A 141,737-nucleotide genomic window follows, 5' to 3' on the forward strand; every position below is an offset into this window, starting at 1 on the left:
GAGGGAGTCAGTGGTCAGAATGAGGGGGCTCCTAGGTCCACCCTCCCAAGATGACCATATGTGCCAGTGCATGAGACACAGGGGCTGGGGGGCAACTGTGAGGAGAGCGAGGGCCCTTTCCCTGCTCAGGCCAGGAGAGAGCCCTGGCCAAGGCCCAGTCAGTGTTCCCAAATTCAGAAACCACTAAGGCACTGCCAACAAGCAAGGAAATGCCAAGGCCTGGGGAAGCCCCCCCCTACCCCCGGGATGGGAGTTACTGCCTCCTGTAGTCATCACCTTGTTCTGGATGACTGAGGGGACTTGGCCCTTTTCTCTGGATACTGGAGGGCAGCCCAGTCAGGACGAGGCCGTGGAAAGTGTATGTTAAGAGGCAGCGTTTTAGTGCCCCAAACATGCAGTGTGTGTGTGTGCGTACATAATGATAGGGGGACTGGTCCCTCCAGGAAGGCTAGTTAGGGTCCCAGGGTGGTTCCTAGGGCAAGAATAGCGTTTTTTTTTTTTCTTCTTCTGTCATTTTCTCACATCACTCCCTGCCCCAGGTCATTGCATAAATAAGTGCTTGGGAAGATACACATCTAAAAAGAAACATAAATACTGTACATGGGAAAGGATTCCATCCCCTAGCCCTCCCACTGCCCCCAGAAAACCCTCCAAATATTGCACATGGCCCTCCCCAGCCCTGTGGGGTCCAGGCCCGGCCGTGTCTTTGGTAGAAGCTCCAGGGACAGAGGTCCTGGGCAGCCCACGTGCCCCCCTCCCCACCCCCATCATGACTGGGAGCCCCGGAGCAGCCAGAGAGAGGGCCGGGAAAGGCCCTGGCCCGGCTGGCCCACAGGTGCTCCGTCAGGAATGCTTCCACGAGGATGGGAGGCGGCCCGTGCAGGCAGGGGCGCGGCCCTGGTCAGACACTCCTGGTCAGGGTCTGCCTGTGGGCTTAGAAGAGGCAAACAGGCTGAGGGCAGGTGGGCGGGCGAGTCCTGGGCCACCATGGACAAGGTCACACCCTCCATAGGAGGAGGTGGTTTGTGCTGTCGTCTCGGCCCACAGTCTCACTGCTGCTGCCGCCCCCACTGCTGAGTCGGAAGTCCTCGTAGCCGTCGCCTCCACTGATAACCAGCATTTTAGGCCTGGCCGAGGCAGGGCCTCGGTGCCGAGGGGAGTCCCGATGCTCCAGTGAGGGCAGCTTCTCGGGGCCTGGGGGGCAGAGGGGAGGATCCATTAGCCTGGAGGCGACTGGGGGTGGCACCACCTCAACCTGGCTCTCTTCATACTCATTTCCCACTTCCAACAGCCCTTTCCCAGTTAGGCAACTTAAGTCTTCTCTGGACCCAGACAACTCCTGACCTAGGCTTCCCTGATTCCTGATGCCACAGCTACTACCTCTTGCGAATACGATTTCCTGTCCTGCCAAACAAGACTTTGCTAACTGTGACCTCCTTCATGTATATTTCCTAATATGTTTCACTTTCTATCCTCAGGGTCCCTTTCCTCTCCTATCTGCCACTCTATTTCTATTTCCTGCTCTGCACATCGCTTCCTGACTCTACTTCCTGCCCCACACATCATTTCCAGCCCTGTTTTATTTCCTGTTGTATATATCCCTTCCTGTGCCATATTCTAATTCTTAGCTTGTAGTTCACTCCCTCGTTCTCATGACATTCTCTGGACAGAATTTTACACACACACACACACAGTATCCTAATAGATTTTATTTTGGGGTTTCTATAGCCTATTTCCTGTAATATATGCCACTTCCAGCTCTGTATTACATTTTTCCTCCCTCTTAACCTTCTTCTGGCAGAACAGTGCGGAGCCCTAAACCCAAAGCCGAGGTCCCTGGGTTAGGGTAGGATGTGTAGACCCACCTGTGTCTGGGGGAGGTGGTGGGGTTGAGCAGAGCAGGTTGAAGCCATCTGGAAGCTGGACTGCGGCCAAGAAGCGGACGTGGCCAGTGTGTCCCTGGCCTAGGCCAGCAGGGCTGAGAGGCGCCCGAGGGCAGCTGACGGCACTGGGCGAGGTGGGCATGGTGAGCACGACGCCGGCACTGGTGCCCACCCACAGCAGCTCTTCACACACCAGCAGGGCTGTGATCCTTAGGCAGGCAGCCTTGTGCTGCCGGATGATGGCGTCGGAGCCTGGGGTGGGAGACAGACCAGCGCTGGGGCCGAGTCCTGGCCCTGGCTCAGCCTCCTCAATACCAGGGACAGAAAGGCTCCAAGGGAAGGGGCGGTGGTAGACTGAGGTCAGTACCTGCCAGCATCCTGTGCACGGGAGGTGTGACATCTACCTCTGCCAGCTGCTCAAAGGTGTCTGGATGGTAGAGACACACATGGGCACTACCTTTCAGTGTCACCCACACGCCCAGGCTGGAGTCCACCATGCAAGCCACGCTGCGGCTGGAATCCTGCCCCACGGAGAATGTATGCTGGGGGGCGGGGGTAGAGAGCAGATGGGTGACTGACAGGCCTGCCTTCGCTGGCCCCTCCCTGCCTTGTGCTTCACCAGTGCCCATCCCTCCCTCCTGACAACTCACACCAAACCTCTCCAGAAAGCCCACCGGATTGACAGCAAAGGCAGCCTCGCTCCTTGGTCTGGATGATTAACCTTTCAAACCTTGGTTTCACTGGAGCCTCCCCACTGAAACCTCAGGAATTAAAATGGAAGTGCCTTTTCCCCATGAAATTTGAGTGAGTTAATGATCAGAGAAGTTCAAATCTTGAAGAGTTTTAAGAGCAATCAGTGGCTTCACCCTGTACAGCTAGGGAACTGAAGTCTAGAAGGGAAAGGAACCTGCCCAAGAACATCAGCAAGTCAGTCACAAACCTGGGCCTGAACCCGGCTCTACACCTCTACACTCCCAGCCCAGCCAATGACGGGGTAAGTGAAAGGGAAATCAAGGGAACTATAGTTACCCCTGGATACTACCAGGCTGACAATCTCTAATGTATATATAAATCAAATCAGGACTAAAGGCCAGAGTAATGCTAAGGGATACTGACATCAGGAAGGACCTTTGTCCACCCCCCAAAGACGCCAATGCCTGGCTTGAGAAATGGGGTTGGGTGCAGGGAGGAGGAATAAAGAATTCCAACGTACATGGGGCGCTTACTGCAGCCCTCATCAGCTAGAAAGGAAATAAGGATTTGAGAAGGACAGGGGCTGGCCCAGATTCATACAGGGGTCAGGGGAAAGCCCTGACCTCTCAGCCGGATGCTTTTTTATGGCCTCGTGGTCCCATCTCCTCTCTCGTGGGCCTGGCTCACCCCAAGCACCAATTCCCCAACCCCACAGCCATCCCCAATACCTCCAGCTGCAGTGTGTCAGGACTCAGGACAAGGACTCGGTTCTGGCAGCCACACCACAGCCGCCCACCCACAGACACCATCTTGGTGATGGGGCTCCCCTGAGCACCCAGGGTCACCGATTTGAAGTTCTGGGGGTCCCAGAAATGGCCTGGGGTGGAAGTGGGGTAAAAAGAACAGCAAATTCAATCTAGTATTGCATTGAGCCTCACCCTTCCCTGAAATAAGGTGCTGATAACCTCATTTATCAATGAGGATACCAAAGCCCAAAGAAGACCTGGAGTTACCCAAAGTCACACCTGTAGACTTGTGGCCCCAAGGCCCCAGCTTGCTCAAGAGGGAAATCCAATACCAGCAAAGGGGCTCCAGGGGGGTGGGGGAGGGGTGGGCACTCACCTACTTCTCTTTGGTAGACCACGAGCTCTCCATTGGCCAAAGACACAAACACCTGGTTATTCAGATACCTAGGCAAGGAAAAGGAGTCATCAAGGGTTTCAAGAAGCCGAAGGAGATCACCTGGGCCCAGGGAATTGCAGATGGAATGGCTATGGTTCCTGAGAGACCACCTCCTCCCACCCCCTGTTCTCTAGGTGATGGGCACCTGAGTCTAAGAAGAGGTAGTGACTTGCACAAGGACATGGTGTGTGAGAGGCACGGTTAGCCTAGGGCAGGTCTCTGGCCACTGAAAGGAGGGGCCAGTAGGGAAGGGGACCCGGGGGTGCAGAAGGAGGTCTGCATGTGTAGCTGAGAAGGGTCTGAACCAGAAGAGCCATCCAGGGGCCTTACAGGATGCAGGTCACAGAGGCCGAGTGCTGGAGCTTCAAGCTGTTCCTGCGATCACGGATGCTGTCAGAGGACTGGTACACGTGGACACTGTGGATCAGTGGTGTGTACCTGTGACAAGTGCTCGGGCGTACCAATCCCTGGAGTCACCCCTATTTGCCTACTTGCCTCCAGCAGGATCTCCTCCTGGCAGGTGCCCACCCAAGGTACCCAAATCCCACGGCCTCCCTGTAGGTTTCAGACCCTCCGGCAGCCCCGGCTGACAGTGCCTTTGAGGTCTGAACCAAAACCCTCCTACTTCTGCTTCAGGACACCATACAAGTTCTAAAACAGGGACCTCAGGTTCTGGCACCGCGACCCCGGCACCTCCCCTGTCCCTACCAGCCATCCTCAGTGCCCAGCCACACAGAGCTCTGGTAGGCCTCAGGCTCAACACTCAGCAGGTCCTCCAGGCTGCCACGGGTGAAGGAGCCACGGCTGGACCGGCGAAGGGCTCTCCCATCCATTGGGCTGGTGCCGCAGGGACTGGCAGGCCCGAAGGAGCCGGACAGTGGTGGGAAGCCAGGCTCCTGCTCCTCCTCCGAACTGGTAGCCTCTGCTGTGGCCTCCTTGGAGCTCGGGGCCTCCTCGTCTGAGGAAGACAAAGGTCTCCTTCTCCATTCCCCTCTGCCAGGCCCAAGACCTGGTATCTTTCTAGGCCTTAATCTTCCCTCGATGCACCCTTCTGGGCCATGCCCCGCCTCAGGGCCTCCCACCATTGTTCTCCCCACACCCCCAGACCTCTGCATCAGCTCAGCCCTTGTTACCTTGCGGACTGACAGCTCCGTGCTACAGGCTCCTAATCCTAGCCTGGCCCCCTCCAAGCCACCATCACGGACAGAGGGACCAAGCACTCCACCCCTTCTACTCCATCCTCCTCAACTGGTCCTCAGGATCCAGCCGGGCTATCCCATGCTCTCTGGATCCTTGGTGTCATAGCCGCTGCCCCCAGTGCTCTCTGTGCTAACATCCTGAGGCTTGATTCCATGCCTTTGCCTATGCCCATCCCTACTCACCCATCACTAAAAGCTGGGCTGCCCCCTGCTCTGGGCAGTCCACCCTGCCTGACAGCCCCAGCTGGATACTCACTGCCAAAGCTAGAGGAGATGGTGGACCGGCTGGCCTGGCTCTGCAGGGTCCCTGAGGGGCTGGGCGAAGACTCATCGTCAGAGTCACTGTCAAAGGGCACCAACTCCGGGCGGGGGTCACCCTCTGGGGGGCCTGGTGCCATCACCAGGCCCGAGCCCGCAATGGAAATGTGCAGGCAGGGCTGGGGCCCCGGCTCAGCCAGCGTCGCCGCTTCCTCGTCTGCCGCCTCGACGTCCAGTTCCGGCCCGGTGGGCTCGGGTGCCGTCTCTGGGGGGTTCCTCAGAGACGCAGTCCGCTCCCTGCTGAGACGAAGCGGTGGGGACGAGGCAGCTAGTAGCCAGGCTCTGCCGCAGTCGCCGGCACGCCCTCCAGGCCCCGCCCACATTCCCAGGACACGCCCACACCACATCGGAGCAGCCGCTGTGTGTGTTGGGGGCGGGGACCCAGTCCCCAGGCCCCGGCCGGGCGGCACCTCACCTGTGGCACCGGCGCTGCAGGCCTGGCACGGCCCCGATGCAGAGGATGCGGGCGGAGCAGACGGCGATGCAGGCCTCCACGTCAGGCTCGGCGCGCAGGCTCAGCAGGCACACCTGGCCCACGTAGCCGTCGCTGTTGCACACCCACACCTCGGGCGTGGGCTCTGGGCAGCTGCTCAGGGTCGGGGCTGCGCATGAGAACTGCGGAAAGCGCCAAAGGATAGGGGAAGATGAATGGAGGAACTGCTGCCAACTCCACACTGCTCTCCAGGCCCTCGTGGGTGTGTTTGGATTCTCAACACACCCTATGCACACACGTGCACACATACAGCACACGTGACACTCTTTACACATCAAATGCACACATCCCTCTGTGATATAGGCATCATATATTCATACATGTGTGTACACATGTATCTACTCCAAATATGATCACACATACATGTATGTAACAAATGCGAAAAATGGTAATTTTTGTCCATATGTATGCAGACTTATACAAGCACATAAATGACACTTTCACATCAACGATATAGTTCTGTTCACACGCACAGATACATACATGCACAAATGTACCCATATACATGGGACACACATGCACTGTCCATGTGCTTGTGCAGAGAGCTGTACAAAGACATAGGGAGCCATTGCAATGTTCAAGACATGTACATGATGCTGTACACAGAACAAAAACACACGAACACAGGCTGGCTTAGACTACATGCCCCCACCTACCCAGGTGCATACACACACCTGCATGCCGCTGCGGGTTTTCATGATGGGAATGGCCTTCAGGAACTCAGGGTCTAGACAGCTTTTGCTGGAGGCTGTAGTGGAGATGGACAGACAGACACTACTTAGCACCCACCTCACCCTGGTTCTGACCTCGCCTGTCTCCCTTCCTCTCCTGCCTCTCAGGGTCTCTCCAGGGAGAATGAGGTGACTGTGGGTTATGTCCTACTTGTCCTTGCTCTCAATTTTCCCATCTGTACAATGAAAGAGGTAGACCCAGAGGTCTCTAAGGATTTTCTATGGACCTCAATCAACAGCTTTCCCTGATCCAGGCCTGCTCAGTGTGTGTGTGGAGGGGGCGGGGGTGCTGGGGGGGAGGTCCCGGCCATCCACTCCCGCAATAGGGCCCCTGCCCTAAGCTGACCTTATCCACAGAATCCCTGCCAAGGAGGAAGTCCTGGGGAAGTCCTATATTTCTAGGCAGAAGTCTAAGTCCACCCTCCCACCAGCAGGGACTGGAACACAGGACATAGCAGTCTCGGGATTTCTGGCTCCTGATGTCACAGACAACTACAAGGTGCTGCCCACTTCCTGGAGGTTCTGGGAGGAGGGCACTGGCCCGGGCCCTGGCTTACCCAGTTTCCTCTTGGCCTCATCAAAGGCCTGCTCGAAGCCAAGGCGGGCATCAGGGTGAGGGAACTCAAAGATGAAGGAGTCGGTGCCCTCGGGCCTTGCGGTGCACAGCTCCAGCTTGGTAGGAGGGAAGGAAAGCGCATAGCACAGTGCCTGCTTCTCCGACAAGTCCCGGTGCATGGCAGCCGAGAGGTCCCGTAGTGCATCATCTAGGCTCTGCAGGGATGAGGGCCCAGGCTTCAGGGCCTCACTTCTCCCCACAGCCTGATCCTGCCCTGGGGATGGGACTGGGGGTCTGCCTTTTCCCTCAGACAGAAAATGGGACTCTGTTTCCCCCCTGAGACCACGAGGTAGCCTGGATCCCTCCCATAGACATGATGGGCCCGCTCTCCTCCCTCAGCTGCGGATGGAGCTGTGTCTCCATCCTCAGGCCTGGAACACATGACTTCCTTCAGATGGGGTGAGGCTGTATTTTGCCCCTCAGGTAACTGACAGCGATGTCCTCTCCCTCAGGCAAATGACAAGGCTGTTATTTCTCCTTCAGACTGGGTTAGGGAATCTCAGGCAGAAGGCGCAGACCTGGTGGGGGAAACCGAGGCTCTCAGAGAGCTTGCTCATCTGGCCCAGGGTGGTCAGGTCCTCGTCCAGGCGGCTGATAGCTTTCTGGATGTTCTCTCGATTGGCGGCTTGGGATGCCCCTAGTGGGGACAGAGGAAGGCCATGGGCAGATCCAGACACAGACAAGGTCAGGCTTGGACAGACACTCCTCCCCTCCCCTCCCCACCCCTCCCCTCACAACTTGCAGTTGGGTGCAGGGAACAGCCTGACTGACAGCTTGTAAACCACAAGACCTCAGGTTAACATTAACCCCAAAGTTAATGGGCAGCTTGGACAGAACCTCCAGGCCCAAGAGCAGGGGACTGGGCCTGATTCACAGCCACCTGGCACAGGGTGTCGGTCCCTTGGAGGACTCCCTGGAAGAGCACAAAGAATAAACAGCAGACGGCTCTGCAGGTTATGCAGTCTCCAGCTGACACTGGAGTGTTGGGTGGTACAGCCTCCCACAGGGGAGTCAGCTGGGCAGGCAGAGCCTCCGGCAGTCAAATTTGCTGACCAGGGACTCAATTCCCCCACACAGGAGGGAGCAATGAGCTGACGACCTAGATCCTCTGGTCCTGTCCCGTACCTGACCACTGCCAAGTAGCTGGCCCTACAGGCCTGGCTGGGGGCAAACGCCCTGGACCAGTGGCCCACCAATGGGCTGAGTAGACAGCAGCGGAGTGTATTAGACAAGCCAGGGCTGAGGATATCTCCTGCTCCTTCTGAGGGGAAACTGTTCCCCCAGAACCCTCCCCCACCTGGGCAGCCACGCTTTCTTCCCTATGACCCTGGCCCTCTCTGGCCACAGCTGACTGGACCAGGTGTGGACACCTAACCTAAAGTTAGTCATTTTCTCCACCGGCCTGTTCTCTGGTGAGAAGAGATGAGCTGGACCCATAATCAGTTTGTCTTCCTACATAGAGGCCTGTGTGGGGCAGGCCTGGGTTCACCTAGGGGCTGAGTGAGCCTCTCCCTCACCCCGAGGGCCACCTCAAGTGAGCTCAGGGACAGAGTCTGGGCCTGACCTGCCTGCCGGTCCAGAGGTCCTTCACCACCATCCCAGAACCACCACCCCACTCAGGAAGATGAACTGCGCATCCTGGAGCAGCTGGGGCTAACAGCTGAGTGAGAAAGGCCACAGTGCAGAAAAAGCCATGATGGATCACAGGAGTTCGGAGGAGGCAGAGAAAGCTGACAGCAGTGAGAACCGGCCCAGAGGGGAGTGGGGGAGGAGGGGGGAGGGACGGACACACACAGCCGGAGGAGCCGTTCTTTGAAGCCACTGCCTCAGCTCCCAACAGTCTCAGCCCCAAACAAAAGGCTCATTCCAACCAGCCTTTTGACTGGACTGACTTGAGTGAGTCTGTTCCCCAGGCAAAAAACTGGTGGCCCAGAACAGTGCGCCACCATCTACCATGAGGCGCCTAAGTGCGCTTGTGCACTGAATCAAGGCTACAGGTATGTCTGCGCTCCCTGCACCACCGCAGCCTAGTCCACCTGCTAGCCCATGGCAGGCCCCTGCCCAATCAGAAGGTGGTCTGCACGGACAGGCGCTGGTCCAGCTCTGCAGGGCACAAACTGGATCCCGCACGTCAGCCCCCTTGGACAGGATGGGAAAGTGAGGCCAGAAAGCAGAAAAGCAGATAGATAGCCAGCCAACCTGACCACAGCGCAAACCCTCCAGGCAGGTTTCTCAGAGGAAGACCCCCAAAGCCCAGAACCCCGGGCAGGCCTGAGCCAGCCCCACCTTTGATGATGTCTGCGTCTTCCAGTGGCAGCTTCCATAGCAGCTTGTACTTGCTGGCCGTGTCAATGACGCTGGCTGCCGTGTACCTGTGGGGAGCCGAGGGGGTGCTCTGGCCAGGGCTGGGGAGTGGGCCCACGGAGGGACAACCGCTCCCGCTGCCCGAGCTCCCCAACCATATCCTGGCCACTCACAGGCTCATGGAGCTGCGCCGCAGGGAGCCTGACTTCCGCTTCAGGGTGGTGCAGACGATGAGGTCCGTGAACAGGAAGAGGGATCGGTCCTTCTTGCCACCGACTGCCTTCTGTGGGGACCGACGCAGGATTCAGGCCCAGAGGCCCACCCTCCTGCCCACCGTGCCCAAGGGGACAGCCAGGCCCAGGGAGGGGGGAGGGCTCCCCTGCATGCCCAGAGGCAGAGGCAGAGTTGGGACGTGACCCAGGGCTCCTGCTGGGGTGGAAGAGCAGGAGGCCAGTGGGCAGAAGCTGTGAGCAGAAGTGTGGAGAAAGCAGGGAGGTAGCGACAGGTGGGCAGATAATGGGACACTTCTTACCACTTCAATGACCATCTCCTGCCTCAGGAACCGCCGCAGAGGGGCCTGGAGCTGTGGGGCAGGAGGGACAAGGGATCTTGAAGGCTCATTATGACTCCCTCCCCTCCCCAGACCCCGGTGACCCCGTGGCCCCGCTCCACGGGCCAGGTCAGTGGAAGCAACATCTTGTCCACCCTCTTGATGCTGTGTTGTCAGGCCATGGGATATGTGGCCAGAAACAGACACGGGAGAGGACACAGATGTAGACAGAGATGGACACAAACACACTGCAGACGCTGCTATGGATGTGGACATGGCCACAGTTCCAGGCTGGAACCAGGCATGGGTGGAGTGGGGAGGGCGGCACTCACATCCTCCATGCCCTCGATGTGGGCCTCGATCTCCTGCAGCACACGGGCGTGACGCTCTGCCTCCTCGGCACTCCGCACGCCCTTGTTGATGCGTTCAGCCACCTGCTTGATGCTGCGCTGCGCATCCAGCAGGAGCGGGTGGTCCGGGTGGTCCTCAGGCGTGTGCTTCAGGAGGTCCTGGGGTGGGAGTGGGCACCAGACCTCTGCTTAGCTGCCCCTGTCAGGCCCTGGGGCCCCACAGTGACTGCTGGAAGAGGAGGGACTGGGGGTAGACTCCAGAGAGGACTTCCTTTCCTACCTGACCCCTGTGTCTCCACCAAGTGGGGGCCACAGAGCCCCCTGCATCCCCACATGCCTCCAGGCTTTGCCCACCTGCCCACCCAGCCCCATGCCCACCTTCACCAGAAGCTCATAGCGTGGGATCCGCTGCACGGGCTTGATCATGAGGTCGGACAGTGCCTGCTTCTCCTTGTTCTCACGCATGCTTTGCTGAAACCCAAAACAGGGTGGATGGGCACCCAAGTGAGGAATGACATGCAAAGATGGAAATGTCCTGGGACAGGTCCCCAGCAAGCCCCTCCAGCTCAGCCCGAGGGCAGACGATGACCTACAGGGTAGGGCTCTGGTGCCCAGGCTGGGGGCTCCTGGGGCCCCCAAAGCTGGCCCACAGAGGGTGGCCTCCACCCCCCTGCCCAGCCCCAGTACCTCCAGGAACTTGAGAAAGGCAGGCCTCGCCTCCTTAGCCACACGCACGGCGTCCTTTGCATTGAGAAAGTTATCGACATAGGCAGAGTAGATGTTGACCAGGACATCCTTGGAGAACTGTGGGTGAAGAGGCAGGTTGGGGACCCTCAAGGTGTCCCCTACCCCACCTCACCCTGTCCTGGTTTCCACTGATTCGCGAGCCAACATCTTTTCTCTCCATCTGGAAATGATATGGTCTCTAAGGGATTGGGCATGTGCTCCTGTGTCATGTGTACATGTCATATGTGTGGCTGTGTGATTAAGCGTGGGCATGCACACACGTTCCTTATCTGTGTGTGTTCATACGCACGTGTACATATGTGTGCCTGGATATGTTCTGTGAGCACAGACCAGGTTCTCTCTCTTCTGACTGGGCTTTGCCATCCTCTGGTCTCCAACACCACCAAGTCCAACCAGCCAGGTCTCCCTCCTCTGAGTGACACAGGCTCTTTCCCGCTGCGTGGCTTTTGCTCATGTAATTCCCTCCACCAGGAAGGTCCTTCCCCGCATCCAAATCTCACCCACCCTAAGGCTGAGCTCCAGTTCTGCCACCTCCAGGAAGTACTCCCTGCCCTGACAAGGGCTCTGCCTGGAACTATACCTGGCCTCTGGCCTCCCTGATCCCCCAAGACAAGTCTTCCCTCTCCAAGGAGACAGGTGCTCCCATCCCTCCTAGTAAAGCCCTGCTCAGGGCTGGCACACACTGCCGGGTGGCTAATACCTGCTGGCTGGCTGATGGCTGGGCTAAATGTGGATATTCTCGGTCAGAAGCCCTGGCTGCAAGTTCCGGCACCCCAGTTCCCGTCTCAGCTGCACCATGGATGCACCAGGTGACCTGTGGTGCTGTTTCTGGCCCCCTCTGGGCCTCCAAATCCATGGTTCTAGGTTATAGAGGCCACGTGTTCCCCTACCCCAGATGTGCCGCAGAGCAGAGGCTGAAGCAGCTCAGGGAGGAAGACAGCCCCTCAAACCACCCCGCCCCCGATCCTGGGACAGGGTACCCTATGCTGAGCCCTCCGTCAGCACGGACTTCCACTGCTGTCCTTGGTCAGCATCAAGGTCCAGGCAGGGGGATGAACCCAGTGACAGTGAGGGTTGTGATGGGCTGGAGATGTCAGCACTCAAGCTGGGGTCCTACCACCACTGGGCCAAGGTTCTCGTCACATCGATTTGCAGGTCAGCAGGGACCTTCTTAGGCCCAAGGTCCACCCCACCACATCACAAACACATGCAAACACACCCATATCACATAAAAATAGATAAGGTGTTTTTTTGCTCGTAGAATTTTTTGGAAGGAGTTTTACAATTTTACTTTTGAATTATTTGGCTCTGAGTAAACATTCAGTTTGTGTTTCGCAAGGATTTCTCATCCATCATCATGCTTTTTTGGGAATTCTGGCAAAATAACAAAATGTAACTGAAGTTTTTTCAAATGGAATTAAATTCATGTAAATGAATACTAAATTTAACAATTAAAGAAAATGGCTTGTTATGTTTTACAAACATTTAGTTGAATGAATGTTCATTAGTTTTGCTTTTGCAGTCCTTTTTGAACTCTGAAGCCAACACCTTTCCTAAGGTCCCAATCACTATTGTAGGATCTTGAAAAACTCACAGGCAGAAGGAAGTCCTGTCCGTGGTGAAAGGGCAGACGGGGTAGGGTAGAGTGTGGGTGCTGGAACCAGGTTTCTTGGGGGTGAATCCTCCACCACTTACTAACTGACTTTGATCAGGTTACTTTTTCTCTCTCTACATGGCAGAGTCATAAACTTTATTTTTTGTTTGTTTGTCTTTTGTGGGTTTTCTTTGGCCATGCCCCGCAGAGCTTGCAGGATCTTACTTCCCCGACTAGGGATCAAACCTGGGCCCTAGGCAGTGAAAGTGTAGAGTCCTAACCACTGGACTGCCAGGGAATTCCCAGAGTCATCAACTTTAAACTTGGGAATAATCATACCTTTCTCCTTAGTGCTGTTGATATGTACAATGTATTTAGAATGCCTAGCACATAATAAGTGCCAAATAGCCATAATTATTAAAATGCCTGATAGAGAAAAGAGCTAGAAGACTAGGCCAGTGTCAACATCAAGCCCGAGTCCAGGGTCAGGATCAGGGCAACTGTTTACATTCAAGTTAAGGTAGGGGTTGAGGTCAGTAAGAACATCCATTTGAGGTCTGGGTCACGGTCAGTGGCAGCTCAGGGTCAGGAGTAGGGTCAGGTCAGTGCCAGCAACTGGGATTGGGTCCAAGGTCAGGGTCAGTGCCTGGTTGGGGTTGGGATCCATGCCAGAGTCCAGCCAAGCTCTAGGGTTGGGCAGTGTCCAGGTTCAGGTCAATCCAGGATCTGGGGTCACTACCAGTGTCTGGTCAAGTTCTGGGGTTGGATCAGGGATCAGAGTCAGTCTCCAGGAGGGGTGGAGGGGTCCATGGCAGCACCCAGCCCCTCCTAGGAGAGGCCAGAGCTTGTGGGGGCTATAGCAGTAGACAGCAGGGCCACTCACCGACTGGACAAGGAGGTCTCCCACCTTCTGCTGGGCATGCCAGGTCTGCACGCAGTGCCGCACTTGCTCCAGGAACTGTTCATGGTGCGCCAGGAGCTCCGGGATCTGGTCAAAAATCTCATCCACCAGCGACGGGTCACATAGCAAGGAGTTCTCTGGCTGCTTCAGTGGCTGCATATAGCCCTGGGGGACCCACAGGGTCAGTACAGGTTCCCTCAGAGAGATGGCACCCCAACCCACCAGCAATAGGCACACACAAAATCAACTGGGCCTGCAGCTCACTGGCCCTGCCTCCCGGATCTCCCTCATTAGACTCGGAGCTCTGGGAGGGAGATGGGAAGATCTATTCCTATGCCCCTCACTCTGCCGCCCAGGGCCTGGCACAGGATGGGGGTGAGGGGTCTTGGGAAAGATCTGTTGGATGCATGAGCTTGGAGTGAGGGAAGCATGAAGACTGGGCTCCTGGGAGACCCCACACATTAATTCAGCAATTATTTTTTTGAGCACTCACTATGTGCCAGGCACTGTTCTAAGAACTGGGAGACAGCAGTGAACAAGAAAGATCAAAATCCCTGCCCTGATAGAGCATACAATCTAGTCAGATTAAACACACGAATAAAATAAATAAATAAAACCACATTTCATCAAATTTAAGATGTATCATTGATCTTTTTTTTTGAAAAACAATTTTATTGAACTATAATTCACACTCCACACAAGTCACTCTTTTAGAATATACAATGCAATGGTTTTTAGTATGTTCGCAGTTATGCAACTATCACCACAATCAATTTTAGAACATTTTCATTATCTTCCCAAAAGAAATCCCATCCCCATTAACAGTCACTCACTCCCCACTCCCTACAACCCTTCCAGCCCTTGGCAACCACTAATCTACTTTCTCTATGGATTTGCCTTTTCTGGGTGGTTCATATAAATGAAATCAGACAATACATGGTCCTATGTAACTGACTTTTTTTAAAATTAAAATTTTTTACACAGCAGATTCTTATTAGTTATCCATTTTAGATGCATCATTAATCTTATTTATCTCAGAAAAATTTGCTGCCAATTAAGTTATTATAGGCCATCAATTATAGAATGAACCTGAATTTCAGAGATGGTAAAATGTGAAGAATGTGTCTTAGAATTGACTACATGTGGAAGTTCTGTGGTAAATTAAAAGGCGTTAATTGCTGTGGGGAAAATAAAGCGGGGGGTGTGTGTGTGTGGGGGGGCATATGGAAAGTTACTGAAGGCTTAGTTGACACTATCTGAACACTGTTTTCACAGTCTTCAGATCTTCTGGTCAATCAGTGACTAAATCTCCCATTTTTCACCTCAAATCTGCATTCAATGGCGTTTCCTGAGCATGAATAGCCCTGCTCAGTGGCTGCTGTCTCATTTAGATGTCGCCCTCTACTGGCCTAAACTGTAACTACAAGCCAAAGAAACAAGGCGGTTTGAAAAAGTATACGGGATGCTGCAAAAAAATTTATATCAAACATTTAAAAAACCTAGCTTGTTGTAAAACAAGCTTGAGAAAGTAAAGCTCAACCGTATCCTCTCGCCTGATTTGGGATTCTGAAAAGGTTGGTGAGGAGACAGGCGGCCTCCCTCTCACAGCTCCTAGGCTAGTCTGAACCCGGGCCGGATCTGTGCCAAGGTCTGTTGCCCAAGCAGCAGGAGCTAAACCGCTCACTTCCAGGTCCCAGCGCCTCACACAGAAGCCTGCACACAGTGGCAGGAAAGAATAAACAGTGACTGGGAACCCGATGCAGAACCTGCTAGGAGCCAGCACCTGCATTCACTCACCACATACGCGTTGAGCAACTACTCTGTGTCCAGCCTTCTAAGCGCAGGCTGCATCTGTGGGCAAACAAAAGTCCCTGTGCTTGTGCAGTTGACAATTTAGTGGAAGGAGGTGGAAAATAAGCACCATAAATAACAAAATTATCACACAGTATATCAGAAGGTAGTAAGTGCAGTGGGAAATAAGACAAGGGGTTGGTCAGGGAAAGAGGGGTTGTTAGCTAGGAAGTGCGAGTTGAAGAAAGACTCCAAGGTTGAGGGTGACACTGAGGAATGGGTGCAGCCTTGGGACCTAGGTTCAAATCCCACCTCTTTCTGGCTGTTAACCTTGGCATTTAACTTCTTTCGTCATTTTAAACTCCTGGTCTGCAGGAACAATACCAATCAATTTGGGTGGCAGCGGTCACTGCGAAGGGAACACCGGGGCTGTAGAGTCCAATCTCAGTTTGAATATCACCTATGCTTAGGGAGCACCGCAGAGTGAGACTGACAGGGATTCAACCCAGGCTATGGCACTTCCTAGCTCTGTGAACCTGAGCAAGTTGCCTTACTTCTCTGTGCTTAGTTTTATCATCTGTAAAATGGGGGTTTATAGTGAGGTTCATATGAATTAACTTATGTAACACACACATATTAAGCACTCAATAAATGTCAGCTCTTAGTACTACTTGCTACGGTCTGAATGTGTCCCCCCAAAATTCGTATGTTGAAACCTAATCCCTGATGCGGTGGTTATTTGGAGGTGGGGCCTTTGGGAGGTAAGAAGGTCATGACAGTCAAGCTCTTGTGAATGGGATTTGCGCCCTTTAAAAGAGGCTCCAGAGTGCTCCTTCAGCCCTTTCACCATGGAAGAAGACACAGTGAAAAGACAGCCGTCCATAGACCAGGAAGCTAGTCCTCACCAGCAATGAATCTGCCAGCACTTTGACCTTGGACTTCCCAGCCTCCAAAACTATGAGAAATAAATTTCAATTTGTTTAAGCCACCCAGTCTAGGGAATTTTTATTACAGCAGCCCAAAGAGACTTAACAGTCTGTTACCACTTAATAGATGGATGACCCTGGGCAGGTTTCTTAACCTCTTTGAGCCTTCATTTCCTCAGATGAAGAAGAGCATTATAATATCTGCCTCACAAGGTTAATACAAGGATTAAAGGCGATTTTACATACACACACTCACACACACATGCATGTATGCAGGCAGTATGCTAAGTTATTCACGCATCTCATAATCTGCACCTGAGACATGTACTATTATTATTCCCACTCAACAGACAAGGAAACAGAGGCAAGAGACTGGATATGTAACTTGTTCCAGGTCACATGGCTGGTCAAGAGGTAGTGCCAAGTTTGAACACTGGGGGCCTGGCTCCAGAGCTGTGCTCTGCACCCCTGGGCTGGACCTCAGTCCCTCCAACACACCAGGGCTGCCTCGAGTGACAGCTGGCTTCAGCTGACACTGTCTTGGCTCACCTCCACCCTTCCCCACCCAACTCTCAGTCTGGTGTCCTCAGCACCATCCTCCCTTAGATCTTCCACCCGCAGGCCCTGCAAGCCTCCACGTGTGCAGCCCTGCAGCCTGGAGACTCGGAGGTAGAGAGGCACGCCCAGCCCCATCACCTTTTAATCTTCGCGCTGAGAGAAGGGGATGATTAGTTACATCTTGCAGACAAAAACACGGAGGCTCAGAGGGGTGAGGTGATCAGGCTAGCATCACCCAGAAGGGAGGCAAGTGACTCAATCCCTGGACTGTCTGACTCCCATGCCTTTGACTCCCACCTAGGGGACGACAAAGGACCCCTCAGACCCCTGCATGTCTACTCCTGCCTGGCAGGCAGGGGCACCTCTTAAAGATGGAATTCCAGTTATGGCCCTCCTGTGACTTCCTTGTACTCACAGTAAAGGCCAGCTCCTTGCCCAGCAGCCACACTGGCCACCTCCCCATCCCTAGCTACTCTAGGTTTCCTCCGGCCTCCCAGCCATTGTTCCCGCGGTGCTCTCCGCCTGGAACAACTCCCTCCGGGCTCTCCCTTTACTTAGCTCCTACCCACCCTTCAGGTCTCAGCTAAACACCCAACACTCTCTGGCCCCCGACACCAGGGCAGACCCCCAGTCTGTGTTCTCATCTCTCTATGCATTTAAAAAATATATACGCATAAAAGCAACGTATTTTTGTGGTAAAATATACATAGCATAAAATTTGCCATTTTAAACATTTTTAAGTGAACAGTTCAGTATGCCCACATTAAAGTACATTCATGTCGGGATTTCCCTGGTGGCACAGTGGTTAAGAATCCGCCTGCCAATGCAAGGGACACGGGTTTGAGACCTGGCCCAGGAAGATTCCACATGCCACAGAGCAACTAAGCCCATGTGCCACAACTACTGAGCCTGTGTGCCACAGCTACTGAACCCCGTGGGCCTAGAGCCCGTGCTCCGCAACAAGAGAAGCCACCACAATGAGAAGCCCGTGCACCGCAACGAAGAGTAGCCCCCGCTCGCCGCAACTAGAGAAAGCCTACACAGCAACAAAGACCCAACACAGGAAAGAGAGAGAGAGAAAAAAAAAGAAGAAAGAAAGGAAAGAAAGAAAATTCATGTTATGGAACCATCACCACCATTCATCTCCAGAACTTTTTTTCATCTTCCCCAACTGAAACTCTGTACCCATTAAACACCAACTCCCCATTTCCCCTTCCCCCCGCCACTGGCAACCCCATTCTACTTTCTGTCTTTATGAATTTGGCCATTCTAGGTACCCCATGTAAGTGGAATCATTCAGTATTTGTCCTTTTGTGACTGGCTTAGTTCACTTAGCATAATGTCAAAGAACTTGTTGTAGCATGTGTCAGAATTTCCTTCCTTTTTAAGGTTGAAAAATACACTAAGTATACTCTCCGTGCACTTTTGCATCACCATTTGTCCTCATGCATGGTCTGCCTGGTTACTGTCAGTCTCTGCCACAGACTGTGAGCTCCAGGAGACAGGACCTTACCCCTCACGCTCACTGCTGAACCCCCCAGAGAACGCTGCCTGCTACGCAGAAGGCGCTCGTTGCGGATTTGTGCAGTGAATGAATGAACACTCTGAATGTTTCCAGGGTTCTCCCTTCCACCCTTTGCTCTCGCTCTGCCCAGGCGGCTTGACAAACCTGTCCTCAACTATGACTGCCAGGCCCCACTTCAGCACAGACCCATGCTTTCTATCCTGGGCCCCAGACCCACAAGTCCATCCCAGATCCTGCGCTTTCCCAGACCCACGCATCTGAACCTGAACTCACCCTCTTGCCCCACCTGTTCTAGGTAGCGCTCCTCTAGTGCCTTCATCGCCCAGGCCAGAGCCCAGGCATCACCCCGGGCTTCCCCACCTTGCCCCACACAGCCAACCAGTTACCATGCCTGGCCTGACCAGTCCACTTCCTAAATGTCTGTCCCCAACTCTCCCTCCCTGCAGCCTCTGGCCCGGTCGTGGCTTCTCCTCCCTTGCCTGACCTCAGTGGCCTTGGCCTCCTCTTCTGCTACCCCTCTTCCCAGCAGTCAGACAGATTTTGTAAAGCATGAGGGAGGCTACACATCACCCCTGCTCAAAGCCTCTTGGTAGTCTCCAGGGCGCTTGGTAGAGTCCAAACCCTCCTCCTGGGATCGAGGGTCCCCACCACGTGAGCTCTGCTGGCTCCCTCAGTGTCACCACAGGACTGACCCTTTGTGCTCTGTGCCGGCCACATGGACCCCTGAAAGTGCCAGGCCTCTCCTTACTCGACTTTGCACATGCTGTTCCTGCTGTTGAGAGGCAGGGTAGGAGGAAGCCAGCACCTCCTCCAGGGAAAATTCCCTGACCCCACACCTCCCCGGCGCCCCCCTGATGCCTTGAGAGCCCATATACTCAACTATGTCCCCAGCAGGACTGTCAGCTCCTGTGGCAGAGGCTTATCTCTTATTCATCCCTGTGTGTCCTGCACCTGGAACAGGGCCTGGCACAAAGCAGGTGCTAACATTTAATTCCATTCAACCAATATTTTTCCAGTCAATGAATAAAGTGAAGGCAGGGGGTGGGGAACCAGAGGGGATTCACAGATCCAAGCTCAGACCCAGGGCTGCCAAGGTGGGTGGAAGGACGGTAGGAGGAGGGAGCATCTGCCCTGGGGTGCCCCGGTCACACCAGCATTAAGGCCCCTCCCGCATTCTCTCCTGCCCTGGAGGGGGCTTCCTCCCATGGAGGAATGGGATGCCCCAGGGTCATTCCTCTCTAACTTCAGTCCCCTGTCCACAAAATGGGTTTGTTCCCACATGTCTGACAGCCACCTAGACTCAGAATGGTTGCTCTCAGGGACCCAGGCCAGGGCAGCCTCAAGCCTCACCTGCATCAGGGTGCGCAGTGACTCCACATACGACTGCTCTGTGTCCAGCAGGGTCATGGTCACATGCTTCCGCATGTCCTGGGGGGACAGAAGGCAGAGGATGAGCAGTGCCTTGTTCCTCTCACGCCCACCACCTTCAGTCACACGGGCCCAGAGAGCCCATCCATGCCCTCTCCCCGGTCTTCAAGGCCTGTCCTCCCCGCAAAGCACCCTGGACCCCCACTCTGCAGGTCTGTGCTCATGTGCTCCCCCTGCAGGCAGTGCCTCCTCCTGCAACTCAAATGCCTGCCTCCCCGGACTGTGCCCCTCAACGCTTGCCCCTCTGCTCCCATCCCCACAGCTACTGGCCGATCTGGAGATCTCCTGTTTACTTCTTGGCTCCCCTGTTGGGCTCCTGAAAATAACTCAAAAAAACCCAATAACTTCTCACATCTGTGAAAGTCAATGCCTCCAGGCCACCCCCCACTCCAGCTGCCAACTCTGAAAACCCCACCTTCAGGCTCAGCACTGTGGGGTCAGTCCCTACCTTGGGCTTCACACCATTCCAGAAAGTCAAAAATGTCACCTCCTGCTACATATGAAGAAAAGGTGGCCCAGAGAGGTAAAGTCAGTGCTGAATGTCATGAAGCAAGGTGCGGGCAGGGCTCAGCCACTCTCAGACAAGCCTGGATCCCAGTTCACTCAGTAAAAGAGGCTACCTGAGACTTACTCCACACCAGCCACTCTTCTCAGCAGTGTGCATTATTTCACCCTTTCGACCACTCTGGGAGGTATATGTGATTATTCTTCCCATTTTAAGGATGAGGAAAAGGAGATCCAGGCATCAACACCTCCATGCTGAGGCTCTGAGGATCTGCATTATGGAGTCCCTAAGGGGTCAGACTCTGCACCCACACACCCAGGGACAAGGTGCATATCCCTGACAGGGCAGCCCATATTCTGTGGGAAGGTTTTGCTGGAAGTCAGTCTAAGGATGCCCTCTCTGTGTTCCACCCCCTGGGACTCAGCTTACCTACTGCCCCCTGCCACCAGTTTCTATGCCTCTGGCCCGCTCCTCCTCCAGGAAGCCTTCCCAGGGGGCGCACCTCCAACAGATGCCCTTCCCAGGAAAGGACTCCACTCTAGGTCTCCTCCAAGCCCTGGAGTGGTCCTGAGCAAGGTCCCAAACTCCCCAGGGCCCAGACCTCTGGGGCTTATACTTCCCTCTCCACTCTCCCTCCCAGTCCCCTCAGCTTGGCCTCAGCTGGAGTCTGGGCTCCAGCCATCAAGGCCTGCTAGTCTGCGTGGATGCTCTTTGCATGTGGCAGTGCCATGGTGGGTTGTCCATGTCTGACTAGAAGGGCTCAGCCCTTCTAGTCCCCACCCTTGGGAGCCCCTCAGGGTAGGGACTCAACCAGTGGAGCTGCCTTGGTCACTACTGCACCCAGGGTATGTCTGCCGAGTGTGCCCAAGTGCCGGGCCGGTCCAGCCTGCCTGATCCAGCCACTGCTCATCCCTCTGCTTGCGGACACCTTAGGTCCCCCCACCCCCCGACCCAGGGACTCAGGGATCATGCCTGTCCCCAAGCCTGTACTATGACAAGGCATACTTAGAAAAGTGGTCTCCTCTGCTAGGAACTCAGGGGTGGGGGTGTGAATGACACCCCCTTGGGGGAGGGGAAGAGGCTGCCTTGCCCCACCCCTCAGCCCTGTGCTCTGATGGGTGAGAAGGCACTGAACCCTGCCTCAGAGCCCCAGCTACAGCCAGACCATCTATCCTCAGTGCTTCTGAGGCCTTTAAAAAAACCGGGGCAGCTTCCAGTAGGAGGCAGCACCAGTTAGGCCCACCCTAGGATGGAGAGCTTGGGAGAGCATCAAGGGCCAGAAGGGCCTCCCAAGGAAAGGCCCAGATGCCCCATCTCCTGCAGGGACACCTCAGCACTTCACAGATATGGATGGCCTCATTTCAGCCTCACCCTCATAGCTCTGTGACAGGACTTGTCATCTCCACTTCACAGGTGAGGAAGTCAAGTCAGAGAAGTGACCTGACCTGTCTGGGGTCACACAGCCAGTGACTGGCAGAGCAGGGACCTGAGTCTCTTCAGCCCCCTCAAGCTGAGCCTTCGGGCCCAAGAATCCGGAGTTCACACTCTGACCAGCCAGCCGTGGGCCACAGGGTCCTCAGCCTGGCCCTTACCAGCTGTGTCACCTTGGGTGGTCACTTAACCATCTGGGCTTCCACATTCTCCTCTATGAAATGGAACAAATAATACCTTCCTCCTAGGGCTGGGAAAGCAAGGAGCTGGGGAGCGGGGCAGCTCTCTCCACACACCAGGTCTTTCAGGTCCATTCTTTCTCTGCCTCAGCGAGGCTGTTTATCGACATCCGTCTCCCTGCTGAACAGGGAGCCCCCTGACGGTAGGACCAGGCCAGGCTCAGTACTGGGTGGTACAGCCACCACCCTCCACCTCACTTTCCCAGCCCAGCCCTGCCAGGCCCAGCAGTGAGGGTCATGGGCAGGGAGGCCTCCTAAGGGAGGCAGGGCTGCTGCTGGGCCTCATGGCCCGGGGCTGGGGTAACTCTCGCAGGGAGGCTGACGCCGCAACAGCCGCCTTTCCCAGCCTCCTCCCTGCTTGAAAGCTCAGTGGGTTGTCACTCAGCTGTTAGGTAGAGGTACGGAAAACAAGGCCATCTCCCTGTCACTGCATCCAGCACCCCTTCCACACGTGCCCAGACACGGGTGTGAGTGTGAGTGGGGGTGGGGCTGGGGGCCAGGGCAAGCGGGAGGCAGGCAATGCAGCTGTCAGCCAGGTCAGCAGGCCCACCTGTTCTGGGCGGGACAGCCCGGGTGGCCCAGCCTCCCCCAGAGCCTCTCACCCCTCAACAGCCCCATCCGCAGACCTTCGCTGCATGGGGCACTGAAGGGGGAGAGGGATACGGGGCCAAAGGCATGTCACGCAGGAAGACAGAGGAGGGCCTCTCCTACAAGTATAATTGGGACATCATGACCCAAAGCCCGAGACTCCTCTATACACGGCGTGAAGGCAGAGATACGTGTACACGCAGAGAAGCCGTAAAGACCAGACTCCCCGCAAAGAGAAAAAAAATGCAGCCAAGTCACCCGGCTGAGAACCAGGTCCTTCAGTCCAGAGACTTGAGGCAGTGGAGAGAGATACATACAATACAGCACGGGGAGGAGGACAAAACCACAGTCCTCACTGGAGCCCAGGAGAGTGGAACAATCAGAGTCCAGCTCCAGAGAGACACACAAAGGCATAGAGACAGCCTGTGAAGCCTCCCCCTCCCCCGCAGGGGAACACACCACCGAGCCAGGAATGGGGACACCACCACTGCCACCCCAGCATGACACCACCCAGGCCCAGCGAGCCCAGTGGCAGGGTTAGGATGGCAAGGGGGAGGGGCGCAAAACTGACTACCTCCTACCCCCCAGCACATACATTCATCTGGGGATTGCCTCAGGCCTGAGATGGAGGCTGGAAAAAACCTCTCCCTGAGCCTATGGGTCCAGGATACATACCCCTGGTGACAGCCCCTGCCTCCACGCAGACCTATATCGCATGCTTAGTGCCACTAGGCCTTGCCAAGGCTGGGTCTCAGGGTGCAGGCCTCCCACCCCCGCTGAGCTGGCTAGCCCTTCTGCCATCCCAAGTTTGCATTCTGCTGGCACCAAACCTCAGCGTCCTGCCAGCTACACCACCCCTGCCAGGGCTCCTCACAAACCTTCAATCTCCCTGCCCCCATCACTGGTCATTGAGCCCCCAGCCCCACGGCCAGGCGGCTGGGGTGCCGGATCAAAGTTTCCGGCCCTGAGCCCCAGCATCTGCCGGTGCCTCCCCCAGTCAGGGTCATCTGAGCTCTAGACCTTGGCCCTGGTCCCTCGCTGCCCCTCCCCCTCCCCGTACCTGGGCCTCCCCGGGCTCAGCAGCGTCAGCGCTGCTGCTCCCTCCGGCGGGCTCCCCGGAGGCGGAGGCGGAGGCGGAGGCGGAGGCGGAGGCGGAGGCGGCGGCTGGGCCCAGATCACGCATGTCTTCCAGCGCGATGGTGAACTGGGCCAGGGTCTTCACCATCTGTAGCATGCGGCCGGCCTGCCGCCGGGGCAGGGGCGCCGGGGCGGCGGGGGTCTACGGGCCCCCTCCCTCCCACCGACGCTCCCTCCGGGGGCTCAGCCGGGCCGCAGCGGCGGTCGCGCGGTGTCAGTTCCAGCGTCGATCTGATGGCGGCGGCCGGGCCCGCGGCGGCGCTGTTGCCTCCTCCGCTCGAGTGCGCCCGGCGAGCCCCGCGCGCGGCGGCGCTGGCGGCGCGGAGGTGGGGGGGGAGTCGCCCGCTCCCGGGCCACCCCCCTGCTTCACGCGGCCGCATCTCCCCCAACACGCAAAGGACGCCCGACCTCGACCCCGCCGCTCCGCCATACAGAGGTGTCAGCTCTTGGGCCCACCTCCCTCTGAGGACACAAGTCCGCGCACATCCGTGGACAAAGGCGAGTACACTCGAAAACACGCACTTTTTGTCCACACCTGTATGCACGGAGGCACAGGCAGTGGCATGCAAATACCTACACAGAACAGGCCCACATACATGGATACCTGCCCTCGATCCTCGATTAGGAAACACGCCTGGGTCAGAGCCAAGGGCACACACAACAATATAGTTCCATACAAACCTGAGCCCTGACACACAAGAAACCCACCCAGGGCTGCACACAGTGACATGTGCTTCTGTGTTCACACAACTATAACCAGGCAAAAATAGGCACACAAATTTAGGGATGTGCACACATACACATCCCTGGGAATTGCTGCTGTCCTCCCGTCCAAGGGCAGAGCACTTCCACCATGGAGGGGGGGCTACCAGGGAATGGGGTCCACCATGAGTCATCCCTACTCCCACCCCACCCAGCTGACCTGTGTCCTGTGCTTGAGACACTCCCAGAGGGTTCCAGTCCTGTCCCTCTCCACCCCATCCCACTACCCCCCCCCCGCCACGTGGAGTGGCTCAGGCATTTACACCCTCTGCCCCACACCACCACCAGACTGTGCTCCAGGATGTCTCCTGGCAGGGTCCTCAGGACCTGTTCCTCAAATCCCAGGTGATGCCTGAACCTATTCCAGACTCACTTAATCATGACGGGGGCAGGGTGAGCTTAGTTTTGCACCAGCTTCTACCCTCACCAAGGGACTCTGATGTACCCTGAAGCTGACCCGGGGACTCATACTCCCCTAGTGTACTGAGGGCTCCCACACTCACCAAACCCCCAACTGACACCCTCCCCCAAAGCTGCTTCCCCCAGGGTTTTCTGTGCAGTGGAGACCTTCTGAACCCATCAACAAGCCAGTCCCAGCTCCACCTTGCTTGATATCCCTCCCCTGCCACTTCTGTTATAACTCCTAGAAACAGACCGGGCTCTCTCCTGCCCCAGGGCCTTGGCCCATGTCTCTTCCCTCTCCTACAAGTGCTTTTTCTTTTCCTTTAAGACTAGTCTTAGCACAAATGTCACCTCAGGGAAGCCCTCCCTGATCCTCAGATTAGGTCAGGTGCACTGCTCATGCTTTCGGAGAGCCTCAGTTTTTCTTAACCAGGTATCATAGTTTGTAATTACACATCTGAGCAATTGCTAGATTGATGCTCATCTCTTCCCAGGGGACAGCAGGTTCCCCAAGGGCAGGGTCCACGTCCCTTTTGCAAGCCATAGGACTCTGCACATAGATGCCAGCTCATGACAATTAACTCCAATAACACCACCTCCTCCCTTCTCCCCACACACCAAGCAGTCACCACCGAAAGGCAAACCAGCCCATGCAGGTCCCTGCTTATAAAACTTCCCTGGCATCCCACGACACAGGATCAGCCCTTCCTGCTGGCCCTCACAGCCTCTTATCCTGTTCTGCCCCACTGCCCACCCCATCCCCCTGTTCGGCCCTCAACCAAGGTGAGTCCACACCCCACACCCCTGGCTAGCAGTGGCATCTTCAGAGAGTCCCAAATAACCAACACTAAAATCTTAACTCCCCAACAGACAATCCGCAAGTAGCCGACAATGAAGACAGGCAAGGGAATTCCAAGAGAGTAGCAAGAGAAAACCGGTGTGACCTGCACCTGGCAGGGGCTCCCAGAGCAGTGAGCACTACACAGACCGGGGGTGGGGGGTGGGGGGTGGGGGGGATGCTCCCAGAGCCCGACACCAGATGGGTGCTCCCTAAGTTCGTGCTGCATAATGAGAGGACAATCGGTGAACCCATTTGTCTCTCCTGGGTCACATGAGGGCCCCGCCCAGAGTAACTCTAGAGCCAATCGGCTGAGAAAGAATGATGCAGGCAAGAGTGTGTCCTCTGCGCAAACTCCCTTCCTGGTCCCTCTATGGCAGTGGTTCTCAAAGTGCGTCCCTGTGGAACTCATGGGAACCGTGTTAGAAACGCACATTCTCAGCTTCCCTGACACCACCCTACTGGGATGGAGCCCAGCAATCTGTGTACGGGCAGCACAGAGCCTTCAAGGCCAAGAGCCTGCCTGGCCACCACATCCCCAGAGCGGGTACTTGCCCAGCCGCTTCTGCCCCACAGATGCGGAAGTGAGGGTCTTCCAGGAGGGCCCCAAGCCCTCTTCTGCCTCTTGTCTGTACCGAGGAATCCCGTGAGACCCCCCATCTCTCACCCTCCGAATGGGGTGGATTGTGGACTTCCCTGGGGGTGGGACCTGCTCCCCTTCCTCCTCCTCTTGGGCTCATCACATTGCAGAGGACTTGGAACAGCCAGACCAGTTGACTGAGTGATGATACGAGCAAGGAGGATGGACACCAGTCCAAATAGCCAGGTCCCAAAGATAATCCCACACTAGCACAAGGGCCTGTGGTCTGAAGGCCTCACCCCAGGCCCACTGCTTGATACTGCAGCTACTTAACCCACATTTGGCTTTCTCTCAGAACACCTCCTCCCCTATCTGACCCTCTCTCCAGCTATATGACCTGGGCCTTATTTCCTCTAAATTGTTGGGAGGTAGTGCACAGCTTGGGCTTGTTAGTGAGGTACACTCATTCCCTCACTCACTCCAGCGGGACCAGGCCCTGCAGAGATGAATCCATTCTGACCGGCACCCAGGAGCTCCCAGACAACACACAGGGTTCAGCAGAGGGAGTGGCCTCTGCCTGGGGGACTGGAGAGGAGGGGTATCCAGGGAGGGCTTCCTGGAGGAGGCAGGGTTTGAACAAGGTCCTAGGGTCAGGAGATTCAGAGGCATGTGGGTGCCCAGAAGGCAGAGTTCACCAGAGGCCCCAGCCCTGGAGAAGGGGGCGGGGCCTGGTGCTGAAGGCTTTGCTTGCTGCCGGCTGCTTCATTAATGATAGCTAATTAGATCCAAGCCCATTGCCATGGCAACACAGGGGCTGGTCGGAGTAGGGAAATGAAAGGAAGCTGAGAGAAGGAACAGGAATGCACAGCTGCTGAATCAGGGTGTCCAGGGATCACCCCCACAACACCACAGGTATCAGAGCCCCTCAGGGTGAGGTCAGCTGGGGTGGAGGCTGGAGACACCCCTGGGCAGGTCTGGTTCTGCTGTTGTTCCTCTGAGCTCCCATTTCAGACACTGATTTCCTTTTGGGTATTGGCAGTTGTTTCGAGTGAATCTGGCTCAGAATAGTTTTTGTTAAGTGTGTAAGGTAGTTGGTAAAGGCCCATCTAGCCCTCCTCTTCATACCCCAAACCCCACCACACCCCATGTACCTCCCTCCTCACCAAACAGCTTCCCTCCCCCTCCTCAGTCAGGGGAAGGCAAGAGGCAGGGATAGGAAAGGGCTCTGCTCCGCAAGGCCACCACCCCACTCCAGGAGCCAGCTGGGCACCCCCTGCCAGCCCTGGGGAACACGAATCCTCCCGACCCCCATCTAGTCTGCTGACAACTTCCCCATCTCTGAGGGAAGCCTAACAACCTGCTTGCCTACCTCTAGACACACTCCCACCCTGAGCCCCACCAAGACCACCTGCAAGACCTCTTACCCACTTGGGGCCACTTGTGCTGGACCAGCTGGGGGACCAGTGATGAAAAAGGACATATGGATGGACAAATGGATGGATAATGAGTAATGGCTGGATAAATGAAAGGGTGGCTTGATGATGGATGAATAAATAAACAGATGGAAGAACAGAATGATGAATCAACGACAAATCAACATAAATGGATACACAGACACATGGTCCAATGGACGAGAAGTTAATTGAGTTCTTATTTTATTCATCTGCTGATTAGCTTAACAAATATTTATTGAGTACCTTCCAGGTACCAAGCACTGTGCTGGGGACTTAAAGGTAAGAAAACAAGTCTGCGCCCTGCTGGGCACCACAGTCTACGTGGGAAGACAAGAGTTGAAAAAGAAATGACAAGTACAATGCAGGTTCAGGGGCAGCAGGTCTCATCAGGCTCCTGCAGGATGGGGAGGGGTCTCCAGCCTTTCACAAGTGCACAGCTCTAACATATTTGCCAGAAGAGTGTCTGGGCCCCAGAGCTGCCCAAATCAGAACACTGGGAATGCCATAATCTTAGAATCCTCACCATCACTAATGCAAATTGAACACTTTTCAGGTGTGAAAGCACCCCACCATTGCTTTCCAAGCCCTGGCTCCTTTAATCCCCACAGGAGCCCTATGTCAAGGGCTTTGATATTGTTACTCCCCCATTTTACAAACAAGGAAACTGAGGCTCAGGGAGTCACCAAATTGGTAAGGGGTGGAGCCCAGGTGGCTGCCTCCAGGTCCCATGCTCTTAAAACCACCACCTACCCTGGATAGAGCCCCTCTCCACCTCCCCTCAGGCTCCCCTGCCTCCCTGGTGCCGTGGTTGCCTGAATTCCCTTTCTCCAGCCTCATCTGTACTGAGACAGTGAGGCAAACATATTCTCCTGACCCAGGACGGATTTGGTAGAAAACAAAATGCTGTCCACAGGCAATGCTGGGATCACGGAGGATCCTCTTCCCTGGGAACTGCGCCCTGGCTAACGGCCCAGATGGACTGTCTGAGCTCCTGACCTCACTGATGTCCACGGGCATTAAGTTAGTACTGAATGTTCCCAACCTAACGTGCTATCCATTTTGCCGGTGGCTGCTGCCCTCCTCAGGTCCTCAGGTTCATCAATGAAATGAAAGTTCCAAAAGAGGGACTTCTGGGTATAGCCATTAAAAGGGCAGACTGTGGATGGAGCCAGACAGCTTGGGCTCAAATCCTGGCTCTACCACTTACTGGTGATGTGACCTTGAGCAAGACACTTCCCCTCTTGGGGCCTCAGTCTGTCCATCTGTTCCTGTCTGAGACCCCTTCCCTCTTCTTCCCATCATCCATCCCTTCCCACGTCATGGCCTGTCCCTTACAGACCCTCCCTTCTAGGAGGTGGAGCCTTCTCAAGGCTCCACAGAGTTCCCAGGCCTCAGGCAGCTGCAAGGACAGTGTCCAAGCCACAGGACTCCCTTGGGACTGGCTGTTCCGGGTGGGCCCCAGAATTCTGGGGAATGTACTTTGAGAACAGGAAGGAGAGATCAAGGGCCTAAGGAGTCCTTCCTGCCACAGGGCCACTGCCCTACTTAGGTTGGACCGTGTGCACCTGGAGGTGGGACTATGAGAGACACGATGCGTGTCCCAACTGTTCGGATTCATCCACGTGTCTGTGTATGCCCCTGCCAGTGGTCTTCTGTGGCCATATGACTACACAGCCCCTCTGTGGGTGATGGTCTGTGTGGTTCTGTGGCAGAGGTGGAAAGGGGCCACTTCAGTAAAAACCAAAACCAGCTATAGCTGAGCATTCACCATGTGCCAGGCATAGGTGAAGTACTTTACATCACTGTCTCAGTTATCCTCACGAGCACCCCAGGAAGGTGTGGTACACTGCATTTTTAGGTAGCTACCACAATACTTTCCATGCCACATGGTCTTCTTACAATGTGGCGTTGACACTCTTCCTACAGAGTGATGAGGTTTATGTTCCCTCTCCTTGAAACTGGGTGGACCTTTGTGACTACCTTGACCAACAGAGTACAGCAGAAGGGATACTGTGCGACATCCAAAGCTAGGCCATACACATGCCACGTACCTTCACGTTGCTCTCTTGGGTCACTCATTCTTAAAGGCCAGCGCCATGTTGTGAGGAAGCTCAGGCCGCATGCAGAGGCCATGCGTAGGGTACTCCAGCCAACAGCCCAGATGAGGTTCTACTCAAATGCCAGCAGAAGCTGCCAGACTTGTGAGTGAGCACGCCTTCAAGATGAGTCCAGCCCAGCTACTGTCTGATCGCAGTCGCACGAAAGACTCTGAGTAAGAACCACCTAGCTGAGGAAGCAGGCCCAGAGAGGCGAAGAAGCCACAGTTATGTAGCCAGCAAGTGGCAGAGCTGCGCTAAGAACCCAGGGTCTTTAATGTCCTGATGGGATGAATGAGGCAAGAGGATGCTTTCTGCACAGACCCAGATTCATCTGTTGGCCCAGTGCGGTCCATCTGGGACCCCAACCTCTGTAGCACTAGAAAATCTCACCATCCTTCCAGAAACTATCTCTGATGGCTGAACGGAGGACGGAGGGGGCAGCTCTCACTCCCTATGCTGGGGCTCAGGCCCAGCTTCTGGCAGCTCAACCATGCTGGCCTCCTTTCAGCCCAGAAGAGACACCCTACCCACTGTACTCCTGACCCCCTCACCTCAGGGAATGACATACATTCCCTATACCCTTGGTGGGGCCTTATTTTTTACTGCCAGCTCATGTTTAGCGAGGTGCTGTTTCTTATGTATTATCTCACTTAATCCTCACACCAATCCTCTGAGTTATATATCACTATTATCACCACTTTACAGATAAGGAATCAAAGGCTCTGAGAAGTGAAGTAACTTGCCTGAGGTAATGAAGTCGGATGTGGCAAAGCTGGGATTTGACCCCAAGTAATCAGCATATCAGAGAAGTTGAGTGACTTCACCAGGGTCACAAAACACATAAATGAGGAGTTAAGCCAAGCCAGAGCACCTAGAATTAGATGGCAATGGGCTATATATCCTCTTCTCCGGATGACTGGAAATAGAGATGAAAGTAGGCAAATAGGAGGAAGGTCTCTGTGTCTGTCTCGCCCACCCCCCGCCTCGCCACTATAATGTTCATAAAAGCAGAGACCAGGTCTCTCCATGTTCACAGCTGTGTGCCTGAAATACAGTAGGTGCACCATACATATCTGATTGACTGACTTGCTCTGTGACTTTAGCCAAGTTGCTCCCCCCTCTGGGATTCAGTTTCCCCTCTGTAAACAAATGAGGGAGGAAGGAAGGTGCAGGTGGACTCTAAATTCCCCACCAGGCTCCCTGAGGGAGGTGGGTAGGTGAGGTCATGCTCAGAGATGGGGCATGGACAGCTTGACCTTCCTCCCTGATTGCAGGCGCCAGGATCCAGCCTTCTGGCCTAAGTGAGGAAGCTGGAGCTCCAGAAACTGCACTTCCTCTAGACACCCAGAGGTGGCAACAGAGGCCCGCATGGCAGGGGCTGCGGCGCATGTGGTTTGAATTTAACTCCAGTCTTGTTTCATGTGGGTTTTTTCCCCTTCTTCTCTGCCCTCCAACAACCACGCCTCCCCTTCCTTAATTTCAAGAAGATACAGCTGGATCTTCCAGCCTGGGAAGGAAGAGTTTCTTAACATTACGCATAATGGCCAGAAGCAGGAGGCGGGGGTTAGGGGGTAGGTGGACAGACAGACGCCAACAGATGTGAAAAACATCTCCTGAAGAGCTAGTAAGCTCTGAATTTACTCACCTCCAGGGCCCAAGAGGTTGGGACTGTCATCTCCATTTTACAGGCAGAGAAACCAAGACCCAGATCTTCTGGGTCCCACACCTGAGTGGTGATGTGGGGTGGGGTGGCGGACGGGCAGGAATACCATTGGGAATCTGATGAAGCCTTCAAGTAGGATCTGCTAAATCTGGCGACCCTGGCTCCCAGGAAAAGCACCCACGCACCGCTGTGCACACTGCTGCTCGTAATAGTGGTCTGGCCCCTGGTCCCAGCCCTGGCTCAGAACTTGTGGATGAGGTCTGCTTCCAGAGCCCTCCCATACGAGCTCTAAAAATTACTTCCTCCAAAATGTCTAAACCTTGCTCAGCACAGAACACTGTACAGGGAATCGAGACCATATGGTCTGGGCCCAGCACCATCATCTTCCAGCTGTTTCAAACATCCCTTTCCCTCAGCCTTCAAAAATGAGGATGAACACCTACTGCACAGCAGGTGCTCTGCAAAGGAAGGCTCCCTTCCTTCACCTCCACCCACTCTCCAGCATACAGGGAGGCTGGGGTGAGGGATCGTGGGAACGGAAGTTATACACTGCCTGTTTCCAGCCCCTCCTGTTCCCGCCCTCCTTCCCTCGAACCCAGGCACAGTGGGAGGTGGGGGGTTCCATTTGTGTGTGTTGTTCGGGTGGGATGGGGTGTCCTGCCTCTAGAGCGGAAAATGATTCACTGGGCTGTGGGCCAGGCACCCTGGGAAAGGCCAGGCCAGCCTCAGGCCAGAGCCCTAGGGAGCCAGGAGGCAGGGAGGAGGGGGCAGGGCTTGCCTGATCTGGAGATATAATCCTGGGGGCTCTCAAAGCTCCGCAGCCAGAAGAGGCCATCTTCCCCACGTACCACAGTGCCAGAAATTCTACTCAGACCAACAAAGGCCCAGGGAAGCTTGAGGTGTTATCAGCTCCTACAAACCTACTCATCTGACCTCTGTTCTAAGCACGGACGCTGCTGGAACAAGGCAGAGGTGCTCCCTTCCCTTTGGAGCTCACAGACTTCAGTATGCATGCCTAGAACAGAGCCCACCAATAGTAAGTAAAATACATCTTTGTGAATCAGTGGATGAAAGAAGCAAGCATCAGTGTAATGAATGTGCACAGCAAGTTTAGAATGTCCATGGTCAACCCTCCCTTGAAGGAGGGAGCCAGAGAAGGGACTGTTCTTTCCCATTCTACATATGGGCACTGAGGCCTGGAGAGGAAAGTGTCTCCTGACTCCGAGGGTAGCAGGCAGTCAGCTGAGGCTAGAACCAGGCCCTTGGGGCTCTGCTACCACATCTTGTGCAAAAGGACCCAACCAGCTGGAAGGCATTACGGTCTCCACCTCCCTTGCCCCTACCCTATTCTAGGACCCAGGGGACACTCCCAGGAAGGGAGCAAGCTCTATCGTCAGTCACTCTGGCCCTAGAGTGAGCTCTGGTGACCCTTGCCCAACTCAGAGGCCAGGGAAGCCCCTCCCATCACACCAGACAACTGTAGGGTGGTTGAGATGCGCAAGGAGAGTGACCATGCCCTGCTCAACGATCCCTCCATCCCAGCCTCGAGGGGGCTGTCACTGGGCTGGGGCCATGCTGGCAGAAGTGGTCTCTGCCTTGGCTGACAAGAGGCAGCCTCGGCTTCTAAGCCTTGCTGCACTATATCAGCAACTAGTGACCAGCCGTAATGCCTGTGTGCACGTGTGTGTGTGTGCGTGTGTGTGTGTGTGTGCGTGTGCGTGTGTGTGTGTGTTGGGGGGGGTGGTACACAACAAGATTCATAGCTAAAGGTCAGCCTGAGCCAGATCTAGGTTCCACTCTCACAAGGCATCGGGGCTAGGACCACCACTGCCAGGAAGCTGCCCTGACAGTCCAGACCTGCCAACTCCCCTCCTTTTCTGAGCATCTTGGGTTTCTGGAAGGGCAGCCTTGAAACCTCAGACTTTCTCTAGGCTTACTATCGTAATATTGACAATAAGGGGCACCACTCAGAACTTCACAGTTTACAAAATGCCTGCAGGGCCTAATTTCATCCGATCCTCACAGCAACTCAGTGGGGAACCAAGGCTCAGTGAGGAGCCATAAGTTGCTCAGGTTCTCAAGACTAGGAGGTGGTGGGGCTGGGGCTCAAACCACGCCCCCTCTTCCACTGACCTGCCGTGGGACTCTGGGTAAATCACTTAACCTAGCTGTGCCTGCAAACAGGAAGACAGCAATGGCATACAAATAGGAGTTGATCTCTCTTGAGGGGTGCCTATGTGCTGCTTACAGGTATTTCTTTTAACCTCGAGATAAGCCAAGGGGTCAGGATATCCACATCTATTCCACAGAGCAGGAGAGGGGACCCCTTCCAGCCCAAGGGAGTAACCCAGATAGCAGCCCAGGCCCCCAGCACAAGGAGGACACTCATACTGCCTTCTTCACAACAGTGGGAACTGACCACAGGGTGAAGTGAATTGTGCACTTATGCAGCTGTTTCAAATGCCATGGAGAAACGTTCAGTGTAATATTAAATGAAAGAAGCAAGGAGTATATATACCACACCATCTAAGCGTCATGAAATACATATATGTATATGCCAAGAGAAAAGCCTGCACTGATGGCTGCCCTGACCTCTGGAAAGCCCACATCTGTGCCTCAGTTTCTTCATCTGAATAATAGAGAATATAAAGGGCTTACTTAGCACAGTGTCTGGAACAAAGATCTCTCAATAAATACTGGCTGTTATGAATAACCAGAGAACCTTAGAAGGCAGGTCATCTCAGAGGTAATCTGGACCAGCCCTCTCCCAGGGCAGGCATCCCTTGGCAGCTCTTTCTTGCATACCCCCAGGACCAAGGAGCTCACCCCTTACAATGGTACCCTGGTAGCTCCTTCTATTATGGGCAGGTCTGCTTGGGAGAAAGCCCAAGCTGGGCTGGGCCCCTCAGTCCCTGGGTGGCCTTAGCATTGGATGGTGGTGACCTTGGGAAGGATCATCCATCTCCCATTCTAAATCCTCTGTCTTAGACCTTCCTATGGGGCAGTACTCCAGGTGCAAGGTTGGGAGGGGCTTTCTGGGTGGCTCTCTTGTCCCCAGCCCAGGAGACCACTTCTGTCCTTCCCACTGTCTCTGGGATAACTGAGAAGCATTTGCTGCAACACTTCGTGCCTCTTCCATTTTCTCCTTTGGAAAACAAAGAGAAGCCAGCTGGGTCTGACCTCCTCCCTGCCCCACCCCCAACCCCTCCATCCCCCAGGGGCGGGAGGCCCTCTCTGCCTCCTCCCTGAACTAGTGGAGAACCCCAAGAGGAGGGGCCCTGTGAGCTGGCTGTTGCCATGGCAACGGCAGCCCTGGAATTTGACCACTGGGGCCCAGGAGTGGGGGGTGGGGAGTTGGTACAGGCCATGCTGGGGGCAGGGAGGAGGGTCCAGAGGCCCAGGAAAGCCAAAAAGAGCAAAGGCAGAGCAGGGGTCCGGCTCCTTCCATGGCCTCAGTTTCCTCATCTGTAAATGGGAAGAGGCTTGGACCTCAAGATCTCTCTTTCCAGCTCTAATCTAAACTGGAATCTGGGTGAGGGCTAGGGGTGGGGGAAGTAACCAGAGCAAGGTCAGTTGCCCCTTTGATGGACAGAGACCCCAGGGGACAGAGACTCGTCCCAGGTCACATAGCAAGTCCAGAGCAGTACCAAGACTAGACCCTGGGGGGGTGGTCTGTCCACTGTGGCTTCCCTATTTCTCCACTGGAGAGGACGAAGGATGCCTGCTTCATGTCTCGGGGAAGAGGCCCTCCAGGAATGGCTATGGCTGGGCTGGGCCCACAGTCCTGAGACAACAATGTGCCTACCCCAACAATCCCCTGCATTCCTGGACCCCGCAGGCTGGCAGAGGGCCTGCCCCCCACAGCCCCTGCTTGCAGTGCCAGGCTGCAGTGGGTATTTTTATTTTTTTAAATTTTTTTGTGGTACGCAGGCCTCTCACTATTGTGGCCTCTCCCGTTGCGGAGCACAGGCTCCGGACGCGCAGGCTCAGCGGCCATGGCTCACGGGCTCAGCCGCTCCGCAGCATGTGGGATCTTTCCGGTCCGGGGCACGAACCCATGTCCCCTGCATTGGCAGGCGGACTCTCAACCACTGCGCCACCAGGGAAGCCCTGCAGTGGGTATTTTTAAATGGGTGCCCGCCCCTCTCTGCCTTCCCGCCTGACCACTCCAGGAACACAGTGAATTCTGCTGCCAGCCCCACTCCCTTTCAGCCAAGCCTGAGTGGGGGCTAGATCCACGGCCATCCTCTGTGTCCCTGCCTTCAGACAGCCCTCTCTTGCTGCCTCCTTCCTCACAGTCAATCCTGGGATCAGGGTGATCTCCAGGGCCCCTTCAGCCATGATAGTTTAGGCCCAGAGAGGGATGGGACTTGTCCAAAGTCACACAGCACAGATGAGGATTTGGGAATGCTATGCCACCAGCCTGTGCCCCACCTCTAACTGTCCATCAAGTTATACTGGTGCTGCCCCAAGGCTTCCTCACCCTCACCTCTCTGACATTGATCCTCAACAGCCACAGCCTTGCTCCCCCAGGGGGTCCTCACCTACCTCAGAAAGATGCTCCCATTCTGACCAAGTCACTCCTGAGCTTAAAATGCCAGCCGTCTGGGAGAAAAATAGAGTTGGAACCGTAACTCACACTGCACACCAGGGTAAATTCCAACTGGATCGAAGATTTAAATGTAAAACAAAACAAGAAAACATAAAATACCAGAAGAAAGCATGGGAAAATTGCTTTATAAGCTTGGAGAGGGATAGGCCTTCCTAACCATGACTCCCAATCCAGAAGCCATAAAATAGAAACTTGATAAATTAGACCACATAAAAATAAAAACTTCTGCATGGCAAAAATACACTATAAACAAAGTCAAAAGTCAAGTGACAAGTCAGGAAAAAATATTTGCAATTCATAACCCAGACAAAGAACTAACCTCCTTACTATTTTAAATGTTCTTATAAATTGGTAAAACAAAAGGCCAACAGCCCAACAGGAAAATGGGCAAAGGATGCAAACAGTTCACAGAAAAGAGAATCCAAATGTCTCTTGGATATGCGAAAAGATGCTCAGCCTTACTCATTATAAAATAAATGCAAATTAAATACACGGAGATACCATTTCACCCATCAGACTGGGAAAACACCCAAAGGTCTGACTTGGTGAGGCTATGAGGAAGAGGTCTCTTTCTCAGGTGGTGGACCCCCGTGGAGAGCATCAAAATTAGAATCACACATACCCTCTGTCCCAGCAATTCCATTACCAAGAAACTGCCCTAAACGTACACCAGCCCCCATACAAAATAACCTATGAAAAAGCTCATTCACTGCAGCACTATTTGTAACAGCAAAAGACTGAAAATGACCGAAATATCTTTTAAAATGTGGTTAAATACAGTTCGGTAATCTGTGCCATGAGACACCACGCAGTACAAGAAGGAATATGGAAGCTCTCAGGACACTGAAAAGGCAGATCTGCAAGCGATACTCAGTGGAGAGCAGTGTGGACCGTGTGCCATCATCTGTGTGGCAAGTGGGGAAAGATGGTGCATTTGCTGGTGTTTGCACATAAAAGGATTCACAAGAACTAATAACCGAGTGTCCCGAGGTACGGCAGGGTGGCTACTGGCGGGAAGGAGACTTTTTACCCGTTCTAATTTTTCCTAACCATGTGAATAAATTATCTATTCAAAATTTTATATATATAGACTGAATTTTTTAAAAACTTCACCTCACAGTCTGGCCTTTAAGCTTGCTCCAGGCTCACATCTCAGCTTTGAACAGCCTTTGCAGCCCTCATCCTCCTTCTCTCCCATCAAAGGCTTTGCTGCAGCCTCTTCCTCATGAACCATCCCTTCTTTATGCCCCCTCCTGGGTAGGAACCCTCTGGGCTCCCCCGGCCACCGCGCATCTCTGTCCCAGCCCTGATCACCCCTGGGATCCCTATCTGTTTATGTGTCTGCACACTGCCCTGTGTTCCTGCCTATATACAGGACTGAGTCCTGAGGGGCTCTGGGTGAATGAAGACCGAATGGAAGAATGGGGGCTGCTCTGGAACACTGAGTTTAAAGCCTTTGTTTCTGCTTTCTCTCTCCATTCTAACTGGTCTCCTCTTGGACAATTCCAGTCCCATCTGTGAGCTCCTCCAAGACGCTCTCCCTGCCCACCCTGCAGTCATAGAAGGGCTCGGCACTCCAGTCCTTTCTGCAGAGAATTGCTAAAGTCCTCCTTCACAGGCCACCTCCCCACCCACCCACTCCTTAGGTTGAGCGACCTCAGGGCTGGGCTTTGACTCAACCAGAGTGTGGACATGAGTCCCCAGCCTGGATGAAGGCCCAGAGGCTAGAACTTGCTGGGCAACCCTGGCAATCCTGCTCCTCTCTGGGCCACAGATACCATCTGTAAAGTGAGGTGGGCAACAGGCAGCTTTACAGCAGGGTGAGGATTTCTGCCAGTGAGAATCCAGCAGAGCCCCAAGCCCACAGGATCCCACCCCATATCTGTGTATCCCCTTAGCTCTGTTCCTAGGGCAGTTGCCTGGTGGGGCGGGGAGAATTTTGAGCCTCCCCTGGGAAACTCAGCTTATCCCTCCTCCCACAAAGATGACTATCTAGGCTATTCTTGGTAATTCCATCCACTCTCTCCACCCCTGGGACCCCACCTCAGCCAGGCCAGGCCACCACCCTCCCTTCTACTTCCAACATGCTGTATGATTTCCCACTGATCCCCACTGGTCAGTGGTCCAGCCCAGCTACCAGAGGCATTATCATGTTTGATTCTCACCAAAACCCTATAATAGGTGCCATCACAATTATCCCCATTTTACAGGTGCATAAACTGAGCCACAGAAGGACTAAGTACTTGCTCATGGTCACACAGCTAAGAGGAAGAGCAGGATTTGAACCTCAGCCACCTGGGTCCAATCTGTTCTAATCATTACACCGACACAGCTGGATACAGGATCAAGTGCAAGCACTCAGGCTGACCCCGACACCCCGGGTGACCTGGCCCTTGCCGACCCACCAGTATCAAATTTCCCCACCTGTATCATACTCTGGCTGCATCGTGCTCTGGCCACAGTAGTTCCTCCAACCCATCATACTCTTTTTTTTTTTTTTTTTTTTTTTTTTGCGGTATGCGGGCCTCTCACTGTTGTGGCCTCAGGGAAGCCCCCATCACACTCTCTTACACCCTAGGCTTTGGCACGTTGCTGGTCTCTGCCAGGTGCACCCTCCATTATCTTTATGCTCGGCAACTTCCTACTCATCCCACTTTTTTAAACATCTTTATTGGAGCATAATCGCTTTACAAATGGTGTGTTAGTTTCTGCTTTATAACAAAGTGAATCAGCTATACATATACATATATCCCCATCATCCCATGTTTTTGGTGGCCAAAGAAGAGGGAGCGTAGGCTGCGTGGTGGGTCAGGTTAGGCTAGTGCCCAAGGTGGGCAAAGCCTGGTTCCTGAGGCCTTGGACTTACCAGGCTCAGAGCTCAGGCTTTCTCCTGCCAACGCCTGTTCACACTTCCTTTTACTCACTCTCAATTCTGGGCAAATCTTCCTGATTCTAACCTAAATTGCCTCACCCCAGAGGAGCCAGTGGGTCTTCTGGACCTCTAGAGAATTTGCCTCCACCTGTCTCCAGGTGACTGAGTGAGCTGCGCCGGACAGCATGCCCTCTGGGAGCATGCCTGGCTACTAGCTCCTACCTTCCACAACGGGCCTGCACTTGCCCAGGCAGCAGCACTTGGCAATCAGGGTCTTCCCACCATTCTGACAGGTCATCCTCCTAGTCACGTGGGGCCCAGCCCAGCGCTGGAGGCCCCTGGTGGGGACACTGCTTGCTCATAGGAGCCCCAAGGTAGGGTGCTCCATCAGCCTGGCTCCCTCTGGAGACCTGGTCCCCAACAGAGTCTGTCCCTGCCCAGGGAGGCTGGCTGGGCTGAACTTCTTTTTTTTTCTTTTTTGGCTGAACTTCTGAGCCTGCAGAGAAACTGAAGGGAGAGGCTTATCCAGCTCTAAACCCTCCACCAGAGCCCCTCTGCCCCAAACAGAAATTCTCTGCCTGAGTCTCAGGTGGCTTCATGGAAGTACATGGTGGGGAGATGTGGTCAAGGGGGCAGACACGCTCCCCCACCTTCACTTAAATCAACGAGGTTCCAAGTTGACCTAGTTTATAGCTCAATGTCAAGATTCCTCTACAAGAAAGGGTTCTACTATTTTTAAAAGCTTGGAAATTACTGCCCTGGGATCAAATCCAGACTTTCAGTGCTGGCCTTCCAGACTCCCCAGGAACCACCCAACTTCTTCAGAACCAGGGAGCTTTCATGGTAACCTAGACGCACCAGAGCTTTTCCATCATAGGCCTCTGCCTTCCTGGTTCTTTCTGCCTGAAGGCCCTTGGCCCCATTTCTGTCTGCCAGGGCCTTGCTCGTTCTCCAAGGCTCTAGCCACTGCCCCACATTAGCCTCCCTCACCCTCCTTCTGATTCTCAGTTCTCAGATGGGGCTTCCTAGGGCAGGAACCCCTTCCTGTTTCTCCTATAGCCCATGTGCTCACCCTGCACGTACAGGCACTAGCGGATGGCAGTGGAATTGAATTTTACAGGTTACCCTGAGCTCTCCAAATGCATTACCAGGCTGATCCCAGAGTTAATTACCCAGGGCTAACTATAAAAGCTAGAGGCAGCTGTGCAGTCAGCTCAGTTATTCCACCAGCGACAATGAGCACCCCGGTCCTCAGACAAATTGCCAGGCTTCCCCCTGGCAGTGAGGTCCTGCTCCAGGCAGAAAGCAGGCTGAGGCCCTCTCCCCCGTCACCTGGTTCTGGTGTCCGCTGCCCAGCCCAGCCCCATGTTGGACACGCGGGGGTTTCAGCAGCGGGGAACTGCTCTGTTCACATCTCCCCAGATGGATAACGCCACTTATATCACCTGTTGACATCTGGCCGCCCATATCTACTGCCACTTCACTGTCATTAAACCTCGCTCCAGGCCAGGTATGAGGGGGTTCTCAGGCTAGGTCCTCACTTTTGATTATCTGCCCAGATGTCTTTGTCAGTACAGAAGTCTGCTGGGGAGCGTGTGTGTGTGTGTGTGTGTGTGTGTGTGTGTGTGTGTGCGCACGCCTACCTGTCGTGGACCTCAGGCATTGCTCTTGTTCGGGTGTATGGGAGTCTACAGTCAACCTGCCCCACAGCATGGGAATTGTTGGTTTTGCTGTGTCCCTCCTCCAGTCTGCAGGCTCTGCCAGGGCTCCTGTACATCTCCAGCTGGAGCTCAGAGACCAACACTGGCTGTTTCTTCCTCGGCGCCCACGGCCCAGGTCTGGCCACACAGAAGGTGACCTGATGACTGAGGGGAGGGGGCCACAGTGCTGCCTGACGACCAAGAATTAAGCTCGTGCAACAGGGCTCAGGGCTAGGGGCCCAGAAGGAGACAGGGCAGGAGGCCGGGGATGGGGGAGGCAGTCTGGGCTGGCTGTGGGTCCGGGCCTCTCTGGGCTCTTTGTCCAAATATGGAAGGATTTTTTGTCTCCATTTGAGTCACGCCGGCCATGGCCCAAGAGATCTGCTTTCCAGATACTGCAGGCGGGACTGCGCCAGCACTGCCTGGCCTGCACCCCCGCCTCCAGCCCTCCTTTTCCTGCCCGTGGCTCAGCTCAGCACCCTTCCAACCTCCTGGGCCAGAGCTTTCTCCACCGGCCGAGAGCCCAGCACCTACCTCAGCAGCTCTCCAGCACCAAGAGAAAGGTCCCTGGGTCCACAACGGGAGGAAACATTCCCTCTGTCTGCTCATCACCTACTCTCACTCCCCAAGGGCACATCCTATTCACCTGAGCCACTCAACTAATATTTACTAAGCAACTACTATGTGCTAGTTCCAGGGACTAGGACTGTGGACTGTGAATCCTGCGGGCTCCCCATGTCCACTCTCTCCTCCTACGTGCCCACCTTGGTGATGGCACCACCCCTCACCCCAGCAGTCCTGAAATCCAGGAGCCTGAGTAACATTCATGGATTCTGGAACCAGACTGTCTGGACTTGGATTCCAACTCTTGGTTACCTTTCCTAACCTGTGCAAACTACTTCACCATGCTGTGCCTCAGGTTCCTCATCTGTGAAACAGGGAAACAGTCCCTCCCCAAGGCTGGTTGCAAGGATTAAATGAGTGAACATGTGCATAGGGCTCAGACTAATGCCAGGCACACAGGAAGGGCTTTACAAGCTTTGCTACCGTGACTGGTGACTCTCCACCCGCTGCGCTATATTCACGCAGGTGCTGTGGACTTTCCATCAGCTCCCTCCCTGTTCTCTCTGCATTGGACAAGGTTCTCTCCTGCAACCCTGGAGGGAGGCCGGCCTCGGTTCCAATACCACCTCACTCCTGAGCTCAGTTGTCTGAGCTTGGCACCTCACCCTCTCTGGGCCTCAGTGTCTAGGTCCCACCCCCGCCCTCAATTGCTACTGGCTTGGAAAGTACCCTTTGCTCATCTGCCTGGTTGCTCGGGCCTGTGATTGCCCAGGGCAGAGCCCGCAAAGGGCTGGGCCCGGGTGGTGGGAAGAGCTCAGAGTAGCCTGGGAACTCCCCAGGGCCACTGCCCGTGTGCCAGGAACAAGAGGGCTTGGCACAGGTGACGTCACCTGACCAGAACCAAGCACTGGGTCACAGGGTTAGCTGCAGGCCACACCCACATCCCCACACCCCAGACTTCTTGAGATCTGTCCACCTCCACAAGCAGAGAGGAGCTGAAATAGATGTTGAGTCCTGCGTAGCGGAGGGGTCCTGACACTCAGGCGAGGATGCCGAGGAGACACCGCCCTATACAGGGCCCTCTTCCTGAGGCCTGGTTCTGGCCAGGGGCCTCCGTCTGCCTCTGTAGGAGGCCGAAAGATACAGGGGGTCAGAGGAGACAAGAGACAGAAGGAGCAAGACAGGGAGGAGGACAGGGTGAACAACAGAGGAAGGAGGAGAAAAGAAAGCAAGGCGCCCCCAGTGATGGAAAGGTCTGCTATGAGTAGAGGAAAGAGGTGGAGGAGAGAGGAGGCCCTCCCAGCCCAGGCCCAGGGTCCAGGTGACGAGGTGGGGCAGGCAGAGGAACAGATCACCCTGCCCTCCTGCCCTCCTCCTCTTCCAACCGCTGGGCCAGGCCAGGCCCAGGACTATTTTTAGCCGGGGCTGAATTTAGCTGTTCCCTCGGAAATTCCTCACCCGCCCCAGGCAACGCCCCCGCTGGCCTTGGGGAGAAGCCTGGAAGCTCTGGTCCAGGCAGGAGGGGAGAGGAGGGCCCAGAAGCAGCAAGAAGCTAGAAGGATACTTAGGCCTCTGACGAGAAAACCAAAGCTCAGGAGCAGGCCCCAAATCTGAATCACTCCTCTCCCTACAGCCTCTGCCCTACTCTCCTCCAGGAAGGCCTCCAAGATTGCAGGGCCACACAACAGCACTTGTCTTGGGGTCTATGGTACAAATATTATGAGGATACTTTGTGTTCAATTACAAACTACTCTGAGCACTGCTAGCAAGGCTGCCTGCCTGTCCACCTACCGCTCTTCCCCCAATTCCTGAGAACCTGCAGAATCCAGAGCTCTCCTGGGCTCTGCCACATCTGGGACTCCCACTGTACAGATGTGGAAACTGAGGCCAAGTGCCATGCCTTGGGTCATAGCCAGCCAGGCAGCATGGGCCTGCTCCTTCTCTCTCCCACATGCTCCCTACCCAGGCTGGTCCCAGAAGGGCTGGATTGGGGGTGCAGCCTGGAGCTCTGCTGTTCTCTGGTGACCCCTGACCCCACTGAGAAGCAGGGCACTTCCGCTGGAGCAGAAGGAAATGGAAGTTAGACAAAAAGCATATGGGGCACAGAGGCAGGGTTCTGAGCTGGCTCAGAGGTCCCTCATCCTTCCAGAAATGCAGAGGAAAGTTCTGCTCGGAGGCAGGGGGATGACCCTGCATCTTGTCCACTGCCTCATTCTCTAACTCCAATAAGAGAGGTCAGCCCTACTCCCCCTAGCCCCGTTTTGAATAGGGCCTCTGAGCCTAAATTTTACCTACAAATTATCTCCCTAGGAAGTTCTTTTCCCTCCATCCCTCCATCACGTGGCTCCCCTGAGCTCAGGCTTCTTCTCTCCCTGCTCCCTCCAGTCCAATCATCCCCCCTGACCAGAGAATGCTTTTTCATGTGCCCACCGCGCACTGTTCCTCCTCAGCTCTTTATCTTCCACGGCTCCCCACCGCCCACAGCACAAAGCCTCGGCAGTTTAACTAGGACTTGAGCCAGTTTAACCTGGCTGCTGTACACACAGCCCCTCCCCGTGTTGTCTGGTCCAACAAGAGACCTCCTGTCCTCTTGGCCCCAGACATACAACGAGGCTTCTCTTTCCTGGCTGGCTCAGCTCAATTCTCTAAAATGCCGAGTGACCCATGTCCCCTCCCCTCTCAAGAACTCCCAGTGGCCCCTTAAACCCGGCTCTGAGGTGCACGGGCAGATTGCTGGGCCTGGTCCACTACTGCGTGGCCTCAGGCTAGACCTCTTCCCTCCCTGGGCCTTCATTTCCCCTCTGAATAATGAAGGGGTGAGGGGTGGTTAGAAGACACACTGGTTTCTAAGGGTCTTTTCGGGTGGACCATCCCGGCATTCAAGGCCCTGCCCCTCTTCTTTCTTCTCCTGCCTCCTGGCCTGCCAAGAAGTTGGACGTCTCACCACCAGGACCCACCCCAGGGAGACAAGGAGAGACAGAGGTGGGCAGTGAGGAACCAGGAGCAAGACTTCAATGACACAGGCAGCCAAGAAAGATGGAGCCAGTAGGATTTTTTGGGGGGGAGGGGGGTCCCTTCCCATCCTTCTGCCCCTTCCCTTCACACATCTGCTCCTTGACCTCCAATGCCCTGTCCTGGGAAAGGACTGGATGTTTGTCCAAGGGGGCTTGGGGGAGGGGTCTCAGCAGTCCCAGGAGGCCAGGCTATGGGGCTGGCTGGCAGCCAGGACCCCAGTCCTCCCTCCCTCTGCTCCATGCTGCTCGGGAGCAGGGCCTGCTCACCCCCTGGGAACCAATAAACAGGAAACAGACACCAACCTGGTGCTTGCTCCCTCCGCCTGGCCCCCACCATCACAGTCCCCCAACTGCCCTCCCATTGGCCCAGGACCTGCCCCGCCTCTCCCCAGCCCCAGAATCTCAGAACCAAGAAGTAATAATCTCAAGTGAATGAACAAAATCAAGTTAAGAGGAAGCCTTCTGGAAAAAAACTCAGACTCCTTCATCTTGAAGCCACGAGATTCTACATCTGAACTGGTAATCTCAAAAGCGCACACTTTAAAGTGGCCACAATTCTGAGAGCTTCCAGACCTGGGGTCATGGGCTGAGGGTTCCGTAAGTATTCTCTTCGGCCCTCACGGTAACTCCGTATCATCCTCACTTTGCAGAGCAGGAAACTGAAGCTCAGAGCTGAGATGCAATGACTTGTCAGATACCACCCAGCTGTGAGTCAGTCAGGTCAGAGAGGTCAACCCTTATCAGTCTGACCCCAAAGCCCAGGGCACACAGACCGCAGACTCCCTGCCTTAGAGGGGCTCTCAGCCCAGAATGGTAAGCAGAGGGGACTGAGACCCACTTCACAGGCTGGTTCCAGTGGGTCTGGGGCTTTGACTCTGCTCTGCTCGCAGGATGGGGCTGGTGGTAACAAAATGGGAGGGGGAGCTGGAGAGAGGAACAAGGTCAGTGGGCATTTGGCTCCACTTCACTGCCCAGTCCCTCTCCCTCCGCCCACCTCCAAAGGCCCAGGCTGCTGGGTCACTAACCCTACAGACGTAGCCAGGACCCCACCAGCCCTCCTGTCCAGAGCTTTGTCCTGCTTCATGGCTGGAAAGAGATAATGAGAATCTGAGCAACTTGGAATCAATTTCTCTTAGAATCCTAACATCTTAGCATCCTTTTTTTTTTTTTTTTTTTTTTTTGGCGGTACGCGGGCCTCTCACTGTTGTGGCCTCTCCCGTTGCGGAGCACAGGCTCCGGACACGCAGGCTCAGCGGCCATGGTTCACGGGGCCCAGCCGCTCCCAGGCACGTGGGATCCTCCCGGACCGGGGCACGAACCCGCGTCCCCTGCATCAGCAGGCGCACCCCCAACCACTGCGCCACCAGGGGAGCCCACATCTTAGCATCTTAGTCATGGGGGAGGAACTAACATTTCTTGAGGAAACCCTCTTGGCATTATTTCATTTAATCTTGATAGTAATCCTTGGCGGAGTAAAGGGGTAATGCACCCATTTTATGGATTCAGAGGGGTCCGTAAATGGTTGCCCTGGGTCTCAAAGCCAGCCTGAGAAGAGAAGGGACGCGGACCATGCTCCTTACCCTCCACGCGCCATCCTTCAGGTGCCACTTCCTGGGCAGCACCTCGGCCCCTCAGGGCGTGAAGGGACCTGACAGGCCCTCTGGTCCAACCCAGCACCAGGGTCGCCGATCCCCAACATGGAGCTCCCAGCACATGGGAATAGGGAGTTCCTCGCCATCTGCCCCGAGTCAGCCCGGGCCAGCCCAGCAGAGATGTGATTCCCACCCCCATCCTAGATCCCCCTCTTTTCTCTTTGCCCTGGCTCTAAACTCTCCTGCCAACTGCTCTTCTTGGGAGCTGCTTTATCCCAATTTTTAGCCAGCCACCCTAGAAGCCAAGCCCATCCACAGGGGACCCATTGGCTCTTCTGTTCCTCTCCCACCAGAGCAGGGCTCGGCCACCCTCTGGACCCCACCCACATCAGAGGGCTAAGACCCTTGCTGAGAACTCCTGACAAGCAGGGATGATGTCCAAGCTTTCCCTGTGTGTCCTTACTGCCCATCAAGGGGCTCAACAATTGCTGAATGAATGAAAAAATGACAAATGATCAGGGAAAGAAATGAATGCAGGATAAAAGCAGTGGGCCTGCGTCCACCAGCTCTACCCTGTGCCAGCATCTACCCTGGGCTCTGGCTTCCAGGAGCCGACAGCCCGACGCCTCTGCTCACCTGTCACAGGCAGAATAATGGCCCCCAAAGACGTCCACATCCTAATACACCTGTGAATATGTTATCCTACGTGGCAAAAAGGACTTTGCAGATGTGAGTAAAGATTTTGAGATGGGAAGATTATCCTGGATGATTCAAGTGGGCCTAGAGTAATCACAAGGGTCCTTATAAAAGGGAGGCAGGAGGTTTGGTTTAGAGTGAGAGAGAGATCTGAAGATGCTATACTGCCGGCTTTGAGAATGGAGGAAGGGGCCAGGGGCCAAGAAGTGCTGGCAGCCACCGGACCTGGAAAAGGCAAGGAAACGGGTTTTCCCCTAAAACCTCCAGAAGGAACGCAGCCCTGCTAACACCTTAATTTTATCCCAGTGAAACCCATTTTTTCTGACCTCCAGCACTGTAAGGTGACATTTGTATTAAGTCACTAAGCATTACAATTTGCTACAGCAGCAATAGGAAACTAATACACCACCTATCTGCCAGCCTAGACCCTGGTATTAGCTTGTGTGCCTCCCACCTCAGGTACCTCTGGAGACTCCCCTCTCCCTGTCTCCCTGCCCAGGGAGTGTCTCAGAGCCCTGACTTCCCCAAGCCCTGGAGGAAGTGTTAACATCCCAGCAGCGGCAGCATCAACACTTCTGTGCACAGGCTCCAGAGTGAGCCCCACAGCTCACAAGTGCGGCGAGAGGCCCCCCTCTATGTGTGTGGAGGGGTGCAGAGCAGCAGCTGGTCGTAGGGAAAAGGGCCCTGGGGGCCAGGCCTGGGTGAGTCCCAGCCCCACTCTGAGCCTCAGTCTCCTCAGTGGCCTAAGGGGGCTGTGAGCCCCACACCGGCACTTCAGTCTACAAGTTGGGATCCTACTAAGGACAGCTGTTGCCTCTCCTAGCAGGAGAGGAGGTTTTTCCTGGTGCCCAAGAACATGGAGGAATCCATGGCTCTGAGAGGGGAAGGGTCTTACTTAAGGCCACACAGCAGGAAAATGGTGAGGCTAAGGCTGGAACCGACATCTCCTGACCCCTAGTGCAGACCTCCATGTGTCATACCAAGTCATCCCTTGTGAGCCCCATAGCTACTGCAGCGGGGCTCAGATATCCTGGCTGGGGCCCTAGGCCCCTGCATGTCATGGGCTGGGTCCCACTCACAGCTCAGAGCGTGGCAGCCTGGCAGTCTTCCTCTGCCTCTGTCCACCCCTGGAATGCCTCAGAGGCCTGGGGGTGGGTAATGGCGGGGGAGTTGCATGAAGTATCAACTCCCATGGGGGGGGGGCATGTCTCTAATAAGCTCCTGCTTCCCAAGGGACCCAGGGCCCCCATTTCAGGGCCTGCCAGCAAGGCGCCAGGCTGCCTGGGCACATTTCCCAATAAGTACGCCAGAGCTGTGAGCCTTTCTGGGAAACATAGGCTCCCCCTTCCCCCGCCCTATTACCAGCATCCCTGCCAACTCTGCTCAGTGGGAACTCTGCAGGGACAATGTATGGCCTAGGAGTCAGGACACCTTGGGCCAAATTCCATACTTGAGACATAGGGCCTTGGGTAAGCCTCTGTCCTCTGGGCCTGCTTCATCCGTATACCGGGATGCCCACCTAGCTAGAGGACCAGATGGGAGGGACAGGGCTGCCTTTGGGTGGTGTGAGCTCCCTGTCTCAGGTAACGTGCAAGCTGCAGCTGACAGGTGTCATAGTGGCTGTGGAGGAGACACCAGTGGGATAAGGCACTGTCACTTGCCTCACTGGGGCCCTGGGAACCTCCATCCTCCTAGCCTTTGAGTAACACCAACAGAGGTCTACAGGGAGCAGCTAGTGCAGCGTAAAGCTCCAGTCTACCCTGGGGGTTTTGTCAATCTCCCCTCCTCACTCTCAGTGACCCATCACACACAGCCCAGGCATAGGAGCTGGAGTAGCTCTTTGTTCACCTTGAATGCTGGAGTCCAGGCCCTCACAAAGCCCTCTGGGCTGCAGCAGAAACCCACCACTCTACTGCCTCTGCCCTAGCCCAAGCCACCATCATCTCTTGTCCAGATTATTCCAGTGGCCTCCTGATCAGCCTCCCTGATCCACCCGCCCCCTGATCCACCCACCCCCCGCTCCACGGCCTCTGCAATCTACCCCCACAGAGTAGCCCAAGCAGACTTGTGAAAGCCTAAGTCAGATTAGGTCACTGCTCTACTCAGAACCTTGCAACAGTGCCTGCCCCAACTCACCTCAAGTAAACACGGAAGACCTCCTATTGGTCTACGAAATCTACCTCATCTGGCCCCAACCCACTTCCACCCTCCCTTAATTCTGACCTCATTGCCTACTTAACTCCATCCACAGAGTCCTCTTGACTTCTACCTCAAGGCCTTTGCACTTGCTGTTCCTCTCTTCACCTCACAGATAGCCACCTGTCTTGCTCCCTCCAGGCCTCTGGTCCAAACTCACGTCCTCAGAGAGACTTTCTCAGATCTCTTAATCTAACAGAGTACCCCTCCCTGTCATTCTCTAGTCCCTTATCCTGGTTTCTTTTATTCCCCAGCCCCCATCTCTCCCTGTAGCACAATGTATCCATTTACAGATAGGTCTCCTCACTAGTCTGGAAGCTCCATGAGGTCAGGCCTTTGTTTCGCTTGCTGCTGTATCCCAGGGTCTCGGAGAGTGCCTGAGTGTCTAGGGGTTCAGTAAGTATTTGCTAAATGGACGAATGCATTGCCTTATCAAGGCTCACCCAAGTCTCTGAAACAAACTCTTCGGGCACACAACTTAACATATTCTTTCCCACCTACCAGCCTCTGCCCATGCTATGCCCTCCTCCTAGAACCCCTCCCTCTCTTCTCTGGATGCTCAAATTCTCCCAGTTTTCAAAGCCAAGCTCCAGACAGAGGCTCCTTCAGGAAGCCTCTCCTGCCAGACCCCAGGCCACTCCCTCAACATCCTACAGCCCCTTCCAGGCTGCTACTAGATCCTGAATTCTCTTGAGTGTTTCGGCTCCCCAGGCAGCCTGGGGATGCCTCCACCCCACTGCGGGGCAGCATGTGTAGCCTGAAAGATCACAGATGGGCGGGAAGGAAGCAGGAGGGGCAAGTTCCTACACTGGGAGCCCCCTGGGGACAGGATTAGCAACAGCCTCCCAGCCTCCCAAACCCAGCTGGTCCTGGAAATGTGGGGCTGGAAAATGTCAGACTCAACTCTGGTCCATCCCCCAACTCTTCCCTGTGGTGAGGGGAGGACAACCCATTCCTGGGCCACACTCCCCCAGTAGCCCAGGGCGCTTAGGAAGGAGTGGGTGGGGACAGGGAATAAACAGAGGAAAGGGACAGCCCTGTGCCTGTCCTCCCCCTCCCACCCTCCTCCTGCTGGGTGACAAGACATTTAATTATAGATATTTGGTACCACTCATAATTCTAAATGTCCTAATCGCCTCCTCTCCCAGAACCAGTTTCCATGGAAAAATCATAGCAAAGAGCCAAGGAGGGAAAGGAGAGAATCCCCACCCCTGTGGGTTCCCTGCCAAGGAGACAGAGTGAAGAAAGGTGACAAAGAGCTGCAGCCTGGCGTTCCTCTGCAAGGCAGGGAGCTGGCTGGGCAAGCTGGGGATGGGAGCCATGTCTGCTGGGGGCAGGGGGCGGGGGCAATGTCAGGGTGGTGCATGGACCTCGCTGTGCCCTGCCATACTATGGGACCTTAAAGTCAGCATTCTCCTTTCTGAGTCTTGAAGTTCTTCCCATCGCAAACATGGGCTCCAGTGAATTAAATAACTACCATGAAAGTGTTCAGACAGGGGTGTGCAGGTGATGCCCCCAATGCCCCCTGCCCCTGCCCCATTACTCAGATGGTAGGCCAATTCCACCAAGAAACAGGGACCCTTCGGGCCTCTTCGCCTCTAAGACAATGACATTCTAGGATTCAGTGGGAATCTGAGTCTGCAGTTCTAAGAATTCAGCCTTGTGAGATTCTCACAGCTTTCTTTTTTTTTTGCGGTACACAGGCCTCTCACTGTTGTGGCCTCTCCCATTGCAGAGCACAGGCTCTGGACGCGCAGGCTCAGCGGCCATGGCTCACAGGCCTAGCCGCTCCGCGGCATGTGGGATCTTCCTGGACCGGGGCACGAACCCGTGTCCCCTGCATCGGCAGGTGGACTCTCAACCACTGTGCCACCAGGGAAGCCCACAGCTTTCATTTTTGAAGAATGAAACATTCAGAGTGTCTGGCATATAGTAAGCACTTCATAAATGTTAGCCACTCTTACTGCTATTTCAATATGCTAAAGTTCTCTGCGTCCATCCATCTGATTCTGAGACTTAAGTCACTTCCTATTTCTGGACTAGAGTTGTCACTTCTGTCAAACGGGTATCAGGTACCTGAGGGCAGAAGGTTAGATCATGAGACTGTACTTTAGGGCAGGATGGGAAGCCTTGGGATGAAGAGTCGCTGATCATCCAGGCCACCGTGGGTCTAAGTGGAAATGACAACGGCTGTGGGAGGGAGCAGGGCAGGGAGGCTCCACAACTGGGCCTCCTCCCTCTAGCACATCCGTTCATGGAAAGTGACCATGAGTTATCCCTCATTCCCTGGGCTCCTGGGTTCTTACAGCTGATGCATAGAGCTGCCTTTCTCTCCCTTCCGGCCATACCCCGACTCCTCCTGTTTCCCTTGACCACCCTGCAGGCTGAGTCTCTGCTACAGAGCTTCAATGACCAGGCAAAGACCACCCACTGTACAGATGGGAAAACCGAGGCCCAAGATGACTCTGTCCAGATCTCAGGGCAAGTCAGAGGCTAAGCCAGGTCTGGAACCAGGCTTCCTGCTCCCAACAGAGAGGCAGCACCACACAGAGTGCAAATACAGATTTTGGGGTGGGAGAGACCTGACTTTGAGGGACTTCCTGCAGCCCAGGGGTGGGTCAGGGACCCCCTCTGTCCCCGGGGCCTTTCCTGCCGGCCCCCTGGCTGGGCTCACACTGGCTTCTGCGTCATCAGCAAAGCGTGACAGACGCTTCCCTTCTTATCCTGGAGCCCACACCACACCATCTCCACCCACAGGCCAGGGAGTGCGACTGGAGCCCTGGGCCCAAAACAAGGGAACACTGTCTCCTCCGTGAAGGCCAGAAGGAGGGCTGGACAGCTGCTCCCCATCCTCCTGGAGCCAGAAAGAAAGGGACAGACAGCAGGAGGGATTCAGGCTAGCAGAAGGAAGAACTTCCAGGCTTTATGAGTGGGTGGGGAATTAGGGGATGGTGAATCTCTTCTGAGCTGACTGAAGTCTACCAGGTTATACTGAGGCCCAGAATGCCCAGCCCTGTGCTCAGAAATCAGTAGGTGGCAGGGAGGAGGGGCCAAGGCTGCTCCCTGAGAAGCAGCTGAGGCAGTGGACCCTGTTTTTTTCCCTCTCCTGCCCCCAGGGAGGGCATGATCACACCACCCACTCACAGTACACAAGCCTGCCAGGCAGAGACCATTAACCCCATTTTACAGAAGGGGAAGGTGAGGCATAAAGCAGGGATGTGACTGATCCTAGGCCACACAAGGATCTGGAGCCAGGGCTCAAACCCTGTTCTTCCAATGACAGACTCACCAGTTCTCTCCCCTAAGGGGTAAGAGGGGATAGTGAGCTGGGCCTGGACAGATAGGAGGACTGGAGTGAGCAAAGGCTTGGAGGCTGGAGAGAGCCTCCACTGAGGGCAGGGAGAAACCTGTGTTATGGGCAGGTATGTCCCACCTCACAACCCCTAGGGGCCGCTGGGGTGGCAGGGCTGAGATCCCTGTCCCACATGATCCCTGAGGATCACGTGGGACACGGAGACAATGTGATGAGAGTAGACCAGGAGCCAATTCTGCAAAAACTCCCACCTCCTCTCTGGGTCTCAACGCCTCTTCTTAGGAACAGTCCCCCTCCCCCCCGTCTCCCTGAGTCCCTTGGTTCACCCCTGCTCACTCTCAGAGGAGATAATTATAAGGGAAAAGAACCTGGGGATGGGGTCCCTGGCAGGAGCTGCCCTTGTTGTCACCCTCCCCCACCCCCACATTCCAAAGACAACTGGCACTGGAGTTAGGGGCACCTGAGTCGCCCTACCAGGCTCTCAGAAAGAAGGACAGGTCCAAAATGTCCCCTCTCCCCACTCCCTGCCTACTGACTCTGCAGCCTCTGTGAGAGACACCAGAGCCAGGACCGGGGAACTAGAGACAGCAGAAAGAAACAAAGAGAGAGAGAGTTTAGAGGGGCCGTGAGGGCACTGAGAACCGGCAGTAACCAAAGTAGTCCAGGGTTTAGGGTTTCCAGGCACCTCACTCTGGCAGGGAACACAGTGGGAGCACAGGCCACGGCTGAAATAACCCCAGGCCATCTCCACTCTAAGCCCCAAATCCAGAGCCTCGAATCTAGCTTCCAGCTGGGATGCCACGGCACCACACTGCCGAGAACCCATCTGAACCCACAGCCCAAACTCCAGGGACAGCTGAAGCCAGAAGGAAGAAGTGGAGGCCGAGAGCCTCTCCCCAAGAGCGAGTCCCCTGGGGCCTGGGGTCTGACAGGGGAAGGAGGAAGCATCTCAGAGTCACCAGGAAGGGGGTGGGGTGGGGAGAAGATGCAAGCCGGCAGGATGGGGGACCAGCGCCCCCATCCTGACCCAGAGAGGCAGCCCTGCCTGTGGGGGCCAGAACCACTCCCAACCTCTCTCAAGGCCCCTCTCTGCTGAACTTCAGCAGCTCCTCCCTGACCCTGCCCTCCCTCAGAGGTACCCATTCTAACTGGAGGAGGCTTTAGCAGATTTCAGGCCCAAAGAGTGTACCAATTCCAACCCATGGACTCCCCACAAATCTGTACAGCACAGCTGGAAGGAGATATAGGCACCACCTTGTCCACAACCCCTCTGATTTTACAGATGGGGAGATTGAGTCACATAGAATAGCCAGGGCTTCCAATGTACGTTATGGAGCCCTCTCCACTACTGCATAAAGCAATGCCTTGTACCTCTCCAATTCTCCCAGGCCCAGGTTCAGACCCAGATTTTGATCTGACATGGGAAAGCCACATGAGTAATGGCAAACCCGTGTCAACTGTGGGCCCCTGAGCCAAACATCCTACAAGGGGTTTGGCCAATAAGGCAGCAAGGTTTTTGAGAAAGTTCCATCACCCTCACATCTCCTTATGTATTGATAACAAAGAACCAGATAGGAATCTTTAAAACCAGTCCCTGAAAAACATCTAAAGGACCTGATTAGAACCCTTTGTAATTATCACCCAGAATACCTTAGAGCAGATAAGAACCTCTGACATTAGTACCAGCAGAAGCCTGAAGCCTCTGGGGCCTGAGAAGACAGGAGCCTTGTGTCAGTAACACTCTTAAAACTGCCTGGGCACTTCCAGAACCAGAGAATCTCCCTCAGACCTGGGCACCTGCCCAGTGAGCACACTCAAGAGACTCCTGCATAAGTCACTGTCCCTGGCCCTCCTTCGTCCCCACCCCAAAGGCCCCCCACAAAGACTCACCACTTGTGGCTTGCTGCAGCACTTGCTGGCTGGAGCAGGCTCATCTGGAGCCCGGACTGTCTCAGGGGGCTTGGCCTCGGCAGAGGGCGGTGCAGTCGGAGTCAAGCAGGGCATATCCACTGGCACTGGGGCAGGGACCTCACTGGAGTGGAGGGTCAGCACGTACTGCTTAGTGACGTCCTCAAGAGATGGTGCCTGCAACGTGGGGTGGGCTTGGGCAGGGAAGCCCATGGGCTCTGGTACAGCCACAGGGGGGCCAACGGAAGTCGGTGGCTCAGGCACCATGATAGGCGTGAAGGTGGAGGGCACACTGGCATGACGAACGTGTTTGGAGGAGGGTTGGGCCCGGGACGGGCTGCCAGCCTGGTCCTGAATGCCCTCCTCTCTCGGTAGCTCCTGATGACTGCTCCGAGCTGGGCGCTTCTTGGAACCACGGCGGATGAGCCGTGGGGACAGAACATCAGCCAGTTTTGGGTCAAGGTGGAAGTCACGGTGGACAGTGGAGGAAGCAGGCAGGGCCTCAGGTAGGGCCCTCTCAGACTGTGCCCGGCCCCTGGCAGGACTGGGCTCTTCCAGTTCTGCCCGCCGCTCTGTGAGGATGGGCTCACTGCTGGACGGAGGCAGCATGGGCTCGACCTCTCTGATGGGCTCCCCTCCAGGGCCCTCGAATCCAGGCCCAGCCAGCTCCCCACGGCGGCTGGGGTCACTCAGAGATTTCTTCTTGGGGGCTTTGCCAGCAACCCTGTCATCAACCACACACCCTAAGGCACCAGGGCCCTGAACAATGCTCTGAATAACCTCTTGGTATCCCTTGCTCTCTTCACTGCCCACAGACCAGTCACTGTGGCCGCTGGTCAAGCCCTCGTCCACAGCTGGGGCTGCCGGAAGCCCTGTCTTGGGGCTCAGCGAGCCCAGGAGGTTGCTATCCACGGAGAACCCAGAGGGCTCCTCAGAGGTGGCAGCCCGGTGGCGCTGTGGAATTGGGTCACTCAGAGATCGGTAGGCCTCACCCGCCTCCCCATTGCTCAGTTCAGTCCCACCAGGGCCTGAAGGCGGGGCTTTGCGTCTCCTGCGGAGGGCACCTGGTGTGGGAGGGGTATCAGAGGACACCAGGGCCCACCCTCCCAGACTGTCTTCAGCCCCAGGACCATGGTGGTTGGTCTGGGCTGAGGATGAGGAAAGGGGTCGCCACACCCCTGCGGTATCCAGGCTGCAAAATGCTGAAACAGGAGGCTCAGGGTCTGCCCCAATGCCCTCATCTGTCAGGCTAGACTCAGGGCCGGAGAGCTCTTCCTGGGACCGCTGCCCTCGGATCACGTCTCCTGCCCAGTCAGGACTTCCAGGGAGGACATCACTTCCATCATCCTCCTGGGCACCCATGCGCTGGATCTTCTCAAAAACCTGACGGGCCTCTTGAACATACTGATCCTGGACGACGAGGGGCAGTGGATCCTCCTCGGCACCTGGGCCTGCCAGCAGGAGTTCAGATGAGCTGGGCTTCAGGGCACTGGTGCGGAGTAGGCGGCGGGCCATGGGCTTCTCAGAGCAGGTAAATGACTTTGCCCTTCGAAGGGTGGCCGTCAAGTCCTTCAGTGTGGGGCGGGTGCCAGATGATGCTGGGGCTGGGGAGGGCATGGGCTCAAGTTGCCCCACAGAGCCACCTGCTGATGGCGAATCTCTGCCATCTAAAGGGCCGCTCCCAAGGTCCTCATGTCGCCCACCAGGCTTTCGGACCCTCAGCTCTGAAAGGTCTGAACGCAGGAAACTGAGTAGTGTCAGGGTCTCTGAGGCAATATCTGGATTCGACAAGGACTTCCGTTGCCGGCTCTTGTCCAGCTCCAATCCTCCATCCCTCAACGCTCTCGTGGTGCCCACAGGTCCCTTGGTGCGGGTTCGAGCCTGGGGCCTTAGAAGCCCTTCCCCAGCTCCAAAGCTAGGGGAGCGATACACGCCCCAGCTCCCAGAGCTCCGGCTAGCCCACAGGTCCTCTTCTTTGAGAGTCTCTGTGCTGGAATAACGGCTGCTACCACGGGAGCCCGCTGGGCTGGCCAGGTACGTGGGAAAGCTCACCTTGGCCACGCGGAAAGTTCCCCCCACGGTGTCTGACAAGGGCCGAAGTCCTTCTTGGGGACCTGGTCCACAAGGAGGAGAGCCAGTACCCCACTCCTGGGGTCCTTCCTCCCTAGGGGCTCTTGGAGATGTTGGGGGATCGGGGCTCCTGGCTCCCCTTGCCAAGTCCATGCTGCCCAGATTTAACCCATAACTGTCCGGCCTACAGTCCTTATCCAAGAGGGAGCTTCTAGGCCTGGGCCCCGGCCTCCCTCCCCAGCAGTGGCCGCCCTCACCGTCTTGGTCCTCGTCACTACCTGAGGAGTGGCCGCCGTGGTAGGCCGGACTCTGCGCCCCGGGCTGCGGCGGCGGCGGGCCCTCCTCTTCCTCCTCGCTGGAGCTGGCAGTCCGACTGCTGCTGACAGGATAGGAGGAAACGATGGAGGAGGAGGAGGAGCGGGAGGCCCGGGCCCAGGCCTGCGGTTGGGAGAAGCTATGCCAAGAATGTAAACCATCCGCCGGACGCTGCGCTCGCTCCTGTTGCTGCTGCTGCTGCTGCTGCTGCCGCCGCCTCCTCCCCTCGGTCACTGGGCCCGGCAGCGGCCGCGCCGAACGCAGGCCCGCCAGGGGGAAGCACGTCCGAGGAGGTGGCGTCGGTGGCTGCCGGGGTTCCCGGGTCGTGGGCTCCCACGCGGCACCGTCGGGGCTGGGCGTCCCCGAAGCCTCAGAGTCGGCACTCGGCCGCCTGGATCCAGGGCCACCAAAGAGCTTGCGCATCTCGGTGACGCTGGGCCAGGGCCCGCGCGCGGCTCCCTCCGCCGCTTCTTCCGCGGCCCCGGGGGAAACGCCCCCGTCTCGGGCCCCAGTGGCGTTGTCGTCCAGATGCTGCGCGTCGAAGCGCCTGGAGAGCTGGCGCACCGACGGCGAGAGGCTACGGAGCGGGCGCGGCTGCGCGGGGGCGGCCGGGGGCCCAGACGCCAGCTTGGACACGCGCCGGGAGGGCTGGCCCGCGACGTCCGAGACCGGCCGGCACGAGGCGCGGCGCCGCAGCCCGGAGGCGTCCGTTGCCTCCTCCCTCGGCCCTGGCCCGCCGCTCCAGCGCTCCAGCAGCTTGAACGAGACGCTGCGATAAAGCTGGGGCCGGGGCGCCCCGTCCGCCATAGTGGCGGCACTCACTCTGGGGGGGCTGGCCTCGGGGAGCCGCGGCCAACCCCCCCTACGCCCCCGCCCCAAAGGAGCGCAGCGGCCGGCGTCCGAAGGCCTGGGTCCCGCAGCCGCAGTGCGAGGCGGTTAGCGGGGAAAGGGTGCAGGGACCGGAGCACAGGTTTATCTGCTGCGGCTCAAGTTTCTGCGCCCGCGGGCCGCATCGGCTCCATCCCGCGCGACCCCGCCCGCCTCAGAGTCGACTCCCGGGCCTAGCCCCCGCCTCGCCCGGTGCGACCCGGAGCATCGCGGCCCGACCCGATACTGGCTGGATCCCAGCGCTCCGTTCCTCGGCTCTGTGCCCGCCCGCCAGCCGGCCTGCCTGCCTCCCCTCGCGCTGCCGCTCCGGCTCCCGCTTCCTCCCTCTAGGCTGCCTGCTCCTCGCTCCCTTTTGTTGCAAATAAACTTTGTGGCGAAGGAAAGGGGGTGGGGGGCGGGGCCTCGCGCCCAAAAGAGGGGGTGGGCTCCCGGCGCGCTCTAGTCTGGGAATCGGGAGTGAGGGGGAGGGGAAGGAATCGGGGAGGAGCGGAAGGACAAATAAGACTGCTTGAGCACAGGCTGACTGAAGCGACCCTCCAGATGAGCCCCTCGGGAGCTCAGCGGGCAGAGCTGACCCCCATCCCCCCAGCACTCGCTGCAACACGCAAACTCTGAGTGTGGTCCACTCCACAGGCGTACAGTCGGGGTGGCGCACCCTCTGCATTCGGGCGGAAACGCCTCCTGCCCAAGGGACCCCAACATGGCAACCTCGGACCCACAAACTCTCGTACACAACACCGACACTCAGGTGAAAGCAGAAACACTCTCCCAGCCGAGAGACTCGCCTCCAGGGGGAGCGGTGCGCGCCGCAGACCAACCCAGGCGCTTGCAGCTCTCTGTCCCGCCCCTTCACCCCGCCCAGGCCACGCCTCTTATCAGGTCCTTCGCTGCGAATCCCGCTGTAACTGCGACCGGGTCCAGCCCCTGGCGCCCCCAAACGCCCCGCCCCTCCCACCTCTGAGGCCAGTCCTGCTCTGACTGTCCCCCACCCTCCCCAAGCCGCTCCAGGGGCCCCCACCCTTTGTGACCACGCCCCCACGTTTCCAGCCGCGCGCCTTGTACCCCGCCCCCTCCTTCTCCAGCTCTCTGGGGTACGCGGCTCTAGCGCCGTCTACCGGCCGGATTCGCCCACCCCCGTGGAGCCTTGGACGACTAAAGCTGCACCCGCCACAAAAAAAAAAAAAAAAAAAAAAAACCCCGGAGAGTTGGGAAGACTTCACTTCCTTTACTTCCTTCTAGTCGTTAACTAGTCCCTTCAGGAGCCGTTTCAAACCTATTCCCTTCGCAAAGTGCACTGCCCTTCCTTCGACTTCACACACAAAAGGCGCTTTGACGGGAACGCCCTCGATTTACCACTGCGGAACCTACACTCCTACCTGACTCCCATCCGCCCTCCTGTCAGGCAAGGTGTGGGTGGCTTCTACTGCTTCACACCACCCTTGGAGGTAGATCTTATTGCCCCTTCTCTGTGGGTCATGAAGAAGAACTTTGACCAGTGTCAAAGTCAGGAAATGGCAGCTCCTGGTATGATTCAAATTCAGATTTCAGGAGCTTCAAACACCGTGCTTCTCCAGACAGCCTGTGCTGGTTCCATATCCCTGATGAGCCCCCAGCAGTATCCTCCTCCTCCCTGGGCCTGGGATCAGCCTCCCCAGGAACAGCGGACACTCATGTTACCCTTAGCCCAAGAGGACTGTGGCTGAGCCCCATTAGCTAGGAGGCCCTGGAAGCAGGAGGCCCCGATCCAGATGAACAGGCAGGGCTGGGCGTAGGGCAGGGAGGTAGACACTCAGGCATTGCCTGACTACCGCATGAGACACGGAGGACTCAGCGAGAACCCCAGGGCCCTGCTTGCTGCTTCCCTTGGGTTGTGGGAAGTAACTGTAGGGAGAAAGCTCTTCCTCTTTGAGTTGAGACCAGCCTCCAATAAGTCCCTCAACTCAACCTTACCTCCTCTCTGTCTCAAAGGGGCCAGCGTATCGCTCACTCTTCAATGGGAAATTGATAGCAAGGAAGAAAGCTCTGTCTGGCCTATTGTCTCTCTGCCCTTTCCTTGCTGTGTGACCTTGGGTAAATACCTGCACTTCCCTCGGCCTCAGCTGCCTCATCTGAAAAGTATGGAGTGGGTTTAAGTTTCCCCAAGGGTGCCTCTCTCTGACTCTATTTGAAATCAGACTCTTGTCTCTTCTAGGTTGTTTTGGTATGGTGGGGGGGACCCTCATCCTGGAAGTCACTGCTCCCCTCCGATAATAATGATGGCCCTTGCCATCTGAAATTGGTAATTTTCCAAGCTCTGTCACACCTGGTCATTTTCTGTCTTCAGGTCACTTCTGGGATAGAGGATAGAGGTTTTTATTCCCAAATCACAGATGGGGAAGCTGGTGGAGAGGAGCAGAGACTCAGGTCACAGGCTCCCAAGCGCCCTGCAGCTTGGCCTTGAGGTGGGCTCCTTGGGGCCTTTGGACCAGGAATCCCCTTGGTGGGGAGGGAGGGTGTTTAAGGAGCTACGCTGGGCCTCCACCCAATGGGAAGCTCACCCAATCAGAGATCGGCTTGGCTGCTCCCCGCACCAGCCCCTTCTGATTCAGGATGAGACAAAGTCATCTTCCAGGCACAGAGAGGGCCTGGGTGTTTTTAACCCTCAGAATATTCATCTAGAAGGGGTCTGGAAGCACTGGGTGCCAGGGCGGACAGCAACACTAAGGCGGGCCCAATGCAGGCACCCTCACAGATGTGACAGGTGGTCCTCAGCATGTTGCTCTTTCCCTTTGGGCCTCAGGCTCCTCACCTGTGAAAGGGGAATGAAAACAATAACCCATCTACCCAGTGAGTTGTGGTGACCCAGCAATATCAGGGCTGTAGAATCCCTTGGGGAAATGAAGATAGGAAGATTGTGATGGTCACAGTCAAGGCCAATGATGGACCTCAGGCACTTACGAGGGAGAAAGATGAGGAGTGAGGGGACTCCAAGAAGCAATGAGCTCTGGACAGGAGCTGTCTTAGGGGGAGTCTGGCTCCTAACTCCGTTCCAAAGTCAAATAGAATTGACCCGAGATGGTCCCCTTTCCTGTATAATTAGGCCTCAAGTGCACAGAATTGGATGATTTGTAACCTTTTGTTCATGACACATTCTTACCAGTTATTTAATTGATTCCCATCAAAGAACAAAACAACTAGGGCCTTTACAATGTTCTATATCTCATTATATAGTTCTCCCACCACTCATTCTCCTGCTGCTATCCCGCCACCCACGGTTACCATCACCTCCTGTGTTCAGCATTCCCTTGCTTTCCTTTTTATATAGTTTTAGTGCATCTGTGTATTCCTTCAAAGTATATATTTTCATTCTAGTTATTTAAAACTTTATAAAAAGGGCATCTTGCTGTGTATACTTTTTTGGGATTTCTTTGTACTTCATATACTGCTAAGATTTATCCACTTTGCGTGTCGGTATAGTACATTCTGGCTGTGTGTTAACATTCCAATGTGTGAACATAGCACAGTGCATTCACCCACTCTCTCACGGACGGGCATTTGGGCGGTTCCAGCTGTTCGTGCCTGTGAACAGTGCAGCTCAGTGTTGTGCGTGACTTCACGTGCACATGCGCAGAAGTGCTGGAGCAACAGCTATGCTGTTGTTCAACGTTGGAGAGGCATTGTCAAGCTGGGGTCGAATACCTCTTCTATGTTTTTTGATGATGTGTTTCCTTTTCTGTGAAGTGCCTGTTTGTGTCTCCTGCCCATTCTTCTCTTGGGTTATAATACTCTTTTGTACTTTATGAAAATTATGCCCTACCTTTTCCACACTCCATACCCCTGGGGGCATAGGGAGGGCTGGTAGTATTAACGTTATTTTACAGGTAAGGAAACAGAGGCTCAGAGAAGTGAAGGGGGCTTGTTCAAAGTCAGAGTCAGAAACAGCCCTTCTGCACTGAGGCCCAAAGACCTCAGCTAAGAAACCTTCTCTTCCCCTCAAGCTGGGTCAAGGCTCCCCTGGTCCTCAGCCTCTGTTGGTCCCTGACCATTCCAGGAGCTTTTTGTCTCCTTAGTGACACCTTCCTTGTCCCCTGGCCCTCTTTATGTTCTTCTGAGCTCTCCTGCCTGGTTGTAATGATCCAGATATGTATGTGTTTATTTCGTTATTGCCATCCTCCATCAGACTCGGAGCTCACTGAGGGCAGGGACCCAATGCTCAGCATGATGCTTGGCATACAGTAGGTGCTCAATAAATGTTGTTTGCTGGATGAACTGTTTCCTTGTCTGCACCCCCAGCCCTTGGATTCTTTCTGAGGGTTGGGCTGGGTCTGAGCTGGAGGGAGGAACAAGCAGCATCCTCGCTAGGACAGATCCAGTACCCCTGGGCTTTTCCTGCTTGGCATGGAAGTCTCCTGAGACAAACCCTGGTTCCTGACTCTCTGGCTCCCCCATCTTGGCCCTGCCCCTCTGACTCCCTGTCGTCAACTTCCAGCAGCCAACACTCACGGGTTTCCTGTCTTGGAAGCTCCTTCCCTGGGCCTGGCCTCCTTTGGAATCTTCCTCTCTCTCTTCTTCCCCACCCAGCATCTCCACTTCCTCCCCTCCAGCTGCTCCTTGACTCACCTACCTCCACTGCGCCATCATGCCACCATCATTCCAAAACCCCAGGCTTTGACCCTCTACCTCTCCGGCTCCTCCTCCTTCCCAGCGCCCTGATGCTAGAGTTCCCAGGACTCTATCCAGGCCCTCTCTTACTCTCTTCCTCAGGAAGCCCATCCACTCCCTCAGCTTCAAGCCAAAAGTGGGATGAGCACTCCCCAGGCTTTGCCACTCCTCTAAGAAGCCTTCCTGGTGTCTCCAGACCCTGTTGACTCCTAGCTCCTACTTAGGTGGAGGCCTCAGCCCTCCACACCAGGCTGGACCTTGTCCCCCTTCCAGTCCATGACACTGCCTGGCCTCCACCGAGGTCCACCATCTCAGTAGGCATACTGAGTAAAGGGATTAGTTCTGGCTGTGGGTAACAAAGGCCTGAAAAACTGGTGGCTTAAAAAAGGTAGACATTTATTTCTCTCTCATGCAAAAGTCTGGATTTAGGTGACCCCAAACTGGAATGGTCAGAAACGCAAGCTGCTTTTCATGTTCCAAGATGGTGCTCCAGCTGTGATGTCACAATGTAAGCAACAAGAAGGGAAGGGAGGCCAGACACCACCTGTCTCTTAAAGACATTCCCTCCTCCCATATTAAACTGCCTTAGGGCATTTGGCTTATATCCCATGGACCAGGAGTAATTTATCTGGCCATACCTAGCTGCAAGAGAGGCTAGGAAATGAAGTTTTCATCCTAGGAGACTCTGCCTAACTAAAAGAGAATTGACATTGTGGTTGGCACAACTTCCTAGGGGTCCCCAGTTACTAGGACTGGGTGGGGCAGGTGGGCACTTGGAAGTCAGGTGAAGAAAGGAAAGGGGAGGGAAGGGAGGGTGAAGCAGGGGAGGACCTAGTATTTGGGTTAGAGAAAGGCTGTGTGACCTTGGTAAGTCAGTTCCCACATCCTGGTCTCAGCTTCCCCATTATAAGGTATTATAAGGATTAAATGAGAAAATGAGTATACCACACGTTGCATGGTTCCCAGAATGCACAGAGCCCGGCCTATGGCCACTACTGTCCTTGTGGCTCCCCAGTGCTTCCCTGGCCGGCAGCCTTTTCCTCTCTAGCCCTGCTAACCCTTCAGCTTTATATCAGGCCACAGCCCCGCCTATCCTTCCTCCGGCAGCCTCCATGCCTTTGTTTGTGCTGTTCCCTGCACCAGGGAACACCCTTACCCTTTTTTCTTCAGTGTAATTACATCTATCCTTTAAGACCCAGCTGCACCGCTCCTTCCCCCAGGAAGTCTTCCGCAACCCCTTTGGTCCCTCCTGCCCCTCACTGCACTCCACCCCTGTCTGTATCGTCTCTGTCCCCATGCCAGCAAGCAGACCTTCCCAGAGTAAGCCCCCCACCCCTGCCCTGCCCTGCCCCTCTATCACTGAGAGTGCTCTGGGTTAAAGTGAGAAGGGAGAAGGGCGGTGGGGAAGAGGAAAAGAACAAAAGGAGGAGGAAGGGAAGGAGGAATTCAAGCCCCCCCAAATGGTGCTTGGAATCCCTCCCTGGTCCTGGCATGTAATAAATGATTTTTTCCTTCTTATAGGAACAGATGGGGCTCATGGATTATGGCTCTTATTCTCAAAAAAGTGTGCTGAATTTTTTTTTTCTTAAAAGACTAGCTGCCTCCTAGCTAAAGGAGGAAGAAAAACCCTTGCAATCTCCCCTGCTTAAAGCTCCTTGTTTAGAAACCTCCTATGCCTATTCCTAGAGACAGACCCTAGAGGAACTTGTGTGAGCAAAAGGCGAAACCATTATAACAGTAACATTCATTGCATGCCTACTATGTTCCAGGCGTTGTTCTAAGTGCTTTGCACATATTAGTTAATTTAATCCTCACAACAACTTTACAAAATAGGTACCATTATTACTCCCACTTTACAGTTATGGAAGTTAAGGTATGAAGAGGTTAAATAACTTCCCCAGAGTAACACAGCTAGAAATGATAGACCCAGGATACACACCCAGGTGAACTGGCTCTGGGGTCTGAACCCTTTATGCTATTCTGCCTTGCAAGGGAAGCTGGGAATGGAATTTATCTGCGGCCCACAATTTCCACTCTTGGAAAAGTAACCAAGGGGTCACAGTTCTTGGCATCCTGCTGGGACAGTCATCTGGGACTCGCTGCCACGCTCAGCCTGGGCTGTTAGCGGAGGCCCTCTGCCTTCTGCTCCCCCATCTCTTACTCCCCCGTGACAGGCAGCTGAAGAGCCTGGTCTCAGATGCAAGATGGGTAACACCTGGACTGCTTGGCACAGCATTGCACTATATGGGGACTAAGAACTAGTCTGTCTTCTGATGTCCCCACACATCTACCTCACTGTGACCCAAAGAATCAAACTGCCTTCTGTCCAAAGCTCTCCAGCAAGGACACTTTCAATGGATTCCCAAGATGGGCTGGGGCCTGGTTTTCCCCCTTCCTCTACCAGCTGCAAGCACACCTCAGACACTACTGTGGAGTTTAACTCCTGCAGAGCCCTCCTCTAAAGGTCCCCTTGGCTGAAGAGCCTTGGAGATTAGGCAGGGCTAAAAGAAAAATGCTGAAGAAGTTGTACAGTCCTTCCCCTCCCTGCCTTGTCCCTCTGCCCTTTCCTCTCTCCGCTCTAACCTTCTAAGGTGGAAGACTCCCTTTGCCATGGCTGGTTCTGCCAGTGCTGGGTCTGTGTGGCATACTAGCAGCCATGGGCTGGTCACATTGTTCCACAGGAGGAAAACTGAGATCTGGGAGGAGGGAACAAGAAATGGAGGAGTAGTGAGCGGGGGTGGGGCGGGAGTGTGTGGAGATGAGGACAAGGAGCAGAGAGGACCAAATGAATGAATGGAACACAGCACATCCCCCAGAGATCTCATATTCATCCCTCAAAACCCAGCTCAAATGGCCCTTCCCAGAAGCTCTCACTTACCCCTCCCATCTTCTCTTACTCCCTTTATTGGTGACTCCAAAGTATGCAGCATACTCCTCAGTTACAGTACATGTCATACTATATTTTTGTGAGCAGCTTAACTCTCTCCCCAACTCTCCATGGCTTCTTGAGACCTTCCGGAGAACCAGGCTCAGGCTTGTCTCTCTCTGTACCCACAGGGCCTGGTTCAGAAAAAGGGCTTAATAAATAGTTGCTGGTGAAGTTTTGGGGTCGGGGAGGGGGTCTCACTCTATGCCCAGCTGAGCTAAGCTCTAATTCTCTGCATGGTTTGGGGCTGGTGGAGCTTTTGATGCCCCAGCCACAGTGGCAAACACAATGGTTGCCCAGACCCCACGTGTCCTGCCCCAGTGGACTCAGCGACCCTGTCGCTGCCACTTAGCTGTGAGTTTCTGTAGCAGCTCATGTGGCCGCCGGCGGAACTTCTTCTGGGTAAAGTAGAAGAGGATGGGGTCCAGCACACTGTTGGCACTGGCGAAGGGCCGTGTGCCCTTGTAGGCAGCCGCGAAGGCCTCCAGCACAGGGCAGGGGAGGCCGGGCGTAGAGCGCACCGCCAGGTAGGCTGTTTTGGTGATGTGGAAAGGCAGGAAGCTGATGGCAAAGGCAGCTGCCACCACCACAGCCATGCGGGCTGCCTTGCTACGCCGCTCCTGGGCCACAGGCCCTGCTGGGCCGTCCTGGCGGCACAGACGACGGGCCAGGCAGCAGTAGCAGGCCAGCAGGGCAACAAAGGGCAGCAGGAAGCCAATGACTGTGAGGGCCATGCCATAGGGCATGTAGTGGGTGGCCAGGGCAGGTGGGCTCAGGTCATAGCAGACCGTGCGGTTACGCTGGATGCCTGTGGCTGCAAAGAGGGCTGTGGGCAGGCACTGGGTCGTCACGGCCAGCCATACAGCCCCACACACTAGCCAGGCAGCCCGGCGGCCCCCACGCTTGTGCCAGGGGGCCAGAGGGTGGCAGATGCCTAGGTAACGCTGGAAGCTGATGCAGGTAAGAAAGAGGATGCTGCCGTGTAGGTTGGCGTAGAAGAGGAAGCGGACCAGGCGGCAGGCGAGGTCTCCGAAGGGCCAGTGGTCACCTTGGGCATAGTTGTAGATGAGCAGGGGCAGGGAGCAGGCATACAGCAGGTCCGCCAGGGCCAAGTTCAGGGTGTACACGGCCGTGCGGGTCAGGGCCCGGCGGGATGTGCAAATCTGGGCAATGACGCAGGCGTTCAGTGGCAGGCCGGCTGCCAGCACCACCGAGTACACGGGCGGCAGCAGTAGCCGCTTGAAGTTCTCTTGGTAGACGCAGGTGGTGGGCGGCAAGCCCAGGGCCTGGCCTGTGTCATTGTCCCATTCCATGGCTGTTCAACTGGACTTCCTACATTCAGAGATGCTGGGGAAGCAACATACAATCTGTCAGCGGCCACACTCATTGACCACCCAGTAGGCCCCTGTCCCTCTCTGGGCCTTGATCTCCCCACGTGAACCATCTCTGATACTCACCACCCCACGGAAGCCCTCCACAGCCCTCACTTTAAGGAAACCTGGAATACGATAAAGCTCAAGCTTGGGAGAAATCCAATCCACTTTCTTGCTATAATATTCACTTCCTACCAACCTTCTTGGTGAATTTCTATTCATCCTTCAAAACCCTAGTCAAATGTCTCCTCTGTAAGTGAAGACTGACAGACTTTGGTTTGAATCCCAACTCTGCTACTTACTAGCTGTGTGAACTTGAGCGAGTGATATGATGTACCTTATCTGAGTCTCAGTTTTCCCATCTGAAAAATGGGGGATTGATGTAGCCGCCTGTCAGGATGCCATGAGGTTGGAGGCACTAAATCATGCTATGCAGGGCTTCCCTGGGCTCCCTGGAGTTTGGAGATTGTGGTCATGGTGGGCCTGCTTGTCTATCTCTTCCCCACAGACTGTGAAGCTCCTGAGGAGAAGTGCCAGGTCTGGTGCCTCTCTGTGTCTGAGAGCCCAAAATTGGGGCCTAGGGCAGGGAAGGCCCTGGTAATTAATTAATCAGCATGAGTAGAATGTCCACACTTCTGAGCTAAGGACAGTGCCCACCTCCTCAGCCTGGACTCCACCTTCCAAAGCCATGGTCATTCTTTTGGCTGCAGTCTTCCTATCTGTAGAATGGGGGAAGGAGGTGATTTAGGAGTTCCCTAAATCCTTCCACGGGACTTTTGGCTACAAAGGCGTGTCTGGCTGAGCCACTAGGGCCACAGCGCCCCCTGGTGGCAAGAGTGAAAACCACTTCCCCCGAAGGCAAATGGCAGAGGGACCAACCGACTCCACAGCTACTTTACAGAGAGGGAAATCCAGGCACAGTGAGGGGCACTGACCGCTCAATCTTAGTGAGTTAGAAGCAGAGCCAGAACCAGAACCCAACTGACTAAGAGGAGGCAACTTAGTGTGACCCATGGACATGAAGTATAGAGGTTATAAATCTAGCTTCAGAGCTAGGTAGGCCAGGTTCAAATGCTGGCTCCCCTACTTCTATGCTGTTCTACAAGGGGGAGGTTGCTTGCCTTTTCTGGGCCTGTGTCCTTATCAGTAAAACTGTCATAGACCTGATATTCAGTAGGTGCTTAATAAATGCCATGCCATGCCATTGTATCCTACACCTTATCTGTCCACTCATCCCTTCAAGCTAGGTTTTGGGGGAGCCAGGAGCACAAATGCCTCAAGAGTTTCCCTGGTGGGATCAGTCTGACTTATTGATACTCACCTCCCAACTGGCATTTCCATATTTACTGGTGTCCAGAGAGAATTCACAACTTAAATCCAATGGTCCTGGAAGCCTTTGGGATAGTGAGTCAAATCACCCCCTCTCCCTATTTTACAGATGGGAAAAACTGAGGCCCAGAAAAAAACATGAAGTCCTGCAAATGCACTCAGAAGGTGACAGAGGGTTGAAGCTGAGTAATAAGGGCTCTGGTCTAGATGCCCATGTTCAAATCCCAGCTCTGCTACATGTAAGCTGTGCGGCCTTAGGCCCGTTACCGAACCCCTATGCTCGGCTTCCACACCTATAAAAGGGGATAATATAGTACCTGCCTCATAGGGTTGTTGTGAGGATCAGTGCCTAGCACAGGGTAAGGTGAGCTATTCGTTTTTTCTTTTTTTAAATTGGAGTATAGTTGATTTACAATGTTGTGTTAGTTTCAGGGGTACAGCAAAGCGAATCAGTTGTACATATACATATATCCACTCTTTTTTTAGATTCTATTCCCATATAGGCCATTACAGAGTATTGAGTAGAGTTCCCTGTGCTATACAGTAGGTTCTTATTAGTTATCTATTTTACATGTAGTAGTGTGTATATGTCAATCCCAATCTCCCAATTTATTCCTCCCGTACCCCTTACCCCCTGGTACAAGGTGAGCTATTCTTAATGTGAATATACCTGCTAAATAAAGTTATGAGATTTTTAAAAGTTAATTAGAGCAAAACATAACTCCTCAAACTAATTTCTCCCAACTTAAGATTTGATTTTGATGAAAATAGTTTACCCAGATTCGGGGCAACTGCAAAATGATGATGTTTGGCTTCTCTAGTCTGTAACCCACATGCTACAACACCTTTAATTATCAAAGATTCTTCCCGGGGCTACAGTCCATGTGCTAGGAGTGCTGGGCACCCAGCTAAGCAGTTAAGCATGAGGTAGAGGCCAGAGGAGGAGGCACAGCAGTCCTCCCATTGTCACCAAGAAGCCAAGATTAGTATAGGCAAGAGGAAGTTCATTCATCTCTTCATTTGTTTGTTCCAGCCATTCTTTCATTCATGCATTCATTCTTTGTTTTCACACGCCAAACATTTAATGGGTACTCACTACTTGCTCATTGCATGTGGCATAGTGTACAGATGTAGATGTAGATAGATACATATACAGATATATGCATACACATACACATATTCATATACATATACATATGCTAGTCTGAGGGGGGAGACCAGTGTGAGCCACGGGATGGAAGAAACTTTTCAGAGGAGGATGAAAGATGGAGCAAGTCCCTGGTGGTTGAGGAAGATTTCCATGGATGGAGAGGGGTGTGAGGCCCCCGGGGGGGGGGCCCAGGTGAGGAGGAAGAGGGCGCAGGCAGGGCCTGAGAGGAGAGCAGCGTGCTAGGACAGAAGGTTATGGTGAGGATGGAGAGCAGGTGGAAGGAACTGTGCTGCGCCCCGCCTCTTTGGGGAGGTCTGTCGCCCTTGGACACCACCCCGAGAGAGAGCCCTCTGCCTCAGGCGACTGCAGTATCCAGGTGTTTTCTGCCTCGCACTCCCTGGCGAGAGTGGCCCTCTGGGAAGGAGGCAGGGGCTGCTCTAGGGGATCCAGGCAAGCCTTCAGGTCTGCTCCAGGAAAGGTCACACTGGCTGCCTGATCCACTCGCCTTCTGAGGACCTAGGAGTGGTGAGCTGTTCTCCCACTTCCCGGCAAGAGCTGCTCCCAGGGAGGGCTCGTGTCATCCCTGCCTCTGGGCAGCAGCTGACACTCCTTCGAGTTCTCACACCTGTCACTCACTCTTGGGCCCTGTGCCCTGGACCAGCTCAGACCCCAGCCTCTTCCTGGGCTCCAGCTGCTCTGCCTGCGGTGGAGGGCTTTCTAGCAGGTGGCTCTGACTACATCCCTCCCTGTATCCCTCTGCCCTTTGAAGAAAAGCTCAAACTCTTGTCCTGACAGTGAAGCTCCCTGCCGAGCCCTCCAGCCTCATCTGAAGTACCCCAGATGAAGTACTTCACTCTGCCCCTTCCTCGCTTGCTACACTGTTCTCAAGACACACGGCCATTCATGGCCAGAGATCCAGACTTCCTCTCGGGTTTCCCCATTTTTGCTGTTCCCATCACACAAAATGCCATTTAACCCATCTCTGTTTGTCAAAACCCTAAGTGTCCATCAAGCTCCAGATCTAATCTTACTTCTGTCTTTTCTGATCCCCCAGTTGGGTGGAGTCCCTTTCTCTCTGCCCACCTCCCAAATATGTGGACCTCCTTTAGGTCAGCGCTGGACCCAGCCTGCCTGCCCCCCTCCCCCACCCACCCTGGCCCACGGCCCCCGAGATGTGCCAACACTTACATGCAGCCTCCTGTCCCTGAAGCGCCTTGGCGGCCCCAAGTGTGTTAGGTCAAGGGGAGACCAGACATGCCCTGAGCCCAGGCTGTAACACCTCTGACAGGGCAGCTTCCTCTATTTCCTGGCAGGGCTGTCTCCGATTGAAATAGCCCCTGCGGGGGCCTCCCCCCGCCGCATCACCCTCAACACCAAAGCCTAGCGGAAACTGAATCTAAGGAGCGAGGAGGCAGAGAAAAGATCTCCTTCCTGGAAACATCCCCACCCCAGCAGACGAAAGCGGGTGATGAAGAGGCAGACAGAGGTGGGGGAGGACCAGAGGCTGCTCCTCTAAGGCCAGCCCCACAGACCCAGCAGCTTCCTTTCTCCTCAGCCCTCTCTCAGTCTATCCATCTATCAGATGGGTAGTTTGGTGATTAAAGAACTGTTGGTCTCTCTTTAGCTATAATACCCAGAGCCGTTTTCCTAGTCACTCCTCCATCCATCCCTCCTTTCTTCATCCACTCAGTAGCTCATTCACCGACCCATCCATTCTTCTCTGTGGCAATCCACTTATGCACTCACTTAGTTCAGCCACCTTCTCCCTCCCTCCTTCTCTCTCTTTTTTCCACAAGCGTGACCTTCCCACGTTTCCCCACTTAGCAGTCACTGTTTCCTTGGACACTGCAGGCCCAGAGCTCCCTGGGAGTGAGGGGCGTGGGTTGTGGGGATAGAGGTGATGCCTGAGAACTCATCTGGGTGCATTCTCCCTGCCTGTGCCAAGTCCTTCCCAGGCCCCTCTGCACCACCGCACCAGGACTCGGAGCTGTTAGGACAACCAGAGGAGGAGATGTGGCTCCTTGCTGTCCCAAGGGGGGCAGCTCCAGTGGTGGAGATAGTACTCAGGGGCTGACCTGGAGGAGGTGGGCTTTCATTTGGAGTAGCTGAGGCAAATAGGGACAGAATGGTACAGGAAAAGATCACTGCCCAGGGAGTTTGAGGCCCAGGTTCTTGTTCTACCTTGGTACCTACTCACTTTGTGACTCTGGACAAGCCCCTCCCCCTCTCTGACCCCCCTCAGTACAATGTGGTCATACTGGCCACCAGTATGTTGTGAGGGTGACCTGCCAAAGGGAGGGAGGACTCTTTTTACCTTGTAAGGTATAAGCACCGATCTCATCCCCAAACCCATTTTACAGGCAAGGGGATTGAGGAACCGAGGTGGGGCCAAAAGTTTGGAACAAACTGAGAAAATTCAGGTTTGAACTGCTGGTAAGCGCTTGGTCAGTTGTGCATGGATTGGTCACCTACTGCTTATTCAAGTCTGTGCTAGGAGGTCGCTTGTGCCTGCTGAGAGTGTGGACCTCCTGGTCTGATTTGCGCTGTGCTAGGGCTCAGGAGGGCAAGGAGGCCTGGCCTTCATCCCAGCAGCCAGTTCTCTGCTGGGTTCCCAGGACAACCTCCTGTGGTCACCCCCACCGGGGTGTCTGTCCCAAGAATGGGAGCAGGTCCGAGGACTTGCTGAAGAGGTCAGTCCCAGCATAGGGCTTGGGTCTCAGTTCCTGCCATCTGGATGGGGCCCTGAAGGGAGAGCTCAGGTCTTAGGGGTCATGGGTACACCTGGAAGGGCTCCTAGAGAAGGCATGTCTGCTGCTGGGCTTTAAAGGGCTGGGGTGACTTGGACACATAAAAAGAATGAGGAGGGCATCCCAGGCAGGAGGCACAGAAGTAGGGAATGAGTCTACCCTGTGTGAGAAATGAAGAATAAATATTGCAGCCAGAGCATGGGATGAGTTGTGCGAAGAGGGGACAAGATGGGAAGCCTGACGGGGGTGGCCTGTCATAAAACCTCAAGCAGAGCCCAGGTGCCACTGCTTTGCTCCCAAGCCTGCCAGGGCTCCCAGCCCAGCCTCAGCCTTCCCCACCAGGCTTTCCAGCCCTCGGACCTATCACATGCTGTTTCCTCTGCCTGGGATGCTCTCACTCACCTTCTCTAAATAATCTCACTTATCCTTCCTTGTAGTTTTCTAATCTGTAAAATGAGAGTGATCATTGGTACCCTACCACATAGGCTGTTGTAAGAATTAACTGAAACCATGTATGTGAGCGGCCCTGGTACACAATAAATACTCAATAAATGGTTTTTTGGTTTTTGGTTTTTGGTTTTTGCCGCACCGCGCGGCTTGCGGGATCAGGGATTGAACCTGGGCCCTTAGGCAGTGAAAGTGCAGAGTCTTAACCACTAGACAACCAGGGAATTCCCAGACATTTGTTAACTGAATGAATCAATTCCAGGCCCAGCTTTGGGCTCCCTCAGTCCACCCCAGCCTCCACTGATTTCTGAGTCCTCAGCACCAGGTGTCATTCACTTAAGTACCTTCCCTGTGCCCGATGTTTTATCTGCAGTTCTGGGCTGGTAGTGGGTGAGATTATTCTCTCCATTTTATCGAGGAAGGAAGGCTAGTGAGTTTCCCAAGGTGTGCAAGACTGGTGGCATTTCAACAAGGTCCTCCTCACTCTACAGCCACCTTCCCCATTGTTGCCCCAAAGTCCATGCTTAGATGGTCAAGCCAGAGAATTCCCCGGGGAGTATCTTCCCTGCACTCAGGGCCTTTGGCCATGAGATGGCGCCAGGAGATTGCCCAGGATGGCCAGCCTCGCGCCTTCAGACAGCAGCCCTAAGATGAGGGCTGGGGGCAGGTCTCCAGACCGCAGGGTCCTCCCCTCTGTGGCTGGCACTGAGCAACCTCAGGGATGGGTTTCCAACCTCAGTTCCTCCTGACCCACTCCCCAGCCTTTCTCCCATTTATGCCTGGATAAGCTCAAGCCTTGTTCTCAGATCCCTCACCTGGGCTCTCAGGAGCCACTGGGGACATTGGCAGGGCGTAGGGCCAGTGCTGAGCCCTATCTGGCTGAGGGAGAGGCCTGGGGAGTGTCTGCCTGACACCAAGCTTTCACCGCCCATCTCCACTCCAGGCACACCTTCAGCGGAAACACTGAAATCCCTCACCCCACAGAGAGGACAACCTCTGCCAATTCAGGACAATTCAGGCAACAGCGCATAGGGTTGGTTTCTGCCTATAGCAGAAGCAATTAAGTTTAGACATAAGGAAGAACTGATAGGGGTTGAAGCTCCTTGGGCTGCTTGGATCCTGTGGTCTCAGGATACCCCTTTAGATGACTTGGCAGCCTCACTCCATCCCAAATCCCGCCCCAAGGCCCTCTTATCTGGAAGGGATGAAGAGGCCTGACTACCAGAGGCAGCAGCTGGAAGTCTGAGCCATTGCCTGCCAGCTGGCCAGGAACCAGCTCAGACCAGGCTGGACATGGGAAGAGACCTCCTAACCTTGGCCTGACTGCCTTCTGGGTAACAAGACCTGGAAACCCCCTTGTCTGCCCCTTGCTTCTAAGCTTAGCAGCAAGGGCACAGGATGACAGAGATCAAGACCAGGCTTCCTTCCTCTGAGGAGTCAGACAGGCTGGGATGCATCACCAACTTGCTGTGTGACCCAGGGTGAGCCACCTACCCTCTCTGTGCCTGAGGTGCCACCAGATAAACGGCTAGATTCCTGAGACCAGTGCCTCCCAGGCACCCAGGGAACAGGGTGCCCCAGGGAGGCACCCAGGGAACTCCTGGAGGAGTTTTGGTCTCACCTGTGGTGTCAGGCTGGCCACTAAAGCAGGCAAACTTGGCAGTAGGAGGGCACAGGGAGACTTGATTTCTCTTTTCTTTTTCCACTTCCCCTTCTTGCCTCCTGCTCAACAGGAAGGAGTTCAAGCTGGAACTGAAACAGTCATTTTGAGTACAAGGAAGGGGAAGCTGCAGGCTTGGGGAATTTGGGGGTTGAGGCTGCAGAGCCTCCAGCCTCCAAGCCTACACACCATCACTCCCTTTTTTTAAAAACTTTTTGGCCGTGCTGCATGGCATATGGGATCTTAGTTCCCCAACCTGACCAGGGGTCGAACCTGCCAGTTTTTCTCTGGCCTCCACAGGTTGAGCAAAGAGGAAACTTGCATCTCCTGCAGCTCTACTATGCACAGGCCCCAGTTGCCCATCCGTGAGCTCATGTAATCCCCATCACAATCTGGACAGATGTTTTTATTGTGCAAAAATACTTCATATGGGGACTTCCCTGGTGGCGCAGTGGTTAAGCATCCACCTGCCAATGCAGGGGACACGGGTTCGAGCCCTGGTCCGGGAAGATCCCACATGCCGCGGGGCAACTAAGCCCGTGCACCACAACAACTGAGCCTGCGCTCTAGAGCCCGCGAGCCACAACTACTAAGTCCACATGCCACAACTACTGAAGCCCGCATGCCTAGAGCCCATGCTCTGCAACAAGAGAAGCAACCACAATGAGAAGCCCATGCACCGCAATGAAGAGCAGCCCCCACTTGCTGCAACTAGAGAAAGCCCGCGCACAGTGACAAAGACCCAGTGCAGCCAAAAATAAAAACAAAAAAGAAATAAATTTATTAAAAAAATATACTTCACATGTCATATCTCATTTACTCTTCACAGTTACAATTCCCACTTTGCAGATGAGGAAGTTGAGGCCTGGCAAAGTTAGCAAGAAGTTCTCTCTTAGGCATGTGTATAAGGAGGTCTGAGATCACGGTGACCTGGTGGGCACAGGGCTGAGAAGTCACAGGTCAGCCTCGGGGTGAGGAGCTGTGGGACAGAGCACAGGGTCCCAGAGAACAGCTGTGACAGGGCAGCCCCTGTCAGCAGGAGAGTCCATAATGGCCAGCTTTCCAAGTCCATGCCCATGGGGCTGTAGCAGCTCCCACCCAGGGTCCTGGGAGATCCCAGGATCTTTCAATAAACCCCCTTCCCTGGAGCTAGTGTGAGAGGGTTCCTTGCCTGGACCCTCAGGCTGTCCCATTTTTTAAGTCTCCCCATGGAGGTGTGCCATTTGGATCCCCCTTCAAGAAAGACCCTGCTGTTTAGCTGCAAGGAGTACAGTTGGCTGACAGCCTCCATTGGTGCCTTCAAAACCCGCCCATCCTCCCAGATAAACAGGCTCTAGTCCGCTGGGGAAGAGATGGCCTGGGTCCAGTTGTCTGTCCTGTCCTGCAGGCCATCATTGTTCCTCTGTCATTTCTCCCACCCAATTCCCAGACCCCCTTCATGATGATGGCCTCCCTTCCTTCCTCTCCTGGAGTCTTTTTTTTTTTTTTTTTTTAACTTTTTGGCCATGCTGCATGGCATATGGGATCTTAGTTTCCCGACCTGACCAGGGGTCGAACCTTCTCCCCCTGCAGTGGAAGCACGGAGTCTTAACCACCTGACCGCCAGGGAAGTTCCTCTCCTGGAGTCTTGAGGATCTGGGAGAGGTAGGCCTGTGGTGACCTAGGTCTGCCAATGAGACAAGAGTGGGCTCCTCAGGCCCTGTAACTAGCTCAGGGGTGGATGGGCAACCTTCACTGGGCGCCTCAAATTCTGGAGCTTTTGTTGGAACACTGGGAAGGAGACAGGTTTCCCACTGAGTTTGCAAAGCTGGTAGGATGTAAGTCTGGAGCTGCTGCAGCCAGGCTAACTGTCCTACGAACTGAAGATACTACCACCAGGGAGGAGACTGTCCAAAATAAAGCCAAGGGATGGCAGAGTTGAGAGGTGGGAACACGCAGGTTCCTGAGAACACCATTGAGCACCTGCTTCCGGCTGTACCTGAAGCTTTACCTTTCACTGGACTTTTTGAAGGTATGAGCTAACAAATTCCCTTTTGCCTCAATCTGTTTGGCCTAGGATTGTCACTTGAAATCAGGAGTCCTGCCTATAGTCCTGTGCCCCCATTCCTCCCCTTTCCTCTTTCAACAGCCCATCTTTACAGCTTTGGCCTCAGAACCCTAATATCCATGCAGTGGAGGCTGGAACTGGCAATGAACCTGGAGGTCACCAGCAGGGGGCAGGTAGGGACTGAGGGACTGTCAGGTCAAGCCTGGCTTCCATGGGGCAGCCAGAGAAGCTCCCCAATTCACTTTCCATGGGGAGAGCCCCTCTTCCATCAGCTTCCAGGGTAACCACTGTGTCATCCCAGTAGCTCCTGAGAAGGAAACTAGAAAGCTAGAAATCCAGGGTCTAGTCCTAGATCCATCACCCACTTGCTGTGTGATCCTGGGGCAGTCATTTCACCTCCACAAGCCTCATTTTTCTGAACAACTTCACTGCTACAGTTTCTTGGCTACCCAGCAAGTGCCATCCACTGAGTTAAATGCTTTTGCAGCAGGATCTCTTTCACTCCTAGCCCTGTGTGGTGGCCTGTTTATCCCCATTTTACAGACAAGGAAATGGGCTTCGAGAAGGCTGGTGTCTTGCCCAAGGTGACACAGTGAGTCAGTGGTGAGCCAGGACTAAGACATGGCTCTGAATAATGATAAAGTTCATGCTCAGGAAGAGAGATGACATTTCCCTACAGAAAAATTGAGGCCAGAGAGATCAGGAGCTTCCCCCAAGTACACAGTAAATCCACCATGCCACCCTGTGTCTTGGGAACACAGTGTCCTGAGACAGGACAAAGGAATGGGGACTGGGCGTCAGGGCAGAAAAGAACAGCCCAAGGGGCGATGTCAGCCAGACTCCCTCCCTTCTCTTTGTCAGGAATTTGGGACAAAGTCTACTTTCCCTTTGTGGTCCCAGAGACCAGCACAGGCTCCAGCTCCCAAGAGACACTGGGAAATGTTGAATGAGTGGACCCCGTCTGTAAAGATGAGCCTCAGGGCTCTGTCCTTGGTGCTGCCTGGCAAAATAAAATAAAATAAAGCAAATCAAATTTTTGGCTTGGCTGATGACATAGAATACGTGTCAGGGGGAATGAAGGTCATGGCTACAGGAATAGCACCTCTGAGACTTCTTGTGTCCCCCAGCCCCTGACCCCCAGGAAGGGCAGGCCACCAACACTGCCTGAGTGTTTACTGTGGATCATGGTCCTACCCATTTCACAGACAGACACTGAAGCCCCAAAGGTAGGCAACCATGTCCACAGCTCTCACAGGCAAGGTTTAGGTGCAGAGAAAATCTCAGAAGACCCCTCACTGCCCACAGAAGGCAGCCCTCTGCCTTCACCCTGCTCTGACCATCTCTGGTAGCTGAGCCCACCTGGCAGACACAAGAGACTCAACTGGACCCCAGAGCCCCGGGTCAATGACAAGGCTCTGAGATCTGGATCCTCAGGGCAGAGAGGCCTTAAGAGCATCTGACCCAGAGCTCTCCACAACCCCTCAGAGAAGGGAGGCTCCCTGAAGCCTCTTCGATACGCTTGTCTGGCCCCTGCTCACATATTTCCCATGACAGGGAGCTCACCCCTTCTCTCCCAGGCCACTGAATTCCACCTTGAGAAAGCTCAGTGAGACATATGCTTTGCCATACCAAGCCCTGAGAGCTGCCCCATCACTGCTTCTGTTCTGTAGTCCAACCTGCCTCTGGGGCCCCAGAACTTGGCTGCCCTCAACCCCCTAGGACATCCTGCAGAGACTGTCCCATTCATCAGCTGGTCTTCATTCCCATGAGCATGTCCAGTCATGTCCAGGCCCAGGGAACCTAGTAGCGGAGCCCAGAAACCAGGCATGAGGCCAGGAGGCCATAACCATTTCCAAACCTGAGGACAAAGCCCTTTTCCTCCGTCCTGTCTCATTCCCTGCTGGGGGCTGTGAGGGGGGCATGGCCTCTTCCCTCACCTTCAGATGTCAGCCATGTGGCACTGGGGCCCCCATGTGTGGCCAACCCAGTGTGGGAGGAGCAGCACTTTGTGGGCATCTGAGAGGTGGCCTGAGGGGAATAGATCAAAGTCAGGGCAGCTGCCAGGCTCAGGGTGTCATGTGGAGGGGTCAGCGGGTGGCACAGGGGGTCCTGCCACAGAGCACGTTTTTGTGTGTGGAGTGTGTATGAAAAACACAGGACAGACCTCATCCCCTTCAGGTGTTCACTCAAACAACATCTTCAGGGTGAGGCCCTCCCCCTCCACTCTAGTGAAAATTGCAACCTCCCAGTAGCACACACACGCCTCCGCCTCTGCTGTATTTTTCTCCTTAGCATGTATCATCTTTTTCTTTTCTTTCTTTCTTTTTTTTTTTTGAGACATCAATGGTTTATTGGACAGGGAAGCATATACCATATTTAAATGTATTATTTTATTTGTTTGCTTATTGTCTGCCTCCTCCCACCAGAACATAAACTCCACCACGGGCAGGGGTTTTCATGTTTTCTTCACTACTGCAACCCCAATGCCTAGGATGGTGCCTGACACATAGTAGGTACTCTATAAAGTATTTGTTGGATGGATGGATGGATGGATGGATGGATGGATGGATGGATGGATAGATGGATGGATGGATGGATGGATGGATGGATGGATGGATGGATGAATTTCTAGGGGTAGCTCGAGAACAGAGAAGATATAGGGACAGAAATCTGACTGGGGGCATAGGAGACTTGGCTCAAGGCTGTGTTTTATCACAAGCTGCAGTTGGTACTTGCAACATGTGCTTATTGGAGATTAGGGGCCGATAGAGACCTGTGGGGCTGCCTCTAACTGGCTGTGTGTGTGAGATTCAGGCTGTGAGCAGTCCCATCTGAGAAGGGTGAACAGGACATGGCCTGGTGGGCCTGGACTGCCTGCCTCTCCCTCCTGCCCTGTCCAAGGTCTCCATCTCCCCAAACCCCTACACTGGCCCTGCTTTCCCCCAAGAGCCTCCAGCCTCCAAGCCTGCACACCATCACTCCCTTTGCGCCAGGGCCTCTGATTTGGAGGCCTCCAGCACCCTGGGCCAGCATCTTCTTGGCCCTTCTCCCTTCCTTTGCCAGCCTGGACCTCTACCCCAGGACCCCAGACTCCTGAGAACACAGCTCATCCATTTGTAGCCCTCATTCCTGGTACCAGCAGCCTGCTCAGCCCTGCACTACAGAGCTGAGTGTGGATGGAGGAACGTAACTCAGCCCAGGGCCCTGAGGCCCCACAAGCTGGTTGCCACCCCACTTGGCTGGGCTCCCAAACTTTCACCTGTCCCAGAGCGGCCTCTCTCCCTTCTCGTCCAAGACTTTGCCCTATCTTTCTTGTCAGGCCTACCCTCAATCCCAAGAGCCCTCAACTCATACTTTAGAGCAAAGGAAGGCCTTTCCGAGGGGCCCCCCTTCAACTTCCTGGCCATCTAAATAAATCCAAGCCTGCTTCCCTCTCTCCTCACTCCTCCTATGCCTCAGGCCACCTCCTCCTGTGTGGATGCCCACCCCCTGCCAGCTCCACCCCTCAGCCCACAACACTTTCCATCCTCACCTCTCACCTTAGCAGCACCTCTTCCTTGACCCTGTGCCTCTCCAGCTGTGTCTTCTTCCTCCCTTCACAATCAAGCTTCTGAAAGAGTCCTTGCTGCTCTGCCTCTACTTCCTCCCTCCCTGCCCCCATTTCTCACACCCCTACCCGAGGGCAGGGTAGAGCAGGGAGTCTTCGGGCCCAGCTCAGGAGAGAGCGTTGGGCACCCTGTCCTTCTAGGTGAGGCTGGGAGCCTGTGACTGTCTGAGCTCCATCATAAGCAAATCTCAATCTCAGAAGTGACCTTGATGCAATAGACTTTTGGAAAAAAACAAGCCACTTCTGTTTGACATCGCCCCTGCTGAGGCTGGTGCAGGACTGGGGGAGGGGAGCCACCTCTGTGGCTTCCAGAAAAAGGCCTGGACTCTGCTGAGAATTTGGGGTGGAGCTCGGGATAGGCATGGCACCTCCAGAACATCTGTTTAGGTGGGAACTGGGTGATTCTGGAGGGGGTAGGTGAGAGGACTGATACCTCTGCATAGCTCATGATATTGGTTTGAGAAAACATCAATTGTCTGTATCACAGAATAGGATGGGCTGTCGATCATGGGGCAGGTGTGGGTGGGAGGCACAAAGCTCGCCCAACTATCCCCCAGCATCACTCCTGATCATACAAAATACGAGGATCCACTCCCGAATGGGTCTCTCCTCAGAGCTCCCTGGAAAACCCAGAATTCTTCAAGCCCATTAATTCTAATTCTCCAAGTCAGTCCCATACACTCTCTGCAACCTACCCCTACCCCTGGGTGGGGTCCAGGTCAGTGAGAGCCAAATGTCCATTCCTGGCATCCGCACCCCTCTGCCACCCATCACTGCTCCCTCTGCAGATCTTGGTACTTGGCAGACCTGGTTTCCACCCCGGCTCTGCAGCTTATAAACAGTGACTCTAGCTCTCTGAGCTTTAGTGTCCTTAATTATAAAATAGAGATAACCATACCCATCTCACAGTACTGTTGGGGCTCAAACGCAGGAATGATCTAGAACGCCCAGCCCAGACTCTGGTGCAAGCAGGTATTCACTCAGTGGGGCTTTTATTATCACTCATAATTTTATCATAGACCAGCTTAGAAATGGCCTCACTTTCCATCTTTGCTTATTTACCCACTCACTCACTCACTTATTCACTCATTCATTCATTTCCCATGCATTTGCAGGGAGCCTTAAAATGTGCAGGGACTTCACTGGGCTTTGGACCTTGTCCTTGAAAAGCCTCAGCTGGTGGGAAAGACAGATGAGGGGGTCTCTGGGAAGACAAAGGAGGCCCCTATTCTTGCCTGGGTTATCAAGGAAGGCTCCCTGGAGGAAGTGATTCTTTGATGGACTGTGGACGAAGAAGCGGAGGGTGCTGTTCCCCACAGAGAGACCTGCTAGAGATATGAGGGCACGGTTATCTGCAAGTGTTCGTGTTTGCAGGAGGTGAGGCAGAGAGGTCAACAGAGCTAGGTCCCAACAGGCCTCACTCAAATGCCAGGCTACAAATTTGGCCTCTGCATGGTGGGCGTCAGCCAAGGAGCCCTCGATGGTTTGTAAAGCAGGGCAGAGGGGTGAACAGAGTTGAGATTTAGGAGGTTCCTTGTGCTGCTGGATGGAGGATGGATTGGATGTGGTTAGAGTTCAGGTCAGAGACAGTAGCCTGAAGTGGCTGGGACAGGGAGGCTGCAGGGCCAGCTGGTGGTAGGGCCAAATCAGGGGCCTCGAATGCCTGGCTCACAGCAGCCTCCCACCCCTCCTCTGCACACCCCTCCACCAGCCTTGACAGCCATCATGCTAGAAAGACAGATTGGAGGGGTCAGGTTCTCAGAACACAGATGAAAATCCAAGGCCCAGAGCAGCTGAAAGCCTGGTCTACAGCCTTGTAGAGTCTACAGGGGTCTTCTACCCCTGAACCTGTTCCCAAGCCTGCTGCATTAGTCTGACCCTCCTCTCCAGGGGAAGCAAGGGTGTGGCTTTGGTAGATGGAGACTCAGAGGGGTCTGGAAGGATGACTTGTTCCAACTGCCTGGGCTGCGTAGGCCCTCCCGTCTCAGACTGGGGAGGGGGGCCTTAGAGCTTCCCGAGTTCTCTCCTCTCCTCCTTCACACCCATTTAGCAGCTGAGGAAACTGAGGCCCGGAGAAGAGAGGCATCCGGCTCCCGAGATAAACACAGCTTTCTGGGTCTTGGGATGGATGTCAGGTGTGGGAGACAGAATCCTTGGGTCCTAGCCTCAGCCCTGCTGCTGCGCAACTGGATTCATGATTCCTAAGGACTCAGCTGGTGAGGGTGGAATGCCTGCGGCACCAGCATCTGGCCCTGGGCCTGCCCTTGTGCCCAGCACCGTTCCCAAGGCGCTTCTCTTCCATTCCAGCCGCCGGAAGGCATGGCTGAGGAGGACAAAACAGGGAGGAACCATCTGTTCCCAGGAACTGAGGGTCTGGGCTGGTCCCTCCTTTGCCAGAGGAGCCCAGGCCCCACCCCGCCTGAGGGGACAAATGACCCATCAGCACAGCTCAGCCGAGCTGTGCCTCTGCCCCACAAGCTGTCCCAGGGTGGGCTTGGTAAGGATGCCCAGCTCTGGTCCCTGGCGCTTGCAGACTTGACCAAGCCCCCTCAGCGTCTGGCCTTGCACTTGTCCTGGACCCTACCCAGGGGAGGGGATGGACTGTGGGGAGGGTATGGGATGGCACGACAGAGACGGGGTTACTAACTGGTTAAAATGGTCAGTGCTCATCGCATTTCCCCGATGGGAAACCTGAGGCCCCACTTCAAATTAATTACCAAGCCCTGTTTGCTCTCCATCTTTACACCTGTCAGACTGTCCCCTCCTCTCATCCTGTGGTCCCTGCCTCAACCCAGTCAGCAGCCACTTCATGCTCTGTGTCTTCTATGCAGGCAGTGCATCCCCTTTCTGCAGTTAGAGAGGTCCTTGCTCAGCAAAAATCTAACTTCTTCACTCCCCTGCCTAAGCATTTTATGGCTTAGGGCAAGTCGGGGCCCTGATGACCCCTCTGTTCTCAGCACTAAGGCCTGCCCCTCACACACAACCCACTAGGCCCTGAGCTACTTTCACTTCCTGAGACCAGCTGTGCTCTCCTTTGCAGCCCAGTCAGTGCTGTTTTTGCCCCTGGATTGCCCTCTCCCCACACTGCAGCTGGCAGGCTCCTGCTGGGAACTCAATGGCACAGGAGACCCAGGTCCTGCCCTCAGGAGCTCAGCCTAGACAAGGGACGTGTATCTGAAGACCCACAATCTGAGGCAGACATCCTGCTCCAGAGCCCGGTGGGAGCCTAGACAGGGAGCGATGGTTCTGCAGGCAGGAAAGGCTCGGTAGAGGAGGTAGCAATGAAATGGCCAAGTGTGCACAGAGGCAAAGGTCATTTCAGGCAGAGAAAACAGCAAAGGCAGAGGCTGGATGAGGCACACTGAAGGATGGTGAACACAGCTGGAGCAGCCAGTATACCAGCAAATGTGGTCAGAAAAGAGGCTCAAACTTATAATAATAATGATACAAGCACTGAACCCTTACTGGGTGCCAGATATACAATACTCCATTTAATCCTCATAATGACCCTGTGAGATTAGACTGGTATTATCTTCATTTTATACCTCAAGTGGGGAAACCAAGGCACAGAGAGGTTAGCTGACTTGCCTGGGGTAGCACAGGTAGAAGGAATGGCTACTGGGCTATGAACCCAGGCAGTGTGGCTACAGAGTCTATATTCTTAGCTCCTACAGTAAGGGCTGGGGTAGGGAGGTTCTCAGGTGGCAGGGAAATCCAGCCCCTCCATTGCTCTGCTCAACCTGCCTGGGACCCAGCTTGCTTAGGCTCACCTGCTCACTAATCACAGGGTCCCATAAACATTGCCTCCTCCAGGAAGTCTTCAGGAACCAACTAAAAGGATTCTCTCTACTTCCAGTAGCCCCCATGGGAAATCTGAGATGAGGCATGTCCTTTCAAACACAGCCTCCCAACCCCAGCTGTCTATCAGATTCCTAGACCCCTTCTGGGGAGGAGTTTGCCTGTCAAGCATCTCTGCCTATAGGGAGCCCTGCCCTCCATCCCATGGTAATCTTGTTCATTCAAGGTGGACACCTGAGCCAGAGCTGATCAATCAGAGCACCCATCCAGACCCCTTACCAATGACTGGTTCGGGGGAACCAATTAGAGTCTACCCCAGGATTTTGGTGGAACCAGCATGAAAGTTTCTCTCCCAGGATTATTAGCCATGAGGGCCATGGAAGCCTGGTGCTTCTGGAAAGAACTTGGATGAGAATGTAGGAAGCCAGTAGAAAATCAGGAGAAATGATACAAAAAGAGAGACTGCTGATGGCATCACTGTAATTGCTGAATCTAACTATGTCTGATCTAGGTCTACTTTTGAATTTTCCTTTACATTCACTAACACCGTTCTTGCCCAAATTAGTTGCATTTGTTGTGTGCAATCAAAACAGACCTGACCAATATGACACCAAAAGCACAGGCAACAAAAGAAAAAATAAATTGGATTCCATCAAAACTAAAAACTTTTGAGTATCAAAGGACACCATCAACAGAGTAAAAAGGCAACCCACAGAACGGGAGAAAAATATTTGTAAATCACACATCTGATATGGGATTAATATCCAGAATATATAAAGAACTCTTACAACTCAACAACAACAAAGAAACCAATTCAAAAATTGGCAAAAGACTTGAATAGACACTCTCCAAAGAATATATCCAAATGGCTAATAGGCACAGGAAAAGATGCTCAACATCACTAATCGGTAGGGAAATGCAAACCAAAACTATCATGAGATACCACCTCACACTCATCGGGATGGCTATTATAAGAAAAAACATTAAATAACAAGTGTTGGTAAGGATGTGGAGATATTGGAACCCTTGCGCGTTGCTGCTGGGAATGTAAAATGGTGCAGTTGCTGTGAAAAACAGTATGGCAGTTCCTTACAAACAAAACAAACATAGAAATACTAAAAGATCCAGCAGCTTCACTTCTAGGTGAAAAGAATTGAAAGCAGAGACTCACACAGATATTTATATAAATGCCAATGTTCCTAACAGCATTATTTACAATAGCTTAAAGGTAGAAACAACCTAAGTGTCCATGGATGGAAGAATGGATAAACAAATGGTGGTATATATATACAATGGAATATTATTCAGCCTCAAAAAAGGAAGGAAATTCTGACACATGCTATAACATGGATGAACCTTGAAAACGTTATGCTAAGTGAAATAAGCCAGATACAGAAGGACAAATACTGTATGATGCTACTTATATGAGGTACCTGAAATAGTCAAATTCATAGAGCCAGAAAGCAGAATAGTGGTTACCTGGGGCTGGGGAGAGAGAAATGGGGAGTTATTGTTTAATGGGTACAGCGTTTCATATGGAGGTAAAATAGTTCTGGATTTGGATAGTGGTGATGGTTATACAAAAATGTGAATGTGCTTAATGCCACTGAATTGTACATTCAAAAAAGGTTAAAATGTTTTATGTATGGCATAAGAAATATGTATTTTATCTTTGCCCCTGGTTCCTCACACAGAGCTCCTAAATCCCTTGGAATTTCCTGAGTGACAGGAGCAACTTTTGTTAACAAGTTGACTCTTGGCAGGCACCTAGAGAACAGAAAACTTCAGGATGGGGGCTGGTTGCCAGAAAGAACAAACCTTGATTAGAAGCTTAGAACTTTCATCTCCACCCTCTAACCTCCAGGGAGGGGGGAGGGACTAGACATTGCATTCAATCACCAATGGCCAATGATATAATCAATCATGCCTCCAAAATGAAGCCTCCATTAAAAAAATACCCTAAACAACAGTGTTCTGAGAGCTTCTAGGCTGGTGAACACATCAAGGTGCTGGGAGGATGACCCACCCAGAGAGGGATGGATGTTTCTCGCCTCTTACCTTGCCCTGTGCATCTCTTCCATTGGCTGCTCCTGAGTTGTATCCTTTATAATAATCTCGTTATAGTTAAAGTGCTTTCCTGGGTCCTGTGGGCCATTCTAGTGAACTATGGAACCTTAGGAGGGGGTCATGGGAGCTCTTGATTTATAGCCCATCAGAAGTACAGGAGGCCTGGGACGTGTAACTGACATCTGAATTGGGGCAGGGGGTGGGGGAGACAACTGAGCCCTTAACCTAAGGGGTCCAGGCTTACTCTCAGAGTTGGTGTCAGAATTGGTTGGTGTTACTAATACTACATATAAAATAGATAACTAATAAGGACCTACTGTATAACACAGGGAACTCTACTCAATACTCTGTAATGACCTATATGGGAAAAAAATCTAAAAAAGAGTAGATATATGTATAACGGATTCACTTTGCTGTACAGCAGAAACTAACACAACACTGTAAATCAACTACAATGAAAAAAAAAAGAATTGGTTGGTGTTAGGAGGAGAAAACTGCACACATTTGGTGTCAGAGGTGTTGTAAGTAAAAACAGTTCATTTTATGTCATATATATTTTCCCACTAAAAAATGATTAAAGGGACTTCCCTGGTGGCACAGTGGTGAAGAATCCGCCTGCCAGTGCAGGGGACGTGGGTTCGAGCCCTTGTCCTGGAAGATCCCATATGCCACGGAGCAACTAAGCCTGTGCGCCACAACTACCGAGCCTGCTCTCTAGAGCCCGCAAACCACAACTACTGAGCCCACGTGCCACAACTACTGAAGCCCGCGCGCCTAGACGCCTAGAGCCCATGCTCTGCAGCAAAGAGAAGCCCGCGCACCCCAATGAAGAGTAGCTCCAGCTCGCGGCAACTAGAGAAAGCCTGCAAGCAGCGACGACGAAGACCCGACACAGCCAAGAATAAATAAATAAATGAAAATAAGTAAATAAATAAATAAAATGATTAAAAGGGTAAATTTTATGTTTTGTATATTGTACCACAATAAAACACAAACAAAAACAACCCTGACCATTACACCTATGTGTCGGGAGATAATTCTCCATGGGTCTCTCAGATTTTGGCAAGTCTATTAAGCAGAGACAGATAGCCTTTGCTCTAGACCATCCTTTCAACAGTGTTTGCATAGCAAACAGACTTGGAAGAGAGTGACAGTGTCTCCCTTTGGAGCACAAGGCAGTTTTTGTTGGCTGTCTGGTATGACAAAAATAATGTCTTCCTTTAGGGCAAAGGTCAAGCAGGCTCACTGCCCATTATAAAGGATTTGAGTTGCCTCAGGTCTAGGTTCTTCCCTTGTAATGAAAGGCAATGCATGGGCAGGTATTATCTGGCCTTTACATTACCCTGTGGGAATTGGGGCTTGAGGAACCAGTGCTAACACTGGTATTCTCCCTGCTACTACTGATGTGAGGAACAGAGTTCTTTGTCTCTAACCAGGAGTCTTAGGTCTTCTGCCAGCCTCCATGAAACTGTACTAGGCTAATTTAGTAGCCTGTAAGTGTGGTACAATCTCATGCCCTTCACAGTTCTTTATGCTATCTGCATCAGAGTCTCGGGTAGGAGATAAAGGAAATTCGTGTTGTTGACAATTCATTATGATAGCCAACTCAGGCTTGTGGGAATCTTGCCCTAGAGCTACACCCTGGAAGAGCTGGTTTCCCTAAGGTGCTGCACTTTCCTCCTCTTGGAGGCTGCTCCTCCCTGTTCGCTCCAGCTGCCAGGAAGCACACGGTTGTTTCCCTGACCTCCTACTGTAGGACCAATGTTAGTTTCAACTTCTTTTTAACTGTATATTCCTGCTCCTGTTGTTTTTTAAATTAAGATGTAATTCAACTACCATAAAATTCACCCTTTCAAAGTGTACAGTTCAGAGGTTTTTAGTATACTTTTTTTTTTTTTTTTTTTTTTCCGGTACGCGGGCCTCTCACTGTTGTGGCCTCTCCCGTTGCGGAGCACAGGCTCTGGACGCGCAGGCTCAGAGGCCATGGCTCACGGGCCCAGCCGCTCCGCGGCATGTGGGATCCTCCCGGAACCGGGGCACGAACCCGCGTCCCCTGCGTCGGCAGGTGGACTCTCAACCACTGCGCCATCAGGGAAGCCTGGTTTTTAGTATACTTTTAAGATCGTGCAACATTAATCCCAACTATATAATTTCAGAACATTTTCATTACCACGAAAGAAATCCTGTACCCATTAGTAGTTACTCCTCATTCCTCTCTCCTTCCATCTTGTGGAAGTTACTTATCTACTTTCTGTATATATAGATTTGCCCATTCTGGATGTTTCACATAAATGAAATCATATAATAAGCGTGAGTTTGTTACTGGCTTATTTCACTTAGCATAATGTCTTCAAGGTTCATTCAGGTTGTAGCATGGATCAGTATTTCATTTTTGTGGCTGAATAATATCCCATTGTATGAATATACCATATTTTGTTTACCCATTCATCAACTGATGAACATTTAGGTAGTTTCCAGTTTTTGGCTATTATGAATAACATGGCTATGAACATCTGCATACAAGTTTTCCTGTGGATGTATGCTTTCAATTTTCTTGGGTACATACCTAAGAATAGAACTGCTGAGTCATGTGGTCACTCTATGTTTAACTTTCTGAGGAACTGACAAAGTTTTCCAAAGTGGCTGCACTAATTTACATTCCCACCAACAACATATGAGAGTTCCAATTTCTCCAAATCCTCACCAACACTTGTTATTGTCCGTCTTTTTCCTTACTGCCATCCTAATGGGTATAAAGTGGTATCATATTGCGATTTTGATTTACATTTCCCTAATTACTCCTTTTTTATGTTGTCATTTATATTTTACCTTTTTGGTATAGGTATTTCTGATCGGAGGCCTGACGTCTTTTGTGGAACAAGTACCCCATGGAGTAGGAGAGCCATGGGTGTCAGGGCCAGACTGTCCTGGTTTTGAATCCTCCCTCAGCTTCTATTAGCTGTATGACCTTGAGCAAGTTATGTAAAACTCTGAGTCTCAGTTTCCCCACTTACTAAATGTGGCTTACAGTATTAACCTTTCATGGTTGTTGCTGTTATTATAAAGATAAACCTGTAACAAAGCCACGGTGTGGGCCTGGCATAAAGTAGGTCCTCGGTGAATCTTAATAAGTCTGAGAGTCTGACAGGGAGGTTTCCAGCTTGGTCAGGAGACCTAGGCAGGGGACTGTTCAGATTTTCATCTATTATCTCTTTTATTGAAGCAACTTTCTACAGCAGAGGTATTTTAGGCTGCCTCAAACATCAGGCTCTCTGTATCTCTATTTCGCTTTTGTGACTTGAGAAATGAGGCTGTGCGCCATAATGTGAATGTTGGTCAGCCTGGAGGGCTCACCGTAACCCCTTACAAGTTTCCTCTCTTGCCTCAATCATCATACTAGCTGCTGCCTAAAGGAATATCTCCTCCCTCACGAAGGGCTCTCCAGGGTGAGGAGGGAAGTGAACTAAACCTTCCTAAGAACCTACAAGTAATGCGCACTACCTTATTTTATCCGCTCCATGAGCTGGCCAGGTAGGTTCTAGTACCCCATTTCACAAATGGGGAAATTGAGATTCCAAGAAGTTAAATAACTTTTCTGAAATCACACAGCCAGCAAATGCTGGCGCCTGGATTCAAACCCAGCTCTGATTTCAACATCTGATTCCTTTTCCCTGTGCCCTCCACCCCCACCCTGTCCCCCAACGGAAGGCCCTCCGGGAACTTCTGAATGAATGAGTGGCTGATTCTCCTCCTCCAGGCTCGACAGAGACAATGTCATCCCTCTGAGCTGAGATCTGCCCCTCAGACGCCACAGGTAGGCTCTCTCCTGGGGCCACAGAACAACCCCCAGTCTGTTCCAGGCCACAAAAATCAGCGCTGCTCTGGGAGTCAGGATGCCGGGCTCTGCCCCCACTACTACAGACTTAACCCACTCAGGCTTCAGTACTCTGCCCATGAGTTCTCTAAGCGAAGGACTGGATCTACTCGCCTCTAGGTCCCTGGCATCCAGCAGAGGGCTGGGCACAGATGCCACTGACCCAGCCTAGGCCATCTCCACAGACCCACAGCCGCATCTCGCACAGGCCTGCCCTCGCATGGGAGCTGTTAATGACAGGGCCGGCCCTGGGGCAGGGGGAACAGGAAGACACCTCCACATGTCCAGGCCAAGGCGCTGGCCCTCACCAGATGTGCCACCAGTCAGAAAGGAACAGTCAGAGCTGGGCCAGCAAATCCCCACCCCAGACTGAAATAGAAACCCATTTCAGAGACAAATGGGGAAATGGCCCCGGGACCAGAGGGGTGGGGGTGTGGGTGTCATTGGGGAGGGCCCTGCAGACACAGTTTCCTGAGAGCCTTGACGTATCTCTGCTGCAATGGGTGGGCACTGTCGCCAGGCTCTGCTAACTCACCCCTCCTCTAGGGAGGACAAGTTAGAATTCCGGGTCCCATCCTGGATAATACGCTTTAACCTCTCTGAACTTCATCTTCCTCAACTGCAAAATGGGGATAATGATAATCTTGGCTGCATCTGCTTTTATGTGAAGCACTTAACACATAGTAGGTGCTCAATAAGTGATAGCCATTGTTATTATCGCTTAACCTTCTCTTTCAGCTCAATATTGACTGAGTGATTTATTCATTTGTTTTTTCATTCATTTACACATTCAGCCAACCAGTCAGCACACCCTCGCTAGGTAGGCCGCAAGAGTTAAGGATAAAGATTTTGGAGTTAGGTAGGAGTTGAAACCCCAGCACTGCCCCTAGTTGGGCTGGGTAACGTTGGGAAAGCCATTTCCCCTCACTGAGATTTCACTTCCTTGCCTGTAACATGGGATTAATAAGAGCACCCGGAGGGTGGGGGTACTGGGATGTTGTGAGGAGCCAGTGGAACAATGATGTGAGAGTGGCTGGCACAGAGCCTTGGAGGGAAAAATGGGTGGCAGGTGGGCTGCGCAGGGGAGCCAAGCAAGCTGCCAGCCCTGCAGACTGGGCAGCCGGGCCTCCAGGGGCCGGATGAGGTGAGGGCGGGCTCAGAGCCTCCAGGGGCCGGATGAGGTGAGGGCTTCTCCCCTCCAGGGAGAAGAGTGAGGCAGGCTCAGAGACAATTGCTAGGTTTCTGAACCACAGGTTGCTCCCTTCTGATAAACTAAGGAGCAGTGAGGAAACACGGAAAAAAGACTGGAAGAAGTTTAGAGAAGAGTCCCAGCCAAACAGGGAGCTTTGGACAGCATGGAGTTACTGCCCCAGCCAGGTCAGGGAACGTGAGCGCGCACACCACGTGTACACACGCTCACAAGCTGCACATTCCCACTCATGCATACACACCTGAGGGCTTGTACACACACACACAGATGCACCATCAGAGGCACAGCACTTTATAGTTTACAAAGAGCCTTCTCTTTTATCTTCTCATTTGATACTGAGGGATGGAGAGACTGGCCCTGAATTGGTGTAGGACCCATTCTAGAGCTGGCAAGAGATGTGCATCCCTGGTATCTTCCAGAGGCCAGGGCCCATACCACGGGCTGTGCTGCTCAGTTTTTCCCTTGTGGTGGTGTCGTGGGAGTTGAATGGCAACAGAAACGCCAGAAAGTTTTAACACAGCTCCCTCAGATATACTCGTTCACCCTGCCGCACTCCCCTTTCGCAGATCGCACCAGGACTCAGGGACTCATTTTCCCTACCAGTCACATGGACGCAAGAGCTTTCCTAAGGGCCTCCTCTGTGGACTCCTATCTGGTCCTGATCCTTCCCAGCCTCTTCTCACCACAGGCTCCTGGGGGCACAGCCTCCTCTCTGAGGGTCACTCACCAGCACAGAACACTTAACAGTTTTTCAAAACTCAGGGGGAGATCGTTGTTACCCCCACGTTACAAATTGAGGCCCAGAGAGGGAAAGTGACTCAAACCCAGGCCTGTGTGGCTCCCAGGCCCGCCTGCCCTGTTCCCCTCCTCTACCGTGGCCCAGCCTGGTCCCCAGGTCGCTGTCTCCTCTGCCCTCCATGCTGCACAGGCTGCAGCTCTAGGTACAACCAGGCCAAGGAAGGGAGGAGGACCCCAAGTCCGCTCCCACTCTCTCTCCAGCTTGCAGCGAGCCAAAGTGGCTGCAAGCGGTCCATCTGTCAAGATCGCTGAGCTCTGAGGGGAGGTGGGGTCTTAGCACTCTCAGGGCACGGACCCAGAACACTCACCCAGGAGGGAGTGAGCGCCACGCAGCTCTGTCAAGCGCTGGGGGAGATTCTGACTCCTGGAGCAGTCCCTATTCTAACCAGTTCTGGTGCCACAAACTGTCACATGCACATCTCAGAGTCGTCCCGGGAGACAGCCAATGAGGAAACCGAGAAATCCGAGGAGGGGAAGTAACTTGCCTCAGCCCAGAGCTGGCAAGCTGGCAAGCAAGGGCTGAGACCCAAATCCAGAACATTCCAGCTCAAGTCCCTAACACCAAGGCTGACCAGCCACTTCCCAGTCACCTTGCCTTCTGAGTGTGCTCACCCCCAGAATGGGGTATCATCAATTCAGCCCCAAGGGCTGTTGGGAGGATTGAGTGAGGTGGCATTGAAAGACCAGGACTTTGGCTTCCCTGGTGGTGCAGTGGTTAAGAATCCGCCTACCGATGCAGGGGACACGGGTTCAAGCCCTGGTCCGGGAAGATCCCACATGCCGCCGAGCAAATAAGCTTGTGTGCCACAACTACTGAGCCTGCGCTCTAGAGCCCTCAAGCCACAACTGCTGAGCCCGTGTGCCACAACTACTGAAGCCCGCGCGCCTAGAGCCTGTGCTCCGCAACAAGAGAAGCCACTGCAACGAGAAGCCTGCGCACCACAACGAAGAGTAGCCCTTGCTCTCCGCAACTAGAAAAAGCCCGCGTGCAGCAACACAGCCAAAAAAAGTCCCAACGCAGCCAAAAAAATAAAATTAATTAAAAAAAAAAAAGACAGACCAGGGCTTGGCCCGGGGCCTTGGCACCCAGCAGATGACCGTTTTCTTCCTCATCTCCACCCCACCCCTCAGCCCTCCCCTGGCTTTTCTCAAGTCTGAAGAGAGTCCTGGCACTGCTCATTGCTGCTGCAGGGAATGACTAACCTGGTTTTCTCAGCAGTGCCTGGAAGGTCCATTAAAGGATGGTGAGACTCTGAGATTAATGGTTCTGTTGTCTGGCTCTTGCCCCACAGGTCCAGATGCTTTGCCTTCCGCCTGTGGACTGAGTATGGCTCCTGAGATTGAGGGTGATTTGGGGGGAAAAGTCTGAGCCCAGGCCACCATCGCCTTCCCCAGCTCCAATCCATCCTAGAGCTTGGGCTTGATGAGAAGGCAGCCAGGGTGGCTCTGCCTCTGGCCAGTGGTGGGTCTGGGCCAGCCACTCCCCATCCGTGAGATTAGTCCTCTTCCTCTTCCTCCTTTTTCTTTTTTTACAAGTACTTATTGGGCACCTACTCTGTGCAGGTAATGTTCAATGCACTTGAGAGCACAAAACTCCCTGCCCACGTAGCACCTACATTCTAGCAGGGGAGACTGGTTTATTTTAGTTCATGAGTAAATATATAGCAGGTCAGGTAGTGATAAGAACTATAGAGAAACATAAGGGAGGTTAAGGGGCAGAGATCCACAGGGCTTGGGGGCACTGTCTGGATTTTCTGGGTCCTCTTCTCACAACACCACCTCCCGCCTAGCCTGGAGGAGACCCCAGACCCTGAGCCCCAACTCTGTGCCTGGCCCTGCCTTGGTGGGTCTCAGCAGCAGGCCAGGGGCCAAGGCGAGGGCTCCCGGGGCACAGGCTGCAGCTCAGGACCACTAAGGCTGCAGCGCGGAGCATCCGGAGCCTGCCTTCCCCTCGCAGCCTGCAGAAGCTTTCCCCGGGCTCAGAGAGGGAGTGCATCCTCCAACCAACCCCGATGTTTCACTGTAGAGACAGGGTGCTGGGCCCAGAGAGGGGCAGGGACTTGCCTGGATCACACAGCAAGGCAAAGGTGTCTTGTCCCCCTCCTGCCCTCTCCTCTGGCATGTCCACAATGGTGCACTAAGGGCTGAGCCTCAGCAGAGCACTGGCCTGTGAGGGACTGCCTGTGTCCTCAGCCTGCCCCATCCTCCCAGCTCTGACAGGCCAAACTCGTCTTCTCTCAGCCCCAGGAGGTTGAAGCCACTTCCCCTCAGCCCAACCTCAAGAGGTTAGAATTTTGGTCGACTGCCTCATCTTGCTCAGATGTGATTTCAGGTGGGTCCTACCCCTCTCTGGGCCTCAGTTCCCTCACCTGCCAAATGGAGGAAATGAAGGCACCTGCATCTCGGGTCTGTCAATGAAGAATGAGCACAACACTGGCAAGAGGGCAGTTTGCAGACTTTTAGGTACCACGCCAACGACAGAGGTTGTTATATGTTCCACACTCCTGTTTATCCGAAAACCAGCCTCCTCATGCTTGTGGGGCCCTGAGGCAACCCCCAGAGCAGGGCAATAAGTGAAAATTCCACAGAACCAGTTCTACAGAAAAGACAAAAACACCCCGGCTCCCAACCAGCGGGCCAGCAGCGGACAGGAAAAGCCCTTTCTCTGTGCTTGTGGTGAGAAGGTGAGCAGGGAGACACGGAAAGGGACAGGCCTGGGAGGACTGGGAAAGCTTATTCCGGGAGAAGGTGTAAGCCTGAGGTAACTGTAAGCCTCAAGTCCCAGGCTGGGAGAGGACGTACCTACATGAATGGCAGGTACATGCATGTCTACATGGCAGGGGTGGTGTCAGCTGTGAGTGGGTCTGACCTGGAAGAGGCACATGTATTCATAGCGGTGCATGTGTTTGGAATTGCACCCATGTGTATACGGTACATGTGTGTGTCCGTGTGAGTGGCCCTGGAGTGTGTACATTCACACGTGTGTTTGCCTGTGCTTGTGTCTCTGCATGTAATGCACACATGGGCCCACTCCTGGGGTGCCCACAAACCCCCAGTTTAGAGGCCTTGTTTTCCCAGGCTCAGCAATCCTTGCCACAATCCCAGGCAGGCCCAGATGCCGTGGAAGATTTGTGGGGTTCCTGGTCACAGCAGGCTCTCAATTTCCCTGGGGAACAAAAGCCGTTACACAAGAGGTGGAGGAAGGTTTAGAGGATTAACTTGGCCTGCTCAGCCCTGGATATAGGCTTCTCATAGTGGGGGAGGGGTGTGCCCAAGGCCGAAGCCCTCCTCCTGGGGTCCTCAGCTGTCTGTGGGCACTGACCCCTTCACAGCTATCCTCCTGCCCTCAGTCACTGGCAGGAACCCCTGTCCAGGTACAACAGTCAAGCACTTTACAGTTTACAAGGATTCTATCCACAGTCACGTCCTCACAGAGTAGACTGAAGCGTGGACTTCGCACAAAAGCTTTGGCATCCTCTGAGAGCAGGTCAGGAATGTGCCTGGAGGCCTCACCTTGACCAAGTGAATCAGATCCTTAAGGGTTTCAGGCGGACATTGACTTTTGAGAAGCACTGATATAGAAACTCCATACAGAGCCAGCTCCTTGCCCTCCAGGTTCTCCCAGGATGGCTAAGACCCATTCAAGTAATCTATACAGGCAAACACAGTGCTTACCACAGTGCTTATACTATCTCATTTAATCCTCATAAACCCACACAAAGTAGGTACCATTATTATCCTCATATCACAGATGGGAAAGGGAGGCACACTGAGTGGTTAGGTAACTTGCCCAAGGTTCCTGTAGCTAGTAGTAGCAGAGCCAGGATTTGAACACTGCTTCATTCAGCTGCAATGTCTCCATGTCTGGGTGGGAGTCAGTCTGGTGGGAGAGGCAAGAAAAAAAAAGCGAAAAATCCAAGAAGCCAGTGGATGTTCTCATAAGAATCTAGGGAATAGCAGATTTTACTTATGGATTGCTTTAGAATTTCCAAGCCCATAAAAGGCTGGAAGCAGCTCAGACAAAAGCCACATATGCCACATGATCCCATTAGAGGCAGAGCAGTGAAACAGCAGCAGAAACCTAGACTAAGATGGTGATTGAGCTTCCTGGCAGCCAAAGTAAGAGGTGGGAGGTGGGGAGGCTGTGAGGATTCCAGAGCTGGGCCAGAGTCACAGGACTGGAGATAAGGGGACCACTAGAGAGATATTTGGGAGGCAGGTTCAGTGGGACTTGATAACTGAATGGTGGAAATGGGGAATAAGGAGAAATGAGGAAGAAGCCCAGGATACACCCAAACCCCTCCTTCCTGCCAGGGTGGCTGGAGGGCAGAGAGCACACAGGCAAGAACTGGGCACAGTGCCTCACACAGCAGGTGCCTGGTGAGTGTGTGCTACCGGCCCCCCGTTTTCATTCATGCCAACACCTGCTCAGACCTGGGCCACTCCCCCACTCACCCTGCCTCACATGGCCTGGGGGCTCAGGACCCTTCTGGCTCTACTCTTCCACCAATCTCTTGGGGGCTCTTGCTTACCATCCCAGCCTCCAGAGCCACTGCCCTGAAGCTACAGTTCCTTCCTTCAATCATCAGCTCGGGGGCTGGGGGGTGATCATGGGGAAATAATCAGGGAGAGTATCGTCAATCAGCAGGCCTGCTGCCCAGGGCTCAGGGCAGGGCTGGCAGTGGAAATGCTGCAGGGCAAATGGTGACACCCAAGGAGTTCCCACCGCCCAATCTCTTAAACTCTCCACCAATCCAGGTCTGTGCCAAAGGAAACTGCCCCCACCCCTCCACCCCACCCCCTAGTTCTTTAAGTTCTGAGACCAGTTTCTCAGATGTGGGCTGAGGCTGAGTGGGGAGGAGGGAAGGGGTTCATAATCATGGTGCCTTAGGCTATATTTTCACATCTTTTCATCTGATCTTTCATTTGTTCATTCCCTCCTCCCTCATTCGACTAATGTTTATAGACTTGTCCAAGGACCGGGTCTCCATGACAGTGATGATGTCCCCAGTGGTGAGAGAGAGAGGTCAGGGAGTTTTAGTCCTGTGTGCTAGATTGCCAGAGGAGGAAAGTGAGGCCTGGAAAGGGAAAGTGACTTGTCCAAAGTCACACAGCTGAAGCGGGGACTGGCCCTCAGTTCTCCAATTGCCAGCCCGTGCTGAGTTCAAACACGACCGCGCATTAATGGCGCTGTTCTTACTAACACCACAGGAATCTTTTCTACAACCTAAGGTGCTTGGAGAGTCTCTCAGACAGAATGAGGTTTGCCTTTGGGGTCTCCTCAGCCCCATTTCTTGTTCTTTCCCTTCTTCCTCTTCGTGTCCCCTCCAAGAGCCCAGTGATCCCACAATTCCTTCATCCTGTGGGGAATGATGACAACTCGGTATCTGAACCATTTCCTCTCCTGAGACGCCTTCCCCTGAACCCAGAGCTACTCCAAACACCTCCATTGCCCTGATGAGAAGGAACCTCTGGGTTCACTGTCAGCCCTCCCAGGCAGCATATGACCATGGACCAAGGACATTCCCTCAACACATAGGAGCAGCTCCAGTGCTTGTGGCTGGCTGTGGAGGGCCCTTTCCTGGGGGCTTCTCAAATAGCTGCAGAAGTGACCTCTAGTATACCTTTCCTGGTAGTTTATACACTTGAAAGGGTCAGACTGCCAGACTGGTCAGAATCCTTGAACACTTGAGCTGGAATCAGGGCATGTTATAGCTGGAGAATAGAAAGTTGGAGTTTGGATTATAGACTCTTAGAATGTTTCAGTTGAGATTACAGACTCTTAGGGCTAGGGCTGTAGAATCATAAATAATTATAGCTGGAATTATGGATCAAAGGAAATCAGGGACAGAAATGATGCCAACACTACTCCATCCCCCCGCTCCCTGACAGCTGAGAAGAGAGAACTGGCCTTGTCACCCAGCCAGTGGTGGCTGGGCCAGGCCTTCTGCTGCCCAACAGGGCTCTGTCCTCCAGATCTCCTGGAGAAGCATCCAGGGCCTCTGGGGCCGAAGCACTCCTTGCCTGGGGACAGTGGGGACAGTGGTCTGCCACTCCTCTAGCCCAAGCCTCACTGCCAGCCCATCACAGCACCCCGCCACCAAGGCGGATATATTTAGGTGTCCTCCCTGAATATGTTTCCACTGCTCTGGACACTGCCTTCTATGTCCCCTCCTTCTCCAAGACCTCTGGGCACTTTCTCTAAACTGACCCAATGAAGTCACCAGGAACAAGGGCTCTTGCTCTGCCAATGCAAATATTTCTCCCCCAAAACGAAGCCCAGCCTGAGGGGTCTCCTGGTTCACTCTGGTCTGGAGCTCAGACCCACCTGCTCTAACTCTGATGTTGCAGCATTCCTCTAACTTCCAGGGCCTGCTTTGGCCCAAGGACCACACATCCCTAATCCTACTCTTCTTAACTTTCCTCATTCCAGGCAGAGGGCACTCCTGCCCCTGCCCCTGCCAGTCCCCAAACACACACACACACAAACACACGTGTACACACTCGAGGGCACAGGCCAGCATTTTTCTGTTCCTCCCATGTTTGTCAGGAAAGAGGCCTCCATCCAAGCTCCATGCCTGCACTGGCAGCTCTCCCTTCAGCCTCTCTCCCACGCCCCATCCCGGACCTTGCCAGAGACTCAACATCTTCCCCTTTCAGACTGTATCTTCCCAGGAGCCAGAGAGTCTCTGAGAGTTCAACAGCGATAGAGGTTGGGGACAGGAAGGGATCCTTCAGACATACTTAAGTGGGAGACTCTCAGATTCCCACCTGCCCAGCTCATGGGAAATCACTGGCTCTGTGGAAAAGGAGAGTTCTTAGAGCAGGAAGGGACCACTTATATGGCAGCTCCATCACTGTCATTATAGTTTTACAACCTGGTAAGGGTTGTTATATGCCAAGCACTTTATAGCCAGGAACTCAGTCAGTCCTCACAATAACCCTACATGGCAAATACTATTAATGTCTCCATTTTACAAAGGAAGAAACTGAGGCACAGAAGGGTTTTGCCCTAAGTCCTACATGTAGAGAGTGCCAGAGGTGGGATTTAAATCAGGCTTGGATAACATAACCACCCTGACAGTCCCAGGTGGTGGCTTGCTATAGGAACCCCCTTCACCTTGGTCCCCTGGGGTCCTGCAGCCTCTTCCGGCCCAGTCAGTGCAGAAAAGGTGAGAACCTCATTGATGGTCACAGCTCCTCCTGAGAAGCCCAGCTTCCCTGCCCCTGCATTAGAAATGACAGACAGACCCCACCACAGTTCCGCCACGCAGGACACATCCCCACGCCCCTGCGACCCCTTCCTTCACACACAGTGCACATGGCCATACACAACTCCAGCTTCCCACCCCACAACTCGGCTGTACATCGCACACAGCACACACCAGACATGCTGCCACACTCCCCCAGGAGGTCTAAGTCCTGCTATCTCAGTTTGGAGGACAGGCAGCGGAGTCCTCCTACTTTACAGGTGCCGAAGGGCCCCCAGCAGGATAAACCCAGCTCATCACCAAGCCTTGAGTCAACTCACTGGATGGGAACTTACCAGAACAATATTTTTACATTAAAACAAATGCAAAAATATTACAGAGAGGAATGCAAAATCCACATGAATTCTGAAGATTAAACAATGAGACTTCAAAGAATCTTCGTGTGCGTGTGCCTGTGGGAGGGTGAGCATGGGACTAGCTGTACTTCCTCCACCCAGGTCCGGGGTGAGCTTTCACTCTCCCAAGCCCTTAGGGGCGCTGGGTGGAAAAGTCAGAACCACCCTAGGGAACACTTCATGGAAAATGTTCTGTCAAAGTAAGAGCTGCACAAATGCTTCTCGTCTTCCATTACTTGGCTTAGCACACTACACAGAGCCATGGATGTGCCACACACAGAACACACATCTCACAACAGGCACCACATGCGTGCATGCACCATCGTGTGATTGCTCCCACCACACAGTGGGCACACACCCTGGGCACACACGTGGAACCCCCGGGTTACCCTGGCACAGTCAGTCATGGCTATAGGGAGGTACCACACTTCTTGCACGCAGACAACACCACAATTCATTGGTCACACTCGACACACCTAGCACACACCACACACTAACTGCATACAACCCAGTACACACACACTGCCCACACTAATCTCTTACATACTGCCCACGACCTACCCACCACACTCCTTCCCTCACGTACACACTCACTCCCCACGGGGAACCCCACCTGGGGCCCGCAACGTGAGACTGGCGTGGACAGAGCTGCCCTCTACCCGCTCACCCCGGCACCGGCACCGCCTGCCCCTCGGTCCGCCCCCCCCCCGCCCCCACAGTCCTCATCTGGACCGCAAAGCCCCCCGGGCCGGGGACTTCATTTGCTCCGGCGCTGGCACGAGGCGAATCCGCGAACCGAAGCTCCGCACAGGCAGAAGGCAGCGGCTGCAGCTCAGACCCCGGGTGTCCCCGCTCCTCGCGCCGCAAGAGCAAAGAGGTGGGGAGGTGGTGTGGCCGGGCGGCCTCCAAGCCGGAGCTGGACTCCCGCTCCCGCCCAGGCGGGACCCGGCTGGACCGACAGTCTCTGGGGAACCCGTGGGAGGTGATAGTTCTGGAAGAGGCCGCAGGTGTCAGGAACCGGTGCTCTGGACTGGGACCCAGGAGCCCTGGACTCCAGCCCAGATTCCCTCACCTCTTCTACCTTCTCTTGGCCTCAGTTTCCCCCATTGTATTGGGGCCTGGGGTGGAGTGGGGGGCTTAAGTGGTGATTCCGACTTTCCAGCTCTGACATTCTGCAATTCTGGAATGGTGGTGGGGAGGGAGGGATAAAAATAAATGCTATTTCTTGAGCACCTACTATGTGCCAGGCATCATACTAGGTGTTTTAATACATTACCTCATTTAATCCTCATAGCAATTCCGGAAGTATTATTATCCCTATTTTACAGGTGGCAAAACCCAAGCACAGAGAGATGAAGTGACTTGTCCAAGGTCACACAGCTGGTAAGCGGCAGACCTAAGGTTTGAACTCAGACAGTCTGACTCCAGAGCTCAAGTACCCCTAAAGCATGGATTGGTGGCACTTTCTATACTGTACACTGCTCCCTGATTCTCATAACAACCCCAGGATCTTGGTGTCACAAATCCATTTTACAGATTAAGAAACTGAGGTTCAGGGGGATTATTTTACCCCAGGTCACCCAGCTAGCTGGACATCCTACTAAAGATGGGGGGTGGGGGTGGGAGTGATACTGCGATGGTATAATGAGACAGTGCCTGTCACATAATTGGTGCTCATCAGTGTCAGCATTCCTCCTGTCACTCCTCTTCCTTCTCTTCTTTTATCTCCTAAGCTCTCTTATGGACAGTGGCCTCGAATTCCCTCATCTCTGAAACCTCCCCTGACCAGTAGCCCGCAGACAAGCCAGCCCCTCCTCTTGGCTACCGCTGCAGCTTTTAATGAACAGTTGCTGAGTTCCTGTTCTGTGGCAGGTTCTGTGCTAGGACTGCAGATCCAAGTCAATAGGACAGTGCAGATAGCGCTGGCCTCATGGAGTTTATAATCTGGTGGAGGCACCAGATGTTAAATAAATAGTCACATAAATTAATACAGAATTACACATTGTGGTAAGCGCTAAGAAGGAAAAGTGAAGGGTTAGAGGAGAGATTATAATGGGGGTGGGAGGGGGAAGGAATCTAGTCTAAATTGTAAGATTTGGGAGAATTCCCTGGCGGTCCAGTGGTTAGGACTCCATGCTTCTACTGCAGGGGGCACAGGTTCAATCCTCAGTCGAGGAACTAGGATCCCACATGTCGCGTGGCTCAGCCAAATAAATAAGTAAATAGTAAGATTTGGGAAGATTTCCCAGAGGAAGTGCCCTTTAAGCTGAGACCAGAGTGAGGAGTTGGCCTCAGCCAGGTGATGGTGAGGGAGAAGAGAGTCCCAGGCAGGGGAAACTTGAAGAGGGTGAGACAGGAAAGGGCTTGGCATGTTCCGGGAAATGAAGCACAGCCAGAGTGGGAGGTGCCCCACGAGCCAGGAGGCATGGTGGGAGATGGGCCTGAAGGAGCGGCAGCAGCCAGCCCAGACAGCCCAAAGTCAGGACCTTGGCTTTTGTCCAAAGAGCCGTGGGAGTCACCAAAACATTTAGAGCAGCAGAGTGACATAATCAAATATCTTTTTTTAAAATTGGGGTATATGGGGCTTCCCTGGTGGCGCAGTGGTTGAGAGTCCGCCTGCCGATGCAGGGGACGCGGGTTCGTTCCCCGGTCCGGGAAGATCCCACATGCTGCGGAGCAGCTGGGCCCGTGAGCCATGGCCACTGAGCCTGCGCTTCCGGAGCCTGTGCTCCGCAACGGGAGAGGCCACAACAGTGACAGGGCCACGTACCGCAAAAAAAAAAAATTAATAAATAAAATAAAATAAAACAAAATTGGGGTATAGTTGACATATAATGTTATATCAGTTTCGGGTGTACAGCATAATGATTCGATATTTGTATATCAAATGTCATTTTAATCAATCTCTCCAGCTGCTGGATGGAGAATAAGGAATGGGTAGGAGGGGCAAGGTAGCAGCAGGTGCCCAGCTAGGAGGCTGTTCTACAGTCTGGGAAAAGATGATGGCCGCTGACCCAGGGAGGATGTGGGAGGTAGAGACCGGAGGACAGAGCCAGGGATATGTGGTGTCATGGGCTGTTGTCATACCCACTTCGCCTGACCCAAGGGGCCTTGAGGCCTTGGCTGGCTCAAGGGGAAATGGTTGCTGCCAGTCCTTTGAGGGGAGAAGGTGTTTGCCTGTGACTCAACGGATCTGGGCCCCTAGAAACCCTCACCTAGGGAAGCTCTTCTCTCCCTTCATGGTAGCTCTTCCAAATCTTCCCTCTCCGCAAGGCTACCTGACTGACCACGAAAATTCACTCACCAAATGCTCACTGGTTCTTACCTGTGCTAGGTAGACATTAGGACTGAGGCCAGGCTCAGTGGAGGGGGCTCACTTAAGTTCCTGCCCCCGACCTCTCTGCTCAGCAGCCCCCTCCCCAAGAGGTCTCCACCCCTGCCGGCCTGTGAACATGCTCCAGTGTCTTCTTAAGCCTTGGAGCGCCCCTCTCCAGGCACTGCCCCCTCTCTTCCTTTCACTGCCGGTGGTCTCAGAAAAGTTGCCTCCTCTGCAGTCCTCAGCCCATTTATCTAGTCTCTGCTCCCAGAGCATCCCCAAAATGGCTCCTCTAAGGACCCAGTGACCTCCGTGCCCCTGAAGGACTGCCCAGGAAGTCACTCGATGGATACTGTCAAGAACTCCCTGTGTGGCCTCCATAGCACCCTTCTCCGCCTGCTTCCCAGACTCCTCTCAGGGCTCTGCCCCACCCTTGTCTTCTCTGATCACTCCGCACATTCTCCCTGGGGGAGGGCAGTGGCTCTCCTTAAATTACCCCTGTGTGCTGGACACTCACAGTTCCCACCTCCAGCCCAGCCTTTCTCCTGCACCTCAGATCTATTGCTCCCTGGACTTCTCCTCTCTGATGACTGAAGTGCCCTCTTCTCTACAGTAATCTCCCTCATGCCCTCATCTTCACGACAACACCGTCAGCCCCTGTCACCTTAGCCCAACACCTGCAACACTCAGACAACCAGCCTCTCCTTTCAGCTCCCATCGCAGCTTGTATTCAACAATCATTTATTGAATTCCTACTATGTGCCAGGATTAAGGAGGCTTTCTTAAACAAAAACGTAAACAACAACAAAAAAGAAAACATCATAAAGGAAAAAAAGTGATAAACTCAAGTATAATAAAATTTTTAAAGTTCTATTAATCCAAAATACTAAAAGGGACTTCCCTGGTGGTCCAGTGGCTAAGACTCCATGCTCCCAATGCAGGGGGCCCAGGTTCGATCCCTGGTCAGGGAACTAGATTCCACATGCATGTTGCAACTAAGAGTTCACATGCCGCAACTGAAAGATCCCACATGCCGCAATGAAGATCCTTCACATGGCAACGAAGATCCCGCATGCCTCAACTAAGACCCTGTGCAGCCTAAATAGATATTTAAAAACAAAAAACAAAATACTCAAAAAAAGACCGCAAACTGAGAGGAGGCATTACAACATGTTAACAGACAAGGATTATTATTCAGCATATATAAATAACTCCTATATACCAATAAGAAAAAAACCAAACAACCTAATAGAAAAATGAGCAAAAAACGTGAGTAGGCATTTCACAGAAGAGAAAGCAAGCACGGCCAATACACATATGAAAATATGTTCAACCTCACAATCAATCAGGGAAATTTCAAGTAAACCCACACATTTCAAGTAAATACCATTTCACACACATCGGATTAGCAAAAATTAAAGAGTTTGATAACACCAACTTTGTTGAGGGTGTGGAGAGATGGGAACTTTTATGCACTGTGGGTGGGACTCAAAATTGAACATACCAAGTTGAAGAACAATTTGTCAGTATCTAGTAGTTGAAGATGCACGTCATCTGAAAGAGTTATTCCACCCCAACATAAATAACCCGGATAAACTTTAGCAGGTGTAGAAAGATGTACATCACAGCATTTTCTCTAAAGCAAAACATTGGGGACAATCTAAATATCCATCAATAAGAGAATGGAAAAATACATTTGCATTCAGGTGTCCCTTTCTATCTGAACGCTCACTCTCCCGATAATCGTTACAATGACTTTCAAAACTTTTTACTAGTAGAAAACCTGACTTAACAAACCTGCAGGTGCTCCCCAGCACAAGTCTGGGTGAGAGGATGTGGGGTAAGCTGTGGTGGTAACTCCTCTGTTCTCCCAATAGGATAGGCTCGCACCTCATGCTTGTGTTCCTTAAACTTATTTGGTTCGTAATTGTTACCATCTCCCCCTCATTGTTAAGCAAAAATGTCTTCTAAGAAAGTGGGAAAACCTGAGCCTGAGAGGCTTAAGAAAGCCCACGCATTAGAAGAAAATGTGGAAGTAATAAAGCTCATTGAGAGGGCTGGACGCGTGAAAGATGTAAGCTTAGCCAGGCATGCATCCTCCTCCATCACACACAGGAACTGTCCTACATGTGAGAAAACAAACAAACAAACAAAAACAGCCCATTCAGGGGACTTCCCTGGTGGCACAGTGGATAAGACTCCGAGCTCCCAATGCAGGGGGCCCGGGTTCGATCCCTAGTCAGGGAAATAGATCCCACGTGCATACCACAACTAAGGAGCCCACAAGCTGCAACTAAGGAGCCCACAAGCTGCAACTAAGACCTGGTGCAACCAAATAAATAAATATTAAAAAATATTTTTTAAAAAAGAGCTCATTCAGTGTTAGATAATGAAGCAATCAGTGTTTTAAATGCTTTAGAGCTTTATGCAATGATGGAAATATCCTATATCTGCTGTCCAATGTGATATGATAGCCTTCAGCCGTATGTGTCTACTGAGCAATTGAAATGTGTCTAGAGCAACTGAGGACCTGAAATTTTTAACTTCAAATTCATTTACGTTTAAACTTAAATAGCCTCATGTGGCTAGTAGATACCATATTGGACAACACAGCTTTATACTGTGCAGAAATCCTTGGTGATCATTAATAGTTTTAAAGAATTTCAATGATATTGGGGTGAAATTAGTGGAAGTTTTTGGATGAGCTGGCAACATATTATTATTTTTCCCAAATAAAATTCTGTAATATGAGCTTTTACTATCTACAGATTTACTATCAGGAATGGGCTATGTTAAGGGATGACTGTATAAGCATGTAATGGAATACTATACAACGGACAAAAATGAATGAACTAGAGCAGCACATGGACAAAGCTAAATCTCACAGCTATAATGGAACTGAATAAAGAAGTATATGGGAGGATACACACAGTATGATACTATGAACATAACGTTTTAAAACATGCAAAATAATACTATACTTATGTATAAAGACATGAATGGGAATGGCCAACTGAGTAAAGGTCAGCTTTGACGGGAAGGAGGAGGTGAGATTATAGGGGACACAGTAATAGACCCTGCTTCTCCCCTGACTCCCCAGCCCCCCACATGCTTTGCAAAGACAAAGGGTGATCAGGGCCAGCACAGAGAGGAGGCACCTCCTCTCAGAAGCCTTCTCTGTCCCCCTCCCCATCAGACAGTGCCCAGGGCCTCCTCGGGGCTCCCAAGGCCCCAGTGTTGGCCTCTGATGCACCGGGTCACTCTGGCCTGATGTAGTCTCTCTCCACATCGCTCCCTCACCAGCAGAGGTGAGACACTGCTCCAGAACAGTGTCTGGAACACTGCCTACGAACACAGGCACTGTGTCTGTGGTTCACCAGCCCTGTTTTCTCCACACTTGGCACAGGGCTCTATAATAACTAAATGAAGGAATGAATACAGGTCTCTTTGGGGATTTAGAGTCATCATTATCATTCATCTCTTCTCTGACCCTCTCTATGTGCCCAAGCATGGTCAGAGCACCGGGGATACAAAGATGAATTGTCCATGGCTAGTGCCCTCAAGAAGTGTCTGGCTCGGAGAGGGGATAAGCCAGGATGTTGTGGGCAGAGGGATGCAGTGATGTGCACTGAGGCAGAGGAACCCAGAGGGGCCCCTGGCCCAGCCTGGAGACATGGGTACAGGGGAAGTCAGGGTACAAGTCCTAAGCCGGTGTTTAAGAACAACTAGGGTCATCTGGGTGAAATCAGGGGAGGGGGCAGCATGCAGAGACCTGGAAGTGAGAGAGAACGTGGCAAATTCTGGGAACCTTATGTGTCTCAGTTCAGTTGGAGAGTCCAGTGGAAGGGAGGAGTGGGACAGACAAGGCTGAAGAGGCGGGAGGGACCAGGTCTTGCAGGGCCTTGAATGTCAGGCTGGGAAGCTTAGTTTATCCTCAGGGCGATGGGAGACATGGAAGGGTACAAGCAGGGGAGGGGCATAATCAGAGTAATGTCTTAGAAAGTTTGCTCGTCCCAGCTGCTGTGCGGACAGGCAGAAGAGGAGGCAGGGGACCAGTGAGGGCCAGTCGTCCAGTCAGGTGGCCAAGCTGGTAGGGATGGAGGAGGGGTGATAAGTGAGGAACTGATTAGAAGGGGGGTTGTGGGGACTTTTTAGGAAGTAGAATCAGCAGGATTTAGGCAGATTGGATGTGAATGTGAGGGAGACAGAGGGTTATCTTGGTTTGGGTTCGCCCAGAAGCCAACACCGGGGCAAGGAATCAAGTGCAAGTAGTTAATTTCTGAGATGATCCTGAAAGCATCACTAAGGGCCTAGGGAAGTAAGACAGGGAAAGGAAGGAAGCCAATTCAGGGTGGTTGTATGTTCAGGCCATTCAAGGTGGCTGTTCTCTTGTTGCCTTTACATCCCCTGCCCGACCAGTGCCTGCTTCACCTACACCCTACTCACATAACTGACCTTCCTACCTACTTGCCCCAGGCCCCAGCTGGTAATTGTTCTTATCAAAGGGGCAGTGAGGGGTGTGCCCCTCTGTTAGTTTCCCTGGTAACTGATGAGCCAACCTGATGTCAATCCCCTTCTACCCCCTGGGAGTGAAGACCGCTGCCATGTCCTGCCCCACGATTGCTCCAGGACCTTGCTTCAGACGTGTAAGCTCCCCCATCCATTAAACCATTGATGTCTTTGTCGCTGACTCCCGGCTCTTTCTTCGGTCTTGAAGCTGGGCAAGCACAGGCCTTTGTAGGCCTGTGAGGTACAGCCCAACAGTGGTCAATGAACAGATTATCCCTGGGGGTCAATCCCATTGTGAACCTCTAGGAGGCAGCACAGAACATGCCTCAGAGATTTCCCACATGAGTGACAAGGAATCTGGAGCATTTATCTATCAACTCTAGTTGTCATTGGTTAAAAGCTGGTCCCCAAATTTTCTGGCCCTTCTGGCCAAATGTGCTCCAGACGGCCAGAGAAAGCTCCCAGGCAGAGTCCCAGGTACCGTCAGTGAGAAGGTGTCGGGGCATAGGGAATAGTGAGCACTGAGGGTCATGATCAGGGACCTGCTCCAACATCTGCTACAGGGGAAGAGGAGGCCCATTTACTCCCAATAGGCTGAGCCCTGGTTCTCCAAGGTGGGCAGAGGAGAGGAATCTGTGTTGAAGTTGGGGAGTGGGGGTTGTCTTGATGGCTCTGACTTCTCCCCAGTCCTCAGCCTTCTTGCCTGGTCCATCCACTGCCCCCGGATGGTATGCAGAGCCTCATCTGATTTCCGTGGAGACTGTGCTCCAGCCCCTGGAAATGCCTACTCCGATTAGCTTTGCCAAGTGGTTTGATCATTGCACCCACGTCAAGTCAGAGAAAATTGGTGGCTCTTTAATAAAATAATATCCCATCACCAGGGGTTGACAGCAGGCTGGAGACACAGATTTGGGGAACTTACCAACTTAATGTTTGTTTTTCTAGGCCATAGGGCAGTGAGTTTGCTTAATGGAAGAGAGAAGATAGAGAAGAGGGTTTGGGCTGGAGCCATCAGTTAAAGGAGGGAAGAAGAGATGCCCAGGGACAAGACTGAAGAGAAGCAGCCAGAGCAGTAAGATGTTTAGCAGAGCAGTGTGGTGTCACTGAGGGTGAGGGAAGACAGGCTTGGGAGAAGGAAGGAGAGGGCTGCAGGCTCAGAGCTGGGCCCAGGAGCCAGGCGCCATCTACCAGGCTCCAGGAGAGGTCAAAGAGCCCTGCGTTAGAGTGTGTCTGGAAGAACACTTGCTCCTCCTCTTCCTCTCCCTCCCCCTCCCCCCTCTCCCAGCCTCTGCCTGTGGCCTCGGAAGCCTTAGCAGCTGGCAGACGTCCAGTGAGACCCAGAGTTGACGAGCTACGTCTGACATTTCCAAAGACTTCTGAGACATCCCTTGCTCCTGTCAGCCCCCAGCCTTGATGTACCTGCAGCCTCCTCTCCAGACCAGTGCTTTTCTTTTAGCCCCAACCGTGGTCCCAAGACCCCCCCAACCCCTTTCCTGAGGTCCAGGAGCCCCATGCCGCACCTGTTTGCTCTGTCAGTCCAGCATCCATGGGCAGCTTATGTCCTGAAAAGGGCCACCACTTCCGGAAATTCCCCCTTTCACATTCCTACCACATTCCAGCTGCCCAACCAAGTATTAACCCACAGATTCATAACCCAAGAATTTTAGCCCTGGCAGCTGCTCCTCAGGGCTTTGAATTCCTCCCCTGCCTCCATGTACATTGATGGGAGATGGGGGTGAGTCATTGCCCCTTTCCAGGTCTTAGTTTCCTCAGCTACAAAATCGGGTCGACAATCCTTGCTCTGCCTCCTCCCATGGCTGGCTCTGAGGGTTCACACTTTGTAAATTCTGCTAGTTGTACGTGCTATTCCCCCTCTTGGAATGCTGTTCCTTTCCTTTCTTCTTTGTGAGTCCTGATCACCCTTCCAAGCTCTACTAATAAAACATGCTACCATTTTTGTTTTGTTTTGTTTTTGTTTTTGTTTTTTTTTTTTTCAGTATGCGGGCCTCTCACTGTTGTGGCCTCTCCCGTTGCTCCGGACGCGCAGGCTCAGCGGCCATGGCTCACGGGCCCAGCCACTCCGCGGCATGTGGGACCTTCCCGGACCGGGGCGCGAACCCGTGTCCCCTGCATCGCCAGGCGGACTCTCAACCACTGTGCCAATGCTACCATTTTTTTCATGTGTGCTATGAGCCAGCATTGTGCTAAGGGCTTTACATATGTTATCATGCTTCATTTGTACATGGAGTCTGAATAGATACTCTGATTATTCCCATTTTACAGATGAGGAAACAGGCTCAGAGAAACTATATGACTTGCTTTAGGTTACGCAGCTAGGAAATGTTGGTCAGAACTAGAACTCAGGACTTCTGAGGTAAGACTGAGGCCTTTCTCATTTCAGTCTGGCTCCTTCCTATCATGCCCACCAGATGTGCCCCTGATTCAGAAGTTAGCTTGTATTAAAAGGAACACAGTGCATGTAGTAAAGAGGCGATAGTCCACAGAGGTCTGCTGGAGCCTCATTGGCCTCTGCAACACTGCCTGCTGCAGGGGGTTGGAGAGGGTAACAAAATCAATACGAGGAGCAAGAAGCCAAATTACATGAGAGTTGAACCCTGAGATCGGGGGGAAATCTTTCACTGAGTACCAACAGATCCCTGTCTCTTTTTTTTATTTATTTATTTTTATTTTATTTTATTTTATTTTTGCGGTAAGCGGGCCTCTCACTGTTGTGGCCTCTCCCGTTGCGGAGCACAGGCTCCGGACACGTAGGCTCAGCGGCCATGGCTCACGGGCCCAGCCGCTCCACGGCATGTGGGATCTTCCCGGACCGGGGCACGAACCCGTGTCCCCTGCATCGGCAGGCGGACTCTCAACCACTGCACCACAAGGGAAGCCCCCCCTGTCCCTTTTAAATCAGACTAGTTGAATCTGAGGTACAGTCAGACATTCTTGTTTTGTTAAATAGTTTAAACCTCATAATGAAGAAAGAATTGATGTTTTCATTCATTTCAGCTCTTTAAAAATCAACAAATCAATATCCAAAGATTGGAAATGACCTAAATGTTATTCATAGGGAACTGGTTAAATAAATTATGGCTGTGAACAGAACAAGTAAGCTTTTTGTGTATTGGTGTGAAAAGACTTTCAGGAAATCTGCAGAAGAAAGCTAGAAATATGTGTACAAGTATGTAGCCTTTTGTGTATAGAGAAAGAAAAAAGAGCACACGGCTTTTAGGGCTTGTATATGCATACAGTTATCTGGAAAGATGAAGAAACCATGAATGGTGGTTGTTTAATAGAGTTAATGAGAGAGAGACTCTTCACTGTTTACCTTTCAATATTTGTTTTGTTTGAACTGAGTGAATGCATTCTTTAGTTGAAAATTAAATAAAGAAACATATCACTTTCTTAAATCAAGGTGTCACATTTAATAAAGTTGCTGCAGGGACTTCCCTGGTGGCGCAGTGGTTAAGAATCTTCCTGCCAATTCAGGGGACACAGGTTCGATCCGTGGTCCGGGAGGATCCCACATGCTGTGGAGCAACTAAGCCGGTGCGCCACAACTACCGAGCCTGCCCTCTAGAGCCCGAGACACAACTACTGATCCCACGCACTGCAATGAAGCCCATGCGTTCTAGGGCCCGTGCTCCGCAACAAGAGAAGCCACTGCAATGAGAAGCCCATGCACTGCAACGGAGACCCAATGCAGCCAAAAAATAAATAAATAAATTTTAGAAAAAGAAAAAAATTAAAAACAAGACAAACAAACCCACAAAGGAGTGTGCTAAGAAAGCATTCTTGAAAAAAAAAAGTTGCTGCAAATGAAGGGGTTTGACAGAAAGATAGATCAATGGAACAGGATAGAAAGCCCAGAGATAAACCCACGCACATATGGTCACCTTATCTTTGATAAAGGAGGCAGGAATGTACAGTGGAGAAAGGACAGCCTCTTCAATAAGTGGTGCTGGGAAAACTGGACAGGTACATGTAAAAGTATGAGATTAGATCACTCCCTAACACCATACACAAAAATAAGCTCAAAATGGATTAAAGACCTAAATGTAAGGCCAGAAACTATCAAACTCTTAGAGGAAAACATAGGCAGGACACTCTATGACATAAATCACAGCAAGATCCTTTCTGACCCACCTCCCAGAGAAATGCAAATAAAAACAAAAATAAACAAATGGGACCTAATGAAACTTCAAAGCTTTTGAACAGCAAAGGAAACCATAAACAAGAGCAAAAGACAACCCTCAGAATGGGAGAAAATATTTTCAAATGAAGCAACTGACTAAGGATTAATCTCCAAAATTTATAAGCAGCTCATGCAGCTTAATAACAATAAAACAAACAACCCAATCCAAAAATGGGCAGAAGACCTAAATAGACATTTCTCCAAAGAAGATATACAGAATGCCAACAAACACATGAAAGGATGCTCAACATCACTAATCATTAGAGAAATGCAAATCAAAACTACAATGAGATATCATCTCACACCAGTCAGAATGGCCATCATCAAAAAATCTAGAAACAATAAATGCTGGAGAGGGTGTGGAGAAAAGGGAACCCTCTTGCACTGTTGGTGGGAATGTAAATTGATACAGCCACTGTGGAGAACAGTATGGAGGTTCCTTAAAAAACTACAAATAGAACTACCATATGACCCAGCAATCCCACTACTGGGCATATACCCTGAGAAAACCATACTTCAAAAAGAGTCATGTACCAAAATGTTCATTGCAGCTCTATTTAGAATAGCCCAGAGATGGAAACAACCTAAGTGTCCATCATCGAATGAATGGATAAAGAAGATGTGGCACATATATACAATGGAATATTACTCAGCCTTAAAAAGAAACGAAATTGAGCTATTTGTAACAAGGTGGATAGACCTAGAGTCTGTCATACAGAGTGAAGTAAGTCAGAAAGAGAGAGACAAATACCGTATGCTAACACATATATATGGAATTCAAGAAAATAAAAATGTCATGAAGAACCTAGGGGTAAGACAGGAATAAAGACACAGACCTACTAAAGAATGGACTTGAAGATATGGGGAGGGGGAAGGGTAAGCTGTGACAAAGTGAGAGAGTGGCATGGACATATATACACTACCAAATGTAAAATAGATAGCTAGTGGGAAGCAGCCGCACAGCACAGGGAGATCAGCTCGGTGCTTTGTGATCGCCTGGAGGGGTGGGATAGGGAGGGTGGGAGGGAGGGAGACCAGACGCAAGAGGGAAGAGATATGTGAACATATGTATATATATAACTGATTTCTTTTGTTGTAAAGCAGAAACTAACACACCATTGTAAAGCAATTATACTCCAATAAAGATGTTAAAAAAAAATGAAGGGGTTTGATAGTGTCTCATTATTGAGAAAAATTTTAAAAACAAAATTTTATATAGGGATTTACCATTTTTCTAAGTAGTTTTGCATAAATTAACATATTAATCTTCTTAAGCCTTACTTAGAACAGATGACTACTCTCATTTCTTAGAGGAGGAAACTGAGGCTCAGAGAAGGCAATGGTCTTGTCCAATGTCACCCAATCTGTAAGGAAAGGAACTGGAACTGGAGCCCCGGGGCCTGATAACAGGAACCACAGAAAATGCAGAACAAAGCCACACCTTTGCTTCTCAGAGTGCTGGTGACTCATAAAAAGGGGGATAAAATAATTCTGTCCTCTTGAGTGGTTTGAAGATTAACTGAGGTAATGTATGTAAAACTCTTAGCACTGTGCCTACCACAGAGCAAATAATCAAAAACTTTCTTTAACTGTTGCTTTATTTAAATTTTATTTAAATAACAGAAGAGGATGTTCCAATTCAGTTGGCATTTCTTGAAATGCCATGAAATGTTCATGAAATATGAACACCCCATATTTCAGCCATACAAACTAAGAAGGGGAGAAGCATCAGAGAACTGAAGGAAGTCTAGGAAGTGATATTTGCCCTAACGATGCTTATGGTCTTATGGGTGAGACAAAGTTTAACTAGACTCACATACCTTTTCTGTAGTTATTATTGTCAGTGTTCAGGTAATTTTTTCCATACTAAGCCTCATTGTAAAATTAAAAAGGAATTGTCCAATTTTATATGCAGTGTTTTTAAATGACAAATGACAGAATTTGCTGGGAGAACTAAATGTTTTTTTCAGAATATTTTATTCTATTTTGGATACTATTGTGCACAACGTTTATCCTCCACCATAACTGAGGTCCTGGGTACATATCTAGTCCCCTAATCATCCTGCATTAGTGAGGGTTTTGGCATTAATGGCGCCAAAATGGCGGTGTTGTCGTGTGTTCTCTGCTTTATCTAATGTTTATCATATTGACGTACACGATGCTCACCTTGGCTTCTGGCAATTCCCAGATTAGAAAAATACTAACAGAGTAATGCTGTACTTATTGAAAACTGTCATATAAAAAAACAACGGAATTGTTCTTTCCAGTTAATTTTTTTCCCCAAAGTTTGAGAATAAGGGGATTAATTTGCATCTCAGAGGAGAAAGCCCTTATTTCCTGGAGAGAGAAGTGTGAGGAGGGCCGCAAATGTCCTTACTCACCAGAGAGCTTGGTTCGTGTGGAAACACTTCCATCTGCCACCACTTGAAGATGTGACTGGCAGAAGCTCTTAGATGTTGCCACTCTCAGAAATGGACAAGAAAGGCCAGAAGAACAAAAGGTAGGATAACAAGAGGGCAAGATCAGGAGGGTTTGTGTCCACCTTGAGCTGCTTATGCAGGTTGGCAGGGAGGCATTTCATTGGAATCCTGCTGCCTCTTTCAGTAACCGAACTGACAAGAAAGAGAACCCTTCCAAAGGATTTGGCACTTCTGGGTTTAGGGAAGCAATCCACAGTGTTCAACTTTTCTCCAGGTGGCTTATGGACTGATGGTGTATGTCCAGAATTTAGAAAAGAGCAGGAGACAAAGGGTTCCAAGCAGTAATGTCTAGTGTATAAACAACTACACTTGGTCAAACCTGTATACAAGATGTGCAGGAGAGGAGAAAGCAAAGCACAAGCCAAGATTACCTATGAGGGAAGTGATGAAAAGCGTGTCTTAGAAGAAATATCGAACAATCCTCCATCTATAGAATGGACATAGGGACAACATCCCTCTGTGAAAAAACACCAATAAAATAAAAACCTGGATCTCCTTACGTGATCACTGCTTTTCCTGGATCTTAACCAGCATTCTTCTTGTTCCTCAGGCTTTAAATAGGGAGTTCAGCATGGACTCCCACACTGGAATAGAAAACTCACCAGTTTGCTGACCCTGGTTCATAGACCCTGGAGAATGTCTGATACAGGAATACTACTAGCCAAAGAAAAGAGAAATGGCATTGATGTGAGAGAGGCAGGTGCCACATGGTTTTGATTTGCCTTGAGCAAACTGGATGAAAATGAAAAGAAATGAAGACTAGGTACTGTGATAGCAATGCCCACTTCAATGAAAACCACCACCTCACTGACATAGGTGCTGGTACAAGGTGCTTAGAGGACGAGGAATCTGTCATATAGATAATGGTTGATGACATTGACATTGCAGAAGGTTGGCCTAAGCTTCTGTCCTGTGTGGGCAGTGGCTCCAGCAAATCCCATCTCATACATGCACACACACACACACACACACACACACACACACACACATGCTTGCACAAACCCAAACCTCAACACCGAACACATCTGATGAGATGTGGTGCTTTATACAATCATGGATTATAAATAGCTACAAAGCAGTCACAGGCCATTAATGTCAACACATAGTATTTAGGAGATGATAATGAAGAGAAAGAAAGTCAGCTGAGTCACGCACCCAACACAGGAGATGATGTTCTTTGATACAAAAGTCAACATCAACAGCAACAGAAATCCATGAAGCATTTGCTGAAGAGGAAACATAGCATTCGGGTGTAAAGGTAAGAACTCAGGCCAATTAGAGTGATTAGGGCCAGGTTCCCCACCATGGTGACAACTTGTTAACCCAGAAATGGTGAGCTCAGGCCCTAAGAAGTAGTTTCCACCAGGCATTCCCATATGGGGAGACATGTGCAAAGAAAATTCACCTCCCTTTCAAACTATAAAAGATGGGATGATTCTCATGAGTACCATACACACTAAGTGGTCTGCTAGGGCTGCTGTAACAGAGTACCACAGAATGGGTGGCTTAAACAACAGAAATTAATTTTCTTACCGTTCGGGAGGCTAGAAGTCCAAGATCCAGGTGACAGCAGGACTGGTTCCTTCTGAGGGCCTCTCCCCTTGGCTTGTAGATGGCCATCTTCTCCCTGTGTCTTCATACCACCTTCCCTCTGTTGTGTCTGTATCCAAATAGCCTCTTCTTGTAAGGACACCAGTCCTACTAGACTAGGGCCCACCCCAGTGACCTCATTTTAACTTAACTGCCTCTTTAAAGATCCTTTCTCCAAAAAGGTTACATTCTGAGGTACTGGGTGTTAGGACTTCAGCATCTTTTGGGGGAGGGATTCAGCATAGAAGAGTGGAGAAAAGCAAAATATAGTCCGGTCTCTTCTCTGTTTCTGATTTCCTCCCCGTTTCCCTTCGAGACAAATGGCTTCTGATCATTTGGGGATTTGGGACTTACACCTTTGTAGCAGTGAGTAGAGATGGGACCCTGGCTTCTACTTCCATTCCTATATTTACTCCTCTGCCATTTTTTCCCCGTATTTTGTTTTGTTTTGTGGTTGGTTGGCTGGTTTTTGTTGTTGTTGTTGTGGCAGGTATCCTGCTGGCTCTTCCTTCAAAATACATCTGGCATCCGTCCGTTTCTCACCACCTCCATTGCCTCCACCTGGTCCTAATCTTCATGATCTCTCGCCTGGATTTCTTCATTGTCTCCTTCCTGCTCTGGCTGCTCCCATCCTCAGCCCACTGTGGTTTATTCACCACACTGAAGCCAGATTCAGCCTTCTAAAACGTAAGGCACACTGTATCTCTGCAATGGCTTTCCACCTCACTCACTGTCGTACAAGATTCCACCAACCTCTGGCCTCCACTTCAATTCTTCCGTCTTCACCCCAGGCACCAGCCTCCTTCCTCTGGCAGCCAGACCTTTGTACTTACTGTTCCCTCCGGCTGGAAGGCTCTCCTTCAAGTCTGTTCGAACGCCCTCTTTTTAGCCTCTGCTGAGGCTTCACCTGACCACCCCACTTAAAAATCAGGGTTTCCGGGCTTCCCGGGTGGCGCAGTGGTTGAGAGTCCGCCTGCCGATGCAGGGGACGCGGGTTCGTGCTCCGGTCTGGGAGGATCCCACGTGCCGCGGAGCGGGCTGGGCCCGTGAGCCGTGGCCGCTGAGCCTGCCGCAACGGGAGGGGCCACAGCAGTGAGAGGCCCGCATACCACACACACACACACACACACACAAAACAAAAGCAAAAATCAGGGTTTCCCTGGTGGCGCAGTGGTTGAGAGTCCGCCTGCCGATGCAGGAGACACGGGTTCGTGCTCCGGTCTGGGAGGATCGGCTGGGCCCGTGAGCCATGGCTGCTGCGCCTGCGCATCCGGAGCCTGTGCTCCGCAGCGGGAAAGGCCACGGCAGTGAGAGGCCCGTGTACCACAAAAAAAAAAAATAAATAAATAAATAAATAAAAAATCACATCCTCCTTCTCCTCCTAATCCCTCTTCCCTCTCTGCTGTTTTCCCCACAGCACTTGTCACCTCCTAACACAGCGCGTAATTTACACTTTATGATACCTGTTACTTTTTGTCTCTCTCACCCTACTAGGCTATAAGCTCCGAGGGAAGTATCTTTCTTTTTCATTTACTGATGATTTCCAAATACCTACAACAATGCCTACAACAATGCCTACAACATAGTAGGCTTTTGGTAAATATCTGTTGAATAAATAACGAATGAATCAATAATAATAAGGTTCCTGCCTCAAAGAGCCCTTGTGAAACTTACACGAAATAATTAATTTGACTTGCTTTACAAAGGAAAGGAATTATATAATGAGCACCCACTGGTACTAGATGTTCTGCAAAACAGTTACATGGTTTATCTCATTTATTCCCCACTATGAATCTCATTCATTCATTCAGTGAGTAACTGTTGTGCACCTACTATGCACTAGGCACCGTTCTAGGCACTGGGGTAAAGCAGTGACAAAACTAGACAAAACCCCCTGTCCTCTGAGAGCTTTCAAGAAGAGACAGACAATACAAATAAAACATAAGGGACTTCCCTGGTGGCGCAGTGGTTAAGAGTCCGCCTGCCAATGCAAGGGACATGGGTTCGATCCCTGGTCTGGGAAGATCCCACATGCCGCGGAGCAACTAAGCCCGTGCGCCACAACTACTGAGCCTGCGCTCTAGAGCCTGCGTGCCACAACTACTGAAGCCCGCGCGCCTGGAGCCCGTGCTCCGCATATAAGAGAAGCCACCGCAATGAGAAGCCTGCACACCACAATGAAGAGTAGCCCCCGCTCACTGCAACTAGAGAAAGCCCGCGCGCAGCAACGAAGACCCAATGCAGCCAAAAATATAAATAAATAAATAAACAAACAAACAAGCAAATAGAATGTAAAGTGTATGTGATTATCCCTCTTTTTTATGACGAGGAAACTGAGGTGCCCAAGGTCATCTGATTAATGAGTGACAGAGCCAAGATTCAAATGTAAGTCTTCAAGGTTTATGTGCTCTGTGCCTCGTGGATGAAGGCACCCGGGTTTAGGTGGAGTGAAAGCTTGTGGACAAGGTGTGTGGGTCTGGGGTGAGGATGCGGGGTGGGGTCTGGAGGGCTGGCTGAGACTCCCCCCCTTAATTTTTGCTTCCCACTCTATCCCAAGGGCCTCCCCTTCCTCATGATTGAGAGTCAGATGCATTTTACTTACTGCCATGCTGGTGGGATCCAAATCACAGGCATCTCGTGGGTGGTGGGTAAAGTCTTCTTCCCAGATGGTGTCACAGGGGATGCTGGGAGGAGCAGCTGAGCTCAGTCACACCTCCCAGGGGATGGAGTCCTGTTGTAGAGGCTGCCATTCGAGGAGGCAAGGACTTCTGGGGGCATACAGAGGGCAGGGCTTTTGGTAGGGGTGGAGGCCCTGGAGTGGGGCAGGGTAGCCCTGGAGGGGGGCAAGGTAGGGAGCTGGGGGTGCCAACCTGGAGAAGAGCCAACTCGGGGTCATGGTGACACCTTCCCGTGGCTGCCCTGGGCTGAGGGCAGGTGTGCCGTGTGCCCCTAAGGCCAAGCTGGGGAGACAGAGCTCCTGTGAGGAGGGCTCTCCCACAGGGACAGGGGTTGCCTAGCAGGGAGTGATCTCTCCATCTCTGGATGTGAGGGGAAGATGCAAATGATGACAGGGTGTTAGGGAGGTACAGAGAGGACCCTTGTTGGCGGGATAAGCCCTTTCAGAGACCCCAGCTTCAGAGAAGGGAGAAGATTCTGACTTCCCTTCAGAAGAGCTCCCAGACCAGATGGAGAGGCTGGTCCTCAAGGCCTAGAGCCCAGCCTGCAAGTCCTTTGGGAGGGCCTCTCTAGCCCCACTCCCCAGCACTCAGCTGTGTCCTCAGACCCAGGGTTTGGGTGTCTTCCTGGCAGCCAGTGAAGGTGGGGGACACCATCTGGGGCCTCTGGAAGGTAAGCAGGAGGTTAAAGGAATACCCATGGCCAGAGGACATCATAGAGCTGTACTTGGGGACCACTCCTGGCAGAACAAATGAGTGTCAAGTCAGTGCCTTTGAAACCCCAAGCTGGGACACTGGGCCTCAGAGGGGCAGCGCCCTGAGGGTGGAGCAGCTGTATCTGCCCCTCAGTCTTGCCCTCACAAAACCAGCAGTCCGACACATGCTCCCCTGAGGGAATAAAATACCCCACAGTGCTGGTGCGGAGTGGATGGATCAGCTAGGGGCTCTAGGGCGCTAGACGGGGAGTCCTTGCAAGCCCACAGGGGCAGGTTGGCTGGAATGGAGATCTGAAACGTCACCTGCTCTCACCCAGGAAGAGGCAGCAACCTCTTGTCAATGCTGATCAGCCCCCACCATCAGGAACACACCTGTAGCCAACAAGGTCGGGCTTACCACTTGCTGCAGCAAAGACTTCCCATCAGGGGATTCCCTGGGGTGTCTCCAAGGGAGGAGTTAAGGAAGGGGTGCTTATAGGGTTGTGGGGCTGGAGTGAGTCAAAGGATGGTCTCTGGCAGAGATTGGTCAGGATTTGCAAAGCAGGAAGTTGCTGGAAGAGTCAGAGATCTTATGTTGAGAACACAGGAGCCCTCGTGGAGAATTACTATTAAATCAGTTTGCCTGTGGTTTTCTCTTGGAACATGTGGGTCTAAATACATGGGTGTTTTCAAGTGTGAGCTTAGTCTGAGGTGGACGTCACAGCTTGGTCAGGCACTGTTAACTGTTTTGTAAATCAGGTATGTTTTGCAAATTGTGTTCCCAGTTTCAATTCTCAGTCCTACCCCTATCTCACACTCTCCAACAACCTGGCTGCCAGCAGGATCATTTTCTTCTCATCACTCCACGGGAGAAAGTCTGGACCCCAGCCCCCATTCCTGCCTCTGCTGCCAGCTCTGGGCAGCAGGGGGCAGCAGGGCAGCATCCATGAACCCAGGACCCACAGTAGACTAAGCACAGCCTGGCAAGGGAGTTGAGCCAGCACTCAGATTGAAGGGATATGTCTGAAGCTCTGAACTGCCCCTTTTGATTTCCTTCGTTCCCAGGAATTCTGGGGACAGGGGATAAAAGGGTGAGGGAAATGGGAAGTAAGGAGGGAGGGAAACTGAAGGAAAGGGAGGAAGAATGGCGAGGGAGAGAAGGAAAGGGGGTCTACAGAGCTGGCAGCTGGATCCCCTCCCCACTCCCATCTCTTCCTGTCATCCCCAACCCTGTCTACTTCCATCTCCTGGTTTTAGTCTGACTCCATGGCAGCTCCTCCTGGTCCCTCTCTTTCTCCCACAGGCTAGGCACCCACCTGTGGCCCTTCTGTCTCCAGGTATCTATGTGGTACCTGCCGGGACAGCCCCTACCCCTCAGATTTCTCCCTCACACACAGATGTGACCACTGTGTGTGACATAAACACAGACATAAACACACACACACACACACACACACACACACTACCACAGGCTGGGTGATGACTTTTAATTTCCTCCCCCACATTTTTCAATTGCTTTGGTCACAAAGGCTGGTCTGACAGTTTAATCCCACAGTGAGGTAGGACTTTTCATGTGGCTGCTGATTTGGAATTTGGCTCCAGGACATAAATCTGAGGACACAGAGGGGTAAAATACCCACCTACTAAAGTAACCTGAAAACAATTGGGGTTAGATACCTTCTCTGAGTTTATTACCCAGCTCTCTACCACCCTTCACTCTTTTTTAACAATTATTATTTATTTAGGTGCACCAGGTCTGAGTTGTGGGAGGTGGGCTCCTTAGTTGCAGCTCACTGTCTCCTTAGTTGTGGCAGGTGGGCTCCTTAATTGTGGCATGCATGTGGGATCTAGTTCCCTGACCAGGGATCGAACCTGGGCCCCCTGCATTGGGAGCACAGAGTCTTAGCCACTGTGCCACTGGGGAAGTCCCCCACCCATCACTCTTGACTCTACAAGCAGAAAACCTGACATCTCTGCAGCTGTGAGTTCACAACCTAGTGGGAGGGGGGAGGGGGCCAGACAAGGGCTTTCCCACTCCCAAGCCAGGTGAGGGATGCTCTAGGAAAATCATTCAGGGAGACTGGAGTATATCAGTTAAAGAGTTTCAGCAGGAAAGATGGGTCACACTCAAATTGGTGACTTTGGGATTGTTTAATGAAGAGACTCTTACAAAAGTGTGGTCTGGTGTTTGGGGGATTCCATGCAGAGGGGCACTGATGTCAGGTTGTCAGGATCAGAGAAGCAAGGACAGCAAGAGGGGGCTGTGGCAGTTCTGGGGATGATCCACTGGTCCCTTTCCTCCTCACCTTGCCCCACATCCAGAGGAGAGGGGCACGCAAAGGAGAGGGAGCAGGGTCCTCCCAGCACAGGGGAAGAGGAGGAGGGAGCAGTAAATTAAGTAGACGATTGGAATTTTAAACTGGACTGAACTTCAGTTGTTATCCAAAAGTGACTCAAAGTTTTGGAGTTTACCAAATATGCAGTTATGGATGGAAAAGGGAAATTAGACATATCAAGCAGAGAGAGTCGATGGGAGAAAAATAAAACAGTTGCATATTTGTGCCTTACTGCATGCTCACTGTTCAATAAACTGGAAAAGGAGGTACTATCTGTTCCATTTTACAGATGAAGAAACTGAGTTTGCAATCACAGGGCTAGTGGTGGCTAAACTGGGCCAGAACCCTGATCTTCCTGCCTCAGCTTCCCTGTGTCCCCAGACCTCCTCCTTTCCCTGAAGCTGCTACTTGGTAACTCTGAGTTCAGCACACACTAAAGTCACAGTTGGTACAAACAGAACTGAATCAGGAGCTCCAAGGTCAGAACCCAAGGTACACCCCCTCTCACCCACATCACTCAGGCTTCTCCCCAGGATGTCCACCCCAGGCCTTCCAAGATGAGCTGTCACTCCCAGGAGGTACAGACCAGTGCTGATGGAGGAAACGGAAGAAGCCAGAGAGCCCTGGCCTCGCATTTATTCTCTATGCTGACCGCTGCATGACCTTGGGTGAGGCACAGCCCTCTCTGGTCTCCAGTCTCTCAATGCAGCCAAATAATCCCTGGGTTCCCTGCCAAGAGGGAAAACTGATTCCAATTGGTCAGGTCTCCCAGGGGGCTCACATGCTGTTTCACAGTGGCTTTTAGGAGTAACAGGCCCAGGAAGTGATGTCAAGTTTGGGAGGTGAGGAGTAGGGCAGGGAGGCCCAGAGGGTAGAAGCAGCGGAGATACTTTGGGGCAGGCGGATGCCTGCTGGACAATGGTTTCAGGGCAGCCATTGTGCTGGGAGTGGAAAATCCTTTTCTGACTTCATCTCCAAGGGCTGAAAATAGTCTCAGGTGAGCCCCTGGGGGCTGGCTCGGTCTGGCCCATTGTTCCTGGCTGGGACAGGGCTGAGACTGGACACCTGGCTGAGCTGGAGCCAAGAGAGAGGCGAGCCCTACTGAAGAGGCTGGAGTGGCCGGGCAGAGCCAGGGCCCGCTGCATATGGGGAAATTGGAAACTGAGGTCCAGAAAGAAAAAAGTATTCACCATGTCACTTGGTGCATCAGGACAGAGGAGGATGAGTTTGGTTTCTGGAGCTCATTTCCCCCACCCTTCATCCCACACCTCAAGCACATACCCCTGGGGAAGGTAAATGCATCCTTCAACCTGCAGCCCAGTGACTCCTGGCCAAGTTCCAGCCTCCACCCCACAGGAGGCAGAAGCATCAGACATTCAACTGGCTCCACTCCAAGGCAATGTGTGGTGCCAGTGGAGTCACTTCACCTTTCTGGTCACTTGATACTGGAGGAGACCCACTGCCCCACTCTAGTCCTCAGAACTGAGGGCTCATGGGGTCTTGGGAGTGCCTGGGGGAGTAGCTGTTAGTTGTGTCTTTGATGAAAAATCTGGGTGGCTGCTGCCCTAAGGTAGGGAGAACTGGAATGTGGGAAGCAAGGTCTTCAGGTTCTACAGACTGACACAGAGAGGGCAAGCAGTTGGCCTCAGGTCACACAGCAAAAACTGCCCATCCATTGCCTGCTCTGGCCCAGCTCCAGGCCAGTCCTCCAGCCCTGGGTCTCTGACTCTTGGATAAACCAAGGAGAGGCTGCAGCACCCTGTGGTGGGCACCACCAGTCAGGGAGAAATGGCTAAGCCTGCTGCCATGGGTGGGTGGGAGCCCTCAAGCCCATAGAGGCGGGCTCTGGAAGATCAGAGGCATCCTCGTCTTCCTCCTCCTGCCATCACTTCTCCTTACTGCCCTTCCACAGCCCATTGCCTGGACAAGGTTCTGTAAACACACACAAGCTCATGAGCCTGAGAGCCACCCAGTGCCAAGCAGGGCAGCGGGTGGTCCCACACCTCACCCCAGGATGGACCTGCTCTTTCCTCCCACACCCTGGGGAAGCCTCACCCACAGGGGACATTCTATTGCTCACTGGCCGGACACACCGTCCTTTCCTTCAACTCACTTATCCCAATGTGGTTACTTATTAAGTTATGTCAACTCCCTGAGGGCAGGGTCCAGCTGGCTCGCCTCTGTATCCCCTTGGCACAGTGCCTGGTGTGTAAACGCTTATCATGTGCCAGGTCTTGTTCTAAGTGCTTCATGTGTATTCATTCAGGTAAGCCTCCCAATGCCCTACGTGGGAGGTAGTATCTCCTTCTAGAAATGAGAAAATGGAGGTGCTGCAAGATTGATTTGCCCAAGGTGCCACAGCTGGAAGAAGTGGAGACAACCCTCAAACGCAGGTGGTCTGGGCAGAGAACTGGTGCTCTTAACTCCATCCTCACTAGACTGCCTCTCTCATCTTGAATCACACAAAGGGTCGCTTACAAACTCTCCTGCCCCGCAGGGGTTGCAAGTGGCATGCAATACTGGAAAGGGAACTAATCTGGGCATCAGATGGACCTGAACTCAATCTTGACTCACCCGTTTACTGCCTGTATAACCTGGAGCAAGTCCTCACCTCTCAGAGCCTGTCCTCTCATCTGCTAAATGGGGGTAATAATGTCTATTTCACACGGTGGTGGTAAAGAATAAATAATAATGGATGTGACAGGGCGCTGCCTGGTGCCTGGGACATGGGTCAGTACCTTAGCTCCCTTCCTCAGGGGCCTGGTTCTAAACAGATCAGCCCAAATCTGCCTTGACAAGGGTGGTGGCAGAGGGGTAGCTTTGGTGGCCTGACCTGGACCAAGATAGGAGTAACTGTGTCTGGAGGGCATGTTGGCCAGGGCCTTTCCTAGCCTTTGGAGGGTAAGAGTGTCCCTCCTGGGACAAATGCCACCCGGGGCAGAGACCCCTATGTGCCAGGGCCCCTGCCCCCGTTGCACGGAGCTCACTGAGAAGAGCTGCTGTAGGCCAGTCAGCAGGAATTTACTCCTCCCAGCTGCTCTCCCTGCCCCGCTCCACCCCAGGTCCCTGGCCTCAGCTCCCCAGCTCCATCAGAGGTGGGAAGAGCTGGGGTGGTGGGGGTGACGGCAGGATTCCCACAAAGGCACTGAGCTACACTAAATGGAGCAGAGCTGCCGGGGCAGCCCAAGCCCCTGGCGCACGACCAGGCGCCACGCTGACCTGCTGAGTGACCTTGGACAAGGCCCTGTCCCTCTCTGGCCTTGAGTCTGCAGCTGGGCTGGATAATCCCTGGAGTCCCTGTCAGGGGCGGTGACCTTTCACAGCGTCCTTCAGGAGTCAACAGCCCCAGGAAGTGATGTCAGGGCGAGGAGGTGGGGAAAGGGCAGCAAGGCCCAGAGAGTAAGAGGAGATATTTTGAGAGCAGGCAGGTCCCTCCACGTCACTGCTGGACAATGGTCTGGGGCTGGGAGTGGAAAATCCTGTTCTTACTTGGGCTGAAAATAGTATATGGCAACAGAGTAAAGAACCTCACCCACCAGGCGGGGGGCCTGGGCACCGAGAACAAGGCCAGATGTCCACACCGAAGAGCCAGACGGTTTGACTAGGGTCCGCAGGAGGGGCCCTGGGCCTGTCCCTGGTTCCCTTAGGGTCTTCATTCCCCACCCCCACCAGTGCCTGCCACAGGATTAGATGGTGAGTCAGGCCCTCCTGTCCCCTAGCTCCTGTGTCCTTAGAAATCTGTAGGCAGTTGGTTTAAGGAAGGTGTCCTGGCCCTAGGCCATAGTGTGGTCTCTATGTGCTGTGGGGCTCTCAGTTCTTGGGGTCTCCAGGACAGCTGCTGGAGGGGTAACTGGGCAAGACATGAAAGGAATGGGGACTATAGGGGAACTTGGGCCTGTGGTGGACACAGCCCCATCCCCAACCACAGATAGACACTCGAGAGCCCCCAAAGTCACAACGTGTAACTCCCTGCCTCTGAGTCTGAGCAGGGCTGAGGGGCTCAGCATTAACACTCCTGGCCAGCAGAGTATCTCACCTGGGTAGAGGCACCTTATCAACTGGGATTGGGTTCAGCCTGAGCAGCAGCTGGTAAGAAAGAGATAGGCTCAGGCCTGCAAGAAATGTTCAAGGACAGACTGTAAGAGATCATCACAAAAATGCTCATGAGGACCCGGGCTACATTAACAGGAGTATAGAACCTAGAATGTGGGAGGTGAGCATTTCACACTACTTTGGGCAAGTCACCCACATTGCACACTGCAGAGGAATCATTTGGGTCATGGCTTACGACAGGTCCCTGTCACATGGGGGAGCCCATGTGAGCAACCTCTGGGGGGTGCCGTTTTGAAGAGGCAGAGTGGGAAGGGTGGAGAAGTCATAGGAGGTAGGTGTAGGTGGGGTGGGGAAAGAAGGACCTCTCAGGCAGAGTGGGCCCATCGGGCAAGGGCTCTCCCACAGGGAGAGGGAGAGAGAGAGAGTCCTTATCCTTGAGGTTCAAAGTGAGGTCTGTCAGTTTTGCCCTATTCCTGCCCAAAGGCTAGGGCTGGGCCCTGTCCAGATGAACTCCACACATCTCCAGAGTGGTCCTGGCTAGACCCAGAACCTGTCCCAGGTGACACTCATCTCCCCCACACTAAGCTCTGACCCAGCCTGAGCACCAACCATTATGCCAGGTAGCTGGATTTTCCCAAGAGGCAGAGGACTGGACAGGAAGAGTGAATCTCTCCCACGCTTATCCCCAGTGCAAAAGAAACCTCATGGTTAGGGCAAGGAGGGAGCCCTGACTTGGCCTCCTTGTGACCCGCCCACCCTCCCCATTCCTGCCTTGAACCTGGGTACCAACTGCCCAGCCAGCTTCCAGTTCCTGCAGGCCCTGCTCTCCTGCCCCCAAGTCTTTGCCTAGAATGCACCTGCACCTGGATGTTCTTCTCTGATGAAGTGCTTTTCTCAGAAGTCCACCCACTCCAGGAAGCCTTCCCTGATGCCCTGGTCCACTGCTCCAACCACTCAGCATTATCCAGTGGTGTGCTAGAGAAACTTGTACCTGCTCTCAAGAGCCCTCTGTTAATTTTTCAGGAATTTTGCAAGGAGGCTGATATCACACTGGTAGTCTGAAACTGGCTGTGGCAGGAGTATTTGTACCACATAAACTGGCAATGCTGCAAATAAGGGGTTCCCCTCACCCCCGCACGCTCCGCCGAGAGTCAGCTAAATGGTTGAACTTTCACCAGCGCATGACTGGTCATCGCCATTAAATCCTAAACTGGGGGATCCTGAGGACTGGGACCCCACCTGACTCCCCTCTGCACCCAGCAAAACCAGGCATAAAAGCCAGTTAACTTTAAAGTGGAGGATGACCTGGGGTCTGGAGAGTACAGTTATATTCCTCATATGAGACCACCACTGAGGCAGCTACTGGGGAGGCAGAAGAGAACAGGTTGGAGAAAGGACCCTAGTGTGGACGGTGAGAGCTCCCCAGGCTGTATCCCCAACCTCCAACTATACAACGGGGTCCGGCTCAGCAGGTAACAACACCTTTAGTACAAGTCCCAGCCTCAAACTGGCTCCCAGCCTCCAGATGGGTTTATGACATCAGTTCCCAGACGTTCATCCCTTGGGCTGGGCGTCCTCCTCAGAGCCGAGCCCACAGTGGCACTCAGACCACTCCGACTCATCGTGGGAACCTCTGGCTCAGCCCTGACTCCTTACCAGCGTCCTCTGGTCAACCTGAGACCCTGTCCCTCCCAGGTAGCTCAGGCACAGGCTTGGCTGTGTGACCTTGGTTAAGTCACTTTCCTCTCTGGGCCTGTTTCTCCACTTGACTTGATTAGTCTGGAGCCCCAGCCTAGGTACCTTGGCAGGCACAGCCAAGTACTTATGTGGGATTCAGGCCAGGGGCAGCGCTGGCCCCAAACCCTTGCCTTTCTCAAAACCTTACTCCCCAAATCTCACATACAAATGGTGACTCAGGATGTGGGGACTGCTGAGCTCTCTGGACCACAGAGAACAAACTGCGCCTCTGTCAAATGACAGAGCACTGGGGTCATGGCCCCCTTGACCATCTGGCCTGATTCACTGATGGTCCATATCTGGGGAGACTGCCCCATTTGGACAAGTCTACAGTCCCACCCGACACAAACTGGCACAGGCCCAAGGGGTTCAGGTCCTACAGCCGGATGTCCTTAGTGTTTTCACTACCAGGCGGTGTGGACTCTATCTGTCTAGAGTTCTCACTGCTGGCCGAGTCTTCTGTCCTCTTAGTGTCAGTTCTGTTGAACCTATGCAGGCCCAGCCTGCGGCGAAGCTGGGTGGTAGGGGTGGGGTCTGTGGGTGGCTTGGCATCCCGAGCAAAGCGCACGAGCCTCTGCCCAGCCAGGAAGTAGAGCACAGGGTCAAGGCAACTGTTGGCGCTGGCCAGCGGCCGGGTGATCTTGTAAGCCATGTTGATGGCGTTGAGGGTGTGGCAGCTGAGGTCCAGTGAGCGGAAGGAGTAGTAGAGGGTGCGGGTGACGTGGAAAGGCAGGAAGCAGAGGGCGAAGACAGCTAGCACCACGGCAATGGTGCGCACCGACTTGCGCTTGGCCCGCGGCAGGCCTCCCGTGGTCCCGTGGGTTGGCTTTAGCAGCCGCCGAGCCATGAGCACATAACAGACCAGGATGATGGCGAAGGGCACCGCGAAGAGCAGGCTCAGCGTGATGGAGCTGTAGGCCACGAAGTGGCTGAAGAGCTCGGGTGCCGAGGTGTCGTGGCAGGTAATGCGGCCACCACGTGCACTGGTGGTGACGAAGTAAAGCACGGGTGCCTGGCAGGCCAGCACCAGCACCCACACGGCGACGGCCACCCTGCGGGCGTAGCGGGCCCGGCCCCAGCGTAGCGAGCGCAGTGGACGCAGGACACCCAGGCATCGGTGCACGCTGATGCACGTGAGGAAGAGGATGCTGCAGTAAAGGTTGGTGTAGAAGAGGAAGCGCACCAGCTTGCAGAGCACTGTGCTGAAGGGCCAGTGGTCACCGCGGGCGTAGTAATAGACCAGCAGGGGCAGGGAGGCCGCGTACAGCGCGTCCGACATGGCCAAGTGGAACATGTATGTGGTGGAGGCGTTCCAGGTCTTGAGGCGGCACAGGAAGATGTAGAGAGCCACGGCGTTCAGACACAGCCCGAGCACGCACACCACGCCGTAGGACACAGGCAGTAGCACGTACTTGAAGTTCTCATTGAAGCGGCACTTGTAGCCCAGCTCATCCCCATCCCAGGTGCCATTGATGGTGCCATTCCAGAGGCCCGGGCCTGTGGCCATCGCCCTGAAGGGAAGGGGGTGGTGGGGAGAACGGCCATCAGGACCCAGCAGGGAAGCCTGACCCCCCCACCTGACCAGGGTCATGAGGGACCCCAAGTGCCCACAGACCCCGTCGGTTCAGACCTGTCCAACTACGTTCAAGGCTTTTATTGCGTCTGATCTGCCTCTCTCCCTGGACCCAGGGGGCCCAGAACCTTGGAACCCTGGAACCTTAAGGATGCATGAGATCCGTGACTGTCAGGATCATATAATTCTAACACTTTGGAACAGGGAGAGGCAAAATACCCCCTGAGGGCCAAATCCAGCCTACCAGTCTGTTTTTGTAAATAAAGCTTTATTGGAACACAGCCATGCCCATCTGTTTACATAGAGTTGAATAGTTGTGACAAAGACCATATGTTCCTCAAAGCCTAAAATACTTACCAGCTTGCCTTAAAAAAAAAAAAAATCAGTGACCCTGTTTGAGAACCTCAGGAACACAGAGTTCTAGATCTAGGATTCTGAGCTCTAGAATCTGAGGATCTGGTGGTCCCAAAGGGGTACGATCTGAGATTCACGGAAAGGGGTCTTTGAGGCTGACTGGGCCCACCTCACACCCAGTGCCCACTGCCTGTCTGTGGCCAGTGGGCAGCCCACACCTTCCTGGTGGCATTAGGAAGTTCTTTCCTTTGGCTCAGCTTTCTTCTCTCTGAGGAGGCTCTGGCCCTGTGCCTGGTATTTTGGTATTTGAGGGAGTATTTACAAGGGTCTCCCTCTTCAGTCATTCATTCACCTCTCAGCAAATATTTTTAGGCACTCCTATTCTGGTACTTTCTGCATCTGTAAACAGAAGTCCTGCTCCCCGGCTTATGAGGCTACCAGATGGGGCTGTGACCTTCCTGAAGATTCCAGGGAAGTCTCAGGTGTAGGTGGTAGTGGGGGCCTCGGGGGACTTCTGCTGGGGGGCAAATTCAGCTTCCTCCAGGCTCGCCCAGCTTCTCTTCATGCATCATCACTACCTTGACCTTCTCCTACCTTGTCCCCAGTGAGCATATCTGATGCCTGACCACCCAGACAGTGAGCACCTGGAGATCAGGATGCCACCTTCCTCCTCTCCCCACTCCTCCAACGTGACCAAGAGCTCTGTCTCAGACTATCTCTGTCTGGAAGGCAAAGGTGTGCCCAAAGGTCTCAGAAGGTAGGCTGGAAATCATAACGGGAGTCCCAGAGGGGTTGGTTTGGGACAAACACAAAGAATCACTTTCTAATAGTGTGAAGGGGCAGGGGGAGCTGACATTATTCAAGCCCCACTACTACTATGTGTACTTTATTCACGTGACTTCATTCTATCCTTACAACACGGTTCTGGGAGCCAGGTTATCGTGCCCAGGTTTCCAATAAAGAGGCTGAGACACAGATTATTCAAGTAACTTGGCCCAGGTCACAGGCTGGGAATAGGCTGCAATTCCTATCTGGGTCCATCCCACAATGGAAGGGGCTGTAGGAGGAGGTAGTGAACTCTCTGCTAAGGGGGTGTGCAAGTATCTCTCTAGCAGAGTCTGCAAAAGGACTTGTGTCCTATGTGTGGGTGTGTCTGGGATGACAGAGAGGACAGATGTCGTGTGTGTCCTCCCCACCCTGAGAATCTGGGGCTGTAAAATCCCTTTCATTTTGAAACCTGGGGTCCTGAGAGGCTGGGGCTCAGAGATTCTGCGGGGCCGGTGACATCCACTCCCTTAGACACTGAGCTTCTTGCCCAGCCTGGTCTCCCAGAAGCAGCCTGAGGCCCATGAAGTTAAGATTAGGGGGGGCTGAAGGACACACTGCTCCCTCAGCTTCCTTCTTTCCCCATAACCCTCCCCTTCCCCCATCTTCCCTGCCTCATATTGTCAGCAAAGATGCTACCAGGAGGCAGGGAGCCTGCACTTGTGACCTCCCTCCCACGGACACAGGTTCCTCCCCAAGGAGCTGGGGCAGATCCAGGGTGAGGAGGTAGGTATGGGGTTGGGGTGGGGGGCGCTGGCAGGGCCAAACTGCTGGGACCCCTCTGGCCTGGGGCCAGGACTCAAGGACCCAGCATTAAAGCACTTCCTGCATCCCACTCCACTCCTTGCAGCCCAGTGTCACCTCCACCCTTGCTGCTGGAGCCACTGCATCAGCCTCCCTGTCTCTAGCCTCAGTCTCCCCAGTCCAGAGGGGTCTCTGGAAAAGACAAAGTCATTCTCCTGCTTGAAACCTCCTGTGGCTCCTGTCTGCTCTCAGGAGAAAACCCAGCTCTTCGGTCTGGTACCAGAGGTTTTCATAATCCAGCCTCTGTCACCAGCCGCATCCCCTGTGACCTGCAGTTTCCTGAAGGCACCCAATGCTTTTCGCCTCCCAGCCTCATGTTGCTCCTTCAATCTGGGATCCATTCACACCTGTCGCCTCCACCTGTTGAAATTACAACTCTATCCATCAGCGCAGCAAACTCCGGTGATTAAGAAGAACCCGGCCTCTGGACACAGACTGCCTTTGTTCCCTCATCTGTAAAATGAGGTGATTAACAGAACCTATATCACAGGGCTGCTGTGAGGGTTAGGTAATTCGTGTAAAACGTTTGGAGCCATGCCTGGCACACAGCAGGTACACTGTGTGTTACAAGCTTCGAGGCTCAGCTCACCTGCGGCTTTTTCCTGAAATCTTTGGGGAGCTCTCTCAGGCCAGGGGTGGAAGAGAGAGATAGAAGGTCCTGGAGGCTGTGAAGCAGGTGAGTGTGGTGGACCAGGGGAATGACTCCAAGGCCCAAGCTGGGGTCAGGCCTGGGGACCTCGTGAGGGAAGAGGTCTGAGAGCTGTTTGAGAGGGTGGCTGGAGAGACTGGCCCAGAGGGAGTTTGCATGGAGGAGGGGCCAGGATGCCTCAGGCTCAGGGGTCAGGAGAAGGGGGAACTCAGTGTCAGGCATGGTAAGTGTGAGATGCCACATCATGGACTGTGGGGAAGGGCGAAGGCTGGGACCAGCAGGTCTGGTGCACTGGGAGATGAGCAGGAGTTGCTGGCTCACGGGAGCTGTAGGAGGAGCCTGGAAGCCCGGGTGTGAGACTAAGAATCTGTGGTGGAGTCATTCCCCCTGGGGACACCGGCTTCGGGTGTGCAGCTCTGCCACAGAGCCCCAGAGGACATCAGGTATTTCCTGCCCTCCTGAGGTTCAGACCTCTCATGGGCTGAATCCCCTGGCCTGGTAGAACTGTGGTTCTCAAACTTCCCCCATGAGGTGCTCTGCCCTGCTGGAGACAGGAAGGGTGGCCCCTCTGTACTCCCTGCTCAGGGAGCATCCCCCCAGCCTCACCTCCCCACTGCTGCTCCGCTCCTGCCCAGGTGCTGAGGCCTGCTGGGTCTCTCCTCAGAGTTGGGGTCAGGGCCCTCATCTTCCCTTCATGGTCAACATCTCATTGCTCTACACAGTTTCTTGCTAATTACTCATGATGGAATCTCTGACACTGATGAGAGGGGCAGAAACTTCCCTAAGTCTCTCATGAACCAAGGGAGCTGCCCATTCTACCTGTTTTAAGACATCCTGACCTCCACCCTCACAGGCCAGCTGGGGACTCTATCATTGTGGCCCCTGTCCAGACTGACCCTGCCTGTCCTCTCCCTCCACAGGCTGGCCCACCAACCTGTGAGAACATCTTTCCTGCCCCACCCCCTCTGACCAGCCCCTGCTTATGGAGACAGCCAAGTGCCCAGCCCTCTCCATCAACCCTCTCCACTGCCTCTCCTGACCCCTGGTGCCCTTAGGGCCTCACTCCCAGCTCCCCAGGACCAGCTCCCGCCTACCTTTGTCCAACACCACTCACCAGCCCCTCTGTGTCCAGTTCTGGCTGGCCCTGCGCTCAAGAGCTCCTAGTGTGGAGGGAGATGTGAGCCATGTAAGTGCCTGCCAGGCTTTCCTGCCTTTGTGTATTGCTGTTCTTTCTGTCCAGAAAGCCTTTCCAGACCCACACACACTGCACTCTATCCTGCCCATCCCTCAAGGCTCTTCTCAAATGTCACCTCATCTCTGAAGCTCTTCCCCTCCATCACTAATCCCCCAGGGCATTCCTCACACCCTGCTGGGAATTTGTCCTTCCACTCTCTACCCCAACACATTCCAGGTGCTCCTGGAGGGCTGGGTCCATCTGATTCCTTTCTCTGGTCCTATCATCCAGCAAGAGGCCTGATCCAAAGCAGGTATGACATGAATGAGAGAATGAATGAATGAAGCAAGGACAAGAGCTATGGGAGGCCAGAGGAGGCTAAGCTTTATGATGGCGGCTCTCCTTTCCCTTATTCCTCTGAGGACCTTTCACAGGACAATGACATTGAAGGATTTCTCAGCAGCTGATCCTAGGTGGCCAGGGGTCACAACAGCCCTCCAGGGGCCCAGCTCACCTGAGGCCTGCTCCTGCCCTAGGCAGGCTCCTGGACCGTCTCTCTTTCAAGAGCCCTGCTCTACTCCGGACACATCAGAGAAATGCCAGAGGGAGGGACATCGGACCCAGGCATTCTGGAGAGGGGTCAGCTCTCTGATTCACATTCCTTTACCTCACCCATCTCTGGCTCAGGTCATGGGTCAGTCTGATCAGGAGCTCCTGATCCTAGATCACCACCCCCCTTCACTTTGTAGGAGTCAAGTCTGGGCAGAGCAACTTCCCTGCAGCATCCTCATTTCATCCCTCACCTCATTCCTTGGCAGATGCCGCCATAGAGGTTAAGCTGTTTGTTCAAGGTCACACTGCCAGGAATTGGAAAGATTGGGTTTGATACCCAGGGCTGTCTGGCTCTGAAGCCTGAATTCCTCACAGCCTGGGGACGAGGGAGCAGGGCACAGATCCCCTTGATTTACCCCCAGTTCAGTGTATACACAGGCACAAGTGCACCGGCCCCAGCCTCCCAGCCTCCCGGCCTCCCAGCCTCCCAGCCAGTAGACCCTGCCCTTGCACACCCATACCTGACCAGCCCCTGCTCTCGCTGTCAGGATGCTCAGTGCAGGCTCAGGTTCCTCACTCATGAATGCACCCGCCTGGACCCCTGGACCGAGCTGCAGGGAACTCTGTGGGAAACAGGAAAAACAGGTCCCCTGGCCTGGGGCCTCGCCCAGCTTCCAGCATTTCTCAGGGCAGGCAGTGCCTGGGCTCCTGAGACAGGGAGGTGGAGACAGCTTGGGCTCTGGGTCACAGGAAGTCAGCCAGGCCGAGCCTTCCCCGGGCTGCCTCTTCTGCTCCAGTCTTGGTCTGAAAGAGGCAAAGAGGTGAGCTGGTGTGCTTGTCCCGGTAGGCAGGAGTGTCCTCTGCACACCCTCAACCCCTAGCCGTCCACCTTTAGCTCACATGTTCTAGGGACGGTTGTTCCCAGCCTTCAGGCCCAGGTCCCCTTTCACAGGAGGGTGGCTCTGCCAGGCAGGGTCTCCCCCATACCCTGCAGAGTTGAGCTGAGCCTCCAGTGTCCCCTCCCTTGGTCCTGGTCTGGAAACAGTCAATACCCTCCTTGTCCAGTGTACACTCGACAGTACTCTGGCCAATCTAGTTTAGATCAAGCTGGGTCTCTATCTGGAATACCCTTCCTCCCTCATCCCACCTCTAACCATTCCTCCACAGATGTTGTAAACACACAAGGACACACACAGGCATGGATACACCTAGATACACAGATACACAGAGATATACATAGTCATACTCAGATGTATACACAGTATATACACACACACTCTCTCCCAGAGTCCTAAAACAGTCAGGGCCTGAAACAGCCTTTAGAAATCACCTCTGCCAACCTCCCATTTGACAGAGGAGGAAACTAAGGCCCAAGGCCTCACAATAAGCCAGGGACAGAGCCAAGAGCAGAACCCAGGTCTGGATTCTGGCCCTAGTTTTATGTCTTGCCTGGAGCCCCTCCCACAGAGCAGGCACAGTGCTTCAGTGAGGGGATGGTGACCTGGTGGAGGAACGCCTCTGTGTGGTCAGGTCCCAGCAGAACCTCAGACCCATCTCGGAGAAGAACATCCCCTTCCTTTTTCTCCCAGTTTCATTTCCCTGCAATGGGGGAGTGGGGTCTGAGACAGCTGAGCCAGGTCCCCAAGCTGGAAGTACAATGCAAGCATGGGGGAAAGTGGGGAGAGGAGATGGGTGGCTTCAGGAATAGGGCAGGGGGAGGGGGCACTGGAAAGGCCCTGGACCACCGTTTTTCCAGTGCACCTTGCCCCAGGAGTCTCAGGCTGACATTGGCCAGCGGGCTGGTAGCTGTTTGCCAGTCTGTTCTGGAGTCTAGTGACAAGGTGAAAGAAAGAGCTTCACCTTTTCACCCACTCCACCAGGGTCACACCCAGTCTTCTCCTCCTAGGGAGATATCTTCACTCAAAAGACTAAGGTAGAACAACGCACATTCTCAAAGCCACTCTCCCATTTCTGAGAAGGGTCTCTACCATCCATCCTTCTAGGCTTCAAAGCTCCAGTATACCCTTGACAACCTCTCTCTTTCCCACCCATGTGAAACCATCACTCACCAAGCCCTGTCAGTTCGACCAATGCAGTGGCTTAGACGTGCCACTCTTCCCGACCCCGTGGTTTTGAGCCTGCATTTCTCCTCCAGACCATTGCACCAGCCTACTTACTCCCTGCCTCCACTCCTGCCCCTCCTGTCCATCTTTCATACTGCAGTTATGGGTCTTCCTAAACCACACATCTGACCACATACTATGGAGCTCAAAATCCTTCCATGGCTCCCCATTGCCCTCAGGTTGACATCTAAGTTCCTGAGCCTGGCACTCAAAGCCCTGCTGATCTGGTGCCTGCCGTCCTCCACACCACTCTCCCTCTCCGCCTCCACCCTCATCTTTCTGTCTCCAACACAGCAAAAGCAGTCCCATGGTCATATCTTTGCTTAGGGATACCCTCCCTTATCTTCTAACAGCTATGTCATAACAAGAGTTGAATGCTTTCTCTGTGCCAAGTTCCATGTTAGATGGCTCCATCAACCTCTTCTCGTTTAGTCCTGAGAATTTCAGAGAGGTTGAATGACCTCTCCAGGGTCACAGAGCTAGCAAATGGCGGAGCAGCCCCCGTCTGTCTGACTTTAGGAGCTATGCCCCTGACTGTAAGCAGATAAGGTAGGGGTTCCCCAGAGAAAGAAAACCAGGCATGGCTTTCTTGGCATAAGAGAAGCCATATTAGGCCTAGGATTTAAGCCTGGCCAAAAATGCTTGCCCTTGAACAGGTCTCAGTAATTAATGATCTTAAGGGCAAGAGACGTAGCAATAGCAAATACAATAAATCAGTTGTAAAGATTCCCAGCTCTGTTTCAATGGTAAAGATTAGCCTGGAGCACTTTCTTGAGCAGTTCTGCAAAATTGAACCCCCCCTTGAGGGCTCAACCACCAGATCAACTGGAACCTAAGGAATGATGATGATGACCTTTTCTGACTTGAGTCCTCAGTCAACTAAAGCTTAGACCCTGTCAACCTTTGCCCCAATTATATGCTGAGTTCTCTGCTCATATCCCTTGCAAGTGAATATTCATGTACCCTTAGCTTAAAACTCCCCCAATTTTGCTGTTCGGTGAGACACTGCTTTGGGAAAGGTCCCCGGTGTTCTCCTTACTTGCTGCAAGTAGTAAGTACTTCCCTCTCCCGCTCTTTGGCTGGGTTATGCCTTTTGGCTTGATGCCCATGAAGAGGCGAACCCAGTTTTGGGGTAACTACCTCATACCCTCCAAAGCCCGGATCCTCTCTTCCAGGAAGCTCCCTGACCAGCCCTCTTTGAGCCCCACAGTTTTGCCTGATTAATTCTCCACCGGAGGGAACGTCTTACTGGCAGGGCCCAAGATCTACTCTTCCTGGTAGTTCCCCATTGTGAAGCAGCCATGATGGTTACTGTACCCATCTTACAGTTAAAAAAAAAAAACCCATCAAGGCCAGAAAGGGTAGCCCAAGATCTCACCCAAGGTCACCAATAAGCCAAGGGCAGAGCCAAGCCTAGCATGCAGACGGACTACCCTCTCCCTTAACCTGGCTCTGCCTCTATCCCACACTGGGTCTTTCTCCCTGTGGTCCCAGGCTAGTGACCCCAAAGCCAGGAGGAGTGACTGGGGCAGTTCCCAGGCTGGTTGCAGAATTTCCAAGGTGGTTGGACAACATTCCAGCTTCTCCACTAGGGTGGCTCTGGAATGTACTGCCTGCTCCATACCCACCTGGCTGGCCCTGTCCAGTTTGACAGGGGAAAGTGACCCATCACCATTCTGGAAACTCCTGCTGCCTGCCTCTGCTGGGGGTGGAGTGCTGTGAAGGGAAAACAGAGGCTCTGGATCCAGAACACCACTGAGGGGCAGGGGAGGGCACTGGGCAGGTGAGAGATCCCAGTTCTGCCATTCCCAGCTATAGGATCTGGACAAGCCTCAGCTCCACAACTTAACTCTCAATTTCCTTGCAATCTAAGAACAGTACCTGCCTCGTAAGTTTGTCAAGATAACTAAAGGAGATGATTTAGACTCATTTTGTGAAATAATTAAAAGAGATATGATTTTAGCACGTGAAGAAGGCAGGGAGGATGGGGGTATCCCAGGAAGATAAGAGGGGCAGGAAACCCACAGGTATTATGGGCAGAGAAGCAAGGTCACAGCCAGACTGACCACAGATCAAGGTTCCCACATTGAAGACTATCCTCAGAAGGGAGGGCAGCTGAGGGACCCCCAGCAGGACTTACACCCCACCATACCCTATCACCCACTCACCCTTTACAGGGGCTGCCATACCTACACCTGTCCCTGTGCGGGGCACTTAGGGACTCTGAGGTGGGTCAGACCCTTCCGTGATCTTGAGGAGCTCACTGTCAAGGCTGAGGGTGGAGGGAAGAGGACAGGGGAAGAACCAGAAATAGTCAGCGACAACTTAAGGTGATGAGAGCTGAAGGAACCAAGAGGGACGCTAATGGGAATGGGGGGCGGGCAGTGATCAGGGAAGGATTCCTGGAGGAGAGGACACCTGCCTTTGGAAGATGGGTAGGAGTCAAGAGGGCGGAGAGAGAAGAGGAGCAGAGTGAGCGAAAACTGGGGCAATATGTTTGGGAAACTGTCAGTCATCCCTGGGGCTTGAGGGGAGTAGAGAGGGCAAGGCTGGGCTGGAGGATAGGAAGAATCTTGGAAGTCATCCTCTGCCCCCTCCCAAGTGTCCTCCATGGGGCAGAAGGCCAATAGGTCCCCAGCCTTGTCTGGTGTGCTTTCTGCACCACAAACACTGGGGCTTGTCTGGGGAAAGAGCTGAGGGCTAACCTCAGATGTTATCAGCAGGTGCTGTTGTAGTGTGAAGCCTCCGCAGCCTCCGCTGGAGGCCCTGGGTCTCTGTAGCCCCTTCTGGAATCTCTCTCCCCCTCGGGAGCCCTCAGGATCCTGACCGTAGGAGCCACCCATTGGGGTTGAACTCAGAGCATCTGAGTGTGTGGGTCTCAGGTCAGCTAGGCTGGTCCTCCCACCTTACAGATCAGGAAACTGAGACTCCTGAAGAGCAAGGGCCTTATCAAGGTCTGGTCTTCTAATTTTCAGTGTGGGGTCGAGCACCCCCAAACCCACTCCAGGGCAGGACTCCAAGCCATCTGATCCACCTCTGACACAGCACAGCCCCGCACAGTTGCTAAACTGAACAAGTTCAGAACCACAATGCCCTGGACTCCACCCCAACCCGTCACACTCGAACGTCTCCAGCCATACTCAAGAGGCAAGAACCCTGGGTTCAGGCTCCAACTTGGAACCATCCATGCTGTGCAATCTTGGTCAAGTCAGTTCCACTCTCTGAGCCTCAGGTTCTTCACTGGTCAGACAGGGAGAATCACTGCTACATAAGACAGCTCATGAGGAATGAGTAAGACAAGGGGGCAGGTGGGTGCTCTGTGGGGCTAGCAGATCATGCGCTGCCCTGATGTGGAGGCTGCATCTGCCCATCTTGGCAAAGAGACCCTGAACACTTCTCAGCAGGGGGTCTTACCAGGTGACCTAGCAGAGGAGGAGGGGTCACGGTCAGAGGAGTCAGGGAAGCCTCCTAGAAGGGGCCGTGATCAGGTCTGTGGAGAAGCAGGAAGGGTCCAGTTTCGGAGGAAAGAGGGAGAATGGAGACCCCAAGGTAGAAAAAGGGACAGAAGTGTTGGCCAGGATATACGTGAGCCTGTGATTCTGACTGCCTCACTCAGAGTGCTTCCAGGATTTGGAGTTCATTGGTTCTTACAGTCCAGTTCCAGGAGTCTCTGGTTCCAGGAGTGAATGCTAGATGTTTCTTCGCTTCTGTTATTCATTGCTTCTGACAGCTTTGGTTTTGAGATTTTCAGAACCACGGGAGTCTAGACTCTCAGAGTAACACAATCATAAATCGCTTTCCCAGGAGTCACAGTGTCTCAACAAACACTTGCTAATACCCCCATATGCCCAACCTCGGAAAGACCCTGCAAACCCAGACTCAGATCAGACTCTGTCAGGCCCTTGAGGAGCTCCAGTCCGGATTGGGAGGAAGACACAGACATGGACCAAGTCCGCTTGAGTGATTAAGCCATGACTAAGGGAAGCCCTGGGGATATGGAATCCAGAGTAACCTCTAACTGGCGTGGGGAGGTAGTCAGGGAGAGCTTCCCTGAGGAGGGGCCATTTGAGCTGGGACTTGAAGGATGATATGGAGTTTGTCAGGTAGACAAAAAGGTAGGAGATCACTGAAGGCAGAGGGAGGAGCACGTGCAAAGACGCCGTGGTGTGACAGCGTGTCCTGTCGGGGGAAGACTGGGGGGTCATGTGAAGTTGGAGTGGAGGGTTAGGTGGCACAGAATGTGGGAGGGCCTGAGGTCTCACACGGAAAGTCTTGAAGGCTGGGCTGAGGCCTCAATCCTGAGGAAAATGAGGAGCCCTGGCAGGGCTTAAGCAGGGAAGGACATGGTAGGAGGTGATCTTTGCAAAGATGGTGCCACATGGAAGTTGGATAGGAAAGGGGGTTCAGAAAGGAGGGATCAGGGGCTTCCCTGGTTGCGCAGTGGTTGAGAGTCCGCCTGCCGATGCAGGGGACACAGGTTCATGCCCTGGTCCGGGAAGATCCCACATGCCACGGAGCGGCTGTGCCCGTGAGCCATGGCCACTGAGCCTGCGCGTCCGGAGCCTGTGCTCCGCAACGGGAGAGGCCACAATACACATAATGGTCCGGTGAGGGGAGCCGATCCCTTGGCCTTGGATTTCCTTGTGAGATGGAAAGCATCCTTGCCGGCCCACAGCCCAGCCACAGCAAGACTCCTCCCACAAGCTGAGGCTGGGGAGATAGGGCGCTCACCAGGAAGCTGTAGCAACACCAGGATCCTCCCCAAGGCAGGGGGAGAGGAGAGGAGAGGGCCCCAGGAAGTCTGAGGGAGGCCCTCCTCCCATGCTCCAGTGCCCAGGCAGTGTCATTGTCACTGTGATGACAGGGCACCAGGGTGGAGCACCAAGGAGGAAGCAGCTGCCCAGAAGGGCCTAGGTTGCCCACCTTCCCAGCAGGGACTCCAGCTACTCACTGGACCAGACACAACTCAGTCCTTGGAGATGGCATGACAGAGGAGTAGAGGAACCCCTCTGCTCAAGAACCAACTGTATCTCTCCATGGAGCAAGATCTTTCTCTTCTATTATACACCTACTTTCACCTGGTCATTCATTTCCCAAACACTCACTGGCACCTTCTCTGTATCCAGCTTGTGCTGGGTGATGTGGACAGAGAGAGACAGTGGGCCCGGCCTGACCTAGTCCTGCAACTGACCTCTAGGATGAGTACAGAGGTCAGGGAAGGCCCCCATAGCCAGTCTCCCAATGGCTGGGAGAGGCCAGACCTGAGGACACAAAGGCAGGCCTAAGAGGAAGGTGTGGGTCAAAAGGTACACCAGACAGACCCACAGAAGGAAGCTGGGGAGAGGAAAGATTTCACCGGGGTAACTGCACCCCCTCTCACCCAGATCAGCAAGGCTTCTCCAGCCCTGTGGACAGCCTGAGCAGATACTATCTTACCAGCAGCTGGGTAATCAGGCCACAAGCAAGAACTGAAGACGTGTTTTCAGGATGGAATTCAAACTTCCCTCAGCCTGAAAACTAGAGGACCTGGCCTCACCCAGATGGGGCTTCTGTCTTGAATGCGGAGGGATAAGCTAGGTAGGGCAGGTAGGCGGGAATCCCAGCTTTCACCAGCTTTGTGACTTTGGTCAAGGTGCTCTCTGAGCCTTTATTTCCTTATCTGCAAAATGCGAGTAATAATTCCTCCCTTACAGGGCTGGTGGAAGATAAAATGAAGTACACTTATAAAATGTTACTAGTAAGCTGTCTCTGCAGAGAGGGCAGGGAGAGGAAGGCTGTCAATAGTTAAAATTCCAATAACCAGCACGATCCCTCACTATTGCATTTGTGTTCTTGTATCGTCTTCAAAATGCATTTAGGTCTGTAAGTATCACGCGCCTCCCCTGTGCATTGCATTTTACAGCTTACAAGGCCCTTTCCTAGACATTGTCTTAAGAATCCTCATAGCAACCTGCATCCGAAGACACTAGGACCATCATGCCCAATTTACAGATGGCAAAACTGACACCGACAGGGGCACAGTGGCTCCTCACAACCAGGAAAGAAGCCAAATCAAAGCCTTCACGGGGTCACCTATGAGGACTTGGTGATGTTCTCACACTCTTTTAGCTGGTCCCTGGAGGATCCAGAAACCTCAAAGCTCTGTGCACCCTGGGCAGGAGGAGGACAAAAAAGGAGGGGCCATAGTCTCACTTTGCAGTCCAAGCTTGGCAAGCATTTGTGAGCGTCACCCACCGTGACCCTCCAACCCCTCCAACCAGACCCCAGGACAGCCCAAGGTAAGACGAAGTGGAAAGTGATAAGCCTTTCATGCCAGCTGTCCCCTCCCCCCAGCCCCACATACTCTCAATTCAAGACTTCACTGGTCCTGGCCTCCTTTTAGAGGCTGGCAGGGCAAGAACTGTCCCAAGGTCACCCAGCGTGTTGGGGGCAAAGCTGGGATGAGATCAATTTCAAGTCTCCTGGCTCCTACTAGGGGAGGGAGAGTCCTAACTCTCCCCAAATTCCTCAGCAAGAGCATCTGAGGACTCAGAGAAGTGTTTGGCCAAGGGGACAAGGGCTCCAACTTAAAATAATGCCTGGATGGTTCTGGTGTCAATCTCACAAATGCCCTAAGCTTCACGTACTCAACACTATTCAATCCATTCTCCACGCTGCAACCAGAGAGATCTTTCTGAAATGCTGTTCTGACCATGCCCTGCTCACAAAACTTCCAAGGCTCCCTATTGCCTTCTGGATGAAATCCACGTTTTCAGCTTGTGCACCCTGAGTCCTGTAGTGCCCCAGGACACACTGTTCTGACAACCTGTGCGCCCATTCTGGTGACCTGATTCGGGTTTCCCCTTCTTTGTAATGACGTGGAGCTCCACTGTAGATGGGCTTTCACTGGGGAAGCTGGGGACAGGGGGCAGGGGTTAGGGGCTGCTGCTGCTCTCCCAGTTTAGTTCAGCACTGTGCAGGGTCCTGGCAACACACAAATGAGTGAGACCCAGTTCCTGCCCTCCAGGGGTCCCCAGACCTTGGGAGAGGGAAGGAGGAGACAGACAGAGACCGTAACAGTCCAAGGTGGGACCAGGACTGCAAGAGCCCAGAAGAGGCTCCAACCCAGCTGGGGCAATCAAGGAAGGCTTCCCAGAGGAGGGGGCATCTGAACTGGCCTCCAAGGCTGGGTAGTTCTCCAACTGAAGAAGATGAGAGTAGGAGGGCAGTTCAGGCAGTGAGTATAGAATATGCAATGGTCCAGAAGCAAGAAACTGACTACTGTGCACAGCGGATTACATGCATTTACTAGAGGGTGAAGAGTCAGGCAGGAGAGGTGGCTGGAGAAGGTGGCAAGGACCAGTTCTCAGGGGCCTTGAGTCCCAGGCTAAGGGGCTCAGGCTTAGTCCAGTGGAAGTCCTGTGAAAGTTTAGCCCAAGGAGGAGAATGATTGGGATTTGGGTTTCAGGAAGTTCCCTCCAGGAACTGATCCCCCCACCCCCAAGCATTGAGCCTGCCCAGGAGGATATTTGTGTTGAACATGACCCACACACCAGCTCTTCAACTGTCCTCATGTTCCACATCATTATTACTCCCCCTTTACAG

General features: G+C 53.2%; 3 protein-coding genes across 3 annotated transcripts; all 3 read right to left on the reverse strand.

The window, feature by feature from the left end:
• Positions 1 to 997: 997 nt before the first annotated feature.
• ARHGEF17 (Rho guanine nucleotide exchange factor 17) lies at positions 998 to 57,146 on the reverse strand. The gene is made up of 21 exons (XM_065882268.1): positions 53,937 to 57,146; positions 19,712 to 19,789; positions 13,544 to 13,726; positions 11,007 to 11,123; positions 10,698 to 10,790; positions 10,302 to 10,478; positions 9,952 to 10,002; positions 9,593 to 9,702; positions 9,402 to 9,487; positions 7,634 to 7,752; positions 7,057 to 7,270; positions 6,443 to 6,516; positions 5,691 to 5,890; positions 5,214 to 5,512; positions 4,467 to 4,716; positions 4,089 to 4,175; positions 3,699 to 3,766; positions 3,305 to 3,453; positions 2,251 to 2,425; positions 1,866 to 2,135; positions 998 to 1,194 (listed from the first exon to the last, which is right to left on the reverse strand). The coding sequence occupies exons 1-21, from the start codon at positions 57,144 to 57,146 to the stop codon at positions 998 to 1,000; spliced, it is 6,207 nt and encodes a 2,068-aa protein (XP_065738340.1).
• Positions 57,147 to 64,763: 7,617 nt separating this feature from the next.
• On the reverse strand, positions 64,764 to 67,553 carry P2RY6 (pyrimidinergic receptor P2Y6). The gene is made up of 3 exons (XM_065882751.1): positions 67,489 to 67,553; positions 66,825 to 66,886; positions 64,764 to 66,141 (listed from the first exon to the last, which is right to left on the reverse strand). The coding sequence occupies exon 3, from the start codon at positions 66,105 to 66,107 to the stop codon at positions 65,121 to 65,123; it is 987 nt and encodes a 328-aa protein (XP_065738823.1). The 5' UTR covers positions 66,108 to 66,141; positions 66,825 to 66,886; positions 67,489 to 67,553; the 3' UTR covers positions 64,764 to 65,120.
• Positions 67,554 to 126,252: 58,699 nt separating this feature from the next.
• On the reverse strand, positions 126,253 to 132,623 carry P2RY2 (purinergic receptor P2Y2). The gene is made up of 2 exons (XM_065882061.1): positions 132,552 to 132,623; positions 126,253 to 127,610 (listed from the first exon to the last, which is right to left on the reverse strand). Exon 2 carries the CDS (start codon positions 127,604 to 127,606, stop codon positions 126,476 to 126,478), a length of 1,131 nt encoding a protein of 376 aa, XP_065738133.1. The 5' UTR covers positions 127,607 to 127,610; positions 132,552 to 132,623; the 3' UTR covers positions 126,253 to 126,475.
• Between the last annotated feature and the right edge of the window lie 9,114 nt (positions 132,624 to 141,737).

The sequence above is a fragment of the Phocoena phocoena genome, chromosome 8, assembly GCF_963924675.1.
Source record: "Phocoena phocoena chromosome 8, mPhoPho1.1, whole genome shotgun sequence".
NCBI classification, from domain to species: Eukaryota; Metazoa; Chordata; class Mammalia; order Artiodactyla; family Phocoenidae; genus Phocoena; species Phocoena phocoena.

What these genes read in the sequence shown, in the direction of transcription:
- ARHGEF17 (XM_065882268.1), bottom strand. Translation starts at nt 57,146, where the DNA reads ATGGCGGACGGGGCGCCCCGGCCCCAGCTTTATCGCAGCGTCTCGTTC. An exon ending in CGGCGCAGCTCCATGAGCCT is followed by an intron (nt 9,488 to 9,592) that starts GTGAGTGGCCAG and finishes GGCTCCCCACAG; the next exon opens with GTACACGGCAGCCAGCGTCA. An exon ending in GCCTCGGTTTCCCCCACCAG is followed by an intron (nt 7,271 to 7,633) that starts GTCTGCGCCTTC and finishes TCATCCCTGCAG; the next exon opens with AGCCTAGATGATGCACTACG.
- P2RY2 (XM_065882061.1), bottom strand. Translation starts at nt 127,606, where the DNA reads ATGGCCACAGGCCCGGGCCTCTGGAATGGCACCATCAATGGCACCTGG.
- P2RY6 (XM_065882751.1), bottom strand. Translation starts at nt 66,107, where the DNA reads ATGGAATGGGACAATGACACAGGCCAGGCCCTGGGCTTGCCGCCCACC.